The sequence below is a fragment of the Malania oleifera genome, chromosome 8, assembly GCF_029873635.1.
Source record: "Malania oleifera isolate guangnan ecotype guangnan chromosome 8, ASM2987363v1, whole genome shotgun sequence".
NCBI classification, from domain to species: Eukaryota; Viridiplantae; Streptophyta; class Magnoliopsida; order Santalales; family Ximeniaceae; genus Malania; species Malania oleifera.
The window spans coordinates 6,931,784-7,075,962 of NC_080424.1; the positions used below are offsets into that span (position 1 = coordinate 6,931,784).

At 35.8% G+C, this 144,179-nt stretch overlaps 2 protein-coding genes and 1 long non-coding RNA gene across 3 annotated transcripts; 2 read left to right on the forward strand and 1 right to left on the reverse strand.

The window, feature by feature from the left end:
- Window positions 1-1,589: 1,589 nt before the first annotated feature.
- LOC131161671 (BTB/POZ domain-containing protein At4g08455-like) lies at window positions 1,590-26,616 on the forward strand. Its single transcript, XM_058117598.1, has 2 exons — window positions 1,590-2,109; window positions 25,902-26,616. Exons 1-2 carry the CDS (start codon window positions 1,858-1,860, stop codon window positions 26,361-26,363), a joined length of 714 nt encoding a protein of 237 aa, XP_057973581.1. The 5' UTR covers window positions 1,590-1,857; the 3' UTR covers window positions 26,364-26,616.
- An 18,251-nt stretch (window positions 26,617-44,867) lies between these two features.
- On the forward strand, window positions 44,868-48,953 carry LOC131162047 (uncharacterized). Its single transcript, XR_009138674.1, has 4 exons — window positions 44,868-45,210; window positions 45,290-45,434; window positions 48,483-48,545; window positions 48,695-48,953. It is a non-coding gene; the product is annotated as an uncharacterized LOC131162047 (long non-coding RNA).
- Window positions 48,954-53,904: 4,951 nt separating this feature from the next.
- LOC131162338 (UDP-sugar pyrophosphorylase) lies at window positions 53,905-99,158 on the reverse strand. Its single transcript, XM_058118698.1, has 17 exons — window positions 98,687-99,158; window positions 98,471-98,575; window positions 92,684-92,800; window positions 87,389-87,529; window positions 86,638-86,737; window positions 80,507-80,634; window positions 80,348-80,419; window positions 80,155-80,219; window positions 79,600-79,660; window positions 79,352-79,469; window positions 78,804-78,928; window positions 68,308-68,384; window positions 58,124-58,229; window positions 57,670-57,729; window positions 55,582-55,662; window positions 54,888-55,127; window positions 53,905-54,253 (listed from the first exon to the last, which is right to left on the reverse strand). Exons 1-17 carry the CDS (start codon window positions 98,801-98,803, stop codon window positions 54,086-54,088), a joined length of 1,881 nt encoding a protein of 626 aa, XP_057974681.1. The 5' UTR covers window positions 98,804-99,158; the 3' UTR covers window positions 53,905-54,085.
- Window positions 99,159-144,179: the final 45,021 nt, after the last annotated feature.

The window sequence follows — 144,179 nt, forward strand, 5'->3', positions numbered from 1 at the left end:
AATTTGGGTAAGTTGAATATTTAGGCATTTTCAGTTGTTTCAGGCTTATTTGAGTTTAGATTTTAAGTTATATGAGAATATACTAGAGTTTTGTGGAATAAAATTAGGATGCTATGATTTCAGGATTAGGGTGTTTTGGGACCCCTGCAGGCATGGGTTGATGACCCAATGAATATTTTTCAGGACTTCAGGTAAATTATAAATCAGAAAATTTACGAGTATGTAGGTTCGTGGAAATATAGTTGATTTATTGGAAATATGCATATATGTATTATTTTAGGATTTTGGGGATAGTTCGTCGTGAGCGTGAGAATTAAGTTGGAGGCAAGCCTCCCAGCCAGTTAGGTAAGGGAAATATGTTATGTTAGGAAATTTAGAAATATTATTAATTAGTAAATTATAGTACTTGTTAGTTTACAGTATTTACAGAATGCCATGTCTTCTAAAACCATAACACTTAGACATTACAGATTATTCAGCCAGATATAACAATTAGATATTACAGTTAGATATTATAATATTTTCAGATCAGATTTATAGTGTTATGGTTATTTTGGAATCATGATGAAAATAGTAGGATATCTATAGAAATAGTATATACAATATTAGACCCTAATGAATCAAGTTATATTCAATTAGCAGAGCACGATACCGTAACTAGTATAGATCAGAGTGCCACCACACATTTCATATAGTGTGTGGATGGTTTCCGTCAACCGTGCCTAGAGGGATTGCAGACTCCCTAGAAGACTAGGTTAAGGTGGCTGATTTGACGAGATAGTTACCAGTTCCGAGCCTAGGAGAGATTGTAGTTTGGATGAACTGAAGATTGATAAAATACAATTGACTTACCTGGTAGGCCAACCGGGATTAAGTCCCGCCTACGGGCCGCACAATCATGTCATGAGGGGTTAAATCATGACGTACAATTTTTCAGGGTAAACATCTCAGTTATGTATATATATACATACATATTTACAAAATATCAGCAGATATAGTATATATATTAGAAGTATGAAAAAGTAGAAAACTCACATATTACAGTTATACTTTAAACTATAATCAATACAAGTTATGCCGTATATTGATTTGCTAGCTTTTACAGTTTCAGATATTATCAATATATTATTTATGAAACTCAGTTGCTACACACTAGTAATAGCATATTTCCTCTTACTGAGCATTGTCTCATTCAGTGGTTTAACATTTTTCAGGTGATCCAGTTAGGCGAATAGATCAAACTCGCAAATAGAGAAGTCTTTTGTACTGACATATTTGAAGGGTAAGTGTATTCAGGAGATTATATTTTTGAATAGATGAAACTTGAGTGACGTGTAAGTATGTATGTAAGGTTTGAAAACACAGAATTCGGGTATTGTAATTATAAATGTATAATTTTATGTTTTCTGCTATATATGTGTGTCAATTTATGTACAGGGATATTTCAGGACCATATGGGTCCGAGATGTTATAATAGGTATAATAGGGATATCAGAGTAAATTATATATAAAAAAAGTGGTATAATTTTTGGATTGTTACAGTTTTTATTTATTTTTCTACGTCTTTTACAATAAAATAGAATAAAGTTTTATATTGCATCTTTCTTCAAAACCATCCGGCAAGTGAAAATAACCGGGCCCGGCGGAGATTTGTGCGGATTTCACGCAGCCGGGCTTTTCTCTCTTGGCCGCGGAGTGGGCGGTGCGTGCACCCATGCCGATCACCGATGCTTCATCGAACATTCTAGTACCTTCCATTCGAGACCCTTGGCCCCCAGTCCTCTTCCCCTGCGAGCGCTGAGATCAACCGAGTCGTCGGCTTCGGCATCGGCGTCCCAAACGGAGAGTCGAACGGCGATGTCAGAGAGAATGAGGTGTATATCGTGCCGGGAGGAGTACGGCCCGCGCGATGCTGGCACCTGCAAGGAGTGTTATGAGGAGGCCAGCGAGACGGAGGAGGAGCTCAAGCGCGAGATCGAAGACCTCAAGGCCAAAGTCGACTTTCTCAGGTTCTGGCCTCCTCTTGTTCACTTCGCATCTTTCCCCGACATCATTTTGGTTGCGTCGGATCACGACTCCCTCTCCGTCCCCGCTCACAAGGCTGTTTTGGTCAGTATCCATTTGGTATCACTATTACTTTTTCATTTTTATTTTTTAAAACTTTGTTCGATCAGCCCAAATATGAATTATATGTTTGATATTTGATCCCAATGAATATAGCGTCGTGCATGAAACAACGATTGTTTCAAAATATTACCCGTCTCTTCAATTTCCGCAAATGATTGGAGTGCCTGTTGGAAGATACGTTAAAACTGAACTGTCAATATTTTTCTTTTGTCCACCATGAATTGTTAGTATTTAGATATTGTGGATTGTTTTGAAGATTTATCCTTGTCATTTGTGGGAATAGAAAGTTTCCTCTTTGTTGGAGCTCGTAAAACACTAGTGGGGTGTCTGTCAAAGAATTTCCTTGTGTTGTTTATACTGCATTTCTAGTAGAACGGCTGAGCCCTTTCAGGTGGTGGGCTTCGGCCAATTGAATAACATAATTAATCATTCTTTAATCTTTAACAATAGAAAAATAGTAACTTTTTACAAAGATGAGGCTGTTGAGCGTTCGACAACAAAAAATTGTATCACGGTCCGAGTATTTTACACCTTGAAGGGGTTGAGTAACACTAGCTAAAGTACTCTTATTTGACTAGTTAGCCATTGATTATTGCATTTTATCACAAAAACATATTCACAGCAGTTAAATGTAAACTAAGTGAAAATAGTAAGCAATTCATGAAAATAAATGGCAATTAAGCAGTAAACATTGAAATAATGTGTTGATTAACAACCCCTTTGTAAGTAACATATCTTTAGTGAGGGAGGCAAGTAGGCTAAATACATTTAACAAACGCTAGTGAGTTATACAAGACTAATGAACTCTTACCTCCTCAAAAGAGCTTTATATGCCATTTTAACTTTGTCACTAGGAACCATCAATTTATTTGAGGAGTCATACTCCCCTTTTACACTAAATCTTACACTTAAAATATAAAATATGTATTAATATTAACATGATTGTAATCCATCCCATGCACATAAGATAATTAACATGATGGTAATCCATCCCATGCACATAAGATAAGTGGTCACAGACAAGCTTGGCTCATAACACATTGCCATCCAATGCTGCGGAGTGATAGTTGCTCCTAGAAATTCTTGTTTGTTAGGCTGAGTGTTGAATAAATCAATGAGCATTGCTCCTAATGTATTGCCTGTGATGCTCTTATGTATTAAGATTTCCAGGAATCCTTGTTGATCTTTGGGTATTTCCACATTTAGTTTATGTTGTAGCACCGAGAATCCTAGGAATTCTACATAATCCATAACGCTCTTAATGCACTCGCATATTTTTCCCATTTAAATAGGTTGGTGTCCTCATTAAGGCATGACATACATAATGGTCACAATTTTATTTGAAAAATTCAAAAAGGCTCACATTTCTATAGTGAAGATAAAAAAGTTATTTGATGCTCGTAATCTCTCTTTCTCCCCCTTCTTCTCCTCCCCAACTACTTTTCTCTCATCCTTATTGGTTGCATCTACAATTTACTTCATTCTCTTCATGGTGTACTTATATATATATATATATATCTAAGAAAATACATCAAGAGAGAGAAGAAATTTCTATACGAGGGAGAAGATATTTTTAAAAGAAGATATATTACTAATATTTCTAAATGCCAAAGAGAGGCCTCTAATGGGGGAGAAGTCTTGGCCATAAGTCCTGTGTTTAGTGAGAGAGACAGCCATGAGTCCATGACTCTCAGGCCCTTTTTAGAGGGAATGGGTTTTAGGTTAGTCAGACCTATAGGGAAAGATCTTAGCATTGTTGTATACCCTGAAACTTATGACACGAAAAAAAAAAAGTGAGTCCAAAAGAGTTAAATTAGTTACAAACTTCTGTTAACTATAGGAGCAGTAGAGACTGATATAAAGGGGTAAATTGGTTAAGTTATGAAGTTTATTAGTTGGAATGTGTATGGTCTACGGGATGTTAGGTAAAGGAGCTTGATTAAGGAAGTTTAGCTAAAAACTCACATGATATTGTTTTCCTACAAGGAACAAAACTTGGGAAAATAGATGGCTGGTTGAGGGGAAGTGTTTGGGAGGCTAGGTTTAAGGATCAGTATTCGGGAATTCCTTCCTTCTCAAGGAGCTGCTGGAGGTATTATTATTCTGTGGGGCACTTGATCTTTATCTTGAGTTGATAGTCTACTTATTCTTTACTTGCGCTGATAGAAATTAGAGGTAGGGTTCAATGGTAGTTTTTTTCAGTTTATGGTCCTCTTATTACTGTTCTTTGGGAAGAGTTTCGTAATCTCTCTTATCTCCCCCCTTCCTCTCCTCCCCATCTACTTATCCCTCATCCTCATTGGGTGCATCAACAACTTCTTTCTCTTCATGGTCTACTTATATATATATCTAAGAAGATACATTAAGAGAGAGAAAATAAATTTCTATACGAAGGAGAAGATATTTCTAAAAGAAGATATATTACTAATATTTCTAAATGCCAAAGAGAGGCCTCTAATGGGGGAGAAGTCTTGGCCTTAAGTCCTGTGGGTGGTGAGAGAGAGAGCCATGAGTGCATGACTCTCAGGCCCTTTTAGAGGGAATGGGAAAGATCTTAGCATTGTTGTATACCTTGAAACTTATGACAAAAAAAAAAAGTGAGTCCAAAAAGAGTTAAAATAGTTAGAAACTTCTGTTAACTATTGGGGCAGTAGAGACTGAGATAAGGGGGTAAATTGGTTAAGTTATGAAGTTATTAGTTGGAATGTGTATGGTCTACAGGATGTTAGGAAAAGAAGCTTGATTAAGGAAGTTTAGCGGAAACTCACATGATATTGTTTTCCTACAAGGAACAAAACTTGGGAAAATAGACGGCTGGTTGAGGGAAAGTGTTTGGGAGGTAGGTTTAAGGATTGGGATTCGGGGGTTCCTTCCTTCTCAATGAGCTGCTGGAGGTATTATTATTCTGTGGGGCACTTGATCTTTATCTTGAGTTGATAGTCTACTTATTCTTTACTTGTGGTGATAGAAATTAGAGTTAGGGTTCAATTGTAGTTTGCTTCAGTCTATGGTCCTCTTATTACTGTTCTTTGGGAAGAGTTTCATGCACTGTTTGGTTTTAGTTCTCCAAAGTGGATAGTGGAGACTGGAGGGTGATTTTAATGTTGTAGGATTTCCAAGGGAGAAGAAAGAGGGAGGTAGGTTTACCTCGAGCATGCAGAATTTTGATAGATTTGGTTCGAAGGTGGAGGTTGATTGGTGGTTAGTCATCTAGAGTTTAGTAGCAAGTGGGAGGATGATTTTCCTAATCTTTCTTAGACCTCTTTTTCTAGACCAGCGTCAGAGCACTTCCCCATTTTGTTGAAATATAGCAAAGTAAAGTTGGGTCTACCCCCTTCAAGTATAAGAATATGTGGTTAGATCATAAGTCTTTTCACTCTCTGATTAAGAATTCTTGGGATGTCATGTTTGTTAGAGGTTGGGAGTGTTTTAAGATTATGAAAAAACTAACATTTAAAAGAGGCTTTTGATAAAATGGAATGTGGAAGTTTTGGAGATATAGGGCTAGGAAATATAACATCTTAGCTGAGATTGATTTGCTGGATGCAAAAGAGGTGATGGATTTTTAATAGAAATGGAAGAGGCCCATTGAAAAATGAGCTGGAGGCAAAATTCTAAATTTAAATGTGTAACGCTCCAAACCCTTAAATCCGGGTCCGGTGCATTATACTTGATAAAATCCCTGATATTCCATAATTAAACCATACATACGCAGCGGAAAACACAACTATGAACCTCAATCATACAAATAATACCAGAGTTTCCTAGTTCTATCCATAGACCATAATATCCTTTAACACCTGCATTTTCATAATTACATATATCTCCAAAATATTTCAGTATGTTCACAAACTTTCTTTTCTCCACAGACTTAAAATATAAGGACGTAAAAATTGAGAGAGAAGGAGAGAGACGGACGAAGCGCAGGAAAATAAAATTTTCTAGAGGGGGGGGGGTTGCGTGTTGTTTTTCTTCTTCTTCTTCCTTCTTTCTTCTTATCCTCTTCCAGTAACTTAACTTTACATATATATGTATATATATATATATCTTATTTTAATTATTATTATTTTTAAATCCAATACAATAATATTTAATTTAACAACTAGTTATTTAATTATTTAATTTATCTTAATTTAATTTAATTTCTTTATTTTTAATTTTTTTTTCTTTTTTCCACGCCATTCCTTTTATTTATTTATTTGTTATTTTATTTATTTTTTTTCAAATTATTTTAATCCTTTAAAATTTCCGGGTCTTTACATTCTCCCCTCCTTAAAAAAAAATTTTTTCCTCGAAATTTGTTACCTGATCTTTTATTCCTATAATTCCACGATTTACCATATCCCACACTATAATCTCAACAACACAATTACGTACTTTAAATTCAATACACATCTAAGTTCTCCATATAAGGACCAGTCTCACGGTTAAGAAACATCACCGTCGATGGATTTATCGTGGTTTTCAGAAACTTTCGAATGAATTAGAAAATCATAGAAGTCCGCCAAGAGATTTTCGCCTCCAAGTTATAAGACAAAATCTTATACTTCCCTACACCATTCCTACTTCTCAACACCTAACCTAACCCATCCATTTAGCATCCTTATCCTAACTGTTTCCTATACTCTGGTATAAATCATCTCTAACCTAATACTCTAATATTTCCATATCCAGGCAATGTGAAATTAATCATACTTCCGGCTGGACATTGCTCTGATACCAAAAATGTAACGCCCCGAACCCTTAAATCCGGGTCTGGTGCGTTATACCTGATAAAATCCTTGATATTCCATAATTAAACCATACATACGCAGCGGAAAACACAACTATGAACCTAAATCATACAAATAATACCAGAGTTTCCTAGTTCTATCCATAGACCATAATATCCTTCAACACCTGCATTTCCATAATTACATATATCTCCAAAATATTTCAGTATGTTCACAAACTTTTTTTTCTCCATAGACTTAAAATATAAGGACGTAAAATATAAATGTTTGCATCCCAAAATTAACATAGAGATATACCATTTTCTTTTTCTATTTCCCAATAATGCTATAAAAACCTCAAGCTCTCAAAGCTCGATCTCGAGGAAATCCTGAAAAAAAGATAAATTCATATTCGGGTGAGACATATCTCAGTAAGGGAAGAAACCATATATTAAAACTGCGTGTGACCAACATGAGATAAATAGATATAATTTTTATTTCATTTGCAAATCATCATATAACATTGAAATTGTTTTCTGAACCTAACAATCACATGCAAAGGTTTATCCACGAGATTACCCAAGGATAGGGGTGATTACCCGCCCATACAAGTAGCACCCCTCTGCTCTGATGCATTTAGTAACCTGAAGGTCACGATTTAAGTATACCAGGGCACTCACCTTACTCAGTAAGCCCTCAAGTGTTAAACTGATCTCGTACTCACGCAGTCAACAATAGTTTACTGGCAAAGGCCCTAAGGATAGGGAATTCTACCCGCCCATATAACTAGGTTCCCTCTGCCCTAGTGCGTTATGCAGCTACTGCCACATCTGAAGCTACTAGTCCACTCGCCTTACTCAGCAAGCCCTTAGGCAAAGAGTATGCCTCGCCCAATCGTAACATGTTCTACATACATAAATACTTCTAATATCATAATACATCATTCTTTCCATCATTATTCAATCATTCACATTTCTTCATGTTCATAACTTAACATTTCCTTGTGTTTCACTTTAAGTGACTCTTTCCCATTTGTGTCATTCACATTTCACATTTCATTTCTATTCCATTCATTTCCCTTTTCATTTCATTTTCATTTTATACTCATTTTTATTTTAATTCATAAATACTCGGCATCTTTCCAGCCGTGGTTGGTTAGCTTCAGCATCCTTTCAGCCATGATCGACATCTTTTCAGCCGTGATTGGTTAGTTTCCGCATCCTTTCAGCCGTGGTCAACATCTTTTCGGCCGTGATTGGTTAGCTTCGGCATCCTTTCAGCCGTGGTCGGCATCTTTTCAACCGTGATTGGTTAGTTTCGGCATCCTTTCAGCCGTGGTCAGCATCTTTTTAGCCGTGATTGGTTAGCTTCGGCATCTTTTCAGCCGTGGTCGGCATTTTTCAACCGTGGTTGTTTTCGTGATTGTATTAACACTCACATGCAACATATTTCATATATCATTTTCATGTTCATTTCATTTTTTGTATATCTTGCATCTCGTATATATAACATAATTCCACACAAAATTCTATTTTACTCATGCCACACAATTTAGTAATAAAACTCATACATTGCCTGTAAAATAAGTCAACCAACATTTAATGTTTATATACTAAAAATACCTTTTATTTCTTACATAAATACTCTGAAAATATGTTTCCACTTTCATCAGTTCATTTTCACATATACATGTCTAATAAACAGCCCTAAACTCGAAAAAAAATATAATTAAAATGGCTGGCATTTTACCCATATTGAAAAATTACACGTACATATAACACAATTTATTTTTCATTTAATTCATAAAAATTCTGATTTAATATATATTTTTCCCCTTACCTGGTTTCTTGAACTACGCCAATAGGGATTCCGAAAAATACTTACGGCGCTCATCCGGACCCTGAAATTAAATTCTTAATTCCAATAAATTATTGCTGAATAAAATATTATTTAAATATTTCCTAAGACCATAATTCCTAAATAAATAATAATACCCTTAAATTTAGCCAAATTGCCAAATTTTCCAAATCCCACTCTTGCTTTGGAGTAGGGTCTAGAAAATCCCAATTGAAAAATTACCTACGTCAAAATGACGATGATGACGACTAGGACCCCGTGGTGGTGTCCGTTCGTCGATTTAACCACATATTAACGGCGAAATAGAGAAAATGGGAAAAAATTAACTTTTCTCCAGGAGTAGTGCCTAAGCCGTTCTCATGAAAAATCTGTTCTAGTAGAAATGTCGGCAGCAAAATTAGGATTCCAACGGCACCTTCCGTTTCCTGATCCGTCGCAAACTCGCTGAAAAATTGAGAGAGAAGGAGAGAGACGGACAGAGCGCACGAAAATAAAATTTTCCAGGGGGGGGGGGGTTGCGTGTTGTTTTTCTTCTTCTTCTTTCTTCTTATCCTCTTCCAGTAACCTAACTTTACATATATATATATTATATATTACTTTAACTTATATATATATATTAACTTACTTATATATATATATATATCTTATTTTAATTATTATTATTTTTAAATCCAATACAATAATATTTAATTTAACAATTAGTTATTTAATTATTTAATTTATCTTAGTTTAATTTAATTTTTTTTTTTTTTTTAATTTTTTTTCTTTTTCCCATGCCATCCTTTTATTTATTTATCTGTTATTTTATTTTATTTTATTTTTTTCAAATTATTTTAATCCTTTTAAATTTCCAGGTCTTTACAAAATGGGTTAGAGAGGGTGACTCTAATACTGAGCTTTTCCAAAGATTGGCTAATGGTATGGTGCCGAAAAATTTAGTCGAGAGAAGGACTAGTCTCTTATCATCCTAGATTGATTGTGAATGAGATCACTGAATTTTTTTTTCTTTTTCCAATTTATTTACAAAGGAGGTTGAGAATAGACCAATGATTGAGGGATTGGAGGGGAGCCCTATTTCTAGCGATCAAATGAGATGGATGAAAGTCCTGTTGAGATGGAAATTAGGAATGTAGTGTTTGGGATGGATAATGATAATTTTGTGGGTTAACTTCGTGGGTTTAGATGGTTTTACTATGGCCTTCTTTTAGGATTGTTGGGTTGTGATTAAGTCTGGTTTGAAGGTCTTTAATGAATTCTATTTTAATGGATTCTTAAGTAAAAACATTAATTCTACTTTCGTTACTCTAATGCCTAAACCGGATCAAGCTTCAAAGTTGCTGATTTCGACTATCAGTCTAGTCATAGATGTTTACAAAAAATTGTTGCAAAATTGCTTGCGGATAGGTTGAATAAAGTGATAGGAGATACTATTTCTAAGGCCCAGAGTACTTTTGTTGGAGAAGATAAATTGTGCATGCTAACTTGGTGGCTAATGAAGTAGTGGAGGATATTCATAGGAGGAATAAGAAAGGGAGTTATATTCAAGTTGGATTTTGAAAAGGCTTATGATAAGTTAATTGGAATTTCTTGGATAAAATCTTTGCTAACAAGGGGTTTGGGGAGAGGTGGTGGATTTGGATGAGGAGGTGTTTGTCAAATGCTTTCTACTCGGTCTTTATCAAAGGGGAGCCTAAGGAGTGGTTTAGAGCCTGGAGAGTGGTTAGGCAAGGGGGATCCTTATCACCATTTTTGTTTTTTCTAGTTGTTGATACTTTGAGTAGGTTGACTGATAGGGCTGTGGGTAAAAGTTATGTGAAGTGGATATGGGTGGATAGTAGGAGGGTAGTTGCGTCTCGTGTTCAGTTTGCAAAGGATACAATTTTTTCCTTAGTTGATCAAAGAGAGTCCTTTTTGAATGTTCTACTAGTTCTATAGATTTTTGAGAAGGTTTCGGGTTTAAAAATAAATTTGTGCAATAGTCAAATCTCTGCCAGCTAGGTCTTTGGATTGGCTTCCTTAGTTGGGTGTGGCATTCTTGAGTGGCCCTTGTCTTATTTAGGAATTCCCTTTTTTGGAAGGGGGGGTCCTAGGTTTGTTGGGCTTTCAGATCTGGTAGTGGAGAGGGTGTCTGAGTGTTTAGAGGGGTGGAAAAGTGTTTTATTCTCTCTAATGGTCATATCACTCTTATACAGGCTTGGCTTTCTAGTATACACCTTTATTCATTGTTCATTTTTTGAAATTCCTCTTGTCGTAGCTAGGAAAAATGAGGAAGTAATGAGAGATTTTCAGGGGCAGGGGAAAGGAGAGATTATTTGGTTAGTTGGGAGGATGTGTGTAGATCAAAGGTGGAGTGCGATTGGGGGTGGAAAGGTGCTTTATTGTCTCTAATGGTCATATCACTCTTATGCAGGCTTGTCTTTCTAGTATACACCTTTATTCATTGTTCATTTTTTGAAATTCCTCTTGTCGTAGCTTGGAAAATTGAAAGGAGAGATTATTTGGTTAGTTGGGAGGATGTGTGTAGATCAAAGGTGGAGTGTGATTTGGGTCTCGGGAAATTTGGTATCGAAAAACATTGCCTTATTGGGTAAATATCTGTGGCATTTTCCTTAAAAAGAATTCTATTTGGTATAAAGTTATAAAAAGTATATTTGGCTTTCACTATAATGGGTGGGATGCTAATCGGGGTTTAAGATGTTCTATGGAGAGTCCTTGCCCCTCGGAAAAGTATTGCTCAGATTTATCCTTTGATTATTCCTTACATTAAATATGCTGTGGGCGTTGGGTCTTGGATACTCTTATGGGAAGATGTCTAAGTGGGCAATTATGTGCTTTCCATCACATTCACTCGTTTATATAATCATTCTTTAGTGGATACTAATGTCAATACTTTCAAATGGGCCTACTTCTTGCCTTGTGATGTATTCAAAATGCGTGATATAAGATTGGGAGAACTCCGCTAAGTAATTGGACAACTAAAGAAAGTACAATTATGCGCCTTTGGCCTCCTTGACCAAGGGCATCGCTCTTTTCCTTTTTGCAAAATGGATGCATGGGTTTCCAAGGGCCACATAATAAGAAAGCTCTCGGGATTTCCATTTTCACAGGCCTCATGGTAGAGAGTTGGAGGAACTATGTTCTTTGTTGGTTCTTTTGGAGGGCTGCCCTTTCTCATGTGCGAGTGATGATGTAGGAGTTGGGGCTTGGATTCCTCAGGTTTCTATTCTTCAAAAATCTTAGTGTTAGCTTGAACAAATCTTTTTAAATCCTTTCCTCTACATATCATATGGAAAGCTAAAGTCCCCTTTGAGATCAAGGCGATTGGTTGCTTGGTTGTTTTTAATAGAGTTAACACCAACAAGCTGCTGTAGAGTAGGAGTTTTTTGAAGGCATTGTCTCTGGATGTCTGTTTCTTCTGTTTTGATAGCTGAGAATCTGCTGCATATCTATTTTTGCATTCCCCTTTCTCCTGGGGATCTGGAATAAGTTATTTGCTGTTTTTGGGGAGGATTGAGTTTGTCCGGATTTGGTGGAGAAATTATTACATATCCCTTTTAAATATATTTTAATACAACTGGCTATCAGTGTTCAGATGGTGAACAAATAACAATTTAATTAATAATTTTATTGCATTTTTATTAAATTTTTTCCAAATAAAATACACTTAAAAGAAATTATATATTGTAAAGTTAATATAAATTCAAAATTATATTCATACTCAAATATTAAGAATTAAGATCTTTAAATCTAAAGTTTTAGGCAAACTTAATCTAACTTTTTCATATTACCAAGATAAAAACTAAACTAAGAAGTGAAGTATGCTAATTGTAGGCCATTGGGAAGAATATGATGTTTATGGAACACATGTAATAGTTGAAGTAACAAATTTAAGAATGCTGAAGTCTTAAATTTCAATTAAAAATAAAAACCCACAAAATCTTTAAATGAAATGTAACCAATGGTATATATTAAAAAAGAAAAAGAACTCTGTAAAATTATGCCATTCATGCAAGTCCTTGGAAGTTTGTTTCCCAAGTTGCTAGTCTTTTCTTTCCTCTCATACATTTTAAAGCAGGTATTGGAGATGAAATTTAATTTTGGGAGGAGTTTGAGTTGGTGAGTCTTTGTTGGTGTTGTTTGTGCCGTGTTTGCTTAGGCTTCTGTTGATCACAATGCACCAATTTCAACTTTTTATTCTTTTGAGGAGGGGGGGGGGGGAGGCTCCCTTTCTTGGGATTTTCATTTCTTTAAAAGTCTCAATGAAAGAGATGTTGATGAATTAACTTTTTACTGGGTGTGCAAGACTCTTTCATGCCAAATTTGTGGGGGGATGCAAGGCTTTGGATTGGGGATGCTTCAGGGTCTTTCTCTTCAAAATCTTTCTTTTCCATATCGCGTATTCAACTACTTTGCTTCAAACTTGCAAAGACCAATGGGTTGCTGCTGTCTCCAGCTGGCTTAGTGGGAAAATTGTTAATGATCATTATGTAATCCTTGATGTTTACGACACTCCACAGAGTGGTTGATGCTTTGTACCACGGGTTGGCACCCCCTTGATGCCTTGCTAATATTATTTTCTCTTCGCTAATAAAAAAAATCTGCAAATCCTAGTCCTTGCTCTTACACAGCTGTTTGGAAAGCAAAGATTCCTTTTAAATCTGGGCCTTCATTTGGACTTTAATTCTAAACAAGATCAACACAAATGCTATGCTACCAAAAAGAAGTCTAATGCACTTACTAGTCATTTGTTCGCTCATTGTAAAGTAGCAAGATGCATGTGGAACAGTTTGTTTTTGTACTTTGGTGAGGTTTGGGTGGCTTCTGCTACAATTCTGCTGTTTTTTCAACGTGAAGTTTTGGGATGAAGGAAAGAGAGGATATTTTGAAGCTCTGTTTTTACAATCTTGTGGTTGCTTTGGCTGGAAAAGAATGCTGTAATTTTTAAAATCAAAAGACTTCTCCAAGATTGTTTTGGGAGAAAGTTGTTTTTCTTGCTTCCTCTTGGGCTCATTCTTTTGGGGTTTTTGATCGTCTTTTTCTGTCTGATATTTAAAGGGATAGGAAGGCAGCTTTGATGTAATTTGGTTTTTTTTTTTGTGCTTTTTTCTTGGGGAATTTCTTATCCTCATTTCATTGTTATTATGTTTTCTTTTGAATGGACTTATTTATTATCTTAATAAAACTGTAAAATTATAAACTTATGCAACTAAATTTTTGAGTCAGCGAAACCTGCCTAGGTCAATCTGGGTTTTATTGCATTTGACTGGGTCAATTGTTTTTCTGGTCAACATGAAAAATCATCCCATTTTTTAGGTTTGGAGCATTGGGTTTTGGCTGGGCCAGGCTGAGCTGAGCTGGCTTTAACAAAACCGCTATAAATTGCCTAAGTTCCCTTGTAAGGTTGCTGGCCGTCCACACCATTTTGGATTAAAAAGTTGTATCTACTTAGCTTCAATAAGAATTTGGGAATAGATGAATTATTGCATTGGTATACAAATCTCCAAGTTTCTGCCTCTAGGCTATGATAGTACCTATTTTAAAGTCCCCTAGCGCCATAACATTTTTCAAACTTGAGGCAAAATCAAACATAATATTTTAAATGTCATTATAGATTGCATGAGTAGCTAGAATATCATGTCCAAATACATTGTTAGAAAATTGTGTTTGCATAGTGGGAAGCACCCAAACTTATATAAAATTGGCTGGATTAAGGCAGTTGGCAAAGTCAAAGTGAGCGAGAGCTTAATTCTTTTTCTATTGGCAAGTGCCAATGTGTGGTTTTGAGTGATGTTGTGGATATGGATGCATGTGACCTACTATTGGGTAGGCCTTGACAATTTTGACTTGAATGCTACTCATGAGGGTAAGGATAATGTGTATCCTATTCATCCCAAGGCTACTAAAGCTAAGGAAAGTCAGAATTTTTTACCAGTTCTAGTCTAGCATTCTTTGTAGATGCGAGTGAGTTGTGCTCTTGTGGTAAAGGATTAGAAGGTTATCCAAGGTGAGGTTTCCACCATAGTGCAAACTTTATTATGTAAGTTCAAGGAAGTAATGCCAGATGATATAACATGAATTACCATCTATGTCAGAATGTAGGGTATACAACACCGCATCGATCTTGTTCCTAGAGCCAGTCTTCTGGACCTACCATACGAATGTATGGGCCCACAGGAGAATACAATGTTGTAGGAGATAGTGGAGGACCTATTTTGTCAAGGGAAATTTTTGGAGAGCATGCATTGCTAACCTAAATTATGGATGGTAGTTGGTGAATGTGTGTTGATAGTAGGGCGATTAGCAATATCACAACAAAATATCAACTTCCTGTTCAACCCTTGAAAGACCTGCAGGATATGTAGGTAGATTTGTTGGAGTTCACAGAATTGACCTAAGGATTGGCTATCACCAGATTTGCAGTAGGCAAGGGTACAAGTGGAAGACAACCTTCAAAACTAAGAAGGGGCAATACGAGTGATTTGTGATGCCTTTCAGATTGTTGAAACACGCTTAAGGAACCTAGTTCTTAAACCTTTGGAAATTCTTATTTTGATGATATTTTCATTTATGATCAGAGCGCAGAAGGAATAAATGTGGATGACAAGAAGGTTCGTGCAATCGGATGTTGCCCCCCCTTCCAAAACAGTGTGCAAAGCTTCCATGGGTTTGGCAAGCTTCTAGTAAAGATTTAGTAGAGGCTTCAACCTACTCATAGTCCTAATTATTGGGTGTTTGAAGAATGGTAAGTTCCAATAGGGGGAAGAGTAAGAGAAGAGTTTCATTAGTGCGTGATGTCAAATGTATAAAAAGTGAGGATGATATTGTCATGGTTAAGGAAAAAGACATAAAAGAAAGATGACAAAGTTACTTTAGTAAGCTGTTTAATGAAAACCAAATAAAAGGCTTAAACTTAGAATTGAAAAATGAGGAAAAGACTAAAAATGAGATATTTTTTTTGCAAAATTGGAGTTAATGAAGTTAAATATGCACTAAAAAAGATGAAAAATGGAAAAGTTATAGGACCGGATAACATCCCAATTGAAGTTTGGAAATGCTTGGGTGATAATGGAATTATATGGTTAACTAATTTATTTAACACAATTATAAAAGATTAATGGAAAAGTTTAGGGAAAAAAAGAGATACTTGCATATGGTATTTATTGACTTAAGAGAAATCATATGATAAGGTATCTGGAGAAGTTCCATGGTGGGTTTTAGAAAAAAAGAAAGTATGTAGTGGGTATGCAGCATGCTAATGTTATTAAGGATATGTATGATGAAGTAATGACTAGCGTAAGGACTATAGATGGAGAGACTAGAGAATTTCCAATCACAACAGGTGTACATCAAGGATATGTTTTGAGCCCTTTCCTTTTTGCTTTAGTGATGGATTAACTGAACAGAATCCAAAATGAGGTTCCATGGTGTATGTTATTTGCAGATGATATTATATTAATTGATGAAAGGAGCGGACTAGAGGCTAAGTTAAACTTAATGATTAAGAAATAAATAGCACTTGTAGATTTCGATACCTTTGATCTATTATTCAAGTTGAAGGAGAAATTGAAGAGGATATAATGCATAAAGTTAAAGCAGGTTGGGTGCAATGGAGAAGTGCTTCAAGTGTGCTTTGTGATTGTAGAATACCCTTAAAATAAAAAGAGAAGTTTTATAGGATGGTTATAAGACCAACTATGCTATATGGATCATAATTTTGGGCAGCGAAGAAACTGAATATCCAAAAAGTAAAAATTGTTGAAATGAGAATGCTTAGATGGATGAGTGGTATAATATTGAAAGATCAATTAAGAAATGAACATATTCGCAGTAAGTTAGGTGTAGTTCTTGTAGAAGATAAGCTAAGGGAGGGGCGACTCAAATGGTTTGGGCACTTGCAAGGTGGGCCACATGGTGCACTAGTGAGGAAGAGTGAGTTTGTTATTGTGAGGGGCAGTATAAGGGGTAGGGTTTGACCTAAAATAACTAGGAATGAGATAGTAAGGATATAATAGCTTTGAATTTGTCCAAAAAAATGGTCCATAATAGCATAAATTGGTGGAAAAAGATTCATATAGCCAACCCCACCTAGTGGGACTTAAGGCTTGGTTTTGTTGTTTTGTTGGTGGGGGCTGGAGGGCTAATGTAGAATAGTATTGATATCTTGAAGGTCTAGTTTTACGCTATTCTTATTGTAATTTTACGTTTTATTTTATTTTGTTTCATTTCACTTTGTGATCTTATGAGTTGACTAGAAGGTTTAATTTTAATATTTCATCAGCTGTCCTGAAGATTTAATTTTAGAGTATAACTCTAAGCTTAATTTTATTTTATTAAATTTATGCTTAATTTTGGTGTTTTGAGGGCTATAAGTGAGCTTCTCCACACCATTTTGGATTAAAAAGTTAGGGTTTTTCCCCCATATATCATTTTTTCACAGGAAACCATAATTGATCTACGGTATGACTGCTTGTTTCAGCATTAATGTATTAAGCATGCTATGCCTACCTTATGCCATAAATTTTATATATGTCATGATGTAGGACGAGAAGCGGCTATTTGGATGGATGTGTGTTTAGTTTAATTGTATTAGGATTATTTATGTTGGGGGCTTGTTTGTAGTAATTGTGTATTCTAGGGTTGTGTTTTTAATATTATGTAGTTTTAGTAGTATGTGTGTAATTTCATATGTTTAGAGGTTTTCTTATAAATAATATGTGAAAGCGATGATGTGAGGAGCTGTTGATGAATTTGAATTGAAGTGAAAGTGAGTTCCCCCCTGGCATCTCCGGAGCCCTTCCCCTTCTTCTAATTTCTTCATGGCTGCAGAACCTTGATGCTGCCCCTGCATCATTTGGTATCGGAGCCCAACTTCGATCTCCATTCTTCCTCACTTTTCTCCTCTTCTCTTCCTCTTCCTCTTCTTCCTTCTCTTCTTCTTTGAAGTGAAAGTGAGTCCCCCCCTGGTATCTCCAAAGCCCTTCCCCTTCCTCCTCTTCTAATTTCTACATGGCTGTAGAACCTTGATGCTGCCCCTGCATCATTTGGTATCGGAGCCCAACTTCGATCTCCATTCTTCCATTTCAGTCTGTCCATTCTTCCTCACTTTTCTCCTCTTGTCACGTCCCGAACCCCGAAATGGGACCCAAGGGTGAAAATGTAACTCACCTGTCCCTGTATCTGATAAAACATCCCAAAGATACAGTACAATGGATGAGGGTTTGACCTCGTGGGGTTCCCAGGCACCCTAAACACATTCAAACACAATCATATACGCAGCGGAAAAGTCATTCTATATAAACATATACAGTACCATACCAGAGTCTATACAAGAGCAAACACAATGCTCTATTCAAAATCTACAAACGGGTGCCCAACACATCCCAAAATGGCAACCCACCAAAATTACAGTCTTAGCACTTACTTGGCGCTAAACGCGGTACACCGGTCACTATGCTCCCTACACCAGGACGCTAGTTCCGGTTACTCAAAGGACCTGTAAAAATGTACGTACAGCAGGGGTGAGACACCTCTCAGTAAGGAAGAACACAGGTTATATCGGTGTATGGCATTTGAGTGTTATCATGATACACTAACATGCATAGATCAGTTGTCAAAACAATCAAAACAGTTCCAGTATTTTCACAAACCAAGTAATACAATTTGGTGTCGTCACACCCTTCGGCTCGAAGCCGGACAGTCTGGTGGTATTTCACACCCTTCGGTAAAAACCAGTGATCTGGTAGTATTTCACACCCTTCGGCTCGAAGCCGGACTGTCTGGTGGTATTTCACACCCTTCGGTACAAACTAGTGATCTGGTGGTATTTCACACCCTTCGGCTAACGCCGGTGCCCCCGGTAACCTGGCATAGCATCAACGTTGAACCGGTGCAGATCTGGTGTTCGCACACCCTTCGGCTCGAAAGTCGGCCATCTAGTGGTATTGCGCACTCTTCGGCAAAAGCCAGATTTTTACACCTGGAACAATTCAGAACCCTGTTCCTATTTCACAAAGATACAACATATGCATGCTTATATAACCAAACAAACCACACCAATTTGGTAACCTAATCATGGTTTTCCAAATAAATACAGTTTAAACAAAGTCAAGACACGACCATCCTAATATCATAATATAAATCAACATATACCCACGGTTTTCAACAAAACCAGGGATGCAGCCCGTCGCTCCATTTTTCCCAAAACTGTAATAATTAAAAACTCATAGTTTTCCCCGTTAGATCCCCCCCAAATGAGTAGCCAAAACACACACAGGACCGTGGACCACAGTTCCACTGAGTCCGATTTCAAAAATAATCAATATAAACATAGGTCCCCTTACCTTTTTCCCGAATATTCATTCCCGAACTCCAAGGCCCCTAAACAGCTAACCGAGTTTCAAAACCTACAAATCACAGTACAAAATATATTCACAAGACCATTACCTACAAAACTACCGGATCAGAATTGAAAACCGAGCCTTACCTCGATTTTTCGCCAAAACCCGAAAATCTCCGACACGAGATTCCAATCCGTAGAAGTTGTAGAGAATCCTTCTACGATCCTCGTGGTAACTTCAGATTTCCGATTCCGTCAACGATCGGCGAAAAAATCTAGAGAGAGAGAGTGTAGGGAGAGTTTTAGAGAGAGAGAGATATCTTCTAAGTTACTTAGTGAAGAAGTAATGAAAATTTCCTTTTATAACCCTTTGACCCGGCCCAATTTCGTCGATGAAATGGTGCCTTCGTCGACAAATCATTCACTGACTTCGTCGACTAATCGGTGGCCTCGTCGACGAATCTGGCATCTCCGGTTTTTTCGAGACTCCTCATCTTCTCCTCGTCGATGAAATCTGGCTTCGTCGACGAAATATGCCAGATTCCCAATTTGCCTCTCTCTTATTTATTTAAATCTATTTATCACGGTTCGGGTTCTTACACCTCCTCTTCCCCTTCTTCCTTCTCTTCTTCTTCCTTCTCTGTTTCTGATCTCCTGTTCTTTCCATAATTTCCTGCTGCCCAGCAGCAGTCTGCCCTCTTCTTCTTGTCTGTTCTTCTTCTTCTTCTTCTTCGTCTTCTGTTCTGTAACTTCTCCCTCCCTCTCTTCTGCTGCTTCTTCTTTGCTCTCATCTTGTTCTCTGGTATTCTTCTTTTTCTTCTTCTTCTTCTTCTTCCATTATCTCTAGTTATATCTCCTTCTATGTTACTCTCTCATCTCTTAGTTTCTATTCTGAAATTTTGGTATTTAAGAAAAAGAAAAACTGAAAAGCAGTTCCGCAGTTTCAGAACTTTTAAGAAAATTCCAGCTGTGCCCTCATTTCTTCAATCACCACCTTCCAGCCACCGTCCTCCTTGTCTGTTCTTCTTCTTCTTCTTCTTCTTCTTCTTTTCTGTTCTGTAACTTCTCCCTCCCTCTCTTCTGCTGCTTCTTCTTTCCTCTCATCTTGTTCTCTGGTATTGTTTTTTTTCTTCTGCTTCTTCTTCCATTATCTCTAGTAATATCTCCTTCTATGTTACTCTCTCATCTCTTAGTTTCTATTCTGAAATTTTGGTATTTAAAAAAAAGAAAAACTGAAAAGCAGTTCTGCAGTTTCAGAACTTTTAAGAAAATTCCAGCTGTGCCCCCATTTCTTCAAACACCACCTTCCAGCCACCGTCCTGCAACACCACCCATACCACCGAAAACAGAACCCCCCGAAACCCTTCCCTTCAAAATTTCATCACCAACCTACCAGCTGTGAAGCCCCACGCTCCACCTGAAATTCTCCAGCCGCCGCCCCCTCCAAATGCCACCATTTCTGGAGTTGTTCTTGACACACCACCACCACCACCATTCGACTCACCACCCTTTGATCTACCACTCACCAGAAAATCATTGCTGGACGCGCTCCACGCGCCGGCAACTGCGAGTGGGATTCTGCTGGACTCCCCTCTTGCTGCCAGAATCGCGAGAAATTGGTTTCCAGCCACGATAAATTGGTGTTTTCTCATGATATTTTGTTTTGCAGCATCATATTTGGGTTCTTAACTTGCAATTTTGTAAGCAAGCGTGATAATTTGGCACGAAACCCTAGAAATTGTCTCTGCCAGCATCAAAAGTCAGGTTTTATTGCTGCTATTTGTGAGTTTTTCTGGTGAATTTGTTTCATTTTTGCATCATACTCAAGATTAAAGGTGACTTGAAGATTGTTCTTAAATAATTGAAAGTGAAGTTTGTGATTTGCTTCATATAAGTGCATCATGGTGACCAATGTTGAATTGGCTGCAAAGGTGGAGTTGTTATCTGGTAGGGTACAAAATGTGGAAAATGCTTTGGAGACTATTACCAGTGCTTTGATTAGGCTAACAACCGAAGCTGCAGCCTTTGGGTAAAGGTCCATGGAATTTCCTACCAAACAAGATGGTGGAATAGCAGCTGTCCCTCATGCTTTTGATTTGTGTGAAGGCCAAAATAATCATTTGAATTAGGGAATTAAACTAGAAGTCTCAGATTTTAATGGTGATGGTTCTCCTGATGAATTTGATGATTGGGTGTATTCTTTGGAGTACTATTCCCATGGCATGACATGAATGAGGCTAGAAATTTGTACTTTGCTGAATCAAAATTGAAGGGAATTGCTCGAATTTTGGTGGATTAAACAAAGGGAAATCTTTAGAAGAAGGAGATTTGGCGAGATTACAACGTGGGATGAGATAAGTGAGCTATGCAGGAGCAATTTGTTCCTCCCAAATATTAAGTAGGATGTTCATCTCTGCCGTTTGATTTGAAGCAAAAAGAAAAGACAATGATGGAGTACACTAGTAGATTCTATCATTTGGCTACTTGTGCCAATACAGAATGGAAAGAGGATGTTACGATAGCTTTGACAGAAAAGGGCTGAAGCCAGCTATTGCCTCCAAACTTGCTGCATGTCGTCTTATCACAGTTGGGGATGCAGCATAGGCTGCCACTCAAATTGAGGAGGACATGCAATGCAATCCTCCTAGAGCTACATGAGCCCTCTGGTTTGAGAAGAGTACTAGCGGAGTGGTATGAGAGAAGACATTGGTGCAATTGGGTAAAGGTGTTCATACTAATACCTCTTGGAAGACTCCTGAGCATTCTAGAACAACTTCTAATAGCCAACCATCACTCAAATGCTTTAAATATCAAGGTTTGGGACATTGAGCTGCACAATGTCCTAACCAATTCATGGCTTTTGCAGAAAAGGAAGAAGATGATGATGATGACACTAAAGTAGTTGAAGCTAAGACAAAAATTCCAAGTGACTTAGATGAGGATGACAATTTGAGAACCTGTTTAGTGCTTTGACATATACTTTCTTCCCACAAGGTTAAAGAGACAGAGGATTGGAGGCGGACCAACATCTTTTAAAATCAAGTCATATGCCAAAAACAGCTTTGTACTTTGGTTATTGATCCTGGTAATCGCACAAATGTAGATTCTGAAGAAGCTGTGAAGGAGTTAAATTTGGAAGTTGAGCCTCATCCCGAACCATACAAATTTGCTTGGGTGAATAATGCCAACTTGAAGGTCCATGATCACTGCTTACTTACCTTCAAGATTGGTTCCATTATGGAGACAATGCAATGTCATATCCTTCCTCTCGAAATTTGTTATATTCTTTTGGGCCGACCATGGTTATTTGTTTGAAAGGTGAAGCATGATGGATATGAGAATTCTTATTCCTTCTCCATTGATAAAAATAAGTATAAGTTGATGCCATCACGCATTCTTCCACTCACCGAGTTGAAGTGTACTGCTGGTTCCTTTTTATGAAATGAGATGACTTTATTCTTGTTGATGGACTCCTTGGTACTTCCCCCAAATCGATGGAGTTGAGTTCTTTTCGAAAGGAGGGAATAAATGATGCAGGGGCAACATCAAGGTTCTGCAGCCATGGAGAAATTAGAAGAGGAAGGGGAAGGGAGGAGAGAGGAGATACGAGGGTGGAACTCACGTTCACTTCAATTCAAATTCTTCAACAACTCCTTACATCATGGCTTTCGCACACTATAAGAAAGCCTCCAAACATTTGAAATTACACACATACCCCTAAAACTACATTACATTACAAACATACCCCTAAAATACAATTAAACAAACTCCCAACATAAATAATCCTAATACAAGCAAACTGCACACACATACTTAAATAACTAAATAACTAAGCACATTTGGGTTTCGGACCCAATAAACTATTCGCCCTATTCTTTGACATAGGTCTCCTAATTGGGTCGAAATGATCAATCCAAATAGTCGCTTCTTGTCCTACATCTTGGCATTACACCATCTTCTTCATTATGCATTCTTTTTGTATCAAACCCCCTTCTTTTTGGTAGCTTGAGTAGAGATAGATGGAAAGCATTATATATGTTGTGTGCATGCACACCTATGCATGTGCACATGCATGGGAATTGATAAATGGTACACATGAGTATATATTTAACATCTACATGGGAAAATTATTTATGCATCAGTGCTTTTGGTAATGGAATTTACTTTTTTGCTCTTGGGTCTTCTGCAGCATTTGTTGTTCTTTGAGATTGAAGGGGTCTTCTCTTTTTAAATGCTCGATTGACAAGTGATTGGTTGGATGATATTAGACCAAAAAATCCGGATTCTATATGGAATTGCAAATTGTTAGGACCGGAGTAGGATCAATGGGATTGGTAGGATCATGGTGGGATTGGAAAATTGTACAGCTTGTATATGAATTGTACAGCGTAGTAAGTGTTTTTTTTAATCTAATATTAACAAAATTTCTAGTAGAGAGCCCACACTTAGCAGCGGATCACAAAAAAAAATGCAAGGTAAGAATAATTTAATAAATTTATACTCCCAAGAACAAACAATTAAAAACATTGTCAAAAACATTTTAGCTAATGCAATGGTTATTCACTTGCATTTTAACAAACACATCATACACAAATTCAACATGCAAAGGCTGATTGGCACTCCAGTCCTATAATTGGCACCCCAGCTCTTTAATACCCTTAAGCAACTGCCTCAAACAAAATGATTCAAACTAATGTAGTCGTTATATTCATTGATGCATTTTCACAAATACATCACATGCACACACAGCCCTGTTTTTCGTGTGGACTTTCACAAACACGTGGAAAGGGAAAACACAACATTGACTTCATCTAGGAATTCTTTCAAAACACATTATGACTTCATTTGAGCATTCTTTCAAACATCACTATAGCACTAAACTGCTCAAGAAAAAGGCAGCAACAATGGGCACAGAGAGTTCAACTTCAAAAACAATAACAGGTTTATGTAGCCTAAATGTACAATAATTAGAACACAAATTTCTAAATTAGCATATGATAATAAATAATAAAAGAGAAACATAAGTCTAAACACTAACATTGCTTGCAATATAAAAGATAACATAAAGTAGGAATTAACCCCTAATTCATTGACTAAATTACATGAAAATGGGAAGGATGATTGTATTGGAGCCTACTTTAGCATTGGCAACTGCCAATAGTGGGTTCATTGTTTTGGCAAGTCCAACATTTTAGAAAGAGCCATTGTAGAGCAGCGTATTAAGAAAAGAAAGAAGGATTGAGCCATGCGAGTTTTAGATATGAAGAAGAGCAATAGCCATGGAAGTAGACTTGTACTGGAGTGGCCATGCCATGAAGAAATTTAATTCGACTACTTGAACATGGGAAGGAAAATTGCAGAGATTAGCAACAACTTTAGGAAAGGGGAGACAAACAGGTAGATTGAGAAACTCAAAATTATTGGTAGATGGAATCATATAGGAACATTTATTTGTAATATTAAAGATAAAAAAAACATCAAGATTTTTAGGAAATTGATGCTTGGAATTTTAAAGATTTTTAGAAAATAAATATTTAGAAATTTTAGGAATCTACAAGCTGTAGGAATAAATTTAAACATAAACTTAGAGAAGGGGAGAACATAATTTTGCCATCGAGGTAGGAGAAGATGAGTTGTCAATGGAGTTGTGAAGGGGAACAGCAAGAGTCGGGGAGAAGAGGCATTGTCTCGGTAGGAGCACACTGGCTTGGATATGGAAGCAGCTTCCAAAATATGCTGCAAAGACTACACAACAACAGAAAGACAAATTAGTAAAGATAATAATAATGAAAAAAGAAAAAGCTCTAGTTAAAACACCCACGTAATTGACACCTGGCATAACCAAGCCCAACTTTAAAGAGTTATATAGATGAACTCAAAAATATCCATTTTTAGATTGGTGTTCATTAAGTGGTTCACACCTCAGACATCAATATTTAGGTCGAGGATATATGTAGATATTTAGTGCACTAGTTTGTTAGATTATAATAGAGATGATTGTGAAAAGATGGTTATAGTGATCGGCTTGATGAAGTCCCCCCTCGTGATCTCTGTAATATTGATGAACCAAATACTGGTTTGAATGTTCAAAATAATTTTAATGAGCTGGCTTGATAGTTACACTTTTGTTATTTGTTTGCTAACTTTAAAATATGTTTTAGATGCTCATGTGCATATTTGTTTGACAAATTTGTGTTAAAAATTATGTTTTTTTCTCTCTTTTTCTCTATTAATGTATTCTTTTTTTTCATTATAAGCTGATTTGATTAAGAATGCAACAATTTGAACTCTTAATCTCCTCATTTCACGGGGGCTTTACCTTACAAGCTTTTTTACTTGTTATTTTCCTTGTCTTGAATAGTTATTAGACAATTTTTTAGGGTTTATAATATTTAAATTTATGAAAAATAGCATATAATGATATTAGAAACTTGCAATGCTCACTTGATCTTGCCAACTTGCTCAGTGACCCAATGGAGGATCTTTATTTTAGCAGTCATGCTCGAAACGAATTTGTGCTGGTTGATCTTTATTTTAGCAGTCATGCTAGAAACGAATTTGTGCTGGTTGATGCTGCAATCTGAAAGCAGTTTCACAGAAATCTTAGGAAAGAACTGCTGTACTTAAACTGTGGAATAAACATGTTCTGGTGCAATGTGTGTGTGTGTGCGCGCGCGCGCGCGCTTTGTTGCTTTGTCTTGCTGAACAGTCCTTGAACAAAAATGGGCTTGTTTGATTATATGTTGTGGCATACTAATTCTGATTATCAATGCCAGCCGTCTTGTATAGCGTTTGTACCATGAATGTTAGGTTGTCCTCTCCTCATTACTGATTTCCCTATTTTCTTCAATCATTTTATTTATATTTAGGTAAGCCGTTCCCCAGTTTTCAATGCAATGCTTGTAAATGAAATGGAGGAAAGCCTGAGTGGTAGAATCAAGATTAGCGATGTTTCATACGAGGCCCTTCAAATGTTCGTCGACTTCTTATACACGGCTGATGTCTACCTGGATGAGCAAATGGCATGTGATCTCATTGTATTGGCAGAGAAATATCAAGTGAAGCACCTCAAAGACTATTGTGAGAATTTCATGGTATTGAAATTAAACTGGGATAATTCAGTAATGAGCTTTGCATTTGCACACCAGCACAATGCCAAGCACCTGCTTGATGCTGCTTTGTCATTGATTATGGAAAACATGGAGAAGCTAACCAAGCGGGAAGAGTATACAGAGCTCGTGGAAAGGGATCCCCGGCTGCTTGTTGAAATCTATGAAGCTTATCTCTCCAAGTTAATGCTGCTGCCCCATAATTCTTCCCTGAATCCATAATCGGCAAGTTTAATTTCTCCTTTGTTTTTTGGTTATGTTGATAAACTCTGGATGTAAATAAAGTCTATTAGTTTTTATTTTTGTTTTTTATATTTTTTTGGCATTTCTGAAAACGGCCCTCTCTCTCTCTCTCTGAGCGTGCTCCAGAAGATAGAAAAAGAGTAGAGCCTGGTTTTTGTCAAGTACTTTGGCTGTTTTTGGTTCATACCTATTTTCAGTTGATATAAACTGGACCTGACTAGGAATTAAACCATTGAAGGAAGGGCAGACAATTTTGTGTTTTGTTTTTCTCCTATATTATTGCTTAAAAAGGTATTTATCTTCTTTCACAAACTAGTCAATAAATAAAGTTTTCATACGAGGGGTAATTAAAAAATTGATAAATTTATAAATAATTATACCCATTTGTCTTTTTTGTTGTTATTGTGCTACAAATAAACAAATAAATACATATATATGCTTATTATTATTTGGCTTGTTTGGTGAAAGGAATCTTCCATAAATTCTGGAAATTCTTCATGTTCACATTTGGTTCATTTCGAAAATCATAAATGGTCGACATCGGAGGATTCCCAATAACCCATTAAGCCCACAATGTAAAGATATTTTGTAGTTTCTATATGCAGCGATTATAAGACTATTTTCCTGCCGCTGTTCAACTGTCAATGTGAGATGTTATAGTTTGATTGATCTGACTGTTGAAGTATGATCTCAATACAAAATAGTGATCTTCTATTCTATACAGAATTATAAACCTTGAAGTCCTTCATAAAACAATGGCATTAGGTCACGTTTAAGACGGCGTTAGAGGATGATAACCCTGTATGTTTCACTGACAACATTTTGATCTTTATCTATTTTTTTTAACTCTCTGCAATTCTGTGAAAAGAATATCCAAAAGATTCTTAGGTATCGCGTCTGAGACTAACTAGGAGAAGTGTATATTTCTTCACCCTCCATTGTGCAATAGGAATTTGCTTTAGATTGGTAGTTTATTATTATTTTTTTATTGGTCAATTGGAGGTTTATACTGGATTAGCCGTAACTCATTCTTTTTTTCATTTCATATTCTTTCTTTAACTTTTCAAAATTCATAGCTTGAAGCTTTAAACCAGAAAATTTTGGGCTTAGACGACTAAGGTTTCTCCTACAAGACTACTATTGTTTTAATTAATTAATTAATTAATTTATTTTTTAGCACTATCCGTGTGGGGTAGTGTATATCCTTCTCTTTGGAATTAAAAATAAATAAATAAAACACTCGTTGCTCTTGTTGTATACCCAAAAAAATTGTTGCTTTAAAAATAATAGCTGTGTATTGGTGTTGCAGGGTCATATTTTTATATTTTAAATGTAAAAGAATTGCATGTCTTTAAATAAATTATTCATATTTGTTGTTTGGGCAACATGTTGTCAAGAGAACAAATTCAGAAAACTCTAGTTTTGATGCGTGAATAATTCATTATCTTCAATGTTTGTACCCGTCCAAACAGAATAATAATAATGAAGTTTTTAGACTATGAACAAAATAAGAGGGAGGGAAAGTCAAATCCTTTTTTGTTTTTTTGATGATTAAACATGCTATTAAGGTCTCTAATTAGACGCAATGTCTCTTATTAGACGTGAAGAATTATTAATATTACCCTTTCAAACAAGCACCGTTGTTTAAAGAGTTACTAGCATATACCTTTTCAAATGATTATGACTATTATATTTGAACTTTAAAATAAATTTTAAATTGACACGTATTTTCCACTAGTTGTCTTATTTGAAATATAATTATTAAATTTGAAAAAATTAATTTCAAATATAGGATCTTAATAAATGCTCCTCTACAGACACGCCAAGTAGCTTAGTGCCAAGTAATTAAACATAGGGCCTCTTTGGTATCATTGTTAATTTTGTTTGTACACAATGAAAAAATAGATTATAAAATAAAAATATGCATAAATTTTTAAAAATAATAATAAAACCAATTACAAACACTTTTACTATTTTTCAATTGTCATGTCTTCTAAAATTATTAGAATTATTATATTTAAACAATTATTTATACTTAAGAAACACTTTTCAATGTATTGAGATTGACATAAGTATAATCACCACTATATTTGCAAGATACTACTAGGAATAGAACTAGGAAAAAAAGTTGGATTCATACTACTAGTGATTTGAAGAGGTTTCAAACCCATTTCAATTGACATTTTCACCATCTCTCTCAAAAAACCTTAGCGAATGGACTTGCCAAGTTATTATTTTTAACATATGCAATAATAATTATTTATTCTAAAATTAGTTTTCTAACATATTCACTGTAAAAACTCGAACTCATAAAATAAAAGAAAATAAATAAGGAAGAGAGAAATAAAGGAAAAAAAAAAAGAAAAAAGAAGGAAATTGGTTTGACAGGACCCAAACCGTCAACGGTTTTATAGAGCTTGGGAAAATCGTCGTTGGTTTCAGTCAACAATGGAGGGTCAACTGTCAAACTATCGATGGTTTTGTGAGGGCAGGGAAAACCGTCAACGATTTTCCTGTGAGTTTGCTTACTTAAGGGCTAAGCAACACATATTTTTCTTATAATTCAAAAATTTCCTCTCTCTCTCTCTCTCTCTCATAGGGTTTTTGGACTCTCTCTCTCTCTCTCTCTCTCTCTCTCCTATAGGCTCACCCGGATCCCGTGATCACTCTCCTCCCCTCTTTTGGCTTTTTGGTTCATTTTTGGCGGCGGATCGAAAAGCTAGGGTTTTCCTTTTTTCAAATGGAATCGGTTTCTTTTTCAAGAACAGGTAAGGGGATTAAGTTAAGTAAGATTTTTATTAAATTTGAACCGATTAAACTGCATCATATATATATATATATATATATATATATATATATATACTTATGATTGCAAAGGTTCTTTCGAAAAACAACCATTCAAAGTGGAGTTTTATAAACTATGGTATATCGTATGGTATTTTGAATGAAATGAACGGTGGAAATCTTAGTTTTATCTTGTGAACTAAATATGCTATATTTTCTTGGTTGCTTATGAGATTATATTCAAATACTGAAATCGTGTGGCAAGTGAGTGATCTACATGGTTTATTGAAATACCAAATTTGGGTATGGTTGTGAAAATATGTTGTAAAATGATGATTTACATTGGTTGTGAAAATACTGGAACTATTTGTGAAACATACTGGAACTGTTGATGTGAAATACTTGGTTTTATTTGACGGTCAGGGGCCGGGTTATATTTTACGGCCGAGGGTGTGACTGCTAAGAGCTGGGTTTTATATGGTGGCTATATGCCAGTTTTATTAAATGATAGGTTTTATAGGAAATAAATTTATACTACAATTTTTAATACTTAAATTGCATGATATGATTTAAAAACCCTGAGGACCAAATGTATTGTGAGCACGATATCGTTGCTAGGGAATTACTATTTGGTCATGTACGCCCACACTGTACTAAGAGGTGTATGGTAGTTTCAACCGATTGGCCTATGTAGAGGTTGTACCTTCCCTGGGGTCCGGACTAGGAAGTGGTAAGGCAATTAGACCTGCAACTAGGTTGTGGATGCCTGCAGATGTAGTAGCAAATGGTTACTCTGACTTTGTTTGGGTTGATCCCCGAGGGCTTAGTCCAACCTTCAGGCCGCACAACCCGTCATAGGGGTTAAGCATGTCGTTAGTCCCAGGAAGTGTCATTTACGCATATCTGTTGATTTATGTAAATGGTGCTATTATTTATTGAACTGGTTTATAATGAGGAAGTAAATACATATTTTTCAACTGTAAAGGTGTGAGTAATTGTATGTGAATTAAAATGCATGAATGTTTATGGCGAAGTAAACTCTCCACCCGAGGGCTTGCTGAGAAATGCGAGTACCCTGATAAGTATCAATTGTAGTCATATCAGGTTGCATAACATGTTAAAATAGAGGGGAGTTACATGTATGGGCGTGTAATCTCCCATATTCTCAGAAACTTTCACTTATAAATAATTGTGTGTGTGTGTGTGTGTGTGTGTGAGTATGGTCTGAGAATGATTTTATAACTATGGTTAATTAACAACTGATTATATTTTGTATACATTAAAACTCATATTGGTCACACACTGATATTAACTTAATCTATCTTATTGAGAAGTGTCTCACCCCAATATACAAATCATCTTTTTAGGACCATCTCGAGATCGAGCTTTGCGAATTCTGGGGTAGGGTGATAGCTAGTTTTTGTGAGTGTCTCTAAGAACTTTAATGTGTTTTAGTTACGTATGAAGTCCTCGGATATGTATTATGGTTGTATGGACTAAGTTAGTTTCTTTCTTCTATTGAGTTGTAATATGAATATTTGGAGACCTTTATGTATAAAGATAGTTTAGAATTCTGGTAATATTTTGGAAAATGTATCATTTATTTATGTTGCATTTATATAATGAATATGGTATCAAGTAAACAGACGTCATTAAAGTAGCACCTCGGGCCCCACGTGGCGGGTCGGGGCATTACATTCGCATCTTAAGCTAATATGTCTAGATATAGAGTAGGTAGATTGTGACAACCTGAATAAAATAGAATTTAAATAATGAAGAAGAAAGGAAATTACTAGAAGACTCGTCGACGAACATAGGGGATTCGTCGACGAGGGTATAAGAGAATTCGTCGACGAAGACTGAATTTCGTCGACGAAATTATTAAAGGATTCGTCGATGAATGACGTGGCTTGTCGACAAATCCAGTTCTATAAATACAAAAAAATCTGGATTTTACTTCACAGTTAAGCAAACTCTCTTCTCTCTCTCTTCCATTCAGCCCTCTCTCTCTCATCGATTTTGGGCCAGATTTACACCGGATCGACAATCCGAAGTCACCACGACGCTCTTGGGGAAGTTCTCTCCAAATCTGCTGGAGCAGATCGTTGTTGAAAGCAAGTTGGTAATCATCCCTAGGTTGAGGTAAGGTTTTTAAACCAAATTTGATCTTATGGTAGTTATAGGAAATGATGTACATGTAGAAATACTGAAGTTTAGTACTGGGAGTTTTCATTTTTAGGATATTGATCAAGAAATCCTACGGGTGTTAGGTTAGGATATTTTAGGGGCTTTCTCAGTAGTCAGGTAAGGCAATAAACTAAAGCAGTCATTTTCATACAAATTATTATTATTTATAAGAAAAATTATTTTCTGAAAAGCATGTATTATAGCTATAGATTACGAAGGAAATGTACGTTTGAGAAAAATACTACTAATATGTTAAAATGTAAATATATATATATATATATATATTATATATATATATATATATATATGTATGAGATGCTAGAAAGTATGATTTTAAAATGCAATGTATGATTTTATACAGCAAATGTGTGACATGAATATTATTTTACGTGGAAAAATATTATGATATGATAATGATATGAATGCAGTATGATTTGAGAAGTTATGGAAGTATACAGTACATTATAATTTTGATAAATGCATGATAAAAGGATTATTTTCAGAATGACGTATTTATGTATGATTTCGGCACGAGATAATTTTTATGTATGATTTCAGCATGAGGTCGTATTTATGTATGATTTCAGCATAAGGTCGTATTTATGTATGATTTCGGCATAAGGCCGTATTTATGTATGATTTCGGCACGAGGCTGTATTTACGTATGATCGGCATGAGGCCGAATTTATGAAATGTTCGGCACGAGGCCGTAATTATGAAATTATGAAAGATGCTATACTATCATGTACTATATGTTATCAGAACCCGAATGTTAGTTTAGTTCAGTTTAGGAGCTCGGTACCGTAGCTATATAGATTAGATATCTATGTTCAGATTAGTGCTAACCACTCCACGAGGGGGTGGGAGATGGATAGTCGATGTAACTTTCAGTAGAGTGTGGACGTCCACCTGGCAGTCTGGCAGGCCCATCGTACTTACAGACATATTTGACTCGGTAGTGGTCGGCCAACCATTGTTGGGTGGAGCCTTCGGGCTGCACAACCCGTCATGAGGGGTAATACATGACATTAGCTAGCTATTCATCCTGAGTATATTTTTAGTGTTATCAGTTATAACAGATGTTTTACGTACGATATGATTTATTAGCAAGTATGAAAGTATATGATTATTCAGTATGTTATGATAAATGTCTATAGATATATGAAATGTACTATATATGTAGAATTGCATTAAAATGTTCATGTTGCCACACAGTTATATTTAGTTTATTTTCCCTTACTGAGAAGTGTCTCACCCCCGAACTAAATATATTTTTTAGGAGACATTGAGTGACCGGTGGGTCGTAGCCGCCGTGGAGTCAGTGATATTACCCCGCTAGAAGGGTGAGATTTTGTACTAGGGTCAGAATTATTTTGTGTTTGACCCTAAAGTTATTTTGATATTTATGAGGATGTATATAAATATAGTATTATGATGTTGTAGTAAACTCTAGTATTATGTTTTATGGATAGATGATTTAGATTTTATGTTTACTACTGCTTAGGTTTCCGCTGTGATTGACAGGTGTCCCCGTTACCCACGAGTTCGGGTTGACTTTTCCATTTATTTTGTTACATTTTATATTAAGGAGTTTGAGGTCGTTACATTTGGTATCAGAGCCTGGGATACTAGGTTCTGTAGACTCTAGAGTGCAGCAGTAATAATACTAGAGTGTAGGATAAGGGGGTTTGAGGTTTGGTTTTGTAGGCTAGATGCAGGACTTCCGGGGTGGTTTGTGTGATTTTCCTGAGGTGACGATTTCAGGAAAGTCAATGTAAACTATCGTTGGGTTGGGTATCTAGGTTGCAGGATTGAACCTTGAATTAAGATCAAGAGTGACGAGTTAATTAGGAGAAAATAGCATATGACTTGAGTGATACGTATAGAGAAGGAAGTTTTGAGTTAAGTTACATGTTTTTCAGGATGGACCTTGGTGGCAATAGTGCCCACGCTAGTGGGAGTGAGGGTGTTGGACCCTCAGGTACTGCGGGTAGCGATTCAGATGCCGTTTTACGTAGCATGGCACAGTAGGTTATGGCAGAAATTGCCAGGAGTTCGAAGGAACCGGGTGGTCCATCGGCAGGCCACAATAGTTCAATTGAGAAGTTTATTAAGATGAGTCCTCTGGCTTTCTCAGGAGGGACAGATCCTGCAGTTGCTGAAAATTGGGTGCAGGAGATAGAGAAAATATTTACAGTGCTGTAGTGTTTAGAGGAGCAAAAGGTGTTGTTTGCCACTAACAGACTAATTGGAGAAGCCGAGAGATGGTGGTCAATAGTGAGACTTTTAGAGCAGCAGATGACTATACTTGTGGAGATGACGTGGGAGCAGTTTAAAGAAATATTCTTCGACAGGTATTTTCCTGGCTCTTCCAGGGAGGCTAAGATTGAGGAGTTCCTGAACCAGAAGCAGGGACAGCTGTCAGTACAGCAGTACGCGGCAAGGTTCATCGAGCTATCTCGCTTCGCCCCGTACATTATTCCAGATGAGGTGAAGAAGGTACGACATTTTGAGAGAGGACTGAGGAGAGAAATATACAAGCAAGTATCGATTCTGAAGTTGCAGGATTTTGCCGAACTGGTTGATAGGGCCACTATAGTAGAGATTAGTGAGCGATTGGAGGCTGAGGAGCAGAGGTAGAAGAAGAGATCCATACCTTCTGGTTCCCAGCAGGGGGTTGGACGTGGTTCATGGAAAAGAGGTGGCTATTATAGAGACCAGAGATAGGAGACCGGGAATCGCGGTTTCTAGGGTGTGCAGCCATCTCTAGCTTGCCCATCTTGCGGGAAGAGACACCTGGGGCAATGTCATGCTGGGTGAGGTGTCTACTATAGGTGCGGGGAGCCAGGATATATGATGAGGGAGTGTCCGACACAGTTTGGTGCTGCTCCTGCTCCTAGACTTGCACGAGGAGGTTACCAGGAGCCACGAGGAGACTAGTAGAGGAATATGGTCTCAGCCAGGGTTTTCGCTTTGACGCCAGGTGATGCTGAGGCGGCCGGCGACGCAGTGATAGGTATTGTTAATATGTTTTTATTTAAAGTCATTGCACTTTTTGATTCTAGAGTCACACACTCATTTGTGTCCTTGGGGTGTGTCAAATTATGTGGGGCGGAAACGCAACCATTAGATGTTGAACTGTTAGTGGCGACACTCACCGGGTCAGCAGTGAGATGTAGTAGGATGCTCCGTGGTTGCCCAGTTGATGTTCTGGGGAGAATTTTATCTGCTGATTTGGTGGCGCTAGATATGCACGGGTTTGACATTATTTTTGGCATGGATTGGCTAGCAGCTAATTCTACTATTATAGACTGTCATGCAATGGAAGTGATATTCAGACCTCCAAGGAAACCAAAATTTAGATTTACAGGGTCACGAGTGCAATCCTTACCTCAGATGGTCTCAGCTGTTCAAGCAAGGAGACTGCTCCAGAATGGTTATTTGGGATTTGTGGCTTTTGTAAAGGAAATGTCAGAAAATGAATTAAAGCTTATTAATACGCCTATGGTGAAAGAATTTACATACGTGTTCCCAGATGAATTACCGGATTTGCCACCTGATCGTGAAGTATATTTTCCCATTGATCTACTTCCAGGTACATCGTCGATCTCTAAAGCACCGTACCGAATGGCGCCAGTAGAGTTGGTAGAATTGAAAGATCAGTTGCATGATTTGCTTGATAAGGGCTTCATACGACCTAGTGTATCGCCGTGGGGAGCTCTAGTGCTGTTTGTAAAGAAGAAGGACGGGTCTATGAGGATGTGCATAGATTACAGAGAGATTAATAAATTGATAATCAAGAACAAGTATCCTCTCCCCGTAACGATGATTTGTTTTACCAGCTCCAGGGTACACGGGTGTATTCAAAGATCGATCTCAGGTCAGGTTATCATCAGGTAAAGGTGAGAGTGGAAGATGTATCGAAGATGGCTTTCAGGACCAGATATGGGCATTATGAGTTTCTGGTTATGTCATTTGGTCTGACGAATGCTCCTGCGATATTTATGGATTTGATGAATAGGATTTTTCATCCATATTTAGATCAGTTTGTGGTTTTTTTTATTGATGATGTACTGGTTTATTCGAGGAGCTATAAGGAGCAGGAGATACATTTGAGGCAGGTTTTACAGATGCTCAGGGAGAAGAAGTTGTATGCCAAGTTCAGCAAATGTGACTTCTGGTTCGAAAAAGTTGTGTTTTTGGGGCATGTTATCTCCAGGGACGGAGTTTCTGTAGATCCCAGTAAGATTGAGGCGGTAGTGAATTGGGCTAGACCGAGGAACATCCAGGAGATCAGGAATTTCTTGGGGTTAGCTGGTTATTACAATCGTTTCGTTGAGGGGTTCTCACCTTTATCAAGGCTTTTGACATGATTGACTAGGAAGAATGCCAAATTTGAATGGGACGACAGCTGTGAGCAGAGTTTTTAGGAGCTGAAGCAGAGGTTAGTCACAGCGCCGGTATTGATCATACCGTCTGGGGGGTGAGGTTACACTATTTACAGTGATGCGTCCTTGAAGGGACTTGGCTGTGTGTTGATGCAGCATGGCAGGGTAGTGGCGTATGCGTCTAAACAGTTGAAAGAATACGAAAAGAATTACCCTACCTATGATCTTGAGTTGGCTATAGTGGTACACGGGTTGAAAATTTGGAGGCATTACCTGTACGGCGAGCGGTGCGAGATTTTCTCGAACCACAAGAGTTTAAAATATTTCTTCACCCAAAAGGAATTGAATATGAGATAGAGAAGGTGGTTAGAGTTGATTAAGGATTTTGACTGTACTATCAGTTACCACCCAGGGAAAGCAAACGTAGTAACTGATGCATTGAGTAGGAAGTTTGGAGTATCAGTGTTGGCAGCTATGGAGATCCAGTGTCTGATCATGATGGATCTAAAAAGACTCGGAATTGAATTGATAGAGAGTAATACTCTAGTATGTATCGCCAGCTTAGTGGTACAACCTACTCTATAGGAAAGAATTAAAGCTGCCCAAAAATAAGATTCAGAATAGGTAGAGGTAATGGACAGAGTGCAGAGTGGTCAAGGAGATGAATTCTGCATTTCAGATGATAGAGCTTTGCGGTTCCATTCCAGACTGTGTGTTCCTGCTGATGCTGACATTAGGAGGACTATTTTAGACGAGGCTCACAAATCTTTGTATACAATTCATCCCGGTAATACGAAAATGTACAGGGATCTGCGAGATTTTACTGGTGGAGTGGAATGAAGAGGGAGATTACCGAGTATGTAGCCCAGTGCTTGACATGCCAGTAGGTAAAAGCTGAGTACCAGAGACCAGCAGGTTAGTTGCAGCCGCTATTTATCCCAGAGTGGAAGTGGGATCATATATCCATGAACTTTGTTTCAGGATTGTCGTCGACATCGCATGGTCAGAATGCGATTTGGGTGATAGTAGATCGGTTGACTAAGTCTGCCAATTTTCTTCCTATCAAGATTAGCTATTGCCTCAGCCAATTGGCAGAGATTTACGTTCAAGAGATAGTTCGTTCTCATAGGGTGCTTGTATCCATAGTGTCAAATCAAAACCTACGATTCACGTCACAATTTTGGAGGAGCTTGTAGGAAGCTCTGGGGACTTAGTTATCGTTTAGCATGACATTCCATCCTCAGTCAGACAGACAGACTGAGAGGACAATACAGACACTAGAGGATATGCTCCATGCATATGTATTAGATTTTGGGGGTAGCTGGACTCAGTTCAAGCCGCTGGTAGAGTTCACATATAATAACAGTTACCAGTCCAGTATTGGCATGGCACCGTTTGAGGCCTTGTACGGTAGGAGATGTCGATTTCCTTTGTATTGGGATGAGATAGGTAAGCGGCGAGTTGTGGGTCCAGAGATGGTACTGCAGGCGTATGATAAGGTTCGGCTCAGCAGGGAAAGAGTCAATGCAGTTCAGAGCCGACAAAAGAGTTATGCCGACAATCGCCGCAAGAATTTGGAGTTTGATGTGGGTGGTCATGTATTTTTGAAGATAGCTCCGTTAAGTGGAGTTATGAGGTTTGGTAGGAAGGGTGAACTTAGCCCTAAGTTTATCGGTCCATTTGAGATTTTAGAGAAAGTGGGGCCAGTGGCTTACAGGCTAGCTTTACCACCTACACTATCCAGAATACATGACATATTCTACGTATTTATGTTGAGGAAATACGTCCCAAATTCTTCTCATATTATCAGCTATGGTGAGTTAGAGCTCAATGACTCGCTAGTCTATGAGGAGATACCAGTGCAGATTCTGGACAGAAGAGAACATGAACTACGTAATAAGAAGATTCCTCTAGTAAAAGTTCTATGGAGGAATCATGCAATAGAAGAGGCTTCTTGGGAGCTCTAGGAACAGATCAGATAGAAATATCCGCAATTATTCCAAGAAGTTTAAATGAAATTAGAAATGTAAGTAAATATGTAATATTTCTTTTGCAGGTACATGTAACACTTTAGTTAGTATGTGATCTTTTAGTTTCGGGGGAAATTTCTTTTGGTATATGTAATCTCCCAGAACTTGAGTTGTAACCATGGTATTCCACCAACCATAAGTGAGGGTAAGTAATAAAATAAGTAAACCATTTTGCCTAAGGGATGATAAACAACGTGAATAGTAAATTTCGAGGAAGAAATTTTATAAGGAGGGGAGGATGTGACAACCCGAATAAAATGGAATTTAAATAATGAAGAGGAAAGGAAATTACTAGAGGACTCGTCGACGCACACAAGGGATTCGTCTACGAGGGTATAAAAGAATTCGTTGACGAAGACTGAATTTCGTCGACGAGGAAATACTGAGAGAGGTTTTGAGTCGACTGAATTTTTTCGACGAGGACTGAATTTCGTCAATGAAATTATTAAAGGATTCGTCGACGAATAACGTGGCTCATCGATGAATCTAGTTCTATAAATACAAAAAAAAAAATCCGGATTTTACTTCACAGTTAAGCAAACTCTCTTCTCTCTCTCTTCCATTCAGCCCTCTCTCTCTCATCAATTTTGGGCCAGATTTACGCCGGATCGACAATCCGAAGTCACCATGAAGCTCTTGGGGAAGTTCTCTCCAAATTTGTCGGAGCGGATCATTGGTAAAAGTAAGTTGGAAATCATCCCAAAGTTGAGGTAAGGTTTTTAAACCAAATTTGATCTTATGGTAGTTATAGGAAATGATGTACATATAGAAATACTGAAGTTTAGTACTGTGAGTTTTCATTTTCAGGGTATTGATTAGGAAATCCTACGGGTGTTAGGTTAGGATATTTTAGGGGCTTTCTCAGTAGCCAGGTAAGACAATAAACTAAAGCAGTCATTTTCATACAAATTATTATTATTTATGAGAAAAGTTATTCTCTGAAAAGCACGTATTATAGCTATAGATTACGAAGGAAATGTACGTTTGAGAAAAATACCGCTAATATGTTGAAATGTATATATATATATATATATATATGTATGAGATGCTAGAAAGTATGATTTTAAAATGCAATGTATGGTTTTATACAGTAAATGTGTGGCATGAATATTATTTTACGTGGAGAAATGTTATGATATGATAATGATATGAATGCAGTATGATTTGAGAAGTTATGGAAGTATACAGTACATTATGATTTTGATAAATGCATGATAAAAGGATTATTTTTAGAATGACGTATTTATGTATGATTTCGGCACGAGGCAGTATTTATGTATGATTTCAGCATAAGGCCGTATTTATGTATGATTTCAGCATGAGGTCGTACTTATGTATGATTTCGGCATGAGGCCGTATTTATGTATGATTTTGGCACGAGGCCATATTTACGTATGATCGGCACGAGGTCATAATTATGAAATTATGAAAGATGCTATACTATCATGTACTATATGTTATCAGAACCCGAATGTTAGTTTAGTTCAGTTTAGGAGCTCGTTACCGTAGCTATATAGATCAGATATCTATGTTCAGATTAGTGCTAACCACTCCACGAGGGGGTGGGAGATGGATAGTCGATGTAACTTTCAGTAGAGTGTGGACGTCCACCTGGCAGTCTGGTGGGCCCATCGTACTTACAGACATATTTGACTGAGGAGTGGTCGGCCAGCCATTGTTAGGTCCCGCCTTCGGGCTGCACAACCTGTCATGGAGGATAATACATGACATTAGCTAGCTATTCATCCTGGGTATGTTTTCAGTATTATCAGTTACAATAGATGTTTTACGTACGATATGATTTATTAGCAAGTATGAAAGTATATGATTATTTAGTATGTTATGATAAATGTCTACAGATATATGAAATGTACTATACATGTAGAATTGCATTAAAATGTTCATGTTGCCACACAGCTGTATTTAGTTTATTTTCCCTTACTGAGAAGTGTCTCACTCCCGAACTAAATATATTTTTCAAGAGACCTTGAGTGAACAACGGGTTGTAGTCGCTGTGGAGTCAGTGATATTACCCCGCTAGGAGGGTGAGATTTTGTACTAGAGTCAGAATTATTTTGTGTTTGACCCTAGAGTTATTTTGATATTTATGAGGATGTATATAAATACAGTATTATGATGTTGTAGTAAACTCTGGTATTATGTTTTATGGATGGATGATTTAGATTTTATGTTTACAGCGTGCTTAGGTTTCCGCTGTGATTGACAGGTGTCCTCGTTACCCACGGGTTCGGGTTAACTTTTTCATTTATTTTGTTACATTTTATATTAAGAAATTTGAGGTCGTTACGTAGATGATCAACATCAAATGTTGCCATCATGTAGTAAGTAAATTTCTTAGTCGTTTTGCTATTTGTTTGTATCAACTAATGACACAAATTCAAATTCTATTATTAAACATGTACTGCATGCCTATTATCATGAGTCCTTATCAAATTCACCTAGATCAAGGCAATAGATCGAGTTAGCATGAAAGGTGAGGGTTAATAAGTTAGCTTAAGAAACTAACATAAGATTAGCCACTTGGAATTTAGGGGCTCTTACAAGAAAAAGTATGGAAATAGTGGAAATAATGTTTAGCATAAAAATTAACTTAATCCGCATTCAAGAGACGAAATGGGTAGGAGAGAAAGTTAAAGAAATTGAAAAATTTGGGTTTAAACTTTGGTACACCAGTAAAGAGAAACATAAAAATGGGGTAGATAATATTGTAGATAAAGACAAAAGAAATTGTAGTAGATGTTAAAAATAAAAGAATAGGGGATAGGATTACTAAAATGAAGATAACTTTAGGCCAGGAAATAGAGAATGCCATTAGTGCATATGCTCCTCAAATAGGCTTAGTAGAAAATCTGAAAAGACAAATTTGGAAAGATATGGATAATATTTTACAAGGGATACTAATTTCTGAAAAGGCATTCATTGGAGCTGATTTGAATGATCACATTGGCAAGGATAATATAATATATGTCCGGATACGTGAAGGCCATGAATATGGAAATAAAAATGAGGTTGGTGATACAATCTTAGATTTTGCCATTTCTTACGATTTGGTTATATTGAATACTTGATTTTAAAAAGAGAAGAACACTTAATAATATTAAAGAGTGGGTACAGTAAAAGTTAAATAGATTTCTTTTTAACTAAAAATGAGGATTGTCTATCTTGTAAGGATTGTAAAGTTATTGTAAGTGAAAGTTTGACTACACAATATAGAGACTTAGTATTAGATATACATATTAAAAAATGGAAGAGAATGAGTAGTATAATAGGACTAGATAGTGGAACTTGAAGGAAGATAATATAGTGAAATTCAAAGATAAAATGAACAAAGAGTGTGATTGGACAGTAGGAGATAAGGTTAATGTGTAGAACAATTATTGTAAACAAGTAAGAAAAATGCTGCAGAACTGAAAACGTTTCAAGACACGTTACAATACCGTTTTCCTTCAAACTTTATTTGCTCCCACCAGATTGATGTGTGTTGAGTCAGCAAATACGTTTTCAGGATACAATGAAACCCATAATATAATCTGATATTAGTTTGCGTTATACACAAACGAAAACTGATCACAAACACCATTAGAAGAATCTGAAATAAATTTCTGAAATTCTATTTCTACAAAAAAAAAAAAATTAGAATCCAAATTTGAAGAAGATATAAATAGAGAAAACTTTATATGAGAACGAGAAGGAGAGAATGATGAGTTTTTCTATCTTATTCTTGGAGTGAATTCTATAATTAGATAGAAAAATTGCATGTCTTTAAATATATTATTCATATTTGTTTTTTTTTTTTTTGGATAACGCCGGGTGTCTGGGCTTAGCCCGACTAATCCCACGCCAAATTGGTGTGTATTGAGTCAGCAAATACGTTTTCAGGATACAATGAAGTTCAGAATATAATCTGATATTTGTTTGTATTATACACAAACGAAAACTGATCACAAACACCATTAGAAGAATCTGAAATAAATTTTTGAAATTCTACTTCTACAAAAAGAAAAAAAAAATTCAAATTTGAAGAAGATATAAATAGAGAAAACTTTATATGAGAAAGATAAGGAGAGAATGATGAGTTTTTCTAACTATTCTTGAAGTGAATTCTGTAATTAGATAGAAAAATTGCATGTCTTTAAATAAATTATTCATATTTGTTGTTTGGGCAACATGTTATCAAGAGAACAAATTCAAAAAACTCTAGTTTTGATGCGTGAATAATTCATTATCTTCAATGTTTGTACCCGCCCAAACATCAACATGTCTTAGTAAAACTTTTTTATACTATGAACAAAATAAGAGGGAGGGAAAGTCAAATCTTTTTCTTTTTTTGATGATTAAACATGCTTTTAAGGTCTCTAATTAGACGTGAAGTCTCTTATTAGACGTGGAGAATTATTAATATTACCCTTTCAAACAAACACCGTTGTTTAAAGAGTTATCAGCGTGTACCTTTTCAAATGATTATGACTATTATATTTGAACTTCAAAATAAATTTTAAATTGACACGTATTTCCAATAGTTGTCTTATTGAAATTTAATTATTAAATTTGAAAAAATTAATTTCAAATATAGGATCTTAATAAATGCCCCTCTACACACCCCAAGTAGCTAAGTATCAAGTCAAAACATGGGGCCTCTTTGGTATCGTTACTGTTTCTGTTTGAACACAATGAAAAAATAAATTATAAAATCGCATTAGTTTTTATTATCAGCTTTTTTGTTTCTATTACTAGTTTTCAGCTATTTTTCAAAATATTGAAAGACAGGTTTTATGGTTTTTAGTTATTTTGGCAACCTGTTGTCAGAAATTTTAATATCTAGTGGCATTGTTAGAAATTTTAATATCTAAAAATAGTTTTTTTGAATTACATTATTCATTTTATACACTTAAATTAAAATCAAAATTAAATGATCATATAAATTTAAATATTGTTAAAATAAAAATATGCATAAATTTTAAAAAATAATAATAAAACCAATAACAAACACTTTTACTATTTTTCAATTGTCATGTCTTCTAAATTTATTAGAATTATTATATTTAAGTAATTATTTATACTTAAGAAACACTTTTCAATGTATTGTGAATGACATAAGTATAACTACCACTATATTTGCAAGATAATACTAGCAATAGAACTAGGAAAAAAAGTTGGATTCATACTACTATTGATTTGAAGAGGTTTCAAACCCATTTCAATTGACATTTTCATCGTCTCTCTCAAAAAACCTCTAGCGAATGGACTTGCCAAGTTATTATTTGTAACATATGCAATGATAATTATTTATTTTAAAATTAGTTTTCTAACATTTTCACATCTTAAGCTAATATGTCTAGATTTCTTGTCATATAATTCACTAAATGTTATAGCCATAATCTAATATAGAGCAGGTAGATGGTCAACATCAAATGCTTCCATCATGTAGTAAGTAAATTTCTTAGTCCTTTTGCTATTTGTTTGTATAAGCTAATGACACAAATTCAAATTCTATTATTAACCGTGTACTGCATGCCTATTATCATGAGTTCTTATCAAATTCACCTAGATCAAGGTAATAGATCGAGTAAGCATAAAGGGAGAGGGTTAATAAGTTAGCTTAAGATACTAAGATAAGATTAGCCACTTGGAAAAGCTCTTATGGGAAAAAAGTATGGAAATAGTGGAAATTATGTTTAGAAGAAAATTTAACTTAATTTGCATTCAAGATATGAAATGGGTAGGAGAGAAAGCTAAAGAAATTAAAAAATTAGGGTTTAAACTTTGGTACACCAGTAAAGAGAAACATAAAAATGGCGTAGATATTATTGTAGATAAAGACAAAAGAAATTGTAGTAGATGTTAAAAACAAAAGAATGGGGGATAGGATTATTAAAAGGAAGATAACTTTAGGCCAGGAAATAGAGAATGCCATTAGTGCATATGCTCCTCAAATAGGTTTAGTAGAAAATCTGAAAAGACAAATTTAGAAAGATATGGATAATATTTTACAAGGGATACTAATTTCTAAAAAAGACATTCGTTGGAGCTTATTTGAATGATCACATTGACAAGGATAATATAATATATGTCAGGATATATGAAGGCCATGGATATGGAAATAAAAATGAGGTTGGTGATACAATCTTAGATTTTGCCATTTCTTACGATTTGGTTATATTGAATACTTGATTTATAAAAAGAGAAGAACACTTAATAATATTAAAGAGTGGATACAGTAAAAGTCAAATAGATTTCTTCTTAATTAAAAATGGGGATTGTCTATCTTGTAAGGATTGTAAAGTTATTGTAGGCAAAAGTTTGACTACACAACATAGAGACTTAGTACTGTGAGGAATGATGTATTCCCAAGAGGAGGAAGGTGGGAGGGGGGGGGGGGGCGAATTGAAAATTTAAAACTTTTTAACTAAATAAAACTATTTGTACTAATTCATCACAAATCATATCCCATTCAAAATATAGTCGTGTATGTAAAATGATTAAGTTATGTGTGTTGACATACACTTGTGGAACATATCTCATTTAACTTAAATGTGTGCATGCAAAATATGTATAACTATGAAAGAACAAGCAAACACATACTAAATTTAACGTGCGGAAATTAAATGAGATAGAGAGGGAGACACACACACACACACATATTTGTTATTCGAGGTTCAGCTAATACTGCCTACGTCCCCGCCTTAAGTCAGCAGTTCAAGGATTCCACTATATGCTCACTTTAACCGGGTGGAGCGACGCCACTTACACTCTCCTTACGGGGCGGAGACTTCCCAACTCAAATTATGGGGCTGAGCCACAACTAGTTCTCCTTGCGGGGCGGAGTCTCCCCAACTCAATTACAACGTTGAGCCCCATCTGGTTCTCCTTAGGGATGAGCATAATTCGTGGAAAATTGAATTAACCGATTTAACCTGCCAAAATTGGTCTGTCGGTTCGGTTGGGATCTACAAAAATTCGGTGAATCGGGTTTTGGTTCGGTTAACAACAAAAAAATAATTCAATTTACTGATTAACCGATTTATTAATTAATTAAATTTTAAATATAAATTATGATACGTTACAATTGTTATTTGCTAGGGATATCCGAATATGGGGCTCGGCTTGGGGGGAAAAAGGGTGGAGGGGACTCAGACAGTCAGATTCGGTGGAGGGCTTAGGGCTAGGGTTTCATTTGTTCACACTTCGACTTCATTGTTCCTCTACGCAGCAGCTCTCCATTGGACCATCTCCTTCTCCATTCTCTATTTCTCACTTCTCAGTTCTCACTCTCAGTCTCAGACCTCAGTTCTCACTCTCATTTCTTCGCGAACGGCGAATCCCTTGTTTGGCTCTCCTGGTTTTGCGAATCCCTCCTCGGCTCTTCCCTCGCATGGGCGTGGCGACGACTCTTCACTCAATGACTCAACCACTCAGGTACCTTCGACGACCTTCCCCTCTTCCCTCATTTCAGTCTAGATAAAGCCATAAATAATCTAAATTCCTTTTATTGCAGAGGTGCTCTGTTTTGGTCATGATAGAGCCTACTCTCTATCCACAGTTGCTTATTTTTGGTGAACCACAAATTTCCCAAAAGATAAATGGGAAAAGATGGGGATAGATTGGGGAGGGGAGAGTAGACAATCGAAAGATCAAAGAAGGTCCATTCTATACTTTTTTTTGGCTCATGTTTTCTTTGGGTGTATATATTATCTCATATGGTTTACTTTTTTCTATAATTAAATATGAAATTGTATTTTTTATTTTTTTAGTAGGCAAAGTTTTGGCACATCCTTGAAAAAAAAAAATTAAACTTTTATGGGTAATTTAGGGAAGCAAAAATTTTATAATGTGTAAAAAAATTATAATATATATGGCGAAATCATATTAAGTTTAGTACATACACATGATTTATCTAATATTTTATGTTTTGTGATAACTCACATCCTTCTTGCTTATGATGTCTCTAAGATAAGAGTAATCTTCCACACACAAAAAAAAAAAACAGTAAAGCAAAATAGTTGTTCCTATTCCTAACCATAACATTTAATTTGTGAGAATATAATCTCATTATGCGCTAGGGTCAAAATTTTTTTCTAATTTTGATCTTAGCATAAAAGTATAAAATGCCTTGAGAATCGGTCTATACTAAAAATCTCATAAAGCCGATCTATTACACACTAAAGCTTACACATTTATACAAAAAATATACCTTTTGCACTTTTCAAGCTAAGGCTCATGTGTCTTGCGTGTGTAAATCTAAAGTTTGAACTAGTTAGAAAACTTTAATATTTTTATATGAAAAAATTCTGTAAAACCCTTAAACTTCAACCTTTTCAAAATAATTAAGCGCTGCATTTTAGATCTTGAAAATAATTTTAAATTTGTAATATTGTTATCGTTTTAGATCTTGTATTTTAGATGGTGGCACGGTGCTCTTATTTTGGCCCATTATGACCCATAATGGTGCTTTTCCATGGTGGATTTTACCCTTCTTCTTCTTTTTTTCAAATATTGAAGGGAAAATGAGCAATGACTTGCCCATAGAGGTGGAGGTGCAAAACTTGGATGCAATAATGACGCAAGCTAATTCCCAACATCAGCCTTCAAATCCCAGCATGACAAGTGAGAGTGCTACTAATCCTCCTATTCAATCTAGTCAAAAAATGAGGAAGAGAATGAGACCAAGATTTGAAGTGTGGGATCACTTCACTAAATTTGTGATGGAGTCTAGTGAAATTAAGGGTAATTGTCATTATTGTCATATTGAATACTGTGTTGATCCTAAAAAGAATGGTATGAGCACACTTAGATATCATATAGTTAGATGTGCACAAAATCCACATGTTGAAAAAACAAAATAGACACAACTAAATTATCAACCAGCCTAAAAAATATAAAGGGCTTAGAGGCAACTTTTACAAATTGGAAATTTGACCAAGAGGCAATTTGAAAGGCATTATCTTACATGCTTACTGTTGATGAGTTGCCTTTTAAATTTGTAGAGAATATGAGATTCAAACATCTTATAAAAGTTGCACGCCCTCGTTTTTGAATTCCATCAAGATGGAGAATTTCTAGGGATTGTTATGACCTTTACATAGAAGAGAGGTTAAAGTTGAAAAAGTTTTTAAAAACCTCCCCTCAAAGGGTTAGTTTCACAATTGATACATGGACTTTTTTGCAAAAGGTCAATTATATGTGTTTGACTGCACACCTTTTAGATAATGATTGGAAATTGAACAAAAAGATCCTTAACTTTTGTCTAATTCATAGTCATAAAGGTGTAGACATAGGTATGACCATTGAGAGATGTTTGCTTGACTGAGGAGTTGATAATGTGTTTACAATGATTGTAGATAATGCAAGTTCAAATGACGTTGCAATTGCCTACATAAAAAAAAAGTTTCAAATTGGAGAAAAGACATTCTAGGGGGCAAATTCTTGCACATGAGATGCATTGCACATATAATTAACCTAGTTGTGCAAGATGGTTTGAAAGAAATGGGGGATTCAGTTGCTCGTATTAGAGACGCAGTCAGATATGTTAGGCATTCACCTGCTAGGTTGAAAAATTTCAAGCATTGTGCAAAAGTAGAAAAGTAGAATGCAAAAAGATATTATGCCTAGATGTTAGCACTCGATGGAATTCTACTTATCTGATGCTAGACAAAGCTCAAAGATATGAAATGGCTTTTGATAGGTTTAGGGATGGAGATCCTTCATTTAGAATTGAGCTTGAGACTAGGGATGACATACCAAGTAGTTTTGATTGGGAAAAAGTCAGAAAATTTGTGATGTTTTTGGAACACTTCTATGAACTCACTATACGAGTTTCAAGTTCTTTGTATGTTACAAGTAATACATTTTTTTTTTTATGAAATTAATGGGATTGATTGTCTTCTAAAAGAGTGAGAAAATAGTGATGACCTGGAGTTGAGTTTTATAAGCATGAAAATGAAGGATAAATACAACAAGTATTGGGGAAACATTGACAAAATGAATATGTTGATTTTTGTTGCATCTGTTCTTGACCCTAGACGTAAGTTGGGATTTGTGCAATATGCTCTTTCTACGATTTATGAAGGTGACAAGGTTTATTGGTGGGGAAAAAGGTTCAAGATACAACATTTGAATTGTTTGCTAAGTATAAGAAGTTGTCACAATCTAAAAAAGAAGAATTAAACAGAAGTGAAACTTCAAACTCCACTTGCTCCACAGGTCAAGGTGAAGCAGTACAACGAAAGTTCAAAGTTTTGTATTAAAAGGACAAGACTCAAATTGGAGGTGGAGATAATAAATTAGAGTTGGATAGGTATTTGGGGGAGGATTTTGAAAAGGAAGTGGAGGGCTTTGATATTTTGGAGTGGTGGAGGTTAAATAGTCAAAGGTTTCTCGTCCTTTCACATATGGTTCGTGATATTTTAGCAGTACCCATCACTACAGTTGCTTCAGAGTCCGCTTTTAGCACAGGGGGGCGTGTTCTCAATGCCTTTAGGAGTTCTTTGACTCCTAAAATTGTTTAAACTCTTGTTTGTACACAAGATTGGATCTGGGGTTCATATACTCCAATTAAGGTTGAAGAAGACATAGATGACCTTGAAAATCTAGAAAAGGTAATATTATATTTATATATTATATAAAATTTTCATTTGTTCATTGAATGATTAATTATTACAACTTACAAGTGCTTCTATACAATTTTTTAGAGTTGTCACAGGTTGCATTGGAGTCCACAATTGGTGAATAAGCCAAACAAAGAAAGACAAAGGGTTAGTTTCATATTGAGATTATGCTTAAGTGTTTTGTCATATAAATTACATGCTATCAATTATCATTATTGACAATATATAATTTATTATTTTGACAAATTGTTGAAAACTTAGAATTTTAATGGTTTGTCATTTTCATATATTTATAGGTTATGGCTTGCTGTGGGATGGTAGGAAGGGCTTGCAACAAATGATGGGTTGGGTTTTGGTGGAAGTCATATAAATTACATGCTATCAATTATTCATTATTTTGGTTTGTTGCATGTGAAATAAGCACAAGGAAAGACCCATTTTGTGTGCTCATTCCAATGGTTGTTTGTAATGTAAGAAGCTGAAGAGTGGGAGTTTCTAATATAAGAAGCCATGAAATTGTAGTTGTCAGTTGATATATGAAGCATTGAAGCCCCAGTCTTTGTTTTAATTTTTTAGAAACAATTTATATTTCATGTTTGTTATTCATTTTTATTTTGCACAAACTGTTTAAATTGGTCTGTAATATAAAATTAGGGACTTTGAACTCTTAAACTCAAAACCAAGTAGACACTGCAGACTTTTAAATTTCATGTTTGGTCTGTGATTATATTTTTTTAGGAAGATTTTCTAGATTGTTTTAGGAAGAATTTCATGTTTGGTATGCAGATGATTTTATTTCATGTTTGGTATACAAATGATTTTATTTTTACATTGATTAGATTTTATCTAAGCAGGGATAAGACACCTAATTGGCTAGATTTGGGCCTATGATGGTTTCATTATAGATTTTTTTTCTTGAGAATTAAGAGTTTCTTAATTAAGCTGACGGTGGGTAACGTAACACTATAACAGTATAAATTTTACTCTTACAGTTAAATAGTAAAATATCATTTTTATTAATAAAATTAATAGAAAAGGTGTTTAATTAAGTTGGATTTGGTATAAAAAAAAATATAATTGTATTATATTTTTATCTATTAATTTCAAATAATTTTGGTTAATCGAATTACCCAAAAAGGTGTTTCGGTCGGGTTCGGTTCGGTGAGATTCAGCTATTCGGTCAACGGCATCAGTTAATTGAAATTTTTGGTTAATTCGGGTAATTACCCGAATTTGGCCGAACCGACCGTTTGCTCACCCCTAGTTTTCCTTACGAGGCGGAGACACTTCGGTTCACTTTTCGGGTGGAATAAAGTCATACACACTTTATGTGGAGCAAATCGGGATAGCTCCACAAATCTTGCCGCATACTGCTGCATGACCATGGATCCTTGTGTCAGACGTAGGAACTCCTTCACCTTTACCTCTCTAGTGGCAACGGGGAAGTATCTACTGAAGAACACCTCCCTAAACCAGCTTTAGGTAACTGATACGTACCCTGGACGCTGCTCATTTACCAACTTTGTCGATCGCCACCATATCTTTGCCTCTCCCAACAGGTTGAAAGCGGCAAAACGTACCTCTTATTCCTCCGTTCACACCAGCACTTCTAACAACTCCTCCATCTCCTAGACCCAGTCCTCCGCCGCAATCGGGTTTGGTCCTCCCGAGAATGTCGGCGGATTCGTCCGTGAGAACTACTGGAATGTGTAGCCTCTATCAGCCACTTGCTGACTCTGTTTCCTGGAATCTCTCTGAGACTCCCTCTTGGCCTATCGTGCCCTACTACGCAGTACGGACAAAGCCTCAACATCATCACTACTGAAGGTATCCAATTGATTGTCCCCTCCAGTCATGACTCCCTTTCCTCTAGAATCAATCCTGAAGATAGGATATGACCCGATTTAGAAATTCTACATTTATCATGGTTAAAACATATATGGAATGGTTAACAAATAGAATATGTAAGTCTGTAGTTTAAAGGACCCACATGTATATTTCTACTGCAAGACTTCCAAAATATCTGATCCTAGACATATGATAACACGACGCACATACTTTTCGAGTCCAATCCTTACCTAGAACCAAAACCATCAATGGATTTACCATGGTTTTCCTAAAATTATCATTCCACGAAAAGCACAGAAGATCGTTGACAGAATTCCGTTTCCAAGCCTTTAGACTAAAACCCGACCTATCTTACCCTTTCTCATTCTTAACTTATCTCAACGTATATTCTAATAATTAACACTGACTGTCAAAGTCTGTAGAACCTAGCAAACCTAGGCTCTGATACCACCTGTAGCGCTCCGACCCGACATGTGGGTCCAGGGTGCTACTTTAGTGACATCTGAGTACCTGATACCATCATATCATACACGATATGCAATGGAATAAATGAAACAAATCTCAAAATACTATTACTAGAGTCTAAATCAACATATATATCAAGGTTTTGTCCATACACATATGACATCCCAAAAACTAGTTCACATGTTCGGTCCACAAGACCAGCGATACAAGCCTGAAGGCATACTATCAAATCTACTCATATCTGAGTTCTTGAAGACACTCACAAAAAGTAACTAACTAGTCTCCACCCCTTGCATCCCGCTAAACTCGATCTCTGGGATTCCCTGAAAAGATATGTTGTACAAAGAGATGAGACACCTCTCAATAAGGAAGATCAAGTTAATGATAGTGTGGGGCAACATACTTTTCAGTGTATACTAGAATCATAGCTCTCTCTTTTACTGAACATAGTATGTATACTCATTTCTCATTTCTCATAACATATATCAATACTGGGAAAACATTTACATCATTACATAAATATATAGATATGCATAAAAGATACACCCTGGAACTACTCGCTATGTATAAACCCCCGTGGTCAGGGTTGTGCGGCCCGAAGGCTGGACAAAAACCTGAGGGATCAACCCAAGTCAAGTCAACTCACTCCTTGCATTACGCCGACGGCAGGCTTCCGCAAATCACTTGCGGGTTCGATTGCCCCACCACTTCCTAGAAGGGTACTGCCTCTACCAAGGGCAATCAGTTAAGACTACCCAACACGACACGCTCGTAGATGTGGGCATACCCAGTCAGTTGGTGAACTTTCTCTCTAGCAACGGTACCACATTGGAAACATTGGGTTCACAGGTTTCCTAAAGCATATCGTGCAATTTAAGTAAATAAAACTGTACTTTAAAATTCATTTTACAAAACCCAGCCACTCGCCGTTTAACACCACTTGGACCTACGCCCTCTCATAAAGTACAATTTCGAGCCTCAGCCCCTCTGTTACAACTCAGCCGTTTAGTACAAACTCCAGCCTCAAAATAAACTTTGTTACTTATAAAATCCAGCCTCAGTCATTTAATACAAACTCACCCTCGGCCCTCTCATAAGTTCCTACATTTCTCAAAATAATTCGAGTATTTTCGCAAACAATTCAGTATTACACAAACATATCCATCCTGGTATTTCCATAATTCTCAAAACAATATTCACCCGCCACACAGTTTTCCATATTAAAAACATAGCCCATAGGCAACCATGAAATCACTATATAAATGGTTTATAGAAACAAACCGATCTTTCCACCGTTCATTTCTACTTAAAATATCATATAGCATATCCTAGGTTTAGAAACAAACTTTTTGAACGGTTGGTTTTTAGAAAAACGACTGAAAACATAAACATACTCACACCATAAACATATCCACCGGTCAAATACGATAAAACATTGCATTAAACATAATCCCCTTACTTGATTTCGAAACAGAAACTGAAACGCTCGAAAACCAAATCCCAACCTTTATCACCAAACTGAAAATCTAATCTGCTAGAACTATAGATCCTCACTCTCTGATCCTCGCATTATCTTTCGATCGTTGAAACGGGCGACGAACGGTGAAGAACTGTAGGGAGAGAGAGCGAACTCGTCGGTTCTAGAGAGCGAGAGAGAGAGAACTTTTGGGATTTCTTTGCCCTTAAGCAATGAAAAATGATATTTGTAGGCCTTTTAATTCAGTCAAACTCGTCGACGAACCCAAACTTGATATTTCTTCTGTCGATTGGGATCTCTTCGTCGACGAGACTCTGAATTTCAACGACGAAACATTGAATGACATTCATCGAGGAGAACATTGGCTTTGTCGACGAAACCAGCAAAATCCCCTTTCTATACTTTTCCTTATTTTTACGGGTTTGGGTCTCTAGAAATTTTTTAAAAATCAAGACCTCCAATAAAATTATTACTAATTTTATCTATTTATTTATTTATTTTGGACAACGGCTATGAATTTTTTAGGCTTCTGTTTGAATCAAAGTTGAGGAATGGAAGAAAAAGGAAAAAGAAAAATTAATTTCAATTGAATTTATGTTCATATACAATTAAAATAATATCTATTCTAATAAAATATTTTCATAATATGTAAAATTAAACTTTTGGTGGTTCATTTGTAATATATATATATTTCAATTTCCTGATAACTGTGAAAAAGTACATTCCTTATTAGGTCTGCCAGCAACATTTTAAGAAAGCATAAAAAATTCAATTCAATAAAGGATCAAATACGAAATAAGAAATTCAATTCATAGATGTTGCTTAGGTCAATCCTATAAAACACTTTAGTCATGTTAATAAAAAAAAAATCACATTTCTTTATACTCCTTAGATTCCAACATGAAAGTTTAAATCTTTAATAATCTGAAAATTAATTGAGACACAATTTTCCATATGAGAAACATTTGTCTCCTAAAATAAAATTTTCAGAAAATAACCATATGTCATGCAAGGTTTCTACGAGTTCTTCCATGTGAGCATCTAATATTTCAAATATCACATTTTTAAGAATGTCGTCGGGGCATAACTTGAGTTAAAAACTCCCCCGGTGAATAAGGCCAAAGGATTTTTAGGAAAGAGAGGATGAATGCAAGTTGAATGCTCTTCCAGTCCTGCAAAACAAAAGGATAAAAGGGGTAAAAAAAATTTACCTATCCTCATGGACCTCCCTAGGTCTGACAAGAGACACAAATATTACATCGTAAAGTAAGGTTTCTAAAATTTTTGAAACTATATCTTATATTTTTTTCCCTCCATACCAAGTTCTTCACAGGACGGAAATCACAGGACGCAAATATTCATCAATGTAACTTTCAACACAATGTTCTTAAGGTATATTTGTTTTGGCTGGACTGGAATAGTATTGGACTGACAAACCTAATACCGCCTAAATGGGCTAAGATCCTCCACCTTGATCAGTCCTATCTTACACGTTGTTGGGCTGAAAATAAACTAGAAGTGCTCAACCTAACCAGCAAAAACAAAAGAATGGAGGCTTGACTTGACACTGGGTCATGAAAAATGGGCTACTTCTTTCTGCAGACCAGGCAGAATGCCTCCCAATTGAACTAAGAGATAACCAGACGGGAATCACATTCAATTTCATTTCTTGCTCTGTGTTTAGAGATGGAAAGACTGCAAGAATTAAGAAAAAAGTGAGAACTGAAAAGCAACACTTTTTTATTCACTCATCAAGATATGAAGACTGTACAACTTACAAAAGGGATCAGAAGGTTTTATTTCCGCCAAAATCCAAGAATTCAAGAGCAACTTATTAGCATGAATTAATGAAGACAATAGTTTAGACATTGGTATTCCTTTCGGGTAAGTTGATCTTTCAAGGCTCCAAGCAGAACTTCCCAGCCTTGCTATAATTTTTTTCCAACTGCTCAATTTTGTTGACTTTGAAACCCCTAGTCCTGATTTCTTCAGGCACCGATGTATCTTTATAGTCAACATTTTCTAGAATCCAACTCTTGTTTTGCACAGAACCTCCCACTGTCACCTGCAAATAGATGCAACAATTAATACCCATGAGCTTATTGAGTACTCATTTACCAAAGCCGCCAACAGATTTGCTTCCACTCTAAAGCTATCATGCCGATGGCATAGTGACAAATTTGAGACATAAAAAAGCATTAACTAATAACAATCCAGTGAACTAGTTGGGGAAACCAACTGCAACAATAGAATATGAAAAACATTGAAAATATTTTGAAAAATAAAAAGTAAAACAGATTTGGATTAAAGATTGCAAGCAATTCGGGGAAGAGTGTTGGGTGTTCATACTGAAAAAGAGAAGGAATTCCTTGCATCATAACCAAAATCCAATATCAAACAATTCCCGAAGGAAAAGTAGTCAGTTTTGCCATTAAAAAAACAAGCAAGAGAAATCATTACATGCTACGAGGCTGTTTCAAATCATTAATGCTGCCAACCAATCACAATACACCATGTAAAGACTTCCAACTTAATGAGAACTCGAAGTCTCTGGCTCATCTCCCTATTCATCGATGAAAGTTTCATCACATGGTGTTCTGTAATTGATCAGTGTTGCATTGGAGCATAAAATTTTCTTGCCATGCTGCCTGCATAATGAATTTCTTTCCAAATTTATTATTCAGTTTGTGGCAGCATACCTCTGCATCCTCAACAGAGTTGATAACAAGAGTGCCATCTAGAGATAGATCCTTCAAGAGGACATTACGCCCCTTAATAATCATGCTAGATCTTTGAGAGATGGAGCAGCTTCCATTAACTTTGCTTTTGACCACTGAAAAAATCAGCCCCCATTCTGGCTTCCATGCGATTCGAGGCCACACCTCCACCTCTTGTCCATTGAACACTTGTTTCACGGGATCATCTATTTGGACACCAGCCTGAAAACAAAATAAAACATCCATTCACCTAATTTGACTACCAAAAATAATTGGGGCGGGATGGGGGATAAAAGAACCAATCTCCATTTCTAAAATTATATATTGGTGCTCTCGTTTGGATAATAACACTCATCATAGCCTCTCATAATAAAACTCACAACGGCCCCTCATGGCCCAGACATGCAATTGATCCTCCCCTAGGAAATCAGAGTGGGAAACCAGCTTGGTATTCCAACATCCTTCCTATAATGGAAAATATTTAGCAAAAAAAGTGACCCATTCATATATATATAAGTTATGATAAAATGAAAACTAATCAAGGATCCTTGGAAATAAAGATCAAGTGACTCTTGCAGACAGGTTCATCTATCATCTCCCTTCAACCCTTCCAGAAAAATGCAACAAGATCATAAATCATAGAATGAAAATTTTAGATGCTTAATTCTAACATTACCTTTCTGAGAATAAGGCTGTTAGCTTGATATATGGCCATTTCTCCAGAAGTTGCACTGTGATATGGATTCCCTTTTGGTACCTTAAGTTAAATCCAACCATAAATTATAAATGAATTAAGCTCAAATGAGTTCAGAACATTAAGCCACTGCACAAAATTGAAAAGATAAGAAGTATATGCAAGAGTGTTAAAATGCTCAAGAAGGGTATTTAGCTTAAAATTGAGAGTAGTGAATACTTCAATAATAAAAGTGAGAATGTCTAGCTGAGGGGGCACGCCAGGTGAAAGGCCTACCTCCCCCAGTGTCTTCTTAGGTACTAAATGAGCACCCCAGGGAACGCTCAGGAACTGGCCCTTGACATCCTCGAGGGGTTGTCTAGGGCTTCCATGTGGGATTCGGAGCCCCATGGACTACTCATTGGAGAATGAAGTCACAAATCACTCTCAACCCCCAGGTTGAGACATACACTAACAAAAATTTTTCAAATTGTTCAATGGTTCAAAAGAAGATTATAGATGAAAAATAGACAATAATAATGATGGAATGCCCATAAGCACAACAACCATCCAAAATAACTATAATAGTTCAGTTCATTGTTGAGGGCCATCATCAAAAGCTTCAACTACAGATCCATCACCCTAAAAGGTGAATTGCTGATATAAATTGTATACAGTGTTACCTGAAATGTTTAATCAAAAACAGAAAAATTCGTCCTATTACCAGTTGTGATAGGCAATGCCTGACTGGCATATCTAATGATGAGATATATATATATATATATATAGAGAGAGAGAGAGAGAGAGAGATCATCCTTTAGTTCTGGAAAAAACATTAGGCAGAACCATTATTGTGTATTTTGGAGGCGATCGAATTAAATCATCATAATTGATGTTTGACAAGCATAAAATGGCTTATCTAATATTGTTCCTTAGTTATTTTATATTAAATGTAGAGGATCTAAATATGGATATAAAGAAATGCTACGTCATAATTTTAATCATATTATCACAAAATTTTCCTATTGTCAATAACATGAATGTCCCCAAGGACAACCATTGCCCAGCTTGTAAAACGGTCCATAAATTTAGCACTTGACAAAGGAACTATTTTAGTTGTGCAGGATCACCACCAAAAATTTCCCACTTAAAAATAATTTATATGATTGGGAATTTCTACAAACCGAATTTGCATATATTTGTTTTCTTTTTCAACATAAATTCAATCCCTCCAAACTAACATTGTAAAAGCAAATGGTGCAACATCATTGGAGCCTCCTAACTTTTATAACGAAAGAAACAACCCCATTTACACTGCTCTGTCATATAATTTGTGTGGAAAAAAAAATTGATTGAGATATTTGAAGCTTGTATTTGAAGATTGTTTTCACTGTTTCAACCCCCAAACAAAATTGTAACATCAAATGGTGCAACATTAGCAGAGTCTCTCCTTTAACTTCTTAATATAAATATCAAGCTCATTTTGTGTCACAGTCACAGGCTGAACATTTCACATCTTGTGAAGGGCTGTACAGAACTAGTTATAGGACACTAGCTTAATTAGTCAGTCAAAATTATACCGCAGTTTCACAAGACAAACAAAATTCACAACCATTAAATAAAAATGAAGCAAAAACAATAGTAAACTGTAAAAAGCAACATGATTTATTATTCACATCTCCATAGGCAATGCGTGTTTAGCGAGGGAGGCAAGTAGGCTAAACACATTTACAGTAACTAGTTAGTTTTCCAATGATTGATGAACACTCACCCTCACCTAAAGAGCTTTCTATGCTATTCTAGCTCTGACACTATGAAACATCAAACTGACCGAAGAGTCATACTCACTATTTTCACCAAGGCATTATCCTACTACAAGAATAAAGCATACACTACTATTTACATGATGGTTATCCATCTCATGCATACAAGAAAAGGCAAGCATAATGCCTTGAACAAGCTTGGCTCATGACATGATCCACGTCATGAAATTGCTGAACATGATAGATTGCTAAAACTGCAAAAGAGTTTATTCAACAGCAAAAGATAAAATCTAGGGAGTCGTTTATTATTACAACTAGAAATATTTACCTTAGCAGCATTCTCAGGGTTGTTCTTTACAGGAGCATAACCAAGCCATGTATCCATCACCTATGAGATCACATGACAACTGACTTTTAATATCATTAAGTTTCACGGAAAAGCCACATATCCATTACCCAATCAGTCACATGTCTAGCATTTAATACATTGTTAAATTTTGCAGCAATATCAGTACCTAATGGGGGCTCACAAAGATTGAAAGGCTCTGATGGATTATAACATTATTCCAGTGGATTAGTCGAGCATCCAAAAGGACCTCGGACACCATTGTTTTAAAAAAAAACAAAACATTTAGCTGACAGTTTACATGAGATATAGATCTTCAAGTACAAGGAATACAAAACCAAATATTGAGTAGCTTCTAGATGAAGTAAATCTAAGCCCCCCAAAGATTAACTAACTCAAGAAAGAGGGGCAAAGAAAAAAGAGGGAACGAACTTACTGTGAATCCAACCCTTGCTGATGGAGGCAATGTTCTTGGATAATCTTGCATCATACACTCCAGTCTAGTTGAGGACTTAAAAGAGGTTTTACTAGCATCTTTGTATCTACACAAGCAAATAATGCAAACATGAATTTTAATATTTGGGTTCATGCTAGCATGAACTTGGAGAGGGGCAAAGAAAAACTATCAGCTCTCAATAAAGATTACTTTGTCAAGCTAGAGCAAAACAGAACATTCGAGTAGAAATTTGATGAACCAAATTACAAAGCTGGAGGTCCGAGAGCAAATCACATGCACAGGGGATATACTACCTTCTTTAATTATCGGAGTATTGATGAAGTGCAATATAATCTAGTAAAGAATTTTGATAACAAGTTAAATAATTAATGATAGAATATACGGGCCTCAACTGCCGGATATTGGAAAAATGATGGTTGTATCAGGCAGTAAGGAAAATTGAGCTTTCTCCCCCCCCCCCCCCCCCCCCCCCAAACCCAAAAAAACAAAAAAAAAAAAAGGGAAAAAAGTTTGCCCCATGGAATGACAGTTTTCAGCCTCCCTTTTTTGTTTCCCAGGGGTCTGCCCACCTTTTTCCATGCAGTTTAGATGAATTCTTCAGGCCAAGTACAATGGCAGGTGGCTTAAAGGGTGATGGGTGGCAAAGCTTTGTGAATTGAGTTTTGCTAGATGGCAAGGGAGCTCTGTCCTGATTGTGGTGGAAAAGATGAAGTAAGCAAGCCCGTCCATGAATCGTGGAGTCATGTGGTGGCAGAGCAGATTGGCAAGAGTGAAGGATGTAATCAAGAGACATGGAGGAAGGGTGCAATCACAGGGAAGGATCAGATACGTACTCATTGTGGTGGTGATTTGCATTCAAAGGAATCTGGAAATTCATTGCCAGAAACCAGGGTTCTTGTTTAGAGAAGAAGAGTCCCAATCAAGGTGGATAGGGTTATGGAAGAGGCTGCGGGATTAGTAGAGGCGGCTACTGCTTCTCTTGGGGAGGGGGAAGAGGTGAAGATTCAGCTGGGGTGGTTGCTGTGTGTGATGGACCTGGCAAGTATTTCTTGTAAAAGCAAAGCCTGCATTTAAAAGACTACTACTTATTACAAATAAAGAGAGTAAAAATATATCTAGTTTTAAGGTGTATAGTTAGTTTAAACATACTCTCAGAATGAGATAGAGAAGACAGGAGGATACTCGCTGGTAAGGCAGGAAAGAAAAAGTTAATAGGAAACCAAAACCTACTGCTTGACTTGCTAATAGTCTAAGAAAAAACAAGGACGAAAAGAGTGTAAAAAGGCTGTGGATATGAAGATGTATAAGAATTGATCAGCAGGGAAGGAAGGAAAAATGGGATCTTTCCCATGTCCCTCCTTCACTGTTAGAGGGTTTGGAGGATATAGCTAGTTCAAAGGTGGGGTATGGGCTTTGGGTGTGCATTTTGGCTGTGACGAGTCAATGTAGGGCTGTGTTATTACCTCCTATGGAGGAGATTAATTCGCAGGATGTAGGTGCTAAAAAACTTTTGGATGGTATCGGTTTTTGGTTGGGGGATCATGGAGAGAATAAAATTTGGCACAATGAAGCTAAAAGAAAAGTGACTAAAGGTTAGCAGGAACAAGCAAGGTGACAAAGCTCTATCAATTACGAAGGCAACGGCTTAAAGCGGGGTTTCCTTAATTAGAATTAGATATTTTTTAGTTTTTGCATTCTCTTTTTTATTTCTTGTTTTTTCTCTTGTTTTCTTTTGGCTTTTCTGGTCCACGGATCTCTTGTCCACTCATAGGCCGTAATTTTCCCCTCCCTTTCTTAATATATTTCTTTTGCAATCCCCAAAAAAATGCCTGTATTAGATTAAAATTACCTCAATATTTGTCATCTGAAAAAAAAAAAAAATGCCTATAATATAAATATACTATATATTATTAATTAATTAGCATATCCAATGTCAGTATTGGTGCTTCCTAGTGTAAAACAATACCCATATCAAACATCATTACTTAATATAATGATATTCATAAATGAATTAAATATTAGTTCTTATGCAAATACAACAAATTTAGAGATAAGAAGGTTGAATAAACAAAGTGAGCTAGTCCTCAGCTTTGGACTCCTCTCTCTCACACGGTTCTGATCCTGGACCTGTGGGTAACAGCTAACAAGTTTTCAAATAATGGTTGGGAAGTTAAAAAAAATTAAATACAAAAATAAAATAGAATGAAAGCATGCAGATCAAACAGAAATGAATTCAAGTTACAATGCCATGCTTGCTTTGCAGCACCAATGGGTTTCAAGGGCATTTAGTACATTTTTGAGATCCATATTAAATGTTTTTTACAAAATTTCTCAATTAAAGTCATTGAACTTTTTATGCTCTATACAATTACTCTTGCTCCTCACAAATGAATGAGATATCTGCAGAGACGGCAAAGGGTGTGCAGATACATTTTGTAAAACAAGATATTTTTACAATGGCTAATCTCTTACAATGTATATTAAGGTTTTAGGAATAAACGAAGGATTCATATCATAGTGATTTGAGAAGTTATACGCTGGTTGTCAACTACCTAACACAACCCTCCTTTACCCGTGCTTGAGACTAGCCGTTGTGGAATTGAACTTATGAGTCATACAATGAAACTGTGGGAAAGGGTAGTCGAACAAAGATTAAGGCCAAAAACAAAGGTCTCAAAAAATCAATTTGATTTTATGCCTATGATATCTACTACAAAAGCTATGTATCTTTTAAGAAGATCAATGGAAAAGTTTAAGAAACAAAAGAGGAACTTGCATTTAGTATTTATTGACTTGGAGAAAGTGTCTAATAGGATACCTAGGGAAGTTTTGTGGTGAGTTTTAGAAAAAAATGGTGTAGGTAGTCGGTATACTGATGTCATTAAAAATATGTATGAGTAATGACTAGTGTTAGGACTATAGGTGGAGAGACCAGAGAATTTTTATCACCATAGGTGTACATCAAGGATCTGCTTTGAGCCTTTATCTTTTTACTTTAGTGATGGATGAATTGACTAGGAGTATCCAAAATGAGGTTCCATGGTGTGTGTTATTTGCAGATGATATTATCTTGATTGATAAAACTAAGGGTGGAGTAGAATCTAAGCTAGAATTATGGAGAGAAACTTTAAAATCTAGAGGCTTTAGGATAAATAGAAATAAGATAAAATATATGAAATGTAATTTCGGTAATAGTGGGAGGAATATTAGAGACAAATTTAAACTTGCTAATGAAGAAATCAATAGCACTAGTAGATTTCGATACCTTGGATCTATTATGCAAGTTGAAAGAGAAATAGAACAAGATGTAATACATAGAGTTAAAGCAGGTTGGATAAAATGGATAAGTTCTTGGAGTGTGCTTTGTGATTGTAGAATACCCTTAAAATTAAATGGGAAGTTTTATAGAACTGTTGTAAGACCACCTATGCTTTATGGATCATAATGTTGGGCAACTAAGAAACAACATATCCAAAAAGTAAAAGTTTATAAGATGAGAATGCTTAGATGGATGAATAGTATATCACTAAAAGATAAATTAAGAAATGTAAGTTAGGTGTAACTCCTGTAGAAGATAAAATATGAGAGGGATGACTCAGATGGTTTGGGCACATGCAACGTAGGCCACGTAGTGCGCCAATGAACAAGAGTGATTTAGTTAATGTGAGGGGCAATAGAAGGGGTAGTGGTAGGACCTAAAATAACTTGGAATGAGATAGTGAGCCAAGATTTAATAGCCCTAAATTTGTCGAAGGAAATTGTTTATGATCACATGAGTTGGTGGAAAAGGATTTATGTAGTCGAACCTACCCAGTGGGATCTAAGGCTTGGTTTGTTGTTGTTGTTGAGGAATAAAGGAAGGAATTGCTGCTGAAATTTGGTTAGGGCCCACAATTTAACATCCAGCAGTTGCGACTCAATTCTTCAACATAGAACTGGAATTTTGAACATTGGGTTTTAGTTAGAGACAGCTTTTCGCAGGTGGTGATGCTCTTGGCAAGTCCAAATACAAGGACTTGAAGAAGGGCTAATGGGACTAAAATAAAAATTAACTAGTGTATTCTGCAAAAGCTAAATACTAGATAAGGGCCCCACACCATGCCCCTATAGCTTTCTTCGATACCAGCCTATACAACTACAAACTTGACAGTCTTGGTCGGCTTCATTGCAACAACAAACAAAGCTATCTTCTCTCATATTTGATGTAGGAGATGAGCCATAACATCCTCAGGAAGAAAATTAAATAACTAATACATATGGCTTTGTAGGCTGGCATTGCATGGGAAACAAGAGGGAAAACAAACCCCTCAGAATCGTAAATAAATACTGCTTACCTGTATAGTATCACCTTAGAATATAAAATGTACCAGCCTAATAAAAATAACTGTCAAAAATAAAATCACTATTATGAGCCAATACTATCAACTTTTCCGATGGCGTCACCACCCAATATAGTTGCAACCACAGTACCATTATCAAGGTCTAAAGAATAGGAAAAGAACTTGTGTATGAAAATGTGAGAACAGAAACTCTCAACAGCTCATAACTTCGATGACAAGATGAAAAATCTTGATACCATGCACTGTGCTCTGTGCTCTTAATGGTCTAAATTTAAATGAAACTGTTTGGGAAACCTCTTATTGTTAATTGTTATTCCTGAGCCAGATTCTCTCATTGTTGTTTCAATAAGAGATTTATTCAGAGGCACTGTTGGATATTTTTGCTCCTTGAAAAATGTAAATTCCACATACTCATGACACACTTCTCCTTATTTCCCAAATCATATCTAACATTTATATGTTAGTTTCCAAATGACAGAAAATAAAATAATCAGCATTCAGATTGAAAGATAAAAAGTTCAGTAATATTCAAAATCTGCTTCAAAACTGCATTCAGTATTCAGGAACTAAATCATTAATTTTATCAGACGTCCCCATATTCCCAAAGAAATGGGGCAAGAGTTCAGTACTGATATTCAAGAGTCACATGAGGAAATTGTGGTTCTGTTAACATTTGAACCCGAGCCCCTTGTGCCTGCAATTGCTTTTTCATGATACATTCTTATGTTGTGATGAAACCACCACATCCCATTGGACTCTTTCAAGTCTGGACATGACCGAGGTTCTTCATCCTTTGTATTTTTAAAACTCGAAGTTGAATCCTTTTTAATTAAAGGAGAATGATGCAGCATGCAAGCAAGAGTTTTTTTTTTTTTTAGAGGAAAAACGATGGTGTCCGAGACTCTTTGGATGCTCGACTAATCCACCGGGATAATGGACCCACCCCTCTATCCTTCTCCACTTAAATACCAAGGTTATTATGCTATTTAATTTTCATTATATTTTTGTTTTTCAATTTGCGGCATTTTCATTAAAATCATACCTTCAAGTTTCGCAGTTTTATTATTAATGAAATATCTTAGCTTATTTAGATTTCTGAAGATAGTTTCTTTATCTTCCAAGCATTGAAAGCCTGTTAAACACCTCCTACCATTAGATCAGGCAGACTGGGATTGAGAACTTAAGTTGTTGAACGACACCACCTCTCTATCTTGACATTCTTACATGGTCATCTTCATCACTGTGTGTCGGAACAAACTGAAATGTCTCTCAAAGTGGAGTTACATGTCATACAAATTTAAAGAAGCCATTTTTGGGCTAAATGAGTTAATGGGAACAAGGATTGATATGTTAAATGCAGTGAACATACGAATGGTTTGTAGAGTGTTGTATTTGACTATTTAGGTGGTATTTGATTCATGACTGAAATCAGAAATGCACTAAAATCGAAACTGAATGGTAGAATCCCACCTTGTGTTTAGAATTATATTTAGTGTTCAATATATGCAAAGATAAGAATTGGAATAAGTCAAATTTGTCAATTCTGGCATAAAAACTTATGTAATTTAATATGAAACAATAAGACCATAAATTCAATAACTATATTATAATATTTAGTCACACAATAATTGATTTCTATTAATACTAAGATCATTATCATCATGTACTTTATTATGCTTTTGCAAATGTAGATGCCGAATTCTGTCTGGTTGGTATTAACCAACCAATACCCTTCTTGACACCCTTTCTAAGACAGATTACCACTAATTATGTGTGTGCGCGTGCGCCTTATACAAGAAAGATGGAAAAGAACAGGGTTTTATATATATTTTTTTCCCCAGATTTCTTTTCTGATTTTTTCTATTTTCTGAGTTTTTTAAAAGAATTTCCAAGCATTTATTCTCAATGTGTCTGAATTTTCTAAATTTACAAATTTAAAACCAATAGTAATGAATATTAGCTACTAATAATAATAATAACGATAATACAAGCAGTAATAATAAATAACAATAATGATTAGTAATAATTATCAAAAACAATGCTAGTGTAATGTAATAACAGTAATAATAACAATAGTGATAATTAAGATTTACAAAGACGTAAATAAAAATATTGCCTAGTAATAATAACAACTACAATAATAATGATAATAGCAGCAGTAGTAGTAGTAGTAATATATAGTTAAAATTTTATTTTAATTATAATAATGATTATACTAATAATATAATAGCAATAGTATGTATGATTTGTAATAATTATAGTATTACAACAACAGCAGCAGCAGCAGCAACAATACTTAATAGTTCATAATTACAGATATCAATGTTTTAAAAGGCAAAAGCATAAGATTAGGCTTTTTAACCCTAGAGAGGTGAGGCAAGGTGAGGAGTAAGCCTTAAAACATTGAGGCATACGCCTTAAAACTTCGAGGCATAAGCATTTTGAGAATTTTATTTTTTTGATAAAAACATGCAAATAAATTTCATATATTTTTAAATATATATATATAAAAATTTTAAAAATCACAAATAAAATGTAAAAAAAAAAGTTTAAACATAATTTGTAAACTACAAGTGAGAATTCATTATGTTTGTGATGACAGAAGATAGAATAAAATTACAAACGTCAAATTATTTTCCAGATCTAAGATATAACTGTCAACTATTTTGAAAGGTTGAGGTTCAAGAGTTTTAGAAATCAGCTCATATTATGATATTCCTTTCATATAAACACGTAGTTAAAATTTTCTAGCCAAATCTAACTTGAGAATTACACACCCAAAATGCATAAGCCTCAACTAAAAAGGTGCAAACGGCGTTCCTTTTCATACAAATGTGTAAGCCTCACATCTAATGTGTTAGCCTTTTTGTTGGTATTTTAGATTGAGCCTCAAGGCATTTTAGGCATGCCTTGGCTTGAGGCAAGCCTGAATTGAGCCTTTTAAAACATTGGAAGATATTAATAAATAGTAGTTAATAATCATTACAATAGTAATAATATATATATGGTTAGCAATAATAATAATAGTAGTAATAGTAGTAGTAGTAGTAGTAGTAAGTGTTCATAATAATAATTAATACTAGCTAGTAACATTAGTAACAATAACAAAAAAAAATACAATTTTTTGGGTGCAATTTAAGAAACTAAAAAACAGAATTTAAATTATATATATACTGGACTGGGTCAGCCCGTTTTGTATTGCAGTGGCTAGGGGAGGGATACAATACCAGAGAGAGAGAGAGAGAGAGAGAGGACCCTCAGGATAGAGTGGTGACTGGCTAGACAGAGAGTCTGCCAGTGGGGGCAGTGCCAGTCAATGCAGCTTTTCTTCTTCTTCTTACATTTTCTCTGCTTTTTCCTCCTAGAGTGTTTGTGAGATCTTGTATGCAGAATGAGATTATTTATAGGGCTCAGGGAGGTGATTAGGACGGAAATCAGGGCTTGAGAGGCACAAAATCCAGCCAAAACAGTGTTTTCCAAGAGAAAATACCCAAGCACGTGACATGCATAATAGGCGAGTGCATCTCATGCACCTTCGTGTTTTCTCCTCATCCAACACTTGTCATGCCCCTAACATGTGCCACGAGTGTGTTCGTCTCATGCACCCAGGTGTTTTCCCCTCCTCCGATGCTAGCACCATCTTGGCTGGGTCCTTTGCCTTTCAAGCCTTGATTTCCACCCCAATCACCTCCCTAAGCCCTGTAAATAGACCCATTCTCCACCCAAGACCTCACCAACACACTTAAGAGGAAAGAACAGAGAAAAAAGACAAAGAAGAAGAAGAAGAAAAGCTGATTGCACTCTGCCACCACCATAACTGCCAAGCTTTCTGGCTAGCCAGCCACCACCCCATCCACAGGTTCCTCTCTCTCTAGTACTATACAGAATTCCATTAGACAGATGAGCAACCTGGCGAATTCCTGCTCCAAGTATGGGCTCTTGCCCTATCTCCATAAAGGAAGAAGAAAGTGAAGTGACCCTCAACTGAGGATATGGGGTTTTTTCTCTTTCCCCAGCTTGGCCATTGCAACTCAGATCGGGCTGGCCCAATGAAATCCAAATTGACCCAACTAATAATATATGTATACATGTATATAATTTCTTAAATTCATAAAATGCTTTTTAAAAATATTTCAAAATGTCCAAAATTCATAAAATTCACAAAAAAAAAAGAGTGTTATTACTATTATTAATAGTTTGTATTATTATTATTACTACTAACCATGCATATGTGTGTGTGTGTGTGTGTTATTACTATTATAATAAAAATTAATAGCTAATATTTATTAATACCTTATGAAAATATTAATTAGTATTATCATATCATACTAGTAATTACTAACATTATTGTTATTGTTATTCATTAATATTTATCAATATTATTTTCATCATACTATATTAGAATTATTGTTATTTATTATTACTAATTGTATTGCTATTACTACTATTATTAATATTATCATTTTTAATAGTAGCTAATGTTTATTATTATTAATTTCAAATTTGTAAATTGAGAAAATTCAAATAAAATGTAAATACATTCTTGGAAGATATTAAACCCCCCCCCCCCCCCAAAAATAAGGAAAAATCATAAATTTCCAAAAAAAAAAAAAAACACTATTCTCTTCCATCTTTCTTTACAAGGTGGACATACATAAAAACAACAACAATTCTTAGAATGAGTGTCAGTAAGAGTGTTGATTGGCTAATTACCCCTAGAATGATTACTCAACTTCTATATACACAAATGTACCCTAGAATCCATTCTTTCTTTCTCATGAACTTAAATTTTTTTCCCCTATTTTTAACCCAAAAAATAATATTGGCGACTCCATTTTTAACTTGTTTACTTTGTTTTTGTTTTGCTTCCAACCTTTATTTTAGTCATCTTGTTGGTGCCATGCCACCATCACCAGCGCCCCAAACAGAATCCAACATCGATACATATTATACTTTGTTATATTTCTTGCTCTCTTTATATTGTCACTAAATTCCACATTTCTCATATATTTCATAGATATTAAATTTTACGAGTGAATATTTTATTAAATAAAAATAATATAATATAATATATTATTATATAATAATGTACTATCTAATTCAAATAATAATATCATCAATCAATAATCATACCAAAATAATAGCATTATATTTTACTATAAAATATCATTATATCATATGTTATAATATCATTATATTATTATTATTACATATAACACTATTAGTTATTTACATAATAATATCATTAAATATAAATATAAAATAATAATTTCTTAACAAATGTAATATTATCATAGTATTTTTTGTATTTAACGATATAATACGAATATTTTTTTAAATCTGTAATATATAATATTAAATTATAGTATATAATATAATATATTATAAGATTTGTAAATATAAATATAATTATGCAAATATTCATGTATATGTGTGTCTGTACATGTATATCTATGTGTATGTGAATACATGCATGTGTATGGGCATGTGTATATACATCATATTATGCATATGTTAATGCAAATGTTTTTAATATGTACAGATTTATATATGTGCATATGCATGCATGGTAGGAGGCTAGAATCAAAAAGCGAGCTAAAAGGGGAAATCATTCCTATCTGCAATGGGAATCAAAATGAGATTACCACAAATCAAGCGCTCCAAATCAGAATTGACCATTATGATTTCAATTCTCAAAACCTATTTCTGATTCGGAAGTTTCATTATTCAATAATGAAAGCAATAAAATACTAAAAAGGCATCAGCGGAAGGAAGTACAAAAGTTTTCATCAACACAGGTAAGAAAAAAGAAACAAGAATTACTTTGGGTTAACGAACTCCTTTATAGCACCACATGTTTTTGTAAGCTCTTCAATGTAAGGGCCAAGATCCAAAATCAACTGCAAGAATATATAAAACTGTATAAGAAGATAAAGCACAAAATTTTCTGGTATATTACAAGTTTATCCACAAAAGTAGAATAAAATTGCATAATTTATTTGAGAACAATAATAGTTTACAGTCATGCAACAAACTTGAATCTGCAAGCATTTTAACCCAATTGTTTTTCATTCAATACACAATTCTGTCTTCTCCATACTCTTAAGGCAACATTTTAATAAACCATGAATTAATGTTTCATTGTCCCAGACCTGGCCCTCTATGTAGCCTTCGTTCTGCCCCATATCAACACTTAACCAGTATTTCGCTCGCTGTAAATTTTTTTTTTTTTGATAAACAGTTGCTGTAAATAATCAAACCATTTAAATTAAATTTGTCATCTCTTACCTACCATTGTGTGCTCACGCATGCATATATCTCGATTTATCATTTCACCCGCTGCAACCTACCAATCTCAACAACCTCATCTAATATATTTTACTCAATGAAAATGTTAACTCTTAAATCAGACACCATTCATAAGATAATGTTAATCCTTAACCACCTACCTTTTTGTACCATATCGTATGGCTAAGTTCAGCTTGACCCTCCACATTTTGTACGACACAACAAAGCCCGTTCTTAACTCCTTAGCCACAAAAGTCCTAGGTCACTTAGATTCGTATCTCTCAACCACAAAGCATTTGAGAATCAGCTCTGCATTCAGTGCGTGTAGCTCTAATTGTATTGGAAAAATCTCCATCCATCACTCCTTTTCACTGGAAAACAGTACCAATCATACCCCCCCATCAACACCCCCCCCCCCCCCCCCCCCCCAAAGAAAAAAAACCAAAAATACAGAAAAGATAAGTAATAAACATTTAAAAGAGAGAAATATATTTCCCCCTTTTCTATTCAATTTATGATCTGCTTATTCTATCTTCACTCTTAACTTAAGATTCCTTGATTTTATAAACCAAATCCAGCAAGCATCCATGATCAATGCACTAAGGATACAATTTCAAAGCCAAGATATAACTTAATCCTACTGTCAGCTTAAACTGATTTTCTCCGACTCCATTGGTTCCATGCTGATCACCACTCTCATATCCTAATTCCTATCTACTAACTATTTATTGCTTTTCCTATTGCCAGTACTATATCCACATTTTGGATCTAGTAGCTACTAGAAAATGGATTTACATATTTTTCAAGGAAGCTATAGATTCTTCCTCAAGAGTATACTTAGCAGTGAACAACCTGATCAATCTTTCTTTTAATGTTTAAAAAACTTACTAGAATAAAAGAAAGAAATTTCTCTCTCTTCGTGTGTGTGCGCATGTGTGCGCCTGCACATTGATGCACTGATTACACATATTACAATTAAAGAAATCAAGATTTGGATTCCAATCAAATTGAAATCGATTTGAAAGATTGCAGAGTACGGGTAACAGTTTTGGGACTTTGAGATTCTAAAAAACATCAAAATCTCACCCAAGGTTTTGAGAAAACTATTTATTGTGTTTTATCATGATCTATCAGATATCAAAAATATGGATGAAATAGAGCTCTCAAGCTTTGCATTGCTGCAGGTCAACTCTCAAGATTTTACATAATTCTGAACAAGCGTTTTGGTGCACTTGGTGTGATGGCAAGTGTTTATCAGCCTAGAACATTGGAGTGCATTTGAATGCAGGAATTAGCCTCAACAAAGATGGGGCAGGTCTGGATTCAGCCCATTTTTCCAGTGCCCCACTGGAGCTTTACATGCTGTGTCAAACTTTTTGTGCTGCAGTTGACAAATGGTCAGCCATTCATTTTCACCACCCATCATCTTCCTCAATGTTGGTGATACAATCTTAGATTTTTTCATGTCTTATGATTTGGTTATATTAAATACTTGTTTTATAAAAAAAGAAGAACACTTAATAACTTTCAAGAGTGGGTGTAATAAAAGCCAAATAGATTTCTTCTTAACTAGGAACGGAGATAGTCTATCTTCTGAGGATTGTAAAGTAATTCTAGGTAAAAGTTTATCTACATAACACAGAGTCCTAGTATTAGATATGCGTTTTAAAAAATGGAAGAAAAGACTAACATAAATCAACACAACAGGACTAGACAGTGGAGCTTGAAGGGAGATAAAATTATCAAAAGAGTGTGATTGGATGGTAGTGGGTAAGGTAGATGAAAATACTGTTTGGAATAAAATGGCTAATTCTATTGTAAGGGCAGCAAAAGAGGTTTTAGGTGAGTCCAAAGGAAGATACTTGGGTAATAAAGAAAGTGGGTGGTGGGATCAAGAAGTTCAAAAAGACATTAAGACAAAAAGAAATTGGTATAAAATATGGAAAATTGTAGAAATATAGAAAATCTTGAAAAATATAAAGGGGCAAGAAAAAAAATTGCAAGAAAGACTGTTAGTGAAGCTAAACATAGAGCTTATGATACTTTGTACAATAGACTAGATACAAAAGGAGAAAAAAAAACATTTATAAACTTGCTGGAGCTAGAGAGAAAATGCAAGAATTTAGGTGATGTAAAATGTATAAAGAACAAGAATGATAATGTCTTAATTAAAGAAGAAGATATAAAGAAAAGTGGTGAAGACAGCTTGATAAATTGTTTAATGAAAACCAAAATGAAAGATTGAACGAGTCCTTGAAGTTACAGTGCCATTAAAAAAAAATGAAAGTGGGAAATCTATAGGACATGATAAAATACCAATTGAAGTTTGAAAATGTTTAATGGATAAAGGAAATATTTGGTTAACTAATCTATTCAACACTATTATAAAAACTAAGAAAATGCAATAAGAATGGAGGAAAAGTATGTTAGTACTATTACACAAAAACAAAAAGGCAATATTCAAAATTGTAATAACTACAGCGAAATTAAGATTATGAGTCATACGATGAAATTATAAGAAAGGGTAATTGAAAATAGAATAAGACTAGAAACAAGGATTTCAAAAAATATATTTGATTTTATGCCTAGGAGATCAACAATAGATGCTATTTATCTTTCAAGAAGTTTAATTGAAAAGTTTAGGAAAAAGAAGAGGGACTTGCATATGGTTCTTATTGACCTAATGAAAGCATATGATAGAGTACCTAAGGAAGTTCTTTGGTGGGTCGTAGAAAAGAAAGGAGTATGCAGTAGATATATTGAGGTCATTAAGGATATATATGATGTTCTACTTTGAGTCCTTGTCTTTTTACTTTAGTGCTTGATGAACTTACTAAGAATATCTAAAATGAGATCCCTTGGTGTATGTTGTTTGCATATGATATCGTGTTGAATAATGATAATAGGAGCGGAGTGGAATCTAAGCTAGAACTGTGGAGCATTAGAGTCTAAAGGGTTTAAGATAAGTAGGAATAAGATAGTGTAATTTTAGTAATGTAAGCAGAGTAGTAGTAGAGAGAAGATTAAACTTGATAATCAAGAGATTAATAACACTAATAAATTTAGATATCTTGAATCTATCGAGCATGCGAAACAAGAAATTGAATAAGATATAGTACATAAAATTAAAATAGGTTGGGTAAAATGTAGGAGTGCATTAGGTGTGTTGTGTGATCGTAGAATACCCTTAAAATGAACGTTTTATAAGACGACTATAAGGCCAGCTATGCTTTATGGTTCAAAATGTTGGGCAACATAAGACGACTATAAGGCCAGCTATGCTTTATGGTTCAAAATGTTGGGCAACTAGGAAACAACAGTTACAAAAAGTAAAAGTTGCTAAAATGCTAGTGTTAAGATAGATGAGTGGTTTAACATTAAAAGATAAAGTAAGAAATGAGCATATACTCAATAATTTATGCATGGCAACAATTGAAGACAAACTAAGGGAGGGACGACTAGATTTTTTAGGCATTTAAAATGCAGGCTTAGTAGAGCACCTGTGAGGAGGATTGAGTTACTGATTGTTTCTGGCATGAAAAGGGGCAAGGGTAGACTTAAAATAACTTGGAATGAGGTAGTGAGGAAAGATTTAATAACCCTTAATCTAGTAAAGGAAAACACTCTCAATTAGGTGAATTGGTGGAAAAGGATTTGTTAGAGGTTATTTATGTATTTTAGTACTATTATTATTAAATGTGTTAGTATGTTAATTAGTGAGAGTTAGTTAAGGTATTATTGTCATTAAAATGTATTTAATTTGTATTATAAATAAAGGGAGAGACCTACCTTCAAGTTAGGTCATTCATTTAAATCAAAATCTCAACATGATATCAGAGCATGATCCAACCTAAACCCTAGTATGCTCAGTCATCGCCAGAAAACACATTCTTGTTGCTGTCCTTCTCAAATCCACCTACACCCCTCATTATTTCACAAAACCCTCAGAAGCCTAACCCCACAAAACCAAGGCTCCACGCGCTGCCATGCACCGACCAACTTCCAGCAGTGCTGATCCCATGTGCCGATGCGTGTGAGAATCTCTGGCCACCTTTTTCTTTTTCTTTTATTTTTTCCTCTGCCATGTTCTGATTCCTTCTCTAGACAACATTATCAAGCTGTTGGGCATGTTTTTTGCTTAAATATCTAACCTTTTTCGACCATGCACTTGCGATAATCCATTAATTTCTGTTCAATGTTTGTAAAGGCTTTTTTGTGAGTTTCTTGGAGCAATAGCAATGTTCGTACGTCAACTTGTGGCGCTGTAGCAGTGCTATATCAGTAGGTGAGTCGCTCACCTCGCCCTTGGTTGTGTCAGTGCTTCACATAGTTTGTGATTGTCTCGATCAGTGTTGATTTTTCTTCTTGTTTGACATTGGTGCGGCTGCAAGTTTGCAAGTGTTGGGATGGAGTCTATGAATCCTAAAAGTTTGTTTCCTAGATTGCTGCCATAGATAACAACTCAAAAGTCGGATGGAAAGAATTATGATCAATCGTCTAAAACAGTTTGGGTTTATTTAGCAGGATTAGGAAAGTTTGACTACTTGCTCCAATCTGATCCTTCTGATGAGAAGAGAAAAGAAGTGTGGAGTCAAGAAGGTGCCTTGATTGTTTCCCTCATATGGAACTTGATGGAGCCACATATTGCACAACTGTGTATGCATCTAGATATGTCAAAGGAGATTTGGGAATATGTCAAGCTTTTATACCCTAGCAACATTACATGTATGTGTGATTTATCCTAGGAGTGCTTTCAGTTACAACAAGGAGAGATAGGAGCATTGCTAATTATTTTGGAGACAAGAAGCATATCTTGAGGAGCTTAACATCGTGAAACCTATAACTATTAATGTTCGTGAGATGCAGAAGCAGAAGGAGCATATGACAACCTTCAAGTTTTGGCGGGCTTGAGACCCGAGTTTGATGCAGTCTAGTCCCAGATACTTAGCAGTGCCGAGCTACCATCATTTGCCGATGTTTATTCTCGTGTCCTTTTTGCTTCCTTTAGCACGCATTCTCCTACTCTTGCATCTAGCTTTGAGAGGATAGCCTTTGCTACACAGGGTGATTCTAGTTCTCTACTAAACAACCGCAAAAGTTATCGAGGTGGTTCGAGTGGTCATTATGGTAGAGACGAATGTAAGTAGAGGCACTCCACACAAGTGCACTCATTGTAGCCACCGCCAACTTCATACCTTTGGAGGCAGCCAATGCAGCCACCACCAAACTCCACTCCTTTGGTGCTGAGTAGGGGGTAATGTACTATATCCATGTCAGAGGAAGAGTATTCCAAGTTCCAATAGTATCAAGCATCACAACAAGCTTCTCTTCCCATTGCATCTCTTGCCTAAGCAGGTAATCCCATAGTATGCTTGTCATCTAGTTATTCTCATCCTAGTACTTGTTATAGACTCCGCTGCCACTTATCATATCACAAGTATATCTAGCTTCTTCTCCACTCTTCAATATTCTGCAAATTTGCCTTGCGTTACTCTTGCTAATGGATCCACCACTGTAGTCAAGGGAATTGGGACTATAAATCCCACTTCTTATATTTCTCTTCCTTCGGTTTTGTATATTCCCAAATTTCCTTTCAATCTTATGTCCATTAGTAAGATTACTAAATCCATGAATTGTTCAATGACATTCTTCCATAATTATGTGGTTATTCAGGATTTGAAAACGAGGAATACGATTGGCGGAGGGCATTAAGATGGTGGAATTATCACTTTGAGCCGCTATCTCCTTCTATTGCCTACACTGCTGCTGCTACACCTCTCCAAATTCATTGTCATCTTGGTCATTCTTCACTAGAAAAGTCAAAATGTCTTGTTCCTCATTTGAGTTATGTGTCTAGTCTTGATTGTGAGTCTTGTCAGTTGGGAAAGCACCACTGTGTCCCTTTTGCTTCCTGAGTCAATAAACAAGCTGCAAGCCCTTTTATGTTTGTTCATCCTGAAGTTTAGGGTCCTAGTAGAGTTGTGTCCAAGTTGGGTTTCCGGTACTGTGTAACCTGCGTGGATGATTATTCAAGAATGACTTGACTATATTTAATAAAAGATCATTCAGAGTTATTTCATGTATTTTGTGCCTTTTGTTCTAAAATAAAGACTCAATTTGGTTTGCTAATTTGAATACTTTGAAGTGATAATGATAAAGAGTATTTCAATGCACAATTCACTACTTATATGATTCAGCTTTGTATTGTCCATCAATCATCCTGTGCCCACACTCCTCAACAAAATTGGGTTGCAGAGAGGAAAAATAGACGCATGCTTGACGTCACTCGCACCTTACCTTATAAAATGCATGTACCTAAAGTGCTTTGGAGTGATGTTGTACTTACTGCTTGCTATTTGATCAACAGGATGCCATCCTCTGTTCTTAGTGGTAAAATTCCCTACTCCATTCTCTTTCCTAGTTCACTTCCTCATATATTTGGGTTTGTGTCCTTTGTTCATCAACTAACTTCTGGGGTGGATAAGTTGGATCCTCGTTGTTATAGTCCTATGTTGCATCGCTTCCATGTTTCTGCCGATGTTACCTTCTTCGAGTCTACACCTTACTACACCCAGTCCCTGAGTGCTTCTAAGCTCAATGAGTCTCTTCCTCTACCTAATCTTCTAGATTCTACTTTCCTGTCCTTACCCAACCAACCATCTAAGTCTCCATGTAGTTCGAGTCCTTCTCATCATCTTGATCATCCTAATTTGCGGGTGTATTACGACAACAACTCCAAGGAAGAGAGACTCCTCTAGCTTCTATTGCCACGCCTTTGGTTTCCTCGCCAAATGATCATATTTCCCGTGATGTTGATCCTCCCATTGCTGTTCGGAAAGGTAAATGCACATGTACTTAACATCCCATTTTCAACTATGTTTGTTATGACTTCTTATCACAATCCTATTATTGTTTTGTTACTGTTTTATCATTTATTACCCTTCCTAAATCTGTTTCGGAAGCCTTAGCCCACACTAGGTGGAGGAATGCTATGCTTGAAGAGATGAATGATTTAAATGACAATGGCACTTGGGAGTTGGTACCTCTTCCTCCTAACAAGTCTGTGGTTGGTTGTCATTAAGTTTACACTATGAAAGTCAACCTTGATGGTTCTGTGGCTCATCTAAAGGCCCGTCTTGTTGCTAAGGGTATACTCAAGTGTATAATTTGGATTATTTTGACACTTTTTCTCCGGTTGCCAAAATTACATCAGTACATCTATTCATCTCCTTGGCTACTACTTGTCACTAGCTTCTACATCAATTAGATGTGAAGAATGCCTTCTTGCATGGTGACCTTGAGGAGGAGGTCTATATGAAGCAACCACTTGGGTTTGTTGCTCAGGGGGAGTCGAGCTTAGTGTGTTGGCTCAAGAAGGCAATGACCTTGAGGAGGAGGTCTATATGAAGCAACCACCTGGGTTTGTTGCTCAGGGGGAGTCGTGCTTAGTGTGTTGGCTCATGAAGGCACTATATGGTTTAAAACAGTCTCCTAGAGCATGGTTTGGTCATTTCAGTGTTGTAGCACTTAAGTTTGGTCTTCGGCGGTGTGCAATGGATCATTTTGTGTTTTATCGTCGTACTTCATCGAGTAGGATCCTTCTTGTTGTTTATGTGGATGATATTGTTGTTATAAGTGATGCTAATAAAGGTGTTTAGAGTCTCAAACTTTTTCTACAAACTAAGTTTCAAACCAAAGATTTGGGATTATTGAAATATTTCTTGGGCATAGAAGTATCTAGGTCCCTTTTGCGAACTGTTTTGTCACATAGGAAGTATGTTCTTGATCTGTTGGAAGAAACCTGATTGTTGGGATCTAAACCGATTGATACACCCATGGATCCTAATAGCAAGTTAGTGTCAGATATGGGTCATTTGCTACCTAATCCTAGACAATACCGGAAACTTATTGGAAAGTTGAATTATCTCATAGTCACTCGGTCGGATATATCTTTTGCAACAAGTGTTATGAGCCAAATTCTAGATTATCCGAGGACAAATCATTGGGACACAAAAATTTGCATCTTGAGATATCAAAAAGGTGCACCTCAGAGAGGTCTTTCATATCGTGATCAAGGTCATGCTTATATCCATGGATATACAATGCAAATTGGGTTTGTGGTAATTTCATTTCTTGGACGAGTAAGAAGTAAACTATGGTGGCCAAGTCAAGTGCTGAATCAGAATATAGAGCTATGGCTCACACTACTTGTGAACTTGCCAGATTGAAGAACATGTTTGAAGAATTGGGTACTTCACATTCTCAGTCTACGAAGTTGATATGTGATAATCAAGATGCTCTTCATATTGGCTCCAATCTAGTCTTTCATGAGCGGACAAAACACATTGAAGTTGATTGCCGCTTTGTTCGAAGAAACTTGTGCAGAAGCTCATTACTACGGCTTATGCGAAGTATGATATGTAGCTTGCTGATTTGTTTACCAAAGCTTTGGGGGTGCTCGTGTTAAATTTATTTGTAAGAAGCTAGGAGCATATGACACTTATGCTCCAGATCATATGCTCCAGCTTGAGGGGGAGTGTTAGAGGTGGTTATTTATGTCTTTTAGTATGATTATTAAGTGCGATAGTATGTTAATTAGTGGTAGTTAGTAAGGGTGTTATTGTCATTAGAATATATTTAATATATTTAATTTGTATTATAAATAGAGGGAGAGACCTATCTTCAAGTTAGATCATTCATTTTAATCAAAATCTCAATAGGATTCATGTAGCCAACCCCACCTAGTAGGACTTAAGGCTTGAGGTTGTTGTCCTATCATCTTCCTCAAGGCCTCAAAGTCATCTCAATTTTTATAAGTGAAGTCAATTATGCAGGTTCTCATTTTTCCTTTTTCTTTTTCTTTTAGGTTCTCATTTTTCTTTTTCTTTTTTTTGGAAGATGAGCTTTTAGGCTTTTTTAAATATAAAACTAAGTCTTATTCTTTGAATATTGAATCAACTTTCGAACTCATAAATCAATTCAAAATCCAATAACTGAATCTGAAACCAAATCATTTATATTTATATAAAAAAAACTAAATAATTTATATTTATTTGATAATTGAACCATTAAACATTTGAATATGCGCATTTTTCCATTTTAACCCCATTTCACAGTTAGATGAAAGTGAGGAAAAAAAAAAAGGTCTTTATTTTACATTTCATTCGCTTAGTAATCAAACACAAACTGCAACCATACAAACAAAAAATATCCTTTATGTTTTCTATCATTTCTCAATATCACTCTCTAAATCCACAACTGCAAACAGGGATTCAACCAAATATATCATTGCATGAACACTGATGATGATTGTCAAGAAGAGAAGAGATTTGATTGCTTGCATCCATAGTCTTAAATTCCCTCAAAATTTTCAAAGTTTCCATTGAAATTTTCAACTTTTATCACCCTTGAAATCAGCAGTCAATTTAAGTCTTATTTAATTTTCATCAAAATTTCACAAATCATCCAATTGATTAAAATATCAAAGTTATAGAGAAATTTATTAAAATCTTGAAATTTTAGCAAAAATTTTCAAGAATTTGACTACAAAATTTCTTTGAAATTGAAATCTCAGATTCAAAATCCAAAATACAAAATTTCTCATAATAAATATTATTTCTGTTTAATTCAGTTGCATCAGCAATTCACTAAAAAAAATTTAATCATCCTGCAATCACGTGCAAAAACAGACATGCAGATCAATCTTTCATTGCAATGCCAAAATCAACAAGACATCCAGATCGACAAAATAAGCAATCCTAATAAGTTTTTCAGCACTCATAATCAAATTGGTTTAGCTAAATTATGTTCCAGACACTAACTTGAGTCAGCCCTATCAGCCCCTTTTGTTTGTTCGTTTCACTTTATCCAACAATAATTCAAACTTACCTGGCAAATAATGTCAGCAAAACCTTCCATAACACAAGTAATTGTATGAGGAAATCAATGAAGACAGCATACATCAAAGCAAATGCAAAATCATTTTTAACCAAAAGAAAAAAATGCAAAATGAGAAACTTCCAGAGACCTACTTGGTTTATATTCCCAGGAAAAGGAGAATAGCCTGTTTCACAATTTACATCTCCATCAGGATATCCAGTTGCTCGAAGTAAAGGATCAAGCTGATTGTATTCTACATTAATCACCATTGTCCTCCCTGAAATAAATTTTATTTGCAAATAATTAAATAAAATAATATTTTTACATAAAAAAAATATTGACTCTGTTGCACATAGAGAATCACATTGGATAATACATATACATGTGTTTTATATTGCAATTACAGAGACAGCCAATAACGTCGCAGCATACAGTAGATTCAAGCACCTTGAATGCCACATAAAACTAAATATGAGGAGATGCCAACACTTGTCAAGGATGTATTCTATTGCAAAATTGAAATACTTTCATTTAAATAGTGGAAGAAAATAAAGGCATCCTCAAAGAAACTTAAATATACAAGTACTGTGAAAACTTTGCTAATGCAATTTAACAGTTCTCAACCAGAAGTTAAGAAAGAATATCAGTATATAGTGTAACTTCTTTTATCTATCAAAAAGAATACTGCTAAAAGGAGTACCATCAGCATGAGTGAGCTTCGTAATTCCACCAATAGCTTCTTTTGCTTTGCGAGGGACAGCAAGAGAATTAACATGGAATTTTCTGGTGGAACTGACACCCAATGCTGCTGGAATCGCCTAACCAGAAGGGGAGAGAAAAGTCAGAGTTAAGTATATTAGCTTTATAGCCAAACAGAACCACTTAAACAAAATAAAAAGAACAATAAAAATTATTATTGTTGTTGTTATTAAACAGAAGCAGCTAAACCTTAAATAGAAGTCCATTTGTATCTTGGAAAAATAGAACCCATCTCAAACCAGCATTGTGCCTGAAAAATAAGAAAATTTAATATTATGGCATTTTAAATTGCTGAAATAAGTTTATAAACGCAAATAACACACAAAAAACTGATTATTCCTTCATTCAAAATGAACACTGAAGTTCAACAGCCAATGACAACAGTCCACAACAATTTTGGTTACACTTGAAACAAACCTCAAAGTCAATGAATAATTAGATTGCTTGACCTGTAAGCACATAGTAGTTCCATTTCTTTTTCAAGGTAATCATCATTTTCAAATTTTTGTGACTACATTTTGATTCAGTCGCCACATTGTTAAAAAGCATCTTAAGCTCTTCTAAATAGGAAAGACACCACATACATGAAATCATGTTTTTGAATATTTTCTCATTGCACATGAGTGGAAACAAGCCACTGTAAAAAAAAAAAAAAAGAGACGGGACAAAGAAGGAAATAAAGATGAAACTGAGCTCGAATACACAAGAACAAATTTCAGCAATTCAGTCAGAAGAGAAGCATACCAAACATTTAGAAGACCACTGGAGTAGAGAAGTGAATGCACATCACCGTGGCCATGAGGTTTCGTCTACAACAAATAGAACAGGATAAGAGCAACATAAATTAAAGGAATCTCAGCACAAAGAGGCTAAAAATCATTAATGACTATATGTCATATAAAAGTATAGAACAAGAAGTAATATAAGTAATGACTACCTGAATTCTGTATTTGTTATGAGGATCTACCGCAAGTCTTGCATCATTATCATCTAAGCATGCTACTTTTTCCTGTAATTTGGTGGGGTTACTATATGTAATTGTGTGAGTCTAAAAGTGTAGTGATGTTTCTCCAATATGAATAGACCAATTACATACCTGTTTAAGAAGTTTTACTTGCTCAGGTTTCATTCCAAAATAACCATTTGATTCTAACAGTTTTAAAGTGCGTGCATGTGTGTCATCTGAGGTCATTATAACAAAAGGAATCTGTGTTCCACATTCACCTACAAAATTTAAAAGCAATATGAGTAGCATGAAAGGAAAAGGCTCGCAGATTTATCCAATGCAACAAGCATCTTATGTTGAATTTATTATAAAGAGGGAAGTAAAAGTTCTTTGCATTATAACATTCCATCCATGACAGATTATAAATTTGCATCACTATTAAGTTACATGCATACATTCTCAGAGAAGACATAAATACAAATCATCTGTTGCATATTGGTAAACCTGCAGGCAGCTTATCCACAACCACCAATGTGATGTGGATAGGTAAAGGTGTTCCAGAAGCCATGATGATCTGGCATCATTTCGCCTCCGTAAAATGGGAAACTGTGGGTTGACCATGCCACAGATGGGCCAAGTATGCCCCTCTGCTGCTTCTACCGCCACAATAGACAACAGGTTTTGGTCTGGAATGCATTCTGCCTCTAACACCCCCATTTTGCATTATAAGGCAAACCTATTGATGTGGAACTAATGGGCTGATGTGACACTGACATGAGATTCCAATCAGCTTACAGGGGAAATGGATTATCTAGATGCTAAAGAGCTTTTCACGATGATTCAAACACAAGGTTATATGTGAACAGGGAGCTTATGAAAGTAGCCCAAATGGAAGAAATTTCATGGTAGCAAAAACCCAGACCTATTTGGCTAAAGTAAAGGGGATCATGACAAAAGCTTCTCCAGAGGATTGCTAAGCCACACGGAAGACCTAGCTTCAAGAGCAGAATAGAAATGAGTGAGTCTATGATATTAGCGAAGGGAATATTCACTTCTGTAGAAGATTGAACTTTCAGAAGGATGGCGTTGTCTGAGGATTGGGATATCAGAACCCAGGCTATAGGAGATTACTCGGGCAGATGTGGTCTATCATTGCACTGCTAGAACACTGAACCTTCCTTTTCAACATCCTTAGTTGAAAATCTGCAGCTACCTAGTGCATACTCTTCTAGAGGAGGTTAGAAGTTGGATTACCAAATCGTCAAAGATAAAGAAATTGTGCATGTCCTTACGGATCTGAGCAGAAAAGCAATTGCTGGGAGTTTGTGAAGGAAAATATTACAACTTAAAAGGTACCAAATTTTGTGAAGAGGGATTTTTGTCACCAGCCTATGCACAGCTTCAGCATCATAATCCCCAATGCAATGTGAACTTCAAGGCCTGCGAAGCAAATTCATAACAATGAAACTTGTAATTTTTTACTTTTTTTTTTTTTTGCAATCTTGTAATTTTACTATTTTCCTGGATTTTTCCTATATACATAGTACTCTTAGTATTTTATTAGATAATAATCTGGCAGATTCTAGGATTTTGTTTATTATGAAAGAAGTATCCTAGTAGTATTTAGGCTTCCTAATTTTATTTTCTTGATTCCCAAGCATATTAGGCACTATAAATATATGATTGTGTTACTTAGAGTTGCATAGTATGGATTGAATTTGAGTATTAGGACTCATGCCTTGGTGAGGACGTGAGTTCCTGCGCCTACCATTGTCACACCACCATTGAATCTCCCTCAGTGAAAGCACCATGGCCGTCTGCACACCACTGCTAGCACTCGATACCTTCAGCCAGCTGCTGCAAGGCTGCCAAAGTCACCACCAACTTTGAATCAGATTGCGGATGGTGTATGAACATATCTTCATCACCCGAGTCCTTCAAGTGATGACTGCCTGAATCAATCACCTCCCTATAATCAACAGCTTCATTTCACCTGGACAGTCATTGTTGGAGCTCCGCCAACCTTCCCCAGACCCTCACTTCTTTCTCATCAAAGAACGAGTTCCCCCAGCCCATCTTGCATAACTTTAGCTGACCAAGCATTAATGACCTTGTCATCACACCTTCACCACCAATTGTGAGCATCTACCTCCAGCTCGCACTTCTCCTGCATCCCTCATTGTGTCTCCTCTTCTGCTTTGAAGAGAACACATACATCGTAGGAGAATAGAAAATAGCAGGACAAAAGGCAGGGAGTTTCCCTTAGCAAAACAGTGCCCTGATCTGGTCCAGCATTGAAATGGTTAACTGAACCAGAGAGGTTCAAAATAACAGAACCTGACCAGTCTGAAGCAATTTGATAGAACTTAACTGGCAGAGCCGCTCATCCCATCACATGGAGTATTTTGCAGGAGAGGAATTGTAGAGCTTTTGAAGGGGCAGAGTCTTAACTTGAGAAACATAAAGAGGGACAGACCAAATCTACTTCGCAAAGCCTTGTGATGCAGGACAGCATAAGGATCTGCAGCTATGAGAAAATGTAAGAGTGGAAAAGGGAAGAAGAAGAAGAAGAAAGAAGATGCAAGGGGGAAATTACACATTCACTTTCAATTCAAACTCATCAACAACCAACTTCTACAAGGCTTTGACACACTATTTATGAGAAAGACAATAACACAAGAAATTACATATACCATTAAACATTCATGGTTCTAAAATCAAACAAGCACCCAAAATACATAATCCTACTACAAACAAACTAAACACACATAATAAACAACTAATTAACTAAGCACATTTCTGTTTAGGGCCCAACAATCCGTTGACCATATTCTTTGACACGGGCATTGAGTCGAAATGATCCATCCAAATACCCACTTCTCGTCCTACATCACTTTGCAAGTCCCAACCTGTTTTAAATAGAATCAATATTCAATACCTTACCCCAAAACCAGTAAAACTGTGAAAGTATTGAAGTTAAGCTTCTTAGGTACTTTCAGCAATGAGGAAGGTGAATGAGACTCAGCTACATGTTCAGGTGCTTCCACCATTGCCTGCTACCAAGAATTAGTAACCAGTAAGTTTTTGGCACTTACAGAGGATTGTTCCTAGGGGGGGCATTGACAAGAAGTAACATGCCATACTTGATCCTCGGAATGCGTAACATATTCTGCAACACACCCAGCAGATTGGTTTGTCACAACCCTGCAATCCTCGCTAAAGTACCACCTAGAAGGTTATATGGCATCCAACCAACTATCCTGTTGAGAGTTAACTCTTGGATATTACCACTGAAGAATGGCTATCCTGAGCTGGTAGCAGAATTGAAAAGGAAACAGCCTAAGGAAGGTTCCTGCATTATTTTTAGACTCACATGGGTTTGCAATCTGAAGGAATAATCAATTAAGAGCACACATTTTTTCACCCTTTATGTTTTGGTTATGAAAGACAAGAACTGAAAAGATACCTGGGCAGGTATTTGTTGGCTCCTTTCTCTTGTCAGAGTTGCAAGAGAGGCTCTCTTCAGCCAAATTTCAAAAGCAAAGTTTGAAACTTTGTCATTAGTGATACAAATGATAGATTTCTTATCTCTAGGTTGTTCACAGTTTTTTTGCAATTTGGCATAATTAAGTGTTATCGGAGCTCTTTTGCGCATCTTGCATGTTGGAAGCTAAGGAAATGCTATACTTGCAAGCATCAATAATTTCCTTGAGCTGTAGTGTTTTATTTTCTTCCCAGAGCCTAGGGGATCCCACCCAAGGTTTAAAATTTTGATTTCAACTAAAATTTACAAAAGTACAAAATTTTCAAAGGATAATTTGATTTCAATTTTCAAAATTGAACTTTTAAATGAAACTTCAGAAACTGTTAAAAGATTTTGAAATATAACATTGTAAATAAATACATGAATGACATGTATGTGGGGTGTAAGGTGCAATAATAGTAATACAACAATCTTATTAAAATATTGAATCATAATGTTTTAAAAGGTGATGCAAGTTGAGGCTTTTTAACCTGTAAGAGGTGAGGCATAAGCCTGTTAATATTTTTATTAAAAAATATATTTAAACGAAACAGAAAATTAAATATGCTTTTAAAAATATACAAATAAATTTTCAAAGAAATCAAATATAATTTTTACACTACTTGGCCACTAAAAAAGAACACTAACTTTAGTTCATTAAGTAAATCATCCAAATACATAAGCCTCAGCGCGTTGGCCTTTTGGGGTTCTGGTATTTTAGACTAAGCCACAAGGTGTTTTAGCCATGCCTCGTCTTGACAAGCCTCAATTGAACCTTTGAAAATATTTCTAAATTAATCTAAATGACATTCATAAATTAGTTAAATATTAATCATCATGCAAATACAACTAATCTATACATAAAAGGTTAGAAAATGTTAGACCTAATGTGTAACATCTAAGTTCAATTTTGCATAAAATTTTCAAAAGTCAGAAAATTGGCATTCATATCCTTCTTGCAAAAATATTTCGTTTCAATTGAACCCACCCTCCTATATAGGGGCTCTTTCGCTAATGCTTTAACAAAGAAAAGTTGAATACATGTAACACGGTAATCCCAAAAAAAGAAGCTTTAGGGACAGAGGAAAGGAATGGCATTAGAACTACTCTTGGAAGAGCAAAGGCGAACCCAAGATGGGAATGAGCGGGACAGGAATCCAGACACAAAATGGGAAAGATTACACCCACTCATGTCTTTAGATGATTTAAGTAGGAATCAGAATTATTAGGACGTAAAAGGTATTTTTGTTTTTATTCTTATCTTTGTAATTGTAATAAAAATGCAATATTGCCATTATGAAGCATAGAGCCATAAAATCTCATTCTTCCATTGGGATAGGCATCTAAACACCCCCTCCCCCCCCCCCTCGGTTTCCCAATCCAGGATTCTGGAATAAAAATTTAGGTTTTGTGATGGGACCCACTAGGCATGATTATTGACCCCTAACATGCAAGTCCCAAATGCTGTGTCATTCCCATCCCAGGTTATGCTTTCCCATTCCTGCAGATTGATTCCTGCATGCTAAACATGACCTATAGGTTATTATTAGTGCTAAGTTTCACTTTGTCCAAGGTGAAAAGATCTAATCTAGTTAAAAGCCAGGTAAATTGAACTACAAAAGCTTAACCATTATGAAATGGGCCCTTTTGAAGGCTGAAAGCTTTCTTGTTTCTTGCTTGGAATAAGCTAAAGTTTAACTTGGCCTGAGAAAGACCGTAGAATAGATTAGAACAGACAATGCTGCTCCAGACCCAGATAGACTAGGTAATGGACAGTTGGCTGGCTTGACCATTCAATGAGCTCCTCCGTTGGTGGAGGGTAGGGAAGAAGAGGTAAGCAAGTCCTTGCATTTATTTAGTAAAATGCCTGAGCTTTCTTATGATTTTGGTATCCGAAAATGAATTCATTGAGGTGCACCGACTCTTTCAGAAGAGGTATGAGTTGACAATAAGTACTGGTCATTTCATGAACTTTTCTCCAATTTCACACTTTTCAAAATTTATTCCCATGGCTATTGGCAGAGCTGTGCCCAACATTCTAAAGTAATCATTCCCATTTGGAAAGGCTTTTTGAGTTGCTCAATGGTATTCCTTAAATTGAATCTCAGCAAATGGTCAAGATACCTCCAAACATTTGGACTTTAATCCCTTTTCCCCTTTCAGAACATATAGAAAATCGGATAATTTATTAAATAAGCAGAAGCTGAGATATTGGAGGCCACTAGATATCATGCCATCATTTCCCTCTTAATCTCACCCTTTAGAGGATGTTACCAAATGTAAGTTCTATAGATATTTAGTGATGATAAAACCTTAAAACTAATAAAGACTAGAATTTCATATTTCAGATTATTGGGTTACTTCAGGATTATTTTTTAATTTTGATATTAATGGATTAATATATTTTCAGGATTTAATTTTGAATTTAAATTAAATTCCTATTTCGGTGTCTTAGGAGCATATAGCACTGATATCTTCTCTCTTCTGTTCTCCTCACCTTTCTCCTTTTCTTCTTCCTTCTATCTGTCATTCACTTCCTATCTTTAGTTGTCCATCGATTGGCCCTTTTCCTACATATGTCTAATGCTTTGTTTCTTCTTCTTCTTCCTTTTTTTTTTTTTTTTTGCTTTTCATATCTCCCACATATCACATATACAATTTATAATATACTAACCTACATGGAAAATAGGCATATCACGATTTTCCAAAGGTCACATGCTTAAAGTGAAACATAATTATATGCACTCAAATGACAAACCTTGTGTTAGTCTACAGCTAGCTTCTTGAAGAGCTAGAATGGACTCAATGTAAAGCTGCAAGAAACATGTCGCTGTGGTGGTCTCTGATGGAAGAGCCACCTGCAAGATATAAAACAACTCAGAACTGCAGCAGATTTGCTAAAATCTACATACAAATATATTCCATGTGAATGGCATATGTGCAGTTTTAATTATATATGTACATATAATACAAATTTTGAACAACAGATAAGCATAAGAAAAATTTACAAGGGTTCCTACCAAAAAGCTTGACATGCTTTACAGCATAAAATGTTGGGTTGAAAAACAACCTGTCAAGGACTGCATATGTGTAAAATCAGGACACTGAGATGCACTCATCGCATGAGGAGAAGTTATAGAAACACTATAAATGCATCTGTTATAACTTAACAATAGCAACAAATGAGGAGAAGATGCAAGGGAAAGAGAATTGTAGTTAATCATGTGCAATGAGACCAATGTCTGCACCAGCAAAAGCGATAAGACTGATTTTGAAGATGCTACAAAAACTAGAAGTTGACCAAAACAGAAACAGGTCGATGCCAAGGAAAATAATTAAGGCATAATAGCCATTGCTTCAATAGAACTTATGACCCCAGATTCCAAAATAAGAAGAATGAGGACCAAAAAATTTGCATATCCAACCTTATGTGATGGATATAAAGATTCTAGTAACAAAATTGAAAAGCTGTTTTTTTTTTTTTTTTTTTTGGTTGTAGAACTCCTCACCTTAATTCCATTGTATCCAAGTCGTTCCCCAAGCCCACCTGCAACCAAAACAAATGCAGCTTTCTTTGCTTCCCTCACACCTGCCTCTTCAAAATTAATGAAGATATCATCACCAAAAGTCAGAACCTCTCCTGTTGGAACCTGCAAGATCAACCTCTCCACATATTAAATGAAGTTTTTGCTCCTGTGCAAAATAGCACACACTGACGGGCTCAGCACATCTTATCCAAAATCTGAAAGTTTAAATGTCTGAAGATTTTAAAAATAAAAAATAAAAATAAAAAACCGGTGTAGAATTATGAATTATTATGAGTTCCAAGAATTTGCATCTGTTCATTGTTGAACTTATCAGATCAAATAATATAGACAAAACATGCAGGTCTTTCTGTTTTGACAAGCATCAAGAAATAAATTATAATTAAAAATAAAACAGAAAAAGCCTCCAACAATGCATTATCTGATTTGACAACCTACATGACTGCATGAAAATTTTCCATTTTAAATCTTAGTTTGATTTTTTTGAGAAAAGGGCAACCTGGATAAATGAAAACTTTCCATTTTAAATCTTGGATTAAGTTTTTGACAAAAAGGAGGTAATGAACCAACAGCAATGCAGCCTATGGACTGTTCCTTATTTTGATATCAAAAATATGCAAGGCTTTAATCACACAAACAGGCTGAAAATCTTCTTTATAGGAGGAGGAGGAGGGGATCAACCAACCATGCAAATTTAAGCCATCAATACAATTCTGGTTATAAACTTCTCAAAACTGGCAACACCAATTTCCCACTAGGGCCAAAACTTTGTCTTGACCTTGAAACCTTTTCAATGCAAACCATAACTGCTAGAAAAGTTGAGCCAGTAATAAAGTTACGGACTGTAAATTTCTCAATTCTCCGAACTAACAATATCAATTTCCCAAAGGGCCACAACTCAGTCTTTAACTAAGAAACAGCATTCAAGGTTGTTCCGTAACTGTTATAAAGGTGAGGAAACTTAGTGCCCATTCTCTACACTTAGTAGAACCTGATCTGCAGAGAGTAAAAACAGGTCACCCCACTCATCAGCATTGTATTTATGGCTTGAAAGCTAGGATACACAAGAGCAGGAGCAGGAGCAGGAACCAAGCAAGAGCTGGAGCAAGAGAGGTAAGTGGCCATTTGAAAATTGGATATAGTCAAGAGCAATTACAGAGGGTTCATCTATTTAAGATATTTTATTATGTTAGCTTATTTATTTATATACAGTACACTGCAGTATATTATAGTTTCCTTGTATGCATTTTTTTCTTTATCTTTTTAGTACTACAGTGACATATTGTATTTCTTATTTTATTTTACTAATAAAAGACAAATGTTTGGATCGATAAAGAAATATCAAAAGGATTGAAACTAATGAGTGAAGTAAATATGATCTGGAAGACTCCTGACTTGGAGTTCCATGGACAATATGAGTCAGGACTCTTGCTGGTAGGACCTTCATGGCTTCATCCAAGTTGCACATAGAAAAGGGAGCAGAGAATGGATTTCTCAAATCTTTGGAAAAGAGTACAAGTAGATGAAGCTAGAGACACAGACAGAGCTTCAATTTCAAGCTTCTTGCTCACAGAAAGGTCCCCGTCCAGGAACTCCTCACACAACTCCTAGCTCCTCCTCTTCTTCTTCTCCATGAATTCCCAAAATCTTATCAAGTTCCCAATTAAGAGATCTGATGCATGTAAAGATTATTAAGGGTCGATATCCTGGAACATTGAAATGAATCCATGAACATAGATGTATTCAGGCTCCCAAAATTTTGAATCTGCAAATTCAACCCAAATTCGCTGTACACTCTCCATCTCACAAATTGGAGACCAATTTGAAACTCCCCTTCAACAAATTAGGTATCCTAGCCTGGAAGCATCACTTTCCATCCTCACACTGCTCACATAATAACATCCGCAAATCTATTTAACTAAGGCTGAAAGATAATAAAGACAAAAACGCATCCTGAACTACTACAGCAGAATCAGATTTACAAATGAGGAAACACAGATCATCCCACTAATAACATAAATGTTGTATTGGGGCCCTGAAAGTGTGTCTTTCCATAATCACAACCCCCAAACTGTAGCATCTACAATATTTTTTTAACCAGAGCATACAGCATACTCATCACACTAAGTCTGCACCCTTAAGTTAACCAGCAGATAATTTTATGATGAATTTTCTAAAAGTATGAGAATTAATTTTTAACTTGCATTCCAATTTGACACATAATTCTTATGTTCCTACTTGTTATATGCTTCTTTCATGCAATGAGATGTTCACACAAGTGACATCAGAAGTTTCAGTTCATAGTTCACCAGATACTGCTCAAGTGCTTGTCCTGATTCTGCTAGGTCCAGACCCCTGTTTACGCTTCCTTCGGCCAGCCCTTAAAATTTTAATGCATTAATGAAACAAGGAGATTCAGTCTCCACAACCCAATTGAAGTTATTGAAAATATTCTCAATTTAGGCTCCAAAAACATGCAATATGCTTTCATGTAACAAAATGTGGCAGTAACGTAGAAAATGCCCAATTCCCAGACATCAGATCCATTAAACAACACCAGCAGCATAGTAAGTTGATAAATAATGATGCCAATTCCATCAAAACTGCTATTTTGAAACTCCCAGTTACAGTCAACATCTTTCTTTGAGTCCAACAAAATCAACAAATATAATTTAGAATCATCAAATCACTTATGTCACAAACAGACTTTGCTAAACTACTCTTATCAATAATATAGCATATTTTCGTCTTTTCATTTGACTAATATGTATCCAAGCCATGAGTTGTCTCCTCATAATAAGACCCCTTCAAAATAATGCTGAGTTAATCTCAGCAAAAAGGTTGATAAAGCAATAAGTAAGACTAATCTCATTCAACATCTTGCAACTTGAAAAAATAAATTGTTCCAAAGACACCTGCAGATGAATCCTGGCACAAAGCTGCAGCAGCTACACTCCAAAAATAAAAAATAAAAAAAATCAGAGCACCCTCTCAAAACATGATGAACTGTAGAGCAAAGACACCAGGGGGGGAGTCGGGGGAAGGGGGCTTGTCTAAGAACAAGCAGATTAAAAAACAGAAACTATCAAAGCAAAGACTACCCACAAATTTCCACACAAAAAAAAAGGTATTCTGATTGCTCCTCACTATACCGCTCCACGAGTACACGGTTTTCAAGCGATTTGATCCTAAAGGATGCAGGAAGACTCTGCTTCAAATATCCATAATGCTGTATTTGGGAGCAAGGAGTTTGTGCTTCAGATCTGCAATTGCATGAAATTTATGTGAAATTGAACAAAACCCAATATAATTTTAGTATTGCTTTTCAACCAAATCCACACAATTACAGATTCAAGGCTGCTTGAACTGCTCCCAAATACAGCATAAACTCCTCTCCTTCAGCTGACTACCATATTTAGACAGGGAAATGGAAATATAGGGGTAAAAAAATCATATGGGCCAACCCCAAATAGTTTGGATTGAAGATATGTTGAGCTGAGCTGTGATAAGTGAAACACAAATGTTATTTGTTCCCTAGAAGATGATCCAACCTTTACTATAAATATACATGATAAGATGCATAAAGCCCTTAAGATGCATTTGTTTGGTGGCTGAGGTTTCTGGGATTGGACTGGCCATGATCCATGTAAGGATTGCCATATATAAAGGACAGGCTGATCATTAAAAAGACCAAAATGTCCTTAATGTATAGAACAATAAAATGAAAAACAAAAAACAAAAGGCAGTCCAGTACTTTTATTAGCCCCATGGAGAAAGGCTGGCCAGCTTTATACCATGTAAATGGCCTAAGCCCAGTCCTATCCCACACCTCTCTCGGCCAGTCCTATCCCACACCTCTGTTGCTCCAAACATAGGCTAAGGATGCTTACCTAACCTAGCCAAGCCACCTAAACAAACGCATCCTTACAGAACAATGGTTCATTATCCTAAACTAAAATTATGTAACAATGACCAAAAGTAACTATTACATCAGAAGAACTTGATTTGTAACTAAAGCCTCTAATCACTTCTTGCCACAAGGAGAGTAACTGATAATAATAAACCATAAAAGAAATCCTGGAAGCAACACAGTTATGTTTAGTTTGCTGGATGTCTTTTCCCAGGAATAGAATGGCCATAATATAAAGATAAAGATTTCATAACTAATTAAAAAAAAAAAAAATGGCTTGTCAACATAAAGCAAATGAAAAGGCAAAAAATTTATCAATCCATAACATGGAATAGACAAGGAATGACTATTTCCAAATTTCACCATGGGAATGCCTATTCCTATATCATATTCTACGATGGATAGGATAACACAAATTTTTGCATAAGTGGCTTTCTTCTAATTTATTGTATCCCTATACAATTTGTATGAAACTCCCTTTGTTTTTTGGAAGAAGTACACTCCCATCTTATTCCGTTATATTTCTACGAATACACATTCGACGAACCAAATATAACCTATATGATGGGGTAATCTAGTCAATGTCGATGGCCCCATGGAATCACTAAGTTATCAAATTATCAGCCCCAATAGAATTTTACATGAGTGGGTTCATTCATGTAAAAAGTTCCAGTACGGAGTAGATAAGATAACAATGAATTAAGTAACATATGAACCAGGGAAAAAATGGTTATCTATAACCAAAAGCTCATACCATGACTTAGTGCAAGGCTGCAAGGTGCATAGTTGATAATGATAACAACCAAAAATCCAAAAGATGTATTATTGGATAAACTGATCAATATTGATAGCCAAAGTGAATCACTTTTTTCTGCATTATGGAGTCAGTCAACTCCTACCCAATAAAGTGGTTATCGGGAGAACTAAACAAATAAAATTGTACAGTCACAACCCAATAGCAGTCACCATAAGTTTACTGCCAGTAAATAGCTGACAAGAGATTCACCTCCAAATAATAAAAATCAAGGAGTTCAAAAGGGCTTGCGCATAACAAAGAAGCTATTCCATTACCTCCTTTCAAGAACACCAGAGTTTCTCTTCTTGCTGAATAAGGTTTCTAAATAGAACTGTTTAGAATCTCCCAAATGCACAGGACTTTTTCTATTTTTGTTGAATAAAGTTTGTAATGGTTCTATTCATTATTTTAAAAAACTAAAAATAAATTTCAAATATTGTAAACTAATTAATATTGAACAAATTTCATTAAGATAAGAAAGTAGGGTAAATATTTAATGAACATTGTCCAGCTCTGATCCATGAGTTCTATAACATGAAAAATCTGCACTTACAGAAGGTGTAAAGCCATCAAATGGGTTCTTTCCTGCTTTTGAATCTGCTAAGAGCTCTCTAGCAGTTTTAACATATGATGCCAAACCCCCAGGATAGCTTGAATTGAGCCGAGCAACCTATAAAAAAGCAATCGCATCAAAACAGTGTTTTGATATGGTAAATTGTATATTTGTGTTAAATTACCTCTTTACCTAAAAGCTTAAGCTATTAGGTTGTGGGCTAACAATGTATATCAAGCTTTAACACTCCCCTGCCCTTGCAGCCCGACAGCATATGGAGAGATAAACACACGATAAATAACACCCACAATAGGGAAGACTAATATTTTTTTAAACGCACACAACAAACGCAGGCAACAAGACTAAAACCCAGGACCTCCTGGTAACCAGCTCTGATACCATGTTAAATTACCACTTTACCTAAAAGTTTAAACTATTAGGTTGTAGGCTAACAATATATATCAAGCTTTAACAATTTTTATGTAAGGTTTTGTGTTCAAAGGATAAAGTGAAGTCTCCCACGTAACTCAGAAACAAATTTCACTGCACACATATTTTGTACATGCCAAACTGCTACGCCAGTTCATGAATGTTGACATCACAGACCCAACACATACCTACAGTTTGAAATGTATGCTGTGAAGACACATTAATTCACTTAAACGCTTTAATTTAACAAAATCGGGAACATCCAATTGTTGCCATGTGACTTCTTTTAAGCATTACAATCTACAAAAATATTTTGTTTTCATCATCTTTTATGTGATTTGAAATTCAAGATCCAAAAAGAAGCCCAGAATGTATCACAACTAAGTATTCCCCAATCATGCACTCAAAAGAAAATTTAAAAATTAGTGAAGGAAGCTAAAGTCGCTGAACCCTCGAAAGTGTTAACTAAATAGAGAGAGAGAGAGAGAGAGAGAGAGAGAGAGAGAGAGAGAGAGCTTATAATGGAAACTCCATTCATGAGTTATCCTTATAAAGCACAGAAAGGACAGCAAACAAATTAGTGGTCTCCTAGAACAGATATACATGCATATCAAAAAAGCCAACTTGTTACAAAATTCCTTCTTTCTAGGATCACGCATGGACTTTGGAAACATATCAACGTATGCAAGGTGTACATATGCCTCCATTTTGGAGCTTTTCACTTGAAGTGATAGTCAACCTCAATATGCTGTGCTCCCTTATGATAAACTAGATTATTTGCAACAAATTGAAGCATGATTATCATAATGCAAGAAGCATAGTTTGATGACTTGAACCCTATTTTTTGCATGATACACTTTACTACAATTCCCACTGACCACTTAAGAGGTTTCTTCTGAAACAGTTCATAAAACTTCTATATATCCAGGAAAATATTAATTTCCTGTAATCATTGGACATGAAAACACCCTATGTCATTAATGAACAAAAGTAATTGATGCAAATAGAATTGGCAATGGAAAAAGAATCACCCTCAACAAAGAAAGAAACTGAACATCATAAATGAGGACTTTGGCATCTTTACGGCTTCAAATCTTCAAAAAAAGACCCACCAAACAAGCACGGGGCAAAAGCACACCAGGTGGCCATAGTGGCACTTTCTTTTCACATCATACCTAATTACCTATCACAAGTATTGTTCACAATATCATCCATATGCAGCTGTTCTCGATTACTATTCAAGTAATGTTCATTTTTCCTCAAAGGATTTGAGCAAAATCGGACTCAAGAAACCAAAGGCTATGATACCATGTTAAATTATGACTAAACCACAAAATTTTAAGCTCTCAGAAAATGATGCAACAATGCACATCAATCTAACACCTCCACCTGTGCAACCACATTGCATGCAGAGATGCAAAAACAAACAATCCTAGTGCAGCATGGTAAAATCATGTGCACCAAAATGCAACCTATAACGGCAGAAAATGACATGAAAAAGCGGCCAAACTATGATCTCAACCCAGTTGTACAAAAATTTATTAGGGTAAATAGCTTAGTAACTGCTGTCAGGCCACATAACCAGTACATGAGTCCATTTTCCCAAATCCCTTTTTTGCCTCTGGTAGGATTAATTATATAGATAATCCTTAAAGTTTCACTAGATTGCACATTGCTCCTTGAGTTTACTCCATGCACTTAAGTCACTAGATTTTCAAAAAAAAAAAAACAATTTCGCACCTGCCATCAAGCTATATGACCAACACAAGTCCATTTTCTGACATCTTTATTTTAGCCCTAGTAGTTGGAAACCTGGGATGAAACACTTCAAAACTATGCAATAGATTACATTATGTCCTTTTTCTCATCTTCTTTCCTCCCTCTCCTCCATTATCTTCCTAACCAAAGCTTCAATCTCCTCTTGCTTTACATCATGATTAACCCCATCCTAACCCCCTACTCCCCACACCCATACCCACAGTTCATCTTTTGCTTTGCAAGAAAAGGGCACCCTATCACATGCAGCCCTCACTTATGCTCTCTATTATAGAATTCCACCCACAAAAAAGTACCCACTGCAGGATGACAAAGAACCTAAAACAGAAAGTACCAGCCCCTGTCCTAAACTTCCTTAAAGAGCTCTTCCAACAAGGTGGCAAACTCACCTATCATGACGCCTGTCTGGGCCATCCACAAAAATGAGTGGGTGCTATTGGCAAGCTCCTACACAAACACCAGTACATGAAGGGGGTCATCACGGTGACGCTGCCATAGTTGGCATAGATGATGGAGTTGGGACGCAGTCAGTCGAACCAATGCAGGTACTGGAAGTCAATTTGGTCCATTCAACCAAACTGAACTGAAATCCATAAATACATAAAGTATATATGACATAAATATAAATTATATATATAGCTATGTGTAGGTGATTCGACATAAATAAAATAATAGTGATTTTTCATATGTTGGTAAATTGTAATTTTTTTTAAATATATATTTTATATCTGTCTCACGTGAAATGTATAATTTTTACGTTAATTCATTCTGTTTGATTAACCATTGGATTTTGGCCCAAAAAATTGGTTTAACCAAAATTCAATTAATTGTTTAAACTTGTTCATTTTCCATTCATATTTTTTGTTGAATCAAAATTTTGATTCATCTAATGGGTTACAGAATCATGCCCAGCCCTACCAGCTACCAAAAGAAACAGGAATTTCACAAAATGGACTCAAGTGTCAGTCACGTGGACTGATGGCACATATGAAATTGCAACTTTTTTCTTTGAAAGTTTAGGGAGTTCAATCCATGGATTAAAATTCTGAGAGCAATCTGCAATCGAATAAAACTATAGGGATTAGATGTGTAATTTGCCCTACCAAGAGTGAAAAAGAGATTCAGGAAGATGGATTGAGTGGCCTAACCACAGTGAGTCCATTTGGCGGACAGGGATGACATGACAATATTCTTTTGGTAGTTCAGGGAGTTAAATGGCATGAATTGAAATTTAGGGAGCAATGTGCAACATGAACAAAGTTTAGGGAATTGCTACACAGCCTAACCAATCTATTGACTTCGAGATTCATTGTCAACATGGATATCTCAACAACCAAGCTTTCACAATCATCTACACATACCCATCAAATGGTGTGGTCCCAATTGAAGCAATAGAAGCCAATACCAAAAGCAATATTTTTTCCAATGCAAATTAAACCATTCAAGGCCAGGAAAAAATTTCCATAGTAGTCATACAACACTGCTTAGTACCTTTTTTTTTGTTCCAATATTTAGTTGTTCTTTTTTTTTTATTTTTTTCAACTTATGTTGGCAAAATGTCAAGTTACCAAGCTTTTTTTAGTGCATAGGATAGCAAGTATCGTGGCAAGATATTATTCATGTTATTCAACAACTATTCAGGCTCCTATGGCAAGTAATTCATCACATTATTATGGCGCTCTGCTATTCACACAACTGTAGCAATGGAATTCTTTCCCTCTTTTATTTAGACTTAATTCATGGTTGAGAATATTGAGATTGATCTGATTTAAGAGGTGGGAGTGATTGTTATCAAGGTTTTTGAGTCCATATAAGAGTTTAAAACCTCTCTCCTGGAATTATTGGACATTGAATTAAAATTTTTGGCTGCAAGTGATGTTCCAGCTCTTTTTCTTCTTCGTTTATGTCTTTTGCTTCTACTTGTTTTCTTCTTTGTTTTCTTCTGCTTTTTTATTCTTAATTTCTTCCTATTATTTTTCTTCATTTCGTCTGCACTTACTCAATGGGATAAAGCAAATAAGTTATATCATCTAGAAAGAGCCATTGAAGCTCAAAAGTTCATTTCAAACCCATAATTGATCAATTCTTAACCCCCATTTTGATACCCACTTATAAATAAGTACTTATAGGTCTCATCACTTGTAAGAAGTAATTATCATAAAGAATTAGTGTTTAGTTTGTTATGGGAAAAGTACTTATAACCAAAGCACATAGCAAAACCACTTAAAAAGAGGTGTTTGAGTAATAGTAGTAGAGAGATGCTTATGGCCTCTTATAAGAGGCTGAACAATAAATGCTTATAGTATATCATAGTACCATACTACATTGATAGATAATATTCTATAATATTAAATTCAATTTTCTTTTAATTATATTAATCAAATTATATAACAATGCACAGTATGCACTTTAACTTTAGTATGGTATTATCATGAACTATTATAATATTCACAAATTTTAATATTATATTGCTAAAACATAAAAATCTTATTACTTTCTGCTTTCAATAGCATTATAACTATGTTCTAGTAGTATAATTTTATATTAAAGCATATTTTAATTATATCAAATATAATTATAATTAACAAATATAATATTGTCATACTCAAATATGACAATATATTACAATATCATACAAAATATCATGATGTGGTAATACAATATAACAATATTATCATATTATAAAAATGGTTATGCATTATTATATTATATTTTATTATTTTTAAATATCATAATATACATTATATAATTCTTACCTAAAAAATTATTATAATTCTGCACCTGATCATCTGATACTTAAAACATACTAATATGCTAATAATGCTATTATTTGTAGACTGTAGATTATTATTATTATTATTATTATTTATAAAATCAATACTTATTTTTTAACCTAACCAAAAATTATGACTAACAGTATTTTGTCACCATAAACAATTTACAGCAACTATAATCTTATTTATTAAACAAAGTACTGAACTTTAAAGTTAGGTCAATTAAAAGTAATACATATAAACAAGAAGCTTGAAGTTTTAGGATCACTCTGGTTGAAAAATGTCAGGTCAATATTCAATAAATACTTTTCAGCCACTAGGTCAAGCCTTGGAAAAAAAAAATTATAGAGGGGACCGGTGGACATCAGTTATCAGTCACCAGATTCACATACTTTGAAGTCACATTTTTTGTAAAAGTCTATCTAAATAGGCACAATGGCCTGATACGTTTTAAAAGATTTACCTACAATGCGTCTTGACCTTAATTTTAGTCAAATCCCATCATTTCTACTCTGCTTTCAGAGATATCTGTCCGTTCACTGACAACTCAACTCAGTAGAACTTATCCACATATCCCACTCAACCGACACTTTATTTTATTTTTCCTTCTACTGTGCAGGTCCCAAACAAACCATCATTAATGTTCCTAATCTCAAAATTCGCTCTCCTCCTTCCAAACAATTCACAAATTCTTATAAACAGATCTACAGCTACAAGCAAATAAACAATCACCGGATAACAAATCTCAATCACCGCATTTTTTTTTTTTTTTTATCTTCACTAGCTATAAATCTTCAAAAAAGCCAACCTGATCAAAGAAACTCTTCTTTTCATCATCATCGACTCCTGGCCCAGGCCAACTCTCAAACAAATGCCTCTGCCCCATCTCCACCAGCATCTTCGCCAGTTCAATCTGCCACAACAGCATCACTCGCAATTAACATCGTTGAAACAAACTATCAAAACACAGCAATAAAATAACTCCATCAGAATGCACGCCAGCATAGGCATTCATGTATAGGACCTGGTCCGGGGAGAGAAGGCCGAGGTTCTTGTGAAGATTCGGAACAGATGAAGCCAAGTCTCCATTGATGTGGAGGTCGGAGAGCTTGTCAGCGGTCGATCCGAGTGCGGACGCCATGATCACCGGAGTCGAATTCCAGAGATCTCCTTGTGTTCGGAGAAATTCCGCTGAGACAAGAGGGAATAAGACCGCGGTTTAAACGTTACAAGACTGGGATGAGCACAGAATGAAGCAGATCTAAACGCAGGGAGGCGCTTATATATGGATGGTGACCGTGACCGCGAAGTGCGGTGGGACTGATTGGGTCCGTTACGGCGCTCTCTTACCTTTTTTATTTTATTTTCATTTTGTTTCCAACAACTTGGATCTTGATTGAAATTCTCCCAATTTATGCCGCGCTTATCATCACGGACTTCACAAATATGAAGGCTCACCTTCCTTTTTTGTACATGACTCGTGATAGTCATGAAATAATATTTGAATTTTAAACTTTTGTTTATATGAATTTAGAAGAAATTTAGTATACATTTTATACAACGGCAATTTATAGAAATCTAAATATAAAACTCGAGAACAATGATTTTAAATGTAAAAGAAGTATTTTTCAATAAATAAAGGCTTAGAAAAAAGAAAATATGTGATATCTTAAAAATAAAAAATAAAATAAAAATCTAATCAATTTTTGAGTTGACTAGTCTCCCCATTTGATCATAATTATATTATTGTTTTTAAAAAATTCTAAAATGTGATAAAATAAGAAATTTTTTAAAATTGTTAATAAAGTAATAAGACACATTGATGATTAAGAGCACGAAGCATCCTTACAGCTTAGAAAAAATACCTAAATAATTTTTTTCCCAAATTTATCTCTTATGAATTTAAATTTAGAGTTTATTGTAAAGAAGTGGTGTGGGATAAAGGTGGCCTACAAATAATAATTTTTAAGGTCAACTTGATTTTCAGCCAAATTTAATACTATGGGTTTATATCGTTGTTATTATTTCAATAGCATTGAAAAATAATAATTTTAGCAATAAAAAAATTAATCTATATAATTTTTAAAATATCAAGATTTCCTAGTTTGAAAACATTATAAGCCCTTAACTACATTTAATTTTTCAAATTAATCTTCATTGCCTTTCTATATGAATACTCCATTTAGTATGATTTTCTAGCAATCCTCCCCTTTAAAAAAAAAAAAAAAAAACTAATGTCACTTAGATGTCATATCAAAAAATAATTCCCAAATATCTTAATTGAAAGAGATAAGGATGGAAAAACAAAATCACTAAAAATAGGAAAATGAGAACTTTGAAAAAGATAATTATATCAAAAAATCAAACAGTTTCATTAACCTTTATGTAAAACATCAAAATGAGAAAACTGATCTCACAACAAAGACTTCTTTTCTAAAGGTTAAGACATTCCAAGTTCCAGTTAATTTGGATCTCGTAGCAAAATTAAAACACAAAACAAAAACAAAAACAAAAAACCATACAAGGCATCTTGATTTAATAAAAGGTCTGGCAAAAAAATGAACTTGGTCAATGGTAAACTTATTTCTAACAAAATAATAATAATAATAATAACAACAAAAAAAAGTAGATTTGTGGGATTTCCAGTAATGAAATATATGACTAAGTTTTAAGAAATTCAAACAAAAGATAAAAAATATTTGACATCAACGAAACAAAATCAATTATGGACATATTTCAAACCTAGTGTTTCCATATCATAGTCATAAATAATATTCCTATAGAGGTATTATTTTAAAACAAACTCAAAGGGAACACAAAAGCAACATTTGAGGTCAAAAATTCAGATTGATTTGAACAAAATTGAATTAAAACTAAACTAAGACCACACAAACTGTTATTTACGTCTTTACATTTTGAATACCCAAAACAACTCTAAGACCCATTTCCTAGTAATTGAACACAAAAAAGACCAACACTGAAAACTAAATAGAAAATCCAAACTAAAACTTGTACACCTGACTGGCCAAGTTTATTACATATTCCTATACTGTTGAGAATTCCACTTGTGAAATTTGTCCGACATTAGAAAAAGTGAGTGTTTGATGGGTGCTTATATACATGGTGTAGCCCAAGACCCAATGGGCTTAAGCTTTTGGGTCAAGTTGGTGTTCACCCATGTATATCAAGCACACCTTTGGACTCCTCCAGTGTTAACAAGTGGTATCAAAGCCAACGGTTCATACCACTGGGTGTGGGAGTGTATATCAAAACTAAAAAGGATCATCTAAGTTGCTAAGATGGATCCAAATTGGGTCAAGGTGTGGGAGGTAGGATTGGTTTGGAGTCGTCCTTTGGAATACAATCCGAGACACGTAAGATGGTCCACTTGAGCAAACTGTTGGAGAATTCGTCTCACGAGATGATTTCCGTTCAAGGGGGAGCAGTTGGAACTCACATGTGGTGGAGCTTCCGTTCAAGAGGGTGCAATTGGAACTCACAAGGGATGGAGAGATTGTTGAGAATTGCACTTGTGAAGTTTGTCCCACATTAGAAAAAGTGAATGTTTGATAGGTGCTTATATACATGGTATAGCCCAAGACCCAATGGGCTTAACCTTTTGGGTCAAGTTGATGTTCTCTCATGTGTATCAAACACACCTTTGGACTCCTCCGGTGCTAACATGTACAAAAACTTAAACACCCTAATGTCCACCTTCCTTTAGATTTCATCTCTTCCCCTTCAATTTTCTCATCAAACAAGCACGATAAATATTAACCAATGCTCACTTTAAGAACACTTGCAAAAACATTATGCCTCAAAATGACATTATCTTCTTTATTAGTTTGCCCAATTGGTTATTTCCATGCCTCCGAAATGTAGAAAATGTTAAAATATTTTTTCTAATACAAGTGCAACACATCTACTTTTGGTATTCAAATTTGATAGCCCAAACATCCATTTAATAAATGACCACACCAATACAAAATGTACTCAATTCTTGTCCTCACATAAATATGTGAATAATTCAAACTCCATATTTTTTCTATTAATTGGGAGGCCTAGTAGGCCGAAGCTACATAAAGAGGGTAGCATATCCTCCATCTCAAAACCCTTTCCACCATTTCCTAATATTAGAACTTAAAGACCTCCAATATAGAAGTCTCAAAGTCTTAACAATTAGGATATCCCCTTGGGGACTACTAAAACCAAATATCACAATACAAGAATTTCAAAGATACAATAATAAAGAAAGATAATAGTCAAAATGAAGCTAAAAAACAATCACATACCATTAGTCTAGCCTTCCAAAAGATTTGGAATCGCATAATATTGGAAAGTTCTAATAAGATTTGGAATGCAATGTTATAACATAGACTCCTACATTTTGGAGAAAATGATAAGGCAGTAAAATAGATCAAACTATATTCATCCAATGGCCCTACATCGAACTGGTATTTGGATACTAGTAGCTTTGTATCATATGACACCAGACCCCTCACAACTTGATAAAACAGAGCCATATATGGGTAAGGATTGTTTAGTGGTTGGAAATGGAGCCTCTCTTCCCATTTCCCACACTGGTACTCTTTCTTCCTCTTCTTATATAAAGCTTTTTGATGTTTTTGTTGGGAATTAACAACAAATTCCCCAAACCTGTGATAAACAAAATAGAAAAAGAATACACGTCAAAGAAAAATCAATCACACGCACAAGACAGTATTTACATGTTTCAGCAATTCTGCCTACGTCCATAGAGTTGCAAGGATTTTACTATTATCAGGAAGAAAAAAACATAGAGTGCGGCGATACAATACTCTCTCTCTCTCGCTCTCTCGCAAACTATGACGGCTTAACCTAATCACCCAAAAAAACAATTGTTTTATATGTTGTGCACAGGATTCCGAATGGGCTACAAAACAAGCTTAAAAAATTATGGCCAAATCCTTCGCTCCATGGACTAAGTCTTAGGACAGAAATCTCTCATTAAAGAAAAGACGAGTCATCATCCAGATTGAACGCAACTAGACTCCACAAAGCCCAACAAATCTCCCACTTTGAGACTAGTTCAATCACCAATATCAACCATAATGCTCCAAATGAACAATCCTTCATCCTTGTAACTCATCCTCCTGTCCTCAAGCTAGAAGACCAACTGAAGCTGCACACAATTTCAGCTTCTCAATAGTGACACCCTTAGTCAACATGTCTGTCAGGTTCTTAGATCCACAGATCTTCTCAAGTATTACCAGTTTATTTTCAATAAGGTAACGGATAAAGTGGTATTTTGTCTATATATGCTTCAACTTTGAATGAAAAATTGAATTTTTAGCAAGAAAAATTGCACTCTGACTATCATTGTGTAGAATGTCCATCCTCTGCTTCTTACCCAATTCGTCTAAGAAACCATGTAGCCAAATAATCTCCTTTCCAATTTCAGTTGCCGCAACATACTCAACTTCTGTAGTAGACCAAGTAACAATCTTTTGCAGATTTGAAGCCCAAGATATAGTTGCACCACCTAGAGTAAATACAAACCCAGTAGTACTCTTTTTGGTTGTTCCTAGCCTTACTAAAAATTTACTCTCCATTAGTAAGTTGAAAATGTGGACAACCTAAAGATTGGAGGGAACATATTGGTGTCGAAGCTTCCCAGCAACAACAAGCTCGCAAATAAAATGCTAATCAAGATTGACGTGCTTGGCACGCTTGTGCAAGACAAGATTGGAGCTGATAAAGATAGCACTTTTGTTGTCACAGAGTAAAAAAGGCTGACAGGAAAGAGCAACCTCAAGATCATGCAGGAGATGAGTTAACCAAATAACTTTGGCAGCAGTAAGAATGGCTTGGAGGGCCCAATGTGTACTCCGGATGATCACTTTGATGCCTAAGTAAAGGACTAATGAGATATTTTGAATTGCAACAATAGAAAGAAGTGGATTTTGTTGAGATGCTTACCTCTTCTCCAAGTCCCTTTTTATAATGGTGGAGGTTAACCCTCTATTGATTCGACATTAATGAGCACATTATTGAGCTTATGTGGGTTATAAAGTTTTATGGGCATTTATATCGAGGTTTTTATTGTAGTTTTGTAATGGTTCCCTCTTATGAATGTATATGCATTAACGTCTCCATGTCGATTATATAGAGTTATTTTTATAGTGGATTCGTAACTCTCTTTCTCCTTATGAATATTAATTTTGGGTATATCAGTTGCCCCCTTAGTAGTTTCGAATTTTTGAAGCAAGTTTCAAAAGTTTGAATCCCTAAGGTTAGCTATTTTAGACGTTCATTTTTTAAGCCCAACTCTTCATGTTTTGGCACCATCTGAGTAGAAAAGCTGGCACTCGGTTGTCCGAGCCATATGTCCCTTTTGGTCAGCTCCGTCCGAGTCACCTTCTTCCGCTCGTGACCTCCCAGCTTCATCTGAGCCATTCTGGCAGCTCGTGACCGCTCAGCTTCATCTGAGCCATTTTGACAGCTCGTGACCGCTCGACTTCATCTGAGCCACTCTAACAGCTCGTGACCGCTCAGCTTCATCTAAGCCGCCTTTGTTCTTAAATCGACTCGATCCGAGTTGCTCGTCATTGCACTTTGCATCACTCGAGCCTTTTATGTTGCACTGGATGGTTTAGTTCTAACCACCATGCTACTCTAGTTAGCTTGTTTAGACTAATATCCCACTGTTATTGGATTTCATCCACACAACATTTCTGTTTTTTTTTTTTGGACTAATCTAAGCTGCATCTTGTGTTAATTTTTATCACTTCCTCCAAACTTTGAGCTATATTCATCAAAAGTATACTGGTCATTTTGGTCTTCTGAGTTGCGCTCTGACAGCTTAAGTGGGCTGATCTTCGGGCCTAATGAGTGGTGCTCATCTTTTGAGCCAGCCTTCAAGCCTCATGAGTTGTGCTCATCAGTGGGCAACTCTACTGAGCAGTGCTCAGTTATTGTTTTGCCTCATGAGATATGCTCATCAAGTGGGCTGGTCTTCAGGCCTCATCAGCAGTGCTCATCTGTTGGGCCAGTCTTTAGGCCTCATGAGCTGTGCTTATCAGTTGGGCCACTTTTCTGAGCAATGCTTCGTCTTTTTTTTTTTTTTTCCTTAGGAGCTGTGCTCATCAAGTGAGCTGGTCTTTGGGTTTTATGAGCGGTGCTCATTTGTTGGGCTAATCTTTAGGCCTCATGAGTCGTGCTCATCAGTTGGGCCACTCTACTAAGCAGTGCTTAGTCTTTGTTTTTCCTTGTAAGTTGTGCTCATAAAATGGGCAAGTCTTTGGGCTTCATAAGCGATGCTCATCTATTGGGCCAGTCTTCAGGCCTCATGAGTTGTGCTCATTAATTGGGCCCTTCTTTTTTAAGTCGGTTCGATTCCTTCTTGTGGTCATCACCTCTTCTAGTTTGATGTATTTCTAGGCATGTGCGATCAGCTCTCCCAGTGAAGTTAGGGAATCCCCAGCCTGAAGAGCTATTTTCAAGGCTGCTACTACCACTCCATGATCTAAGTTTCAAATATTTAGGGTTGCATCGACGAAATGATGCAAAAGTTTCTTTAATGTTTCCCTTTATCTTTGAACGAGGCTCACCAGATGAGCCGAAGTTTTTGCTATCTTCCAATTGCTGATGAAGTGTCCAGCGAACTGCTGCTTAATTTTGGAAAAAGAAATCCAATGGAACTAAGCTTCAAGGTTCAATACCACGCCTTAGCATTCCCTTTTAGAGTGGCTACAATTGCTCAACACATGATTGCATCTAGTGCGCTTTGCAATTACATCAACACTCTAAAGGTGTCCAAGTGATCAACAGGATTGGACAAGCCATCGTACTCTTCTATATTTGGCATTTTAAACTTGTTAGGTAGAGGATCATCCATTACCTCTTTAGTGAAAGGTTGATATGAGGATTTGATAGAGGACTACTCGATGGAAGGGTTTTTGCGAGCTCTCTTCATCATTTTATCCAATTGATCAATTTTTTTGAAATTTTCTTCTAATTCATGTGACTATTAATTGTAAATAACCACACTATTTATGTCCTTCAACTTCTTTGATGGATTAGAAGCCCTATTAGCGACTTCTGATGGAACTGCAACTTTCTTATTTGACCTGGGTTCTACTGGGTTAGGATGAGGAGAAAGTTCTTTATGATTCATTTTCAATTGTAGGATCATAGTGAACATGTCCTTCATCCTTCTTCTGAAATGCAAGGAATTCACTTCTCGTCACGCTTAAAATTGTCACCTGGTGCATAATGTATGGATTGCGGTGATTGGTCACCCATCGTCAATTCTGACATCGAATTGTGTGATGTAGCTATGATCAAGGATAAAAAAACCCTCTTAAAAGAATTCCCACAGACAACGCCAATTGTTGCTGCCTAAAAATTGAACGACCTTCACGAATCGTTCCTCGATCATGACCACCAGAAAAAGAAAAAGCAATAATGACTTGGAGGACCCAGGGTGTGTTGGGAATTAAGAACAAATTCCTCAAACCTAGGAGAAACAAAATAAAGAAAGAATACATGCCAAAGAAAAATTAATCACACGCACAAGACAATATTTTTGTGGTTCAGAAATTTTGCCTACATCCATGGAATTGCAGGGATTTCACTATTATTAGGAAGAAAATACAGAGAGTGCGGTAGTACAATGCTCTCTCTCTCTCGCTCTCTCGTGAAGTGTAACCACTCAACCCTAATCGCCCAAAAATAATGATTTTATATGTTGCGGACAGGGTTCTGAACGGGTTACAAGGCCCAAGCCTTCGCTCCATGGACAAAGCCTTAGGATAAAACTCTCTCAATAAAGAAAGGTCGGGTCATGATCTAGATTTAATGTAGTTAGGCTCCACAAAATCCCAACAAGGTGTACTCCGAGGGATTACTCTGATGCTTAAGTAAGGGACTTATGAGAGGCTTTAAATTGTAATAGTAGAAATAAATGGAATTGGTTGACATGCTTACCTCTACTCCAAGTCCCTTTTTATAGTGGTGGAGGTTGACCCTGTAATGACCCGAGGAATAATGGTATTTAAATAATAAGAGAGAGGAAAATGGAAACAGAAACAGATGGAGGCAGCAGACTTCATCGATGAATGCTTTGTGTTCGTCAACGACATTGCATTTTGGGAGTAATAACTGAGGAAATTTATCAGGTCCTCGTTGACGAACACAGGGGATTTGTCGACGAGGATATAAGTGGGCTTCGTTGACAAAGCCAAGTTTTGTTGACGAGAAGATACCAAGAAAGGATTTTTGGAAGCCTGAAATTCGTCGACGAACTTTCTATAGGACTCGTCGACGAGGTGACGTGTCTCGTCGACGAATCCGGCCCTATAAATAGCTGAAATTTGGATTTTTAATGCAGAAAAATAGAAATCATTCTATCTCTCTCTCTCTTCCTATGGTTTCTCCCTCCTCTCTCTTCGATTTCGGCTCCATCGCTTGCCGGATCGAAAATCTGAGGCCACCACGACGCTCATGGGGAAGTTCTCTCCAAATCTGCCAGAGCGGATCGTTGGTGGAAGCAAGTTGGAATTCATCCCTGAGTTAAGGTAAGACTTTTTATTCGAAATTTGGTCTTTCCATAGTTAAAGGAAATGATGTACTCGAATAAATACTGAAGTTTAGTTATGGGAATTATCATTTTCAGGGTGCTGCTTAAGGTTTCATATGGGTGCAAAACCAGTATTATAGAGGGGCTTTTCAGTTGCCAGGTAAGGGGATAAATTAAAAAAATTATTTTTCATTGAAATTACTATTATTTAATAGTAGAATAATTTTCAGAAAGCATGTGATTATATGAGTATAATTAAAAAAATGTAAGTTTGGAAAAATACTGCAATTGTATAGGAAATGTGATTTCAAAATGGAATTTATGGTTTCATTTAATTTGTGTGGCATGAATATTATTTTATGTATATATATTTTACCAAGTTAAGTTAGATTTACAATGTAAAGCATGTTGATAGATATTTTCAGGAATAACATGTTCACACCTAGAGGAGGAATTTGAGGAGATGCATGTGCAATCTGTTGGAGGGAGATTCCGCTAGAAGAAGGGAAGAAAAAGATGAACGTAGCAGCAATTTCAATTGGACTGGATTGCTCGTAGACTCCTTGAGCCGAGCTCCAGCGCCAACTTCTTCTTCTTCCTCCATTCTTCCAATTTTGCTTTCAATTTTTTGGGACGGATTTCACAACAGTAGCTAATTTCCCCTTGTAGATATTTGAGAACCCACCTCACATTAACGTGGGTGTGAATACTATATTTATAATTACAAAAAATGATTACAATTAAATGATACTGTATATATAATGGAAAATAATATCCTAAAATGAATGTAATATCTACAATTATGGGGGTCAATGCAACTATATTTGGGAAACCTTGGTGGAATGAGCTGTGTGATCCTCAACAGTCCCTGTAATAACCCAAATTCGGGAATTAAAAGAAAATAAATATAAAAGAAAGAAATAAAGGAAAAATATAATAATAAAAAGAAAATTGGGGAAAAAATGGATTTTGGTCGATTCAAGAGAAAACTAGTGACGATTTTTTAGAGATGAGAGAAAACCGGCGACAATTTTCGGAATTTACCGCGGGACGGTAACTGGGTAAATGGTAAATCTGGGGGCGGTTGAAGATAAAACTAGTGACGGTTTTCTAGAGGCCTGGGGAAACTAGCTACGGTTTTCGCCGATTCAAGAGAAAACTAGCGACGGTTTTTTAGAGATGAGAGAAAACCAGCGACAATTTTCGGAACTTACCGCGGGATGGTAACTGGGTAAACGGTAAATCTGGGGGTGGTTAAAGATAAAACCAGTGACGGTTTTCTAGAGGCCTGGGGAAACTAGCGACGGTTTTCTGCGCAGAGATGGCTATAAAGAAAGCCCTACGAGCATTTCTCAAGGAAATCAAAATTTCCTTTTCCTCTTCTCCAAAACCCTACATCTCCCCTCTCCATTTTCTTCGATTCTCGCTCCATAAAAGGTTATTTTGACGATCTGAAACCACCACGAGGTTCGTGGGATCATTCTCTGCAAAGCTACCGGAGCAGATCGTTGATTTGGGATTTTTGGGCATCATCCCAAAATTAGGGTAAGTGAGATATTTTTAAGTTTTATTACTAAATTGAAGTATATGAAATCTACGAAGTATTAAATGAGTATTGTTTTAAGATTTAATTTAGTTGAGATTTTTGGAATGTAGGGTCTCGTTTCTTGTTCGATTTTAGCCAGAATCTCGAGGAGCGGGTAAGGGGAAAATGTTCTAGCAGCGTTTTAATTAATTTTAAACCAATTAAATTTGAGTATAAAAATATATATATTTAGGTATGATTTATCTAAACAATTAGACATTTGGAAAATAATGATTTTGATTATATTTTATAATTGGAAAAATTCGTGTGGTATGATAATAACTTTCATAATTAAATGGTTGCGAGTTCTACTTGAATACGACTATTGTTCACATGTGGCTATTGATTGAGTTATAAGTTCTGTTTGGTTGTGAATATTGTTCAATTGTGAGCATTGATTGATTGTGAATACTGTAGTAAATGTGTGGATGTGTCTAAATGATTGGTTATGCGTTGGATGTGTAATGTGGTTCATGTAAATTGCAATATAGCGTTGACAGTGGTATGAAAAGGTTGTTATATCGTACCTAATATTATGTTAATGTAAGATTCATAAAATGTTATTAGTTGATTTATGTAAACAGTATATGTTTATGGTATGTGAAATGTACGGTATAAGTATTACAGCATTAAATATTCATGTTGCCACACAGCTGATTTTAATTTATCTACCCTTACTGAGAGGTGTCTCACCCCAAATATTAAATGATTTTCAGGAAATCCGGAAAGACTAGCGAGTCAGGGCCGCCGCTGAGTGAGTTGAGCTTCCCTGCTAGGAGGGTAAGTTCTAATTTAGGATCAGGAGATTTTTGTTGTAAGATCCTAGGTTTATTTTGGTATTTCTGGAAGATTGTATATAAACACAGATATTTGGGAATGTAGTTAACTTTGGTGTTTGAAATTTATGGTTACGAGAATGTGATTTAAATTTACTGTTGCTTAGGTTTCCCCTGTGTTTGACAGGTGTCTTCGATACCCACGGGTTCAAGTTGATCATTTTATTTATTATGTTTCATTTTATAATAAGATAAGCAGGTCGTTACAGACCCTCTATTGATTCAGCATTCATGAGCACATTAATTTATATGGGCATTTTATAGTTTTATGAGGGTTCCCTCTCATGAATGTATATGTATTAACGTTTCTATGTCGGTTATATAGATGTGTTTTTATGGTGGATTGGTAACTCTCTTTCTCTTTATGAGTATTAATTTCGGGTATATCAGTCATATTAAAATTATTCTTATAAAAGTGCATAATATTGGAAAGCTCTAATGAGATTTGGAATGCAATGTTATAACATAGACTCCTACATTTTGGAGAAAATGATTAGGCAGTAACATATATCAAACTATATTCACCCATACATAAATGAGAAAGATAAATTTTAGCTATTAAAATGCACATGCGATTACTGCCTCAAGAGGTTCACAAATTGAGGCAAAGATTTGGGGGAAAGGGATTGAGATTGAGGCCCCAAAACAATATGGCCAAGCATAAAGTTGGTATATGAACAATTTTACACATTTTGGTGTAAAAAATTGAGGATTTGAATGAAAATTGCAAAGGATCATTAAACGCTCAAACAACATCACTTATAAACATGACACAAAATTTCCAATTACTAAATCAAATCAAGTGACACATATTAACCCAAACTGGTAAAGTTCTAGAAGCCAAAATGTTGCAAATTCATACACAGGACCAAAATTTTGAGGAAAAAAGGTAAAAAAATAAATACCTCATCCTAAAATCCTAAAACTTTCATGCATAGGAAAGAACAAAAAATGGTAAGAAAAATTTTATTTTTTCCAACCCTTTAATGAGTGATTGAAAAAAAGGAAACTAAAAAATGGGGGCTTCCTAAAAGCCTAAAACTTTTTTCAATAAGGGTCTCGTGGGCGTCTATTAGCCTAAAAAAAAAAAAAAGAAGAAGATAAATTCAATGATATAGCAACAAAAAAAAATAAAAATTGAAGCATAATAATAGTAATAATAATATCTCACAAAAGTGGGTGCTTGCTGATTGAGCCATAATATTGCAATCATTTTACACAATAATTCACATTAATCACAATTTTGCTCACTTGTAATTGATGAAATTAGGTAGTAAAGAGAAAAAACGTGTTTAAATCTGGTTCTTAAGAAATCACTATGTTTTCTCTTTAGTAGGTTTGTTCTTACGGTTGAACTAGTTATAAAATGTTTGGCGCTTGTGTAATCTTGAAATAAAGTTTAGTGCTTAAATTGTCAGTATAATTTATTTTATTTCCCAAAACATAGTTTACTATTTGATTTTTCTCTTCAGGTTAAAATGGCAACAGAAACTTATTCCAAGCCCAAATAGTAGGGGCCCTCGTAGCATTTCAGGAACTTGACGGGCTATTACAGTATTTCTGGAACTTGAAGGGCCTTTGCAGCATTTCAGGAAATTGAAGATTCTTCCCCCCTGCACATATGCCAATCCATTGGGGAAATTCGCACCTAGAGGAGGAATTTGAGGAGTTGCATGTGCAATCTGTTGGAGGGAGATTCTACTAGGAGAAGGGAAGAAAAAGATGAACGTAGCAGCAATTTCAATTGGACTAGATTGCTCGTAGACTCCTTGAGCCGAGCTCCAGCGCCAACTTCTTCTTCTTCCTCCATTCTTCCAATTTTGCTTTCAATTTTTTGGGACGGATTTCACAACAGTAGCTAATTTCCCCTTATAGATATTTGAGAAACCACCTCACATTAACGTGGGTGTGAATACTATATTTATAATTACAAAAAATAATTACAATTAAATGATACTGTATATATAATGGAAACTAATATCCTAAAATGAATGTAATATCTACAATTATGGGGGTCAATGCAACTATATTTGGGAAACCTTGGTGGAATGAGCTGTGTGATCCTAAACAATCCCTGTAATAACCCAAATTCGGGAATTAAAAGAAAATAAATATAAAAGAAATAAATAAAGGAAAAATATAATAATAAAAAGAAAATTGGGGAAAAATTGGATTTTGGCCGATTTAGGAGAAAACCAGCGACGGTTTTTTAGAGAGGAGAGAAAACCGGTGACAGTTTTCGGAATTTACCGCGGGACGGTAACTGGGTAAACGGTAAATCTGGAGGCGGTTAAAGATAAAACCAGTGACGGTTTTCTAGAGGCTTGGGGAAACTAGCGACGGTTTTCTGCGCAGAGATGGCTATAAAGAAAGCCCTACGAGCATTTCTCAAGGAAATCAAAATTTCCTCTTCCTCTTCTCCAAAACCCTACATCTCCCCTCTCCATTTTCTTCGATTCTCGCTCCACAAAGGGTTATTTTGACAATCCGAAACCACCACGAGGTTCGTGGGATCATTCTCTGCAAAGCTATCGGAGTAGATCGTTGATTTGGGATTTTTGGGCACCATCCCAAAAGTAGGGTAAGTGAGACATTTTTAAGTTTTATTATTAAATTGAAGTATATGGAATCTAGGAAGTATTAAATGAGTATTGTTTTGAAATTTGAGTAAGTTAAGATTTTTGGATTGCAGGGTCTCGTTTCTTGTTCGATTTTAGGCAAAATCTCGAGGAGCAGGTAAGGGGAAAACGTTATAGCAGTGTTTTAATTAATTTTAAACCAGTTAAATTTGAGTATAAAAATATAAATATTTAGGTATGATTTATCTAAACAATTAGACATTTGGAAAATAATGATTTTTATTATATTTTATAATTGGAAAAATTCATGTGGTATGATAATAACTTTCATAATTAAATGGTTGCAAGTTCTGCTTGAATACGACTGTTGTTCGCATGTGGCTATTGATTGGGTTATAAGTTTTGTTTGGTTGTGAATATTGTTCAACTGTGAGCATTGTTTGATTGTGAATACTGTAGTAAATGTGTGGATGTGTCTAGATGATTGGTTATGCGTTGGATGTGTAATGTGGTTCATGTAAATTGTAATATAGCATTGGCAGTGGTATGAAGAGGTTGTTATATTGTACCTAATATAAATTGTCATATAACGTTGACAGTGGTATAAGGAGGTCGTTATATGGGCATTTATATTAAAGGGGTAAAACATTGGCAATGGAATGGGAGTTTGTTTTTCTGATTTACTATGAATGGGGTTGTGTGTTTGGATTTATAACCTGTGTGGTCTAGGTGCCTGTGTGGGCCACCATGTATTCCGTGAAGGTGTTAGTCATATGTGGACCATGTCTTCTGGGAAGGTGTTAGTCCTACGTGGACCATGTATTTTGTGAAGGTGTTAGTCATGTGTGGACCAGTCCTATGTGGACTAGTCCTGTATGGATCGTGTGTTTTATATGGATGAGAGTCCTGTGTGGACGTTGAATACTGTGTGAATATGGTGCCTGTGTGGGTGTGAATGAAGATTGCATGTATTTCCTGTGTGGATTGGTTGTGATTTATATATTCATGTGGAACTCTGTAAAATGATTAGCATTGGATGCATGTAACTTCAATTACATAAGTATTTCTGGTAAAGTAAAATTCTCCACCGAGGGCTTGCTGAGAAAGGTGAGTGCTCCGGTAATTATCTATTGGTACCAAAGCAGAGGGAAGCTACTTGTATGGGTGGTTAAGCTTCCCTATGCTCAGAGACTTTACCTGGATACATAACCCGAGGGCTTACTGAGGAAGGTGAGCGCCCTAGTATTAGGATCAAAGCAGAGGGAGGTTACTTGTATGGGCGGGTAATCCTCCCTATTCTCAGGAATTATCAGTAAAAATAACTTTGATTGTGTGTATAATATCATATGACATTGTTATTATTTGTGATTTGACTTCTCAGCCTCCATGTTATTGAATATCTGATAATTATTTTTGGTATGTATTAAACTCTCTGCCACACACTGTTATAGTTTTTTCTTCCTTACTGAGAGGTGTCTCGCCCCGTCGAATTATTATTATTTTCAAGTCCTTCAAGTGATTGAGCTTAGATAGCTCTGGGGCGGGATTCAGTTGTGAGTAGTTGAAAGAACAAGTTTATATATAGTTTATGTTAAAATTTTCCTGGCTATGTAATATGGAGGATTTGGTATACTCTTTTATGGGTTTGTTTATATATGTATATAGAACTCTGGTATTTTATTTGAGGTTGTCTATTTAGTTCTGCTGCGTGAATGGTATCAAAGACGTATGATTGGTCTCATAACACCCATGACCCCACTTGGCAGGTTCGGGGCGTTACACTCCCCTTCAAGTTGGAGTAAATAGTGATCATACTCAACTTGCTCAGTAAATGGTTGACTTGTGTGGGTCCGAGTGCTTTTATGAATAAATCTGCAGGTTGCTGACTTGTGGGTATGTGAATAGTTTGAATAACTTGGTTTTGGATCTTCTCCCATATAAGATGGCAATCGATCTCTATGTGCTTTGTTCACTCGTGGAAAACTGGATTAGAGGCGATGTGAATAGCTGTTTTATTATCACAATACAACTTGATTGGTTGTGGGTGAGCTATCTGGAGATCTATCAAAAGTTGTGTTAGCCTTATAAGGCTTAACATCCTATTTTGATGTTAACAAATAAGTGAAACTTAACATATTTGGTTAAGTAATGATATTTCAGGATTTAAGAATGAGAATTTTAAATATGAATCACAAAGATGAGTCGAAGCGTGGATGCAAAGATGATATCTATTAAACCTTGAAGATCATGAGAGTGTGGATGTTGAAAAGAACGTGCTAAAAGCTTAAAGCTTGAAGACAAGAGAGCTAAAGAAAAGCAAAGCAAGAGAGCCAAAGAAAAGCAAAGTAAGAGAGCTCAAAAGATAAGCATGAAGACTCAAGCGCCAAAAATGTCAAAAGTCCTAGAAGTCTTTATGTAAGTGCTTCATATTTTAAGCATCTTTTGAAATATTTTTGAAGCTCTTTTAGGGTTAAATATAGACTTAGAGACCAGTTTTTTAAAACTCTGGAAAATGTTTTTGAAAAGTTACATTCAAGTTTTTCAAATAACAAAAGGTTTAAAAGTTTAAAAAAATAGAAATTTTGGAAAAATTAGCTAGTCAGCCGACTTACCAAAATACACTAAATTTTCTCAGCCGACTGACAAATACATCAAGTTGAATATCTGCCTAGCCGATTGACCATTTTGAACTGAGATCAGTCAGCCAACTAACAAGCTCAGCTGACTAACTCTTTTTGAGCTATGTTCAGTCAATCGACTGACAATTTCCTAGAATTTATTTTTGGTAGACAGAAGGGTCTTAGCCGCCTATCTAGTCGACTGACCCTGTAAAAATACCTACCAGTCGCCTGTCTAGCCGAAAAACTTTACCAAATTTTAAATTTTGAATTTTAACGGGAAAATTCTAAAAATTAGTTTTTCAAATATGAAAGTTATAAAAACTTGGTGGACACACCAAGAAACTTGGGAAACAAGGAAACTCATCCTAAAAAGTCTATAAATACTCCTTTAAACCTAAGAAATTAAATCACCAAGCAATCACACAACATTCAAGCATTTAACTCTTAATCTCTCACAAAGCTCTTTCTTGCTCACACTCCATCTGGGAGAATTCATCTGAATTGTTGATGATTCATAAGCATATAGTTCTAATACCAAGTTTTCTCAATCACTAAAGAACCCTTGGTGATCTCTTATCTTGAGCTTCAATTTTATTTCATCTTGATATTTAAATTCCTGAAGTACATAGTCCTGAATATTGTACTAATCTGCTCTACTTGAGAGTGTTCTTGTACGCAACGTTTATGTCACAACCTGCTCATTTTTCCACATTTTTTTTATAATATCAATAGCACATTTCCCATATTCCAATTCAGCAGGTCACAATCCACCTGGACCCATGGGTACCAGGGATATATCAGAACATACAACCGAAGCCCTAGCAGCAGAAAACATACAATAATGTACATCTCAATACCATATATTACAATATACCAGAGTTGCTATAGTCCACGGTATTTCCATATATACATCCCAAAAATAATATCTAGGGACATTCCCCACAAAATCTAACTGTCCCTACAAAAACTTACCCTTTAAAAAGGGCAGATAAACAGTACTATATCAGCAGGGCTTTTCCCGCTCTCTAATCTGGGGCTCCTGAAAAATTAATAAGATTTAGGGGTGAGACACCTCTCAGTAATGGAAATAAACTAATACCAGTGTGTGGCAACATGAGTATTCTGTTTTCTATATGTATTATATATAACATATTCAGTACTGTTATCAAATCTGGGAAAACATATGTATATCAAAACATGGCAGAACATTTTGCATTTCATAAGCATATCTCATCTCATATCATAATAATAACATAAAAACATTCATGGTAGGTTAGCTGGCTGTTGTCATGTATTATCCCCACATGACTGGGTTGTGTGGCCCAACGACGAGACTTAACAATGGTTGGCTGACTACTGTCAAGTCAGTAGTCTGTAGGTCCGATGGGTCTGCCAGACTTAGTCCGTACACCAGGGGCGATCATAGCACACTTATTTAATAACCACATCAACCATCCAATCTCACACCACTCCGTATAGCGGCATTAACACAAATATCATGATCACAAAGACCATGGACACATAGCAATGGTACCGTGCAAGTGCTAGCCTAGACCAAGCCAACCAGGTTCTGATATCATATACATATACTAAAATCGCGATACATGGATATCTCATATCATTAATTATCCAATCAATTATATCATTTTGCACATATACGTATATCATAAAAATCATCGGCCCGTACGCCAGTATTACACATTTTATCATAGCACGGCCCATACGCCGGCAATCACATCATAGCACAACTCGTACACTGGCAAATCACAACATAGCACGGCCCATACGCCGACAAATCACAACATAGCACGGCCTGTACGCCGGCAAACCACATCATAGCATGGCCTGTACGCTGGCAAATCACAGTCACATAGCACAGCCTGTACGCCAGCAAAACATATAAAAACCTCAGCCCGTACGCCAGTTTTTCATCATAAAAATCCGTATCATTCACATTCCCAGAAAACAGTATTTCCAACGTTTTATACTCATGCCACACTAAACATATTTTCAAAGTATTCAACATAACATCATTTAAACTATATTTTCCCAAATATAACTCATATATAAACATATTTACTTTCCAGAATCAAATACTATATATATATACATACATTTTCTCAAAAAAAACTAGCTTAGTTTATCTCCTTACCTGACTACAGAGAAAGCCCCCAAGACAATCAAATCTAACTCCTGTAGGATTTCCTGACCAATACCCTGAAAATGAAAACTCCCAGTATTAAACCTCAGTATTTTCATGCTTACATCATTTTCTATAACTATCGCAAGACCAAATACGGCTTAAAAAGCCTTACCTCAACCTAGGGATGATTTCCAACTTCGTTTTCCCAATGATCCACTCTGGCAAACTCGTAGAGAACTTCGCTAGGAGTGTCGTGGTAGCTTCAAATCTTCGATCAGGCGAGAAACGAGCCTAAAATCGAAGAGAGAGAGAGGGAAAACCGAATAGGAAAGAGATAGGGAAGAGGTAGCTTCGTTTGTAAGTTAAAAATCCAGATTTTTCTATTTATAGACAGGGGATTTCGTCGACGAGACATGTCACCTCGTCGATGAGTCCTTCATTAAATTCGTCGACAAGACCCTGTATTCATCGACGAAATTTAGGCTGCCCTAGAACCTCTCTTGGTATTTTCTCATCGACGAAGCGCTGTTCGTCGATGAATTTTCTTATGCACTCGTCGACGAGGCTCTGTATTCTTCAACGAGTCTTGGCAATTTCCTTGAAATTATGGTTATCCCCCAAAATGCAATGTCGCGTTCGTCCTCGAAGTCGACCGTCTCACTTTATTTCCGGTTTCCATTTCCCTTCCTTTTTATTATTTCAATCTCATTATTATTCGGGTCATTACAGTTTATTTCATATCTCTTGTAGTTTTTGGATGATTCAAGGTATTTGGATCGTTGACCAAGTGTGGGGTATCGCTTGGAGAGGTGCAACTCTAACCTATTGAAGGAGTGACCGAGTGTGGGGTATCACTTAAAGAGGAGGTGCTCTAGCCTATTGAAGGAGTGTGTAATGATATTGTTCCGCCCAGAAAGGAACTGGTTTAGTGAATCCTTAGGTGGTTTTCCTAAGGCGAGGACGTAGGCTGGGGATAAGCCGAACGTCGTAAAAACCCGGTGTCACTCTCTTTCCCTTAGTCTCTTTAATTTTCAGCAAACATATAAACTGCGTAGGTGACTTAATTTAGTAATCATATATACTATGTAATTTGGAAATTAAGTAAACTTAAGTTTAATTTGGTTTTGGGATTGCAGAAATCGAAAGGGAGTACGTTGGTTGATCAATACTTTGCGAAAACCTCAAAGGGAGTACGTTGATTGGTTAACACCCAAAGACAAATTAACTAAGAGTTTATTTAAATTCTGAGTTGTTGGGAATTTGAGTTTTGGTTTGCATTGAAGAAATAAGTTTCATTACTACAGGGCTTAAATCAATTTCATATACACAAGGCTGCAAAAGCTGAGAATTGTTAAAGTGTTGAATAATTGAATTTTGTGGATTGAACACTTTGGTCGATTGATTAGCTAAATGTTTAAGTTTTGATTTACTTGAGTTGTGTTGTGATTAGTTGTGAATTGAATAAAGAACTAAGGATTGGTTGTATGATTGCTAAAATAACAAAAAGTCAAGAAATCTTTGAAAGAATTTAAAAGAGGTTAAGGATTCTTGAAAAGAATTAAAATAAAATTTTAATAACCCAATTCACCCCCTCTTAAGACTACACCTTAGTTTTCAAGTTGCTTTAATCAAGTAATTTCACAATAGGTTGATGCCATAGAGTGGTATTCTGCTTTAGCTGAGGACCGTGAAATTGTTGTTTGCTTCTTGATTTTCCAAGAGATTGGTGATTTTCCTAGTAAAATACAGTACCCAATAATAGATCACCGAGTATCTCTGCACCGAGCCCAATCGGCATCACAAAATGCATGTACTTGAATACCACTAGAAGCTGACAAAAGAATTCCTTGCCCAGATGACTGTTTGAGATAGCGCAAAACTCAGTGTGCTGCATCCAAGTGGGAAGTTCGAGGCTTATCCATGAATTGGCTCAATGTGTGCAACGCATATGCCAAATCTGGTCTAGTGATAGTCAAATATATCAATTTCCCAACCAGTCTTCAATATGAAGATGGATCTGAGATAAGTTCTCCATCTGTCTCACTAAGTGCCAGGTTTGGTTCCATTGGTAGATTACATGGTTTAGCCTCAAGAAAACCAGTCTCCTCAAGTATCTCCAAGGCATATTTCCTTTGTGATAGGAAAATTCCAGTTTTGGAGTGAGCCACCTCTATCCCTAGAGAGTATTTCAAGGGACCAAGATCCTTCAGTTTGAAGCATTCTCCCAAGTATTTCTTAAGCCCGTTGATCTGTTCCAAGTTGAACCCTGCCAAAATAATATCGTCTGCATAGACCAAGACGATGGTGAATCTTGTTTTGTGGGATCGGACAAACATAGAGTAATTTGCTTTAGATTGCTTATAACCAGCATTGATAAGTGTGAAAGATAATTTAGCATACCATTGCCTGGACCCTTGTTTGAGACCGTATAGAGACTTGTTAAGCTTGCATATTTTGGTCTCCCCCTTTTGTCCGAAACTAGGAGGAAGATGCATGTAGACATCTTCATCGAGATCACCATGTAGAAAGGCATTATTAACATCAAGCTGAAATAGGTGCCAATTGTGGGCAGCAGCAAGGGTGAGGACTGTGTGAACAGTGACCATCTTGGCTACAGGGGCAAAAGTTTCAGTGTAATCAATCCCTTCCTTTTGGTTGTACCCTTTGGCAACAAGGCGAGCCTTGTAACGTTCTACAGATCCATCAGGGTTGTGTTTGATTTTACACACCCATTTTCAGCCAGTGGGCCGTTTGTGGGGTGGAAGAGGAGTCAAAGTCCAAGTGTGATTGGTTTCCAAGGTATCAATCTCAGCATGCATGATCGCATGCCATCTAGGATCCTACATGGCTTGCAAAAAAAGACTGGAGTTCTTGTGCAATGGAGATAACAGTGGTGAAAGTATGGTGTGTAGGAGAAAGGGAATCATAAGAAAGAAAATCATAAAAAGGATAAGGATTACCTAAAGAACACATCGCCACCGTGTCAGATGATGGGATAGGATGACAAGGGAGTGCTTGTTCAACATGGTAATCCCGTAGGTAGGCAGGTGGCTGAACTATACGTGTGGATCGCCGAATAGAGACCATTGGAGCAAGAGAAGGGGAATGAATAGGAGGTGTCTGGGTAGGGTTGGCGGAGAGGACATCTAGAGAGTCAAGAGGTTGTGGTAAGACAAAAGAGGATGTTTCAAAAGGGTAATGGCTAAACCTAAGTTGATCCTCATGAAAGATTACATCACGGGAGACAAAGGTTTTGTGAGTGGCAAGATCATATAACGCATAACCCTTTTGTCTGTAGGGATATCCAATGAAGGCACAATGAATGGCACGTGGGTCAAATTTAGAAGGATGGCGAAAGTGAGTGGAGGCATAACAGAGACACCTAAATACTCGAAGGTGGTGATATTTAGGCAGGGTGTTATAGAGTTTCTCATAGGGAGATTTCCCGCCCAATAGAAGAGTAGGGGCTCTGAGCATGACCCCAAAATTCTTTGGGCATGTTGGCCTGAAATAGAAGAGCTCGGGCAACATTTAAAAGATGACGATTTTTACGTTCCACAACCCCATTTTGTTGAGGAGTGGAAACACAACTAGTTTGATGCACGATGCCATTTTCAGAGTAAAATGATGGAATGTTGAATTTTGAACCATTATCATTGCGCACAATTTTGATTTTATGGGTAAATTGATTTTCAACGAGTCGAATAAATGTTTGGAGAAGAGAACGAGTCTCTGACTTATGACGCATTAAATAGACCCAAGTACATAGAGTGTAATCATTAACAACGGTCAAGAAAAATTGTGCCTCGGTGAATGATGGAACATTGTAACCCCCCCCCCCTCCCCCCAAATGTCAACATTTATTAATTGAAAAGGTATAATAGAAGAAATAGAAATTGAAGTCGTGTTTGTTTAGCCAATGGGCAAATGGAATATGGATCTAAATTAGAACAAATGCAAGAAATATGTTGTGAAAGTAAAGACAAGACTTTATTGGATAAATGACCAAATCTGAAGTGCCATAGTTGGGAATTCGATGTAGCCACTTGACAACGTACAGGAGATGGCTTGTGGAAGTAGTACAACCCATCCTTCTCAGTGCCTTGTTCAATCATCCTCATCGAGCATAGGTCCTGAATAAAACATAGGTGTGCAAAAAAAAAAACGATTAAACAATTGAGATTTTGACATAACAAGCGAATATAAATGAGGTTAAAATGAAAGGAAAAAACACAAAGAACATTTTTCAAAATAAGGGAAGGAGAGAAAACGATGAATCCAATATAAGTTACCACAGCATGAGAACCATCAAGGAGTCGTACTGTGCATCCAGAAACAGGAATAGAATAGGTTAAGCCAGTGGGAGAGCGCACCATGTGATCGGTAGCTCCATTGTCAAGAATCCAAAGTGAAAACTAAGGTGTAGTCCCAAGAGGGGGGTGAATTGGATTTAAAAATTTTCTTCTAATTCCTTTTAAGATTCCTTAACCTCTTTTACTTCTTTTAATAAATTCTTGATTTCTTGTTAATTTATTCAATACACAACAAAAACTTAAGCCTTGATACAATTCATAGCCACACAATTATTTAATCAATCAAGTAAACAACCAATCAAACAAACCAATCAACCATAATATGAGATTCAGCTTTTGTTTGTTTCCAGCCCTGTATATATGATTTTGCTTTCTCAAAATGAAATGCAATATAAAATCCAATACTCTTTCCAAAAGCTTTAGACTTTAAATAAACTTTCAGTTAAAGAGTTTTTGGGTGTTTAACCAATCAACGTACTTCCTTACGATTTCCGCAAAGTATGGATAAACCAACATACTCCTTTTCAATTTCCATAATCCCAAAAACAATTGAAACTTCAATTTATTTAATTTCCAAACTCCGTAATATTTATGATTAGAAATTTAAAACATCCACGTTATTTATATGTATGCTGAAAGTAGAGAGAGAAAGGAAAAGAGAGAGACACCAGGATTTTACAAGGTTCGGCTTATCCCCAGCCTACGTCCTCACCTTTGACAAACCACCAAAGGATTCCACTATATCAGTTTCTTTTCTGGGCGGAACAACACCGTTACACACTCCTTTAGTAGGCTAGAGCTCGCCTCTCCAAGTGATACCCCTCACTCGGTCACTCCTACAATTAGGCTAGAGCTACACCTCTCTAAGCGATATCCCACGCTTAGCCAACGATCCAAACACCTTGGAATCATCAAAATCATTGCAAAACAAGATTCAAAAGAAGGTGTACAAGAGATGCTCTCAAAAGAGCTGATTAGTACAAATTCAATCTATATACTTCAAAGCAATTCAAATATGAAAATCAAATTGAAGCTCAAAGAGTGTATCACCAAATAGTTCTTTTAAAGGATGAAAAATTTTTAGAATTGTAGCACAATATTCGAGATTGAGAGTCAACAAAGCCTTAGCAAATTTCGTGCAAGATGAAAGTGAAAGAGCCTTTAAGAGTTTGAGAACAATTGAGAGAGTAGGAGAGCTGTAATTGATTCTTGCTATTTGAATTAATTGATATTGGGTGTATTTATAGAGTTAGAAAAGCATTTAACTTGATCCCCAAGTTTACTTGGAGTAGTGTCCAAGTTTTGAACAAGTTTGAGCCCCAAGCAATCTATTTTTTTAAAAAAATATGTCCGTTATAAAATTTAAAATCTGCTGTGTGGCAGTACCCTAAGGGCTTTTAGTCAGTCGCCTATCAATGAATTACACAGTTAATTTTCACGGGCAGTAGGGTGGCAACCGCCTATCACCTTGTGGTCAAGCGCCTATCACTGAAGTTCTCTATTTTTAAAAAATTAGCAGAACATGATGAAACCTGGTCAGACTTCTCATTTTGCACCTTCAGCCGCCTGTCAAGGTCCAGATAGTAGCCTGACAACCTTTGTTGACTTTTTGAGTCGGATCCCTATTTTGATGCTGACAAAGTACCAGTATCTTATGTGTGCTTTTAGTGTGTGAATAGGTTTTCATTTCAGCACGAACATAAGATATCGAAAAATGGATGCCAGTAAGAACATAAAGCTCACACTCTCCTGACATTTTCCATGAAGATTTAAGAGCAAAGACAATAAAGAAGACATTTGTTTTTAATTTGTATATGCATTTAATTTTTATCTTTGGTTTGTAATAATGCATGCTCTACATGATATGTTTTAAATGCTCAGATGACCATAGGGACCGAATGACTTAGGGCTCCTTTTGGTTGACCGAAGATTGACCGATGTCGAATTTTTTAGGGTTATTTTTCAAAAGCCTTAGACCGACCTTAGGTCCCTGAATATTTCATAAAAATATGCCCTATAAGCTTAACATTAATCATCATATGAATAGGGTAAACTTTATAAAAGAAAAAGAATCGAAATGTATGAAAAATACATGTTTGGTCGACTGTACTTGAAAGAACAATATCTCTCAGTTGACCAAACCGAGACCGGGTCAACACTTTGACCACTGCTCGGTTGACCGAACTTGCCAGTTCATTCTCACCCGGTCGATCGAACTCCCTCTGAGTCAACACTTTGACCATACGGTCGACCGAGCCAAATTCTTAAGCTAACGTTCTAGTCGACCGAACTTCATAGTTCAAAGTGTCCCGGTCGACCAAACCACGTTAAAATGAAAAACCGCCTTTTGGAACCCTAGTCCGATCGACCGAACTTTCAATTCAAATTTCGCCCAGTTGACCGAACTCTGTCACTTGGTCAACCATACCTCGCGTTAGGTCGACCGAGCCTCTTGGATTGGTGAATTTTCTATCATAGTAAAACGAGGTTATTTTTAATTCAACATTATTAATCTTTTTTCTAAAATGACCTACATGTCCTTAACAGTCATAATTTTCACAAACTCTATAAATACCCCCTCATTACTCCAGATTAACAACTTTGATTAACCCAAAATTTTTTCTTTAATCCATTGTCAATCAAAGTTTCCCCAAAATGTTTTTTTTTAATGTTTAAATCATTCTTTTGGGGCAAAATATTTTATACAAATCTCTCCAACTCTCTTTCATGCATTTATTTCAAAATCATCTTTGAAGAGGGTATTTTATTTAGGGCATTTAATTTGCACATATTCTCACTAGGCACCAAATCTTTGAAAAATATTTTTGAGAGTATTGCTTAGTTTTTCTCCCAGTTATTTCTTTGATACATATTTTTGGAAGAAAATTTTTTGTTGCATAAATATTTTCTTGAGCTTAACTCCTATATTTTCCAAGTATTTCTCATTTGCACAAATCTTTGTTGGAGAACATAGTACTCATTTTTCATACACATTCTATTTATGCAAAAATTATTGAAAGAGCAAAACCTTAAGTTCTCCTATATTATTATTGAAACATTTTTTTGGAGAAAACTTTTTAATAGGGTTTAAATATAGTCAAGCACCCTTACTCCTCTAAGCATTATTTCATATCATTGGAGTGCATATTTTTATTGAGCTTATTGTGCACATTTCTACTTGTATTTTTCATAAGCATTTTCATGTACAAAAAAGGTTTTAATGTACTCGTTGGGTTCAGCCTGTTAATTAAACTGGGAAGTCTCAACCCCGTAAGTGAGACTAGTTCGGCTCAGCCTTGTAATTGAGCTAGGGTTTTCCTCGCCCTGTAAGGAGAGGATGTAAAAGGCTTTTACTCCGCCCGGTTAAGTGAGCAGGTTTAGTAGAATCCTTGGGGGGTATGCCTAAGGCGATGACGTAGACAGTATTGGTCGAACCTCTTTAGCAAATTTGTGTGTTGTTCTCTCTCTATCTTATTTAAATTCCTACACTTAAATTTCAGCATGTGTATGAATGTTTGTTTAATGTCATAATTATTTGCATACACACTTTTGCTTTAAATAAGATATACTGCGCACGTGTATGTTTACTTTTACTATTAAAATTATTTTATATACACTCACGTACATTGAATGGGACTTGATACGTGGTGAATCGGCGTAAATGTTTAATTTAGTCGAAAAGTTTTTAAAACCCAATTCACCCCCCCTCTTGGGATAACACCAATTCCAACAACCTTCTATCTGTGAATTTAAAAAACCCCTTATTAGGTAGCCGAGTGATAATGTCCAGTCAGGCTCTTGTCAAGTAAAAATATGGTTTTTAAAATATTTTTGTATTCACTCTTTTTGCTTCTTAATTTTTGGAATGTTAATTTGTTTTCTTGAAAAATATGTGCCAAGTTTTAAAATAAGGTCTCTAAGTCTCTTTATACTTAATGAGCTTCAAAAAGAAATTTCATATATGAATCTACTTGAAGTACTTACAATATATGTCCTATTGACTCTCTTTATTTCTTGAACTCCTTGAAATCTTGAAAGTACTGCTTTGAGTTCTCTTTGTTTCTAAGCTTCAAATCTTTATTGTTTTAAGGTCTCTTTGGTTCTGAACTTCATTGATCCTTGAGCTTTCAATATTGATCACTTGAATTTTATATGAGCTTTCAAAAGATGTTCCTTGGTCATATGAAGTATGCTAGGCTTCAATATCTATTTTACCTGAAATATCACAACTTTGAAGAATATTAAATAACCTTACTTTGTTATCATCAAAATTAAGAGTCGTAAGTCTTGTTTAGGCCAACAATCTCCCTCTTTTTGATGATGACAAATAAGGAGCAAAAATAGGTAAGCTTTAAAAGGCTCCCCCTTACAATAAGCATAAAACTTCAAAGTTTAACATTATAGCATAGCTTCGTGTACTTCATAATTTTATTATAGCATTTATTTCATAAACTCAAAAGGTCATTATGCTTCGTCATGCATATTTATAAATTCATTATTTCATTATGCATGCTCATTCATAATCATTATTTCATAAACATCATGCTCATCATCATTATTCAACTTCAAATACTTTTCCCCCTTTTATACATATATCATGTTCAAATTTTCTAATACCATGCTCAATTTTTGCTCAAAACTTCTCCCCCTTTTGACATTAATCAAAAAGAATAAGCTATCAAAAATAAGTAAGTTCAAATAAAATTATATTCTGAGCATATGAATATCAAACATGCATATCAAGCATACGTACACATTCAATTCATTTATTTTTCAGTATGGCATGAGTAGTGTGCTTCAATAGACAAATAGTCATGTATATTTGTAATTCATATATGTGTTGTAACATCTTTACTAACAACATTATCCTTTTTTGAAATTTCATTAATTCATGATACCAATTAAAACATTAAAGAATAATACTAATTGAACATTTCATTAATTCATGAAATCAATTGAAAAATTAGGGAGAAATCATAATACAAGCAATGAGTCATAATACTCCCCCTAAATTTAATACATTCAGTTTTGATACCAATTATGCTTTCTAAATTTATCATCCATGTTTCAAACATTAATTCATATCATCTATATGCTCATGGATACTAATATCAAATACCAATTTAATGTCATAATATGCTCATGGATATAATTATACTTGTTGCTCAAATACTAATTTATATACTCATGGATACCAATATACTTTATAGATACTAATGCTAATGTCACATTATGCACAACTCATAAATACTAAATTATTTAGATGCAAATTTATCAATTTATCCATGTGATCCATCATAAGCATAATGGTCAAGAATTAATCAAGTCATATCAAAATTCATGTTTCTAAATTATCAATAAACCATCATAAGCATAATGATTTATGCTCAGATTTTCAAAATATAGTGAGCCATAAATCATCAATATTTTCATTTTCTTTGGAGATTTCAAGATATACACATGTAGTATATAGCATATCAGCATAACATTTAAGTAGGGAACATATTATTATCATTTGCATTGTGCTACAATTTTGCTCAAGTTGTTTCTTATTCATAAATATCTTTTCTTAAAAATATTCATACAATAAGCTTGATTTTACATTTTCTTTCATATGGATTCTCAATATTCATATTTCTTTTCAAAACTTAATACTTTCTAAGTTAAGTCTTGTATGATTCATTCATTAATTGAGGCTAACAATTTTCATTAGTTTCAATAAGCATTACTAAGCTTGAAAAATTTTATCCTTATTCTCTATTTCAATTTTGTTTAATATCCTTATATGATTTTCCATAGATTTGATATCAATTGAAATTGAAGGATTTTGTCATAGTATTTCATCTTGGTACCCATACTTTCTTGAGTTCAGATTGTTTAGAAAGTGATGTTTCTTTAATTCTCCAAACTTGTTTTGTTTTTACACATTTTCTTTTTAATGGATATTCAAACTTTATATGTCCCTTCTTTTTACATAGGTAGCATGTGGCGTGAGTGTAAGCATTTGAAGAAGTGCTAGCATAATTTTTAAAGGTTTTTGTAAAGTATCCCATATAGAGATTCTTTTTCTTTGTATTCTCAACCTCATTAAATCCTATGCCTTCTTTATTTAGAGACATTCTTTGTGAGCCAATCATTTTGTCAAAATTTTCTTTTCCTTTTGTGAAATTATAAATGATTTTGGCTTGATCCTCAATTTCTTTCTTAAGATCATAGATTTCAGAAATTTCTACATTTTTACCCTATTCTTGGTTTTTAGACATCTTAGTAATTTTATCCTCTAATTCAAAAATATATATAGATCTTTCTTATTCTCCATAGAAGTTTGGAATTTTAGATCTTCTATTGATTTCATCATCTTTTCATTCTTGCATTCTAATTTCTTGATTTTCAAATCTTTTTCTTTTTCAGCAAGATTTTTAGCTTCTAACTCTTTTATCACAGCTTCATTCTTATTTTCTACTTTCTTGATTTTTGAATCTTTTTCACTTGCAGCAATCTTAATTAATTCTAGCTCTTTCATCACTCTAGCATTCTTGTTTTTCAATGACGTAAATTGTTTAGTTACTTTGACTAACATCTTATGCACTTTGAATAAATCATTTGGAAGTTCTTCATAAGATGACATACACTCATCATTGGATTCATTTGATGAATCACTACTATAACCATTAACCGATTTGGATGAGGAGCTTTCCTCATCGTCCCAAGCCATATAGCATGTATGAGCAACCTCTTGGTCACTTGATTCATTATCGGAACTACTTGTACTCAAATTGTCCCAAGTAGTGGCTTTCATTGCCTTTTTCTTTTTCTTCTTAGACTCTTTCTTAAGTAATGGACATTCCGGTTTTATGTGTCTATCCTTCTTGCAATTATAACATATAGGGATTTTATTCTTTGATTTCTTTGTATTAGTTTCTTCTTCATCTGATTCGGAGTTTTGATTTCTTCTTTTGAATTTGATCTTCCTTCTTAGTATTCTTGCAAGTTTCTTAGAGATATAGGCTAGTTCATCTTCATCCATCTCTTCTTCACTACTAGAGTTTTCTTTTGAAGCTTCGAAGGTTATAGATTTTTGGGCTTTGATTTTACCATTCCTCTCATTCATTGACATTTCATATGTGAGGAGAGAACCTATAAGTTCATCTAAGGAGGTATTTTTCAAATTTCTTCCTTCGATTATTGCAGTGGCTTTTGGTTCCCATATAGGTGGCAGGCCTTTAAGAATCTTACGGATCATCTCATAGGTAGAGTATGTTTTTCCTAAAGCATTGAGTGAGTTAATTATGCGTGTGAACCTTATGTACATGCTAGTGATTGATTCATCTGTTTTCTTCTTAAAAGCTTCATATTCGCTAGTTAGCATATCAATCCTATTGTCTCTAACATCGACCGTTCATTCATAGGTTACCTCTAACTTATCCCAAATTTCTTTGACTGTTTTGCAGGTCATGACTCTATTGAATTCATTAATATCTAGAGCACAATAAAAAGCATTGATAGCACTTGAGTTTACTTGTAGCATTTTGTGATCTATTTCAATCATGTCCTTTTTCCCCTTAGGGATTTGTTTTCCATGTACTAGTTTGGTAGGAATTAGATCACCATCCGTGACAAACTCCCAAGTTCTCTAAGTCATAGTTTGAAGGTAAATTCTCATCTTTTGTTTCCAAAATGTATAATTTAAACCACAAAAGATGGGTGACCTAGTTGAGAATTGACCCTCTCCAAAGGGAGCTACGCCTATGTGAGCCATTAAGATCTTTATATAACTACTAGTTAGGATTTGTTATAACCCGCTCTGATACCAATTGAAAACTAAGGTGTAGTCCCAAGAGGGGGGTGAATTGGATTTAAAAATTTTCTTTTAGTTCCTTTTAAGATTCCTTGACCTCTTTTACTTATTTTAATGAATTTTTGACTTCTTGTTAATTTATTCAATACACAAAAAAAACTTAAGCCTTGATACAATTCACAGCCACACAATTATTTAATCAATCAAGTAAATTACCAATCAACCAAACCAATCGACCATAATATAAGATTCATCTTTTGTTTGTTTGCATCCCTATATATATGATTTTCCTTTCTCAAAATGAAGTGCAATATAAAATCCAATACTCTTTCCAAAAGCTCTAGACTTTAAATAAACTTTTAGTTAAAGAGTCTTTGAGTGTTTAACCATTCAACATACTTCCTTATGGTTTCCATAAAGTATGAATAAACCAACTTACTCCCTTCACTTTCTGCAATCCCAAAAACAATTTAAACTTCAATTTATTTAATTTCCAAATTCCGTAGTATTTATAATTAGAAATTTAAAACATGCACGCAATTTATATGTATGCTAAAAGTAAAGAGAGTAAGGAAAAGAGAGAGAGACCGGGTTTTTATGAGGTTCGACTTATCCCAGCTTACGTCCTCGCCTTTGGCAAACACCAAAGGATTCCACTATATCAATTCCTTTTCCGGGCGGAACAACACCGTTACACACTCCTTTAGTAGGCCAGAGCTCACCTCTCCAAGTGATACCCCTCACTCGGTCACTCCTTCAATTAGGCTAGAGTTACACCTCTTTAAGAGATACTATAACGCCCTGAACCTTTAATCTCGTGTCCGACGCGTTATACCTAATAATCCATAATTAACATAACATACACAACGAAAAACATAATCATAATCTCCATATAACATAATACTAGAGTTTACTAATTCTAACTATAATCCATAATAAATTATCAATCACCTGCATTTCCATAATTACATATATCTCCAAAACAATTTAGTATTTTCACAATCATTCCTTACTCAATGGCCTTAAAACATAAAGGCATAAAATTTAAATATTTACATTCTCCAAAATTAATATAGAAATATACCATTTTCTTTTTCTATTTCCCAATAATGCTATAAAAACCTCGAGCTCTCAAAGCTCAATCTCGAGGAAATCCTGAAAAAAAGATAAATTGATATTCGGGTGAGACACATCTCAGTAAGGAAAGAAACCATATATTAAAACAGTGTGTGGCCAATATGAGTTTATATATATCATAATATTTAATATTTGAAAATCTTTAACATAATTTTTGAAATCATTCCCTGATCTTAATCAAACACGTGGGAGATTACCCGAGGATAGGGGTGATTACCCGCCCATACAAGTAGCACCCCTCTGCTCTGATATTTAGGCAACCCAAAGGTCGCAGCTAAATCAGACCAGGACACTCACCTTACTCAGTAAGCCCTCAAGTGATAAATTAATCTTGTACTCACGCATTCAAAAATAGTTTACCAGCAAAGGCCCTAAGGATAAGGAATTCTACCCGCCCATACAAGTAGGTTCCCTCTGCCCTAGTACGTTATGTGGCTACTGTCACATCTGTAGCTACTAGTGCACTCGCCTTACTCAGTAAGCCCTCAGGCGAAAGGTACGCCTCGCCCAATCATAACATGTTCTACGTAGACACATACTTCTATTATCATAATACATCATTTTTTTCTATCATTATACATTCATGCACATTCATTCTTATTCATAACTTAACTTTGCATTTCGTTTCACTTTAAGTGACTCTTTCCCATTTACATCATTTACCTTTGTAATTTCATTTCATTGCCATTTCATCGTCATTTCATTGCATAACATTTCATTTCATTACTTCGTACTACAGCTGGTCTTTAGCCATCATCAGTTAGTCTACGTTGAAACATGCTAGATCTGCTAACACAGCTCCTTTTAGCTGTCATCAGTTAGTTTACACAGAAGTGTGCTAGATCTGCTAAGATGGCTGTCTTTTAGCTGTCTTACATTTACATGGTTGCATTTAACATACATAGGCAACATTGTCCATATCATATTTTATTCTCATTGTTTTACTTACTTAGCCTACATCTCATACATTTAACATATATTTGCACAGATTCTCATGCCACACAATTTAACAGTAAAATTCATACATTGTTTGTAAAATAAGCCAACCAACATTTAATGTTTATATACTAAAAATATCTTTCATGTCTTAAATAAATATTCTGAAAATATTTTTCTACTTTCATCAGTTCATTTTCACATATACATATTTAATAAACAACCCTAAACTCAAAAAAATATAATTTAAATAGTTGGCATTTTACCTATGCCAAAACATATATACGTACATATAACACAATTTATTTTTCCATTAAATTCATAAAAATTCTGATTTAATATACATTTTTCCCCTTACTTGGTTTCTTGAACTACGCCAACAGGAACTCCGAAAAATACCTGTGGCGCTCACCCGGACCTTGAAATTAAATTCCTAATTCCAATAAATTATTTCTAAATAAAATATTAATTTAATACTTCCTAGGGCCATAATTTCTAAATAAATAATAATACCCTTAAATTTACCCAAATTCCCAAAATTCACTCTCGCTTTGGAGTAGGGCTTAGAAAATCCCAATTGGAAAATTACTTACGCCAAAATGACGACAACGACAACTAGAACCCCGTGGTGGTGTCTGTTTGTCGATTTAACCACATATTAATGGAAAAATTAAGAAAATGGAGAAAAATTACCTTTCCCCAAGAGCAGTGCTTAAGTCGTTCGCATGAAAAATCTGCTCCAGTAGAAATGTTGGCAGCGAAACCAAGATTTCAACGACACCTTCCGTTTCCCGATCCATCGCAAACTCGCCAAGTAATTGAGGGAGAGAGAGACGAAGACGAAGGTGGCTGTGCGCTGCACGCAGAAAGTTTCAGGGGGGGGGTTGCGCCTGCTCTAACATTTTCTTCCTGCTTCTTCTTTCTCCTTCTTTCTTCTTCTTCTTTCTTCTTTCTTCTTTCTTCTTTCTTCTTTTATCTTCTGTCAGATACTTTATATATATATTAAACTTATACTTATCATATATATATATATATATATAATAATAACTTACTTATATATATCATTCTAATTAGTTTTTTTTTTAAATTCAATGTAAAAATATTTAATTTAATAACTAATTATTTAATTTATCTTAATTTAATTTAATTTCTTTAATTATTATTATTATTATTATTATTTTTCCCATGCCATTCCTTTTAGTTATTTATCTGTTATTTTATTTATTTATTTTTCCTAAATTGTTTTAATCATTTTAAATTTCTGGGTCTTTACAGATACCCCACGCTTAGCCAATGATCCAAACACCTTGGAATCATCAAAATCACTGCAAGACAAGATTCAAAAGAAGGTGTATAAGAGATGCTCTCAAAAGAGCTGATTAGTACAAATTCAATCTATATACTTTAAAGCAATTCAAATATGAAAATCAAATTGAAGCTCAAAGAGTGTATCACCAAATAGTTCTTTCAAAGGATGAAAGAATTTTAGAATTGTAGCACAATATTCGAGACTAAAAGTCAACAAAGCCTCAGCAAATTTCGTGCAAGATGAAGGTAAGAGAGCCTTTGAGAGTTTGAGAACAATTGAGAGAGTATGAGAGCTATAATTGATTCTTGGTATTTGAATTAATTGATATTGGGTGTATTTATAGAGTTAGAAAAGCATTTGACTTGATCCCCAAGTTTACTTGGAGTAGTGTTCAAGTTTTGAACAAGTTTGAACCCCAAGCAATCTATTTTTTAAAAAAAATATGTCTGTTATAAAATTTAAAATCTGCCGCATGCCAGTAACCTAAGGGCTTTTAGTCAATTGCCCGTCAATGAATTGCATAGTTAATTTTCACAGGCAGTAGGGTGGCAGTCGCCTATCACCTTGTGGTTAGGCGCCTGTCACTAAAGTTCTCTATTTTAAAAAAATGAGCAGAAGGGTGACAGTAGCCTAATGAAACCTAGTCAGGATTCTCATTTTGCACCGTCAGGCGCCTGTCAAGGTCCAAACAGTAGCCTAATGACCTTCTGTCTGTGTATTTTAAAAACCCCTTATTGGGCAACCGACTGACAATGTCTAGTCAGACTCCTATCAAGTAAAAATCTGGTTTTTAAAATAATTTTGTATTCACTCTCTTTGCTTCTCAATTCTTGGAATGTTAATTTGTTTTCTTGAAAAATATGTGCCAAGTTTTAAAATAAGGTCTCTAACTCTCTTTATACCTAATGAGCTTCAAAAAGAAATTTCATATATGAATCTACTTGAAGTACATACAATATATGTCCTATTGACTCTCTTTATTTCTTGAACTCCTTGAAATCTTGAAAGTACTGCTTTAAGGTCTCTTTGGTTCTAAGCTTCATTGATCCTTGAGCTTTCAATATCGATCACTTAAATTTTATATGAGCGTTCAAAAGATGTTCCTTGATCATATGAAGTATGTTAGGCTTTAATATCTATTTTACCCGAAATATCACAACTTTGAAGAATATTAAATAATCATACTTTGTTATCATCAAAATTAAGAGTCGTAAGCCTTGTTTAGGCCAATAATCTCTTCATTTATTATGATGAAAAATAAAGAGCAAAAATAGGTCCATAAACTGATCCAAATGTTCATGGAAAACCCTATTCATTAGGTCCATAAATACCGCCGGAGCATTAGTCAACCCAAAAGACATGACCAGAAACTCATAGTGACCGTATCTGGTTCGGAAAGCAGTTTTTGCAACATCCTCCATCCTAACTTTCACCTGATGATAACCTGACCGTAGATCGATCTTCGAAAAGACTTGCATTCCCTGTAGCTGGTCAAACAGATCATCTACACAAGGCAACAGGTATCGGTTCTTCACTGTTACCTTGTTGATCTCATAGTAATCAATGCACATTCACATTGACCCATCATTCTTCTTCACAAACAATACTGGAGCTCCCTAGGGCGAAACACTAGGTCTGATAAAACCCTCGTCCAGTAGTTCCTGCAACTGCTCCTTCAACTCTCTAAATTCAGTTAGAGCCATGTGGTATGGAGCTTTAGAAATTGGTGCCTTACCTGGTAGCTGATCAATAGCGAACTCCACCTCATGATCAGGAGGTAAACCGGGTAAGTCTTCCGTGAATACATTCAAAAATTCGTTAACCACTCGAATGTCCTCAAGTTTCAAATCATCCCAAGGTGGTTCTTTCCAGCAAGCTAGGTACCCCTGACAACCGTCCAAGAGCAACTTTCTCGCCTGTATAGCTAGAAGAATATGTGGCGTCGAACGCACACACGATCCCACAAACTCATACTCTTGCTCCCCAAGAGGTCTGAACACTACTACCTTCCTACGACAATCAATCACCACATAACTAGAGAATAACTAATCCATCCCCAGTATGATGTCAAATCCACACATGTCATACACTACTAGATTCCCCTGTAGCAACCTTCCCTGAATAACCACTGGGTAGTTCCCCAATATTCTACTACAGATCGTTACACTCCCTGTCAGTGTAGCCACAAACAACCACTCATCCATCACTTGGGTTTCAACCCCACAAAGTTTCACAAAACTCGTAGATATAAAAGAGTGGGTTGCTCCCAAATCAAATAAAATAATAGCTCTATTCGAAAGCAATAACATGGTACCTATCACCACATTCCCTGCATTTTTCGCATCTACTGGAGTAAGGGAGTACACCCTCACTGGAGTTGTGTTTGCATGATAGTCTCCCCTAGGCATCTGATTACTCCCACAGTTCTGGCTCTGTGCAGGCATAACACTCCTTAGTGCCTCACAGTTTGGGATTTGTGGCCTGGTTTGCCACAGTTGTAGCAGTTATCCCAGAACGATTGGCATTCCCCATCGTGCCATTTACGGCATCTGGTGCATGGTGCGGAAGATGGATCTCCCTATGAACCCTGTTGTTCGATATTCTGGCTATAACTTGAACCATAGTTTTTTTTCTTCTTCCACTGTGCCTATCGAGGACCAATCTGAGAACTAGAAGATACTGGCCTCTTCCTTTGTTCCTTTACCACCTCATCCCCCAGAAGGTTAGCCTCAACTGTGGTGGCTTTATCCACCAGAATAGATAACTCTCAAATCTGCAGCATACCTACAAGCCTGCGGATGTCCTTCCTCTGACCCTTCTCGAACCTCTGAGTCTTCTCATACTCATTCGAGATCAAATACGACGTGAAATGAGATAGCTCAATATATTTGGTAGTATATCTCTGCACTGTCAGGGTTCCCTGAGTCAGGCTCGAGAACTCATCTGCCTTCGCGTCACGAATGGAAGTCGAGAAGTATCTCTCGAAAAATACCTCATTGAGGACCCCGGCGAGAATATTTCCAGGAGTTAAGGTAAATTATAGTTTAAAAATTTTGGATATGTGGAATTGGGAAAATATGAATGTGATAATTATTATAGTAAATTCAGTTGTGTGACTGAGAATTATATGGGTGTTATTTCAAGGTGTTGAAAATTATGAACACCCTATGCGTGGGATTATAAAATAGTATCTAAAGCTAGATAGTCTGGTAAGGGGAATACATGCTATGCTAGCTTTATTAGACATTTTATCAGTATAACATGGTATTTGATCAGAGCATGAAAATTATACAGTTTTAAAGAACATATTTATAGAGTTTTATTTAATTATGTGGCATGAAAAATATTGGAATAATATAAAATATTTTACAGATTTACAGAAACATGATTATATAGTTTTTACAAAGTTATGAGATACAACTTATACAGTTTTATTTACAGGGCTACGACTATATCAAGTTTTACAGATTTATAGTTACATGATTAAATATGTTATGTTTTAGAGCATGATTATATAGTGAATTACAGAACATGATGATACAATATTTTTATAGAACCATGACTTTATAGCACATTACAGAATTTTGATTATATAGTAATTATACAGTATTGTGATTATACAGAACATAAAATCATGACATACAGAAATACCGATTATATAGAGCATAGAGCCATGACATACAGAATTACAGAATTACAGAGTTACAGAATATACAAATATATAGTCATTACAGCGTCATGGTTATACAGTTGATATAGAATCATGGTTATTACAGAAATACATAATCATGGTAAATTAGCTAAATTTATATAGAAATATTAATATACAGTATTAGACCCCAATGGAACACAACAATTTACAAAGCATGGTATCATTGCTATACAGTATAGACAATGCAACCATATGTCTTAGATAGAGTATGGCATAGCCGATTGTGTCCTCAGATGGAGTTGTGAGCTCCCTAGCGTCCGGACTAGGTGGAGCGGGCCTTTCGTGCTGTAGGAATATAGATATGCATATAGTTAGGCTAGCACTGGAGGGCCAACCAGTGTTTAGCCCCGTTTACGGGCCGCACAACCTAATCATGAGGGAGTAAGTCATGACATATAGCCATCCCGGGGGAAGTTTTCAGGTTTATGTATATATATAATGCACACAGAAAGCAAAGATTACTTATTACAGATAGAAGTACTTTCGAATAGATAACTCAAAAATTTTCATATTCTAAATGACATAAGCATGTGTTATTAAGCAGATTTTTTTCTTAATGTATATTGTATACAATGTTAATTAAATGATATGTTGCCAACTCATATACCACACACTAGTAATAACATGTTGGAATTGGTGTGATCCCAAGAGGGGGATGAATTAGGTTTTAAAACATGTTTCACTAATTTAAACAATTACACCAATTCACCATAGTTCATATCCCATACAACATATATATGTGTATGTAAAATGAGTTTAACAATAAAAGCAAACATACATGTGTGTAGTATCTTATTTAAATCAAATGTGTGTATGCAAATAATTTTAACATTAAATAAACATTCATACACATACTGAAATTAAAGTGTAGGAATTTAAATAAGATAGAGAAAGTGACACTAGATTTGTTATCGAGGTTTGGCCAAACCAGCCTACATCTTCGCCTTGGGCATACCCCTTAAGGATTCCACTAAACTTGCTCACTTAACTAGGTGGAGCAGAAGCCTTTTACATCCTCTCCTTATGGGATAAGGAAAACCCCAATTCAATTTTCGGGCAGAACTGAATTGGTCTCACTTACGGGGCTGAGACTCTCCAGTTCAATTCCGGGCTGAATCGAACCGGTCTTATTTACGAGGCTGAGACTCTCTAGTTCAATTAACGGGATGAACCCAACCATACAATAAAACATTTTTGTACATATAATAATGTTTCTGAAATACAAGTAGAAATGTACACAATGAAGCTCTAAAATGTATGCACTCTCTTATGATATGATTTGAACTCAGTAAAGTAAAGGGTGCGTTTCTATATAATCAATGCACAAATATATGTATGAAAATATAAGTATTATGTTCTCCTATAAATATTTTTGCAAATAATGAATATTTAGAGAATTTAGGAATTTAAACTCAATAAAATATTTGTGTAGTAGATAATTTCTCCCGAAATATCTATAAAATAAATAACAGAGAGAAATGCAAGGAATACTCTTAAAAATTAATTTTCAAAAGATAAATGACAAGTGAGAGTATATGCATGTAAATACAAATAAAATGCCCAAAATAAAATACTCTCTTTAAAAATGATTTTGAGTTAAAATAAGTGAAAGAGAGTTGGAGAGATTTGTTTAAAATATTTTTCCCCAAAAGAATGATTTAAACAACAATAAAAAAAAAACATTTTGGGAGAACTTTGATTAACAATGGATTAGAGAGAAGATTTGGGTTAATCAAAGTTGCTAATCTGGAGTTATGAGGGGGTATTTATAGATTTTCTGAAAATTTTGACTGTTGGGGAAACGCTCGATATTTTGAAAATTATTAATTAAATTTTAATGATGTTTTAACACTTTTAAAAAATTCTAACTTGAGAGCTCCGGTCGACCACTTTTGTAGTTTGGTAGACCAGACTTGAGGCAATTTCAAAACCCGCGTGGTTCGGTCGATTGGGTCAATTTGAATCACGAAGTTTGGTCGACCGGGAGGTTGGGGCTTTTCCCGAGAATGTTTGGTCGACCAAACCGTTGGAATTCATTTTCTGGTCGATCGATCGAAGAGTCAATTGTCGACTGGAGGAGGTTCGGTCGACCAAGTCTTGCCTATATATATCTGGTCAATTGATCGAGAGGTCAACCTGTTGACCCGGTTGGAGTTCGGTCGACCGAACATGCCATCCTTGGGCATTTTGGTCTTATTCCACTTATAATGTTGTCCCTATATATATGATGATTAATTTAAAGTCAATAGGGAACATTTTCATGCATAATAGTGTCCTATGGCCAGTCTAAGGTTTTTGAGAACTAACTGAAAAAATCCAGCATCGGTCAACCGAAGTTTTTGTAAACTTCATTTAGCCTTGATTTTGACCTTAAAGCTATTCTAAAAACTTTGTATGATTTTAATCTATTTTTAAAAAAAAAAAAAAGTTTTTGGTAATATGTATTGGTCCTTAGGGTCTATCTACTGTTGTTCTGAGCATTCAAACACATCATACAAATGCATGCATTATTACAGATCAGAGATTTAAAAAATTAAATGCAATTACATAAAATAAACTTCTTCTTCATCTTTTTGCTCTTCTAACTTCATGGAATGGGCTTGATAGTATAGTCTTTAAGTCCTGCAAGTTTCCATCGTCGTTTCCTTATGTGTGTGTTAAATTAATGGACCTGTTCATATGGTAAATACACAAATAAGAATTATGTGCTTTGTCAGCATCAAAATAGGGATCGGACTCAAAAAGTCAACAGTTGCGAACTAACTCATATGCCACACACTGGTAATAACATGTTTCTCCTTATTGAGAGGTGTCTCAGCCCCAACATTATTAAACATTTTAGGTAATCCAGATAAACGAGTAGGGCCAGCTCAGAGGTAGAGGTGGTGTTGAGTTGACATAGTTTATGAGATGAATTTTAGGCTGGTCTGTGGAGCCCACCGTATATTTGTGACTTTTGGGAAGTGTTATGTATATGTGTGTATGGGTACAATTAGGTATATAATACTATGGTATTATATTTTGGAATATGTTGGATATGTGTGTACTTTTGCTGCTTAGGTGTTATATGAAATGCAAAGGTAACCACGATCCTACTCTAGGTCGTGATGATGATAACTATGCTCATGCAAGGTATTAGAAATTATATTAATATAGAAAAAAAATGGATGAAAATTTTAGGTCGTTACAATTTGGTAGTAGAGTCTAAGTTGTTAGGTTCTGTAGACTATATAGTGCAACAAAAACAATGTCAAAGTATAGGAATAGATTAGGAATTTGGTGAATCAATGTTGAGGAATAAAGATAAGTTAATAAGGTTTTTTTTAGTGATCGGGAAGCAGAATTTCTATCATGGTTTCTGTGTCTTTCCTGGGGTGATGATTTTAGGAAAGTCATAGTAAACTATGGTCGGGTTGTGTTTCTCAATTACTGAACTGAATCTTAAATTGAGCATAAGGACGACAGATTAATTAATTTTTAGATTTCAAAATTTGATGAATATACTGGTTATGTTGTAAAAACAATGTCCTCAAACTATATTTATCTTATTGTAGGATGGACCCTAGGGGTAGCAGTGCTCACATTAGTGGAGATGATGGTACAGGCCCCTCTGGTGCAGGTGGTGGTGATTTAGACGTAGTACTGCATAGCGTGTCTTGGCAAGTTATAGCTGAAATTGCACGTAGCTCTAGAGAATAGGAAGGACCATCGACAGATTGAGGCTATACTACTGAGAAGTTCATGAAGATGAATCCTTCGGCATTCTCAAGAGGAGCTGGTCCTGCAGTGGCTAAGAATTGGATGCAGAAGATCGATAAAATAATGATGGTCCTCCATTGCACCAATGAGCTAAGAGTCTTTAAGCTGCCTAAAAACTAACAGGTGAGGCCGAAAGGTGGTGGACAGTTGCGGGATTACTAGAGGAACAGAGACAGGTACCGGTAGCTATGACCTGGTGCCGATTTAAAAAAATCTTCTTTGATCGCTATTTTCCCGCCACCGTTAGGGAGGCAAAGGTAGCAGAATTTATGGGATTGACTCAAGGAAATCTTACAGTCTAGCAGTACACAACGAAGTTTATTGAGCTGTCATGCTTCGCCCAAATGAGGTGAAAAAGGCTAGGATGTTTGAGAGGGGTTTGAGATGGGATATTTATAAACAAGTGGTGGTTTTAAAGTTGGAGGACTTCTCTGAGCTTGTTGATAGGGCCACTATGGCAGAGAAAAGCGAGTAGAAAGATGCAGGAGCACTGAGCTAGAGGGATGTGGGGACCTTGAGTCAGAAAAAGAGGCCTGCATCTTCAGAATTTCATATGAGTTTTAGACAAGGCCATTGGAGGGGAAATAGATTTGGTAGAGTTTAGAGATAGGAGAGAGGAGATCACGGGTATCGGGGTGAGTAGTCATACCCTATTTTCCCTATTTGTGGTAGGAGGCATACAAGAGCATGCCGGTTAGGGAGTAATGTTTGTTATAGTTGTGGAAGACCTGGACATATAGCATGGGAGTGTCAGTGGTCACTAGGGGTGTACACGGTTCGGTTCGGTTCGGTTTTTGCCAAAACCGCCAACCGAACCGAAGTCCTTGGTTTTCAAAATAACTGAACCGAAACCGAACCGTATACCGTCGGTTTATGAACAAACCAAATCGTGAACTTCCCGGTTCGGTTCGGTTATTTTCGGTTTTACCGAATTTTAAAATATCAAAATAATATTAATACTCGGGCCTGGGAGCCACAGCCCATCACGACACAGAACTCCTGGGCCAAGGCTTTAGTTGCAAAGCCCAAACCTTGATACATGTTCAAAGAAGGATCCATATAAAATATATAAGGTGGGATCCTAGTTCATTTCCCATTTCCAAACGATGTGGGATGGCTAGCAGGTTCCTGCAGCTGCATGTTCCTTCGCAGATCTGCTTGCCCTTTTTGCAGTTCACCGGTGGCCACCGGCCTCTCTCTCTCTCTCTCTCTCTCTCGCAAACACACACACACAAACAGAGATGGAGGTGCGCACTGTGCACTGCACACCAAGACGGTGAAGAAATCTTCTCGGCAGCCGGTAGGTGATCGAGAAATCTTCTCGGCAGTCGCATGACCCTGGATTTCCACGGCAAGTTCTGGATCCGTTTCACCAACAAGAAGATCATCCAAGAAGTGGCCATTATCCCCTCCAAGCGCCTCCGAAACAAGATCGCCGGCTTCTCCTGTTCTCCACCCACCTCATGAAACGGATCCAGAAGGCAGAAGGGTTCTGTGTTGATTGTGTTCTGTCCGTCGTGTCCATCGTGTCCGAGGCATCTCTCTTAAGCTCGAAGAAGAGGAGTGCAAGCGTCGCATGGAGCCATGGACTTCGTCCCAGAAATCTCCGCCATCTAGACCGACCAGAGGTGGATTTGGAGGTGGTTTCTCGCCGGCGACTGGCGATCCAACACGGCAACACCAGCAGCATCTATAATATATAATTATATAATTATTTTTATTAATTCGGTTTTCAGTTTTTTCGGTTCGGTTTTGGTCCCAAACCGAAATCGAAACTGAAACCGAAATTTTTTATATTCCAAAACCAAAACCAAAACCGCAAACCGAAAAACCGAACCGAAATGTGTTTCGATCCGGTTTCGGTCCGGTTTTCGATTTTTCGGTAAATTTTGTACACCCCTAGTGGTCACCGAACAGAGCACCAGCCCCTAGATAGATCCAGAGATATAATCAGGTACCTAGCGGCAGTGGCTAATAGAGGAATGCGGTCCCAGCGAGGGTTTATGCTTTGACGCCAGGAGACGCCGAGACTGTCGCAGACGTTGTGACAGGTATTCTTATATCTTTATCATATAAAGTTGTTATTTTTTTTAACACAGGTGCCACCCATTCATTTGTATCATCAGGTTATGCTAAATTATTTAGGATTGAGGCACAACTGTTAGATGTAGAATTGTCTATTGCCATGCCGACTAGATCTACAATGAGGTGTAGAAAAGTACTTAGGAATTTTCTAGTGGCCATTCAGGAGAAAGTACTACCAGCTGATCTCATGATACTAGATATGCAGGGATTTGATGTAAAATTGGATATGGATTGGCTGGCAGCTAATCACGCTAGCATAGACTACTATAAAAAAGAAGTGATTTTCAAACCTCTAGGTGAGCAAGAATACAGATTTATGGATACACGTGCGCGTGCGTCGCCACTAAGACTTTACATGGTTCGGTGTGGTTCGATTTTGGCCAAAACCAAAAGCCAAACCAAAATTTTCGATTTTGGGATTTTTGAATCGAAATCAAAACTGAACCGAAATTATGCTTTAATTGAAAATTGAAAATGCGGCGGTTCGGTTACGGTTTTTCGGTTTTAAAACAATTTTTTTTTACAAAAAAATAACCTTTATTTTTCATAAAGTTGTTGAAAATTTATTGAGCATTTTAATTTTTTTTATAGGGACTCATAATTTTAACAAAATAAAATCTATTGGACACTTTTAACAAAAATAACCTTTATTTTTCATAAAGTTCTCAAAAATTTGTTGAGCATTTTTATTTTCTATAGTGGCTATATGGCTTTATTGCATGCTATATTTTTACTAGCCATATTATATATATATATATATATATATATATATATATATATATATATCTTATATAAATCGATTTTTCTATTTTTTTTATTCGGTTTCAACATAAAATCGAAACCGAAACTGAAACAGAACATTTTTATTTTTGGAAACCGCAACCGAAATCGAAAACTAAAAAATCGGATCGTTTACGATTTTGGTCCAATTTTTGGTTTTTCAGTAATTTTTGTACACCCCTTGTCGCCACAGCTAGTGTCAGTTATTCAGGCAAGGAAGTTACTTCTAGGTGGTTGCCAAGGATTTGTTGCCTACATAAAGGAGTTGCCAAAGGCGGAATTGAATCGGGCCGACATTTCAGTGGTTAGGGAATTTCCAAATGTCTTCCTAGAGGAGCTACTTGGCTTAACACCAGATCGGGAGATAGAATTTGCAATTGATCTGTTTCCAAGGACGGCACAAATATCTAAAGCGCCTTATAAAATGACTTCAGCTGAATTAATAGAATTGAAAGACCAGCTACAAAAGTTGTTAGATAAAAGTTTTATCAGACCTAGCATGTCGCCTTAGGGAGTACCGATTTTATTCGTGAAGAAAAAAGATGAGACCATGAGGATGTGCATTGATTACAGAGAGATAAATAAAGTGACAATAAAGAATAAATATCCACTTCCCAGAATCGATGATCTATTTGATCAGCTCCAGGGGACTCAAGTCTACTCCAAGATTGATCTCCAATCAAGTTATCACCAGGTGAGAGTTAAAGCAGAGGACGTTTTGAAGACGACTTTCAGGACCAGATATGGGCACTACAAGTTTCTCATTATGCCGTTTGATCTGACGAATGTATAGGCAGCATTTATGGACCTGATGAATCGAGTGTTCCATCAGTATCCGAACCAGTTCGTTGTGGTTTTTATAGATGATATATTGATCTGTTCAAATAATTTTGAGGAGCATGAACATCATCTGAGGCTGGTGTTGCAGGTATTGAGGGAATGGAAGTTGTACGCGAAATTCAAAAAATGTGAATTTTGGCTTAGGCATGTCATTTTTCTAGGGCATGTGATATCCGAGAATGGTATAGCAATTGACCTAGGCAAGATAGAGGTCATGGTAGATTGGCCAAGGCCCAGAAATGTTCAAGAAATTAGGAGTTTTCTAGGACTGGCAGGGTATTACCGATGCTTTGTAGATGGGTTTTCCAGACTGTCTGATCCCTTGACACGACTCACGAGAAAGAATGTAAGGTTTGAATGGTCTGATGAATGTGAGTAGAGCTTTCAAGAGTTAAAGCAGTGGCTGGTTATTGCCCCAATGTTGACTATTCCATCAGAAGAGGATGGATTTGTCATTTATAGTGATGCGTCTTAGAGGGGGCTCGGGTGTGTGTTGATGTAGCATGGAAAAGTTATTGCTTATGC

Coding starts and splice junctions, on each gene's coding strand:
- LOC131161671 (XM_058117598.1), top strand. CDS start 1,858: ATGTCAGAGAGAATGAGGTGTATATCGTGCCGGGAGGAGTACGGCCCG. Junction 2,110..25,901: donor CCGCTCACAAGGCTGTTTTG/GTCAGTATCCAT, acceptor ATTTATATTTAG/GTAAGCCGTTCCCCAGTTTT.
- LOC131162338 (XM_058118698.1), bottom strand. CDS start 98,803: ATGGCGTCCGCACTCGGATCGACCGCTGACAAGCTCTCCGACCTCCAC. Junction 79,661..80,154: donor AGTGGTCTTCTAAATGTTTG/GTATGCTTCTCT, acceptor CTTATTTTTCAG/GCACAATGCTGGTTTGAGAT. Junction 68,385..78,803: donor TTCCTGGGAATATAAACCAA/GTAGGTCTCTGG, acceptor ATATTCTTGCAG/TTGATTTTGGATCTTGGCCC.